This window comes from Indicator indicator, chromosome 22 (assembly GCF_027791375.1).
Source record: "Indicator indicator isolate 239-I01 chromosome 22, UM_Iind_1.1, whole genome shotgun sequence".
NCBI lineage: Eukaryota > Metazoa > Chordata > Aves > Piciformes > Indicatoridae > Indicator > Indicator indicator.
The window spans coordinates 12,695,124-12,801,152 of record NC_072031.1 but is presented as its reverse complement, the minus strand read 5'-3'; the positions used below and the strand labels follow the sequence as shown (position 1 = coordinate 12,801,152).

Below are 106,029 nucleotides of genomic sequence, written 5' to 3'. Positions count from 1 at the left end.
GGATGGAGGGTCCTTTTTTTCTGCTTCCAACTCCAAATTGCATTGAGCAATGCTTAAACCACATTGCTTTCAGCTTGTTGAACCAGCAGTGGGTGAAATGTGCTGCTGCAGAGCTGGGAGGGGGAGACTTTGGTTTGTGTGATCATACAGAGAGGGCAAAGGCCCAAGAGAAAGTGGTCTGAATAGGCTGGCTAAGTTTAGGAACTGCTTCATTAATGCTGGACCATGCTACATAGTTACAGAATCACAGAATATTAGGGACTGGAAGGGACCTTGAGAGATCATCTGCTCCGACCCCCCTGCCAGAGAAGGATCACCTAGACCAGGTCACACACGAACTCATCCAGGTAGGTCTTGAATATCTCCAGAGAGGGAGACTCCACAACCTTCCTGGGCAGCCTGTTCCAGTGTTCTGTCACCCTCAAAGTGAAATAATTCTTCCTCCTCTTTACATGGAACTTCCTATGCATCAATTTCCATCCATTGCCCTTTGTCCTGCCATTGGGCATTGCTGAGAAGAGCCTGGTTCTGTCCCCTACGCACTCACCCTTTACATATTTATAAACATGAACAGGTCACACCCTTCAGTCTCCTCCAAGCTGAAAAGCCCCAGCTCCCTCAGTCTGTTAGAGGAAGAATTGAATTACTTGATCTATTTCTTTTAAAATAAAACAGCAAATATTTTTATACATTGAAGTTGTAACAGGAACAGCACAGCCTTTGTAATGAAAGGTTGGGCTGGATGATCTTTGAGATCTCTTCCACCCCAGATGTTTTCTGTGATTCTGTGAAATGAAGGAGCCTGGGATTGCTGCTGCTTAGTGTTGTTCTTTCTTTATTTTGCTATACTGTCCTAGAATTATCCAGAGTATTTATGTACTTACTGGTTTCTGACACCCCCTCGAGGACGTATGCTCCTATTTTTTTACCTTTAAAATCAGTTTGATTATGTTGTGTTTAGAAAGAAAGAGCTTTTCCCATGGTGTGAGGGTATAATCCTTGAGAAAGCTGTGTCTGAGTGGCTCTTTGGGGAGCTCAACACATGCAGTTATGTTATGCACATCTCTGGTTGTGTTTTGCACCAAATACGCTGGTGTTGCATTCACTGCTCTGATTTATACAAACATCAAACCAAGCTGACATTCCAGGTCTACTGAAGTTGGTGCAACAATGTAAGTGTTATCAGCAACAGTGTGGCCAGCAGGAGCAGGGAAGTGATTCTGTTCCTCTGACTCTATGGCTGGTGAGGCCACAGCTTGAACGCTGGGTTCAGTTCGGAGCTCCTCACTACAAGAAGGACATTGAGGTGCTGGAGCGTGTCCAGAGAAGGGCAACGAAACTGCTGAAGGGTCTGAAGCACAAGTCATATGAGGAGCAATTGAGGGAACTGGGATTGTTTAGTCTGAAGAAAAGGAGGCTGAGGGGAGACCTTATTACTCTCTACAACTACCTGAAAGGAGGCTGTAGTGAGGGTGGTGTTGGTTTTTTCTCCTATGTAACTAGCAATAGGGTGAGAGGAAATAATCTCAAGGTGCATGAGGGGAGGTTTAAATTGGATATTGGGAAAAATTTCTTGACTGAAAGAGTGGTCAGTCTCTGGAAGGGTCTGCCTAGGAAGGTAGTGGAGTTACCATCCCTGGAGGTGTTCAAAAGAGCTGTAGCCACGGCACTTGAGGACATGGTTTAAGTGTGCATGGTGGTGTTGGGTTCCCATTTGGACTTGACCTTTGAGGTCTTTTCCACCCTTTGTGATTCTAATTGGCTTTAGGTCAGGATCTGGAAAAGCCCAAACCTTTGCCTGCAGAGAGAATGGCAGAAGCTAAACCCTGTCTCCCTGAAATAGGTGAAGCTTTGGCACACTTGAAAATCACAAGGGGCCTATCTGCATGCTTAGTCACCTTGGTGCTTCTAGAATTTTCCCCTGGCTTTTGGAAAACCCAAGGCAGGCTGGGGAACAAGTAGCAAGACAGTGTCATGGAAACACGTGTGTCGCACAAAGTGTGTCACCTCGGGTGAACACATTGGTGTTCGAAGACCTGGGAACTGCACTTTCCTCAGGCACGTGAAGTGCATTTTGGGGTTATTTTGTGGGGAAAGGTGCTGGTACCAGCGAAGGGGAGATTGTTTGACGCCCTGTGTGGGACGTCCACCCTGGGCAAACAGGCCACCATGTGCCGAAGCACCCTGTTCCTGCACGACTCTTAAGCGGTCAAAGCGCGGCTGCTGCCCGGGCTGCCGAAGGGCAGGATACCCTAGAGAGCTGGGGCATGAAGGTAACCCCGACCTGGCCTGGCCAGGAAGCCGCCGTCCCGCTTCCTCCCGCGGGCACCTGAACCACGGTGCCGAGGGAGCCCTTAGGGGCTGGGGCGGGGCGGGCCGCGGCGGCGCCAATGGGAGCGGGCGGGCGGTGCCGGGCGCGGAGGAGGTGGTGGAGCCTCTCGGCGAACAAAGAGGGAGCGAACGGCGCGGCGGGAGGGAGGAGGCGGAGGCGGGTGTTGCCGGCCATGCGGGGCCGCCAGCTGCGGAGCGGGTGAAGAGAGAGAGCGAGAGGGGAGAGGCGAACGAGCAGGGCGGACGGCGGCGCTCCATGGCCGGCGGCTTGGGGTGAGGTGGAGCGGCGCGGCCGGGCATGGCGGGCGTCAGTTACTCGCCGCCCTGGTGGGTGAGCCTCCTGCACCGTCTGCCGCACCTCAGCCTGCGCTGGGAGCTCACCGCCGCCGACTTCCGACCGCACGACGCTGAGTACCAGCAGGTGGGTCCCGGCACGAGGGCTCTGTGTGTATGTGCGTGGGGCTATGTCCCGCGTGGGATCCCCTCGCAGCCCGAGCAGGAGGTGTTAGGAGCTGGGGGCGCGGAGTGGGTTCGGGTCGCCTCGGGGAGTTCGGAGGAGAAGCGGGGACAGCTCTCAGCTGGGGCTTCTCGGATGGGTGTCTGTGGGGGCCATGTTTCCCCGTGCCGTGTGATGTGTGCCCTTCCACCGGGGAGGCAGGTGGGGGGCTGCTGCCCAGCTAGGTCGGCGTGCGGGAGTCTTGCTGGCCTGGGGGCAGGAGGCTATTGCCCCTCGGCGGGGCAAGCAGGATCCCCCAGCGCTTCCAGCTTGCTGGAAACGCAAGTTCTTCGTGGGAGAGGGGGAAATGATACCTTGCAACGGGAAGCAGGAGGCAGCCCTGGCCCAGTGCCCTCGCCGGGTCCCTGCTCTGCTGCAGACTGCTCTGTCCCTGTGAAGGCACAATCCTGACCTGATGCCCCCGTCCGGGTCATAACCGCGCATCGCCGAGGATAACGGCTCTGCCCAGTGCACAGACTATCCATCCCGCCAGTCCCCCACCGTCGAGACCTGCAGAGAGGCCAGCGGTGCCTTCCCAAAAGCCACTAAGTGCCTGATGGAAAGCAGATGACTTAATGCATGAGAGCAGCATTAGCATCAAATGCACGGGAAGATGCTTGCAGAACATTTGTGTGCCACTATTTTTTTTTTTTTTTTAATGCTGGTTACCCTGCATCCTGTGCTTGGTTGGCTAGGCATATAATTAAAAATGATTGTGGAGTGAATCTGTGTGCTCTAACATCTGTGTTCTCTGCTGTCATCTTGGAACAGAGCTGCAGTGACTCTGCTGCCTCGTTTTGCCACGGTCTCTGGTTTTGAAAACACCATTTTGCTTTTTCCAACATACTTGCAGTGTCCTATATACACAGCCTGCTACCATGCACATGGGCAGAAAGGCCAGGGCACCTGAGTGGTGCTTGTTTATCCTGCAAGTAAAAGGTATTAAAAACACTTCAGGAAGCAGTATGTTTTGGCTTTTTGTTTTAAACATATGAACAGATCTGTGGGTTGAAGCCACAGCAAAATGTGAGAGATGTATTTAAAGAGCCATGAGTGGATACAAAGAAACGTATGTAAACCTGTAAACAAAACTGACATTTGACCTAACTTTCACATTCGGGACTTCAATTTGTTAATTTGTTGAAGTTCCCTTGGTTTAGCAGAGTTCAAGATGGCCACACACAGATGTAACAGTGTACAGCAGATGAACTGTATTTCCATGACCTCAGAGGGTAGCAGCCTTTAAAATAAGGCATACGAGATGCTGAAGATCAGAAGTTGAGAGTTCATGGAAAGATGTTCTTGAGAGTGTGTTATCATGAAACAAGCACTCGTTGACCTTTGAATAGGCAGCACATGTACTGGTACGTTTTCACTTGAATTCCTTAAAAGCATTCCTCACAACAAGTCTGGGGTTGTGTTCTTTTGTCAGATAATTTTTCCATGGTAATCATATTCCAGCTTAAAGCCTTCTGCTGTTCTCCCCCTGTCTAGCTGCCTCCCTCCCTTGGTGATGTTAAGGACCTCTTGCACAGCAGTAGATGGCCTTTTAAGTCTTGACATCACCTCGCAAGAAAATGCCTTATCAAATCCAAACCTGAAGGTCTGGATTACTGAAGTGTCTGTCATCAGGAGAACAATTTGAGCAGCAGCAGCCTGGCTGGTTTTGGTCTTGGTGATGGATAGCAAGCAGGCTCCAGCAAGGCAGCCCTGTGTTATCGGTGTCGCTGGTTATATAACGAAGCTGCTGTGCCTCTGCAAATTGACTCTGGAGTTCATAGCCACGTAGATTAATTCTAATGCAGTGAAACAGGGAAACTTAATCCAGGAGTGGGAACTGTAATGCTGAATGCTCTCTCATGCTTTAAATAGTTCTGAAGGCCTTTTTTGAATTCTAGCTTTTGCTATTAGCTTTGTTATCGAATTTGTGTCTCTTGCTTTGTTTGCAGCCTGTGCTGTCATAGCCTCCTCTCTTCTTTAACAACCTTTCATATTTAGCAGATGAGGTTGTAATGCACCCTGGAAATAAGAAACTCCATTAAAAAAAAAGATAAATCTTGCATATTTTTCTTTTCTTTGTAGATTTCATTGGCACAAATTGTGTGTATTTCTGTCTTCTGTTCCATCAGTGGTTGATAGCTTGGTTCTCAAGTATAAGCTGTTTAACTGCACGCTGCACTTGAGTTCTCCAGTAGGCTGAAGGAAGGACAGTGGGAGATGTTAGCTGGGAGTTTATGGGGATGGGAAAGGACAGAGTATCCCTAGTTGTAGTAAGGAAGGATTACCTTTGCTAAACCAAAAATACCTTTGCATTTCCATGCCTTCAAGTCACTGGGTATCTAGACTGTTGTCATAAATAGGCATATAGCGGGGCCCAGTGTGCATTCTTACTCTGAACTGTTAAGAGGAAGGAAGCAACATATCCTTCCTGATTCTTCACTGCTTCTCTATAAAAGATTTCCTATCCCATGACCAAGGAAGAACATTGCTTTCCTTATAAAACTGTCTTCTTTAGTAACTTCTTAGCAAAGACCTACCTCTTTTGCATTTGTTTTGATAGTAGGCTTTGAACATGTGCATCAACTGAACCTTTATTCCACTTCAACCAAAAGCAAAATACAGTGGCTTGGATTTGAATGTTGTCTTGTCACTTGTTGCAGTGCCATGTGCTCCTGCAAGTGAGGAGGCTGCTGATTTAACAGGCTTTCCACCTCTACCTAGCAAGGATTACTGTAATGCCCAAGCCACTATTCCACTGAAGCAGCAGACAGGCTATTGTCCCCTGAAACCTTTCTGAAGTGTGTGTAGCTCACAGATAAGCACATACCACTGCTCTTTGAAGTCTGGGTCTTTGTTTAGTCTTCGGGGACCCTAGATGATGGGAGAATATTTAGAAGAATGTAGATCTAATGGCTAACTCTGCTCTTCTGTCCTGTTAGTCCCTTTGGTCAGAGCAGGCAAGACACCCACTGTGTACTGGCCTGTCTCAAGGCAGCTGCATTCATTGTGTACCAACCTACAGGGCTTCCTGCTTTTGTCTGACAGCATGAGAAATACTTATGGCAATGCTGTTGCCAAGGGCTGAGATCAATGCAGCTGCAGGTTTTGGCTCTGTACCTTCTTCACCTGAGTCAGGCTCTAAAATGCTCTCTCTTGGCATTACTGATCTTCTCCCACAGCGTATCGTGTTGCATCAGGCTAGATCACTGTGTGCCAGTGTGGAGGAGCAGAACAGATCCTTCCCCTCTGGAATAGATTGGTTAAAAATGTATGTGTACACGTGTGTCCTTCAGGTGCTTTGCTGCCATCACAATGAGCTGTGGACAACAGCACAACTAGCTGCTGCTTTTTTTCTGGGGGAATGGAGGTGAGCTTCAGTGCACAATGAGCTGGGGTTGTGATCCTTCTCCAGAGGGTTTGGCATGCTGTTGAGTCATGTCAGAGCTGCCATCATGTGCTGCTTCCAGGACTTGCTCCATAGAGTCATCCCAGTAGAGGATCTTATCAGACCAGTTCTTTTCCTAATCCTCTGTGAATCATTTGGGTTGGAGATATCTTGATATGAACAGTTTTGTTCTGGCTGTATTCTCATCTGAGTCATACTGCAGTGCTCTGCAAAGCCTTTTCATTGTGAAGTGAGTCACAAACTCTGGAGTGAAGGGAATGTAAAAATGGAGCAAAGCTCATGTTCCTTCTGACAGCATCATGTTCATACTGGTTCTGATCTTTGTGCCTTTTCCTGCTAAACAAATGGTGGTCTTACCAGAGCTGCCTACTCACTTTTCAGTTCAGCTAATTGGGCTAGTGGGATGGTCCTGAGATTGCTGTTGTCAATAGTTTAATCTATTTAATAATGTAAGTACTTGTGACTGACTTAGTTGCATGGCACTGAATTCACTTTATTTCTCAGGGTAAAGTTGGTTAAGAGTCTTGAGGTTGCATGCAGATTACATGCTGGAAAGCAGCAGAAAAGCTGAATAGCTTTTTAATACAGCATAACAAGAGGCAATGAAATATCTGCTTGAGTCAGGGTGCCTTTGGTACTGACAACACTTTATTGTAGCTCTTAAGTCTCACCGTGTGCTGAGAAGTGTACAATAAACAGTGGAGAAGAAGGAAAGAGGCTGCAAAAGCTAAGCTGCAGCTGCAGAGCACCTTGACTTGAGTTTCTGCTTAATTGCTGGGAAATGGCAGTGCTGACCCAAATCTGTGTGAATGCATGGTTTGTGTGTGAATCAGGCTAGAATAAACCAAAATGCTCCAGCATCTTTGAAACTCTTTCCTTGCACGATTCTCCTGCCTTTTCTGCCAGAGTCAGAGCTGCAACTGCACAGATAGTAGGTGTGATGGCAACTGTATCTGCTTTGGAAAAAGGCTGGGTGATTGATTCATACCATTTAAGATGCAGAACCATGCTAAAGAAAGCACTGATAACAACAGTATGCTCTAGTCCTTGGTTTTGATCTGGTCTCCTTAGTGTTGTCACCCAGGAGTTTCCTATCGTACATCTCTCGGTGCTTTTGTGTTGGATCATTCCTTTGCTACTGCTGTGTGCCAAGGAGGAAAGGTGCTGTGGAGGGATCCAGCAGGGAAGGCTGCTGTGTAAGCCAAATGATGCTTCATTTTTTTTTGAGCTTGCAGACTTTAATCCAAAGGATGTGTTTTTGAACCTGTAGGCTCAGATTCAGCAAGGAATTCATTCTGTCAGGTATTTTCTGGCGTTGTTAGGCTGTTTCCCCACACATAACAGTTAATGTTGTCTTTGGAAGTATTCCTTGGCTGGAGAAACATGATGGAACCTAAACTGCCAAAAAACTTGGATTAGAGAGATTGTTTTAGAACTTCCTCTACTGTACTGGCATCTTATTTCAATTCTGAAACCAAGAGTCTTTCTGCAAATTGGAAACATGTGTATTAGTCAAGTAGGATGACGTGGGGTTTTTTTGTCTAGTTGGCTCAGATTCAGAGGGTAATGTGCCTTTCTTTAAGGGGTTAGGCTGAAGGCTTCTTTCAAGAATAAATGGACTCCTTCCAAGGTCTGATCAGTTATCCTGCTGTAGCACTACTTCACTCATATTTCCAGAAAGGTTAGGTGACCCCAGTTAGTAGAATCCAACGTTTTCTAATTAAATTGAAGTTGCTTTTAGGTTTTTAAGAACCTTATCAGCAAGCTGGTGTTGCAGTCTGACTCCTTCATTCTGTGTTTGATCTGGAAGAGCCTTTACTGGAGAAGTTCAGCGTGATGAATAACTAAAAATGTCGAATCAAGACATTTTTTGATGGTTGATTTTCTATCAAAGGTAGTCATACAATGGGCTCTGTTGGCCATACATCCAGTCATGCAGGAACATATGGTATACAGACAGGAAAAAAGTCAACCTTTGCCAACTTTCTGTCTGCAGCCTTACTTTTTTTGCTGACCCATGCTGTGCAGATGGTGTCCTGAGAATTGACAGTTTCTGGAAACCTTGACTGTAGTTTACCTTATTCTCATTAAAAAAAAAAGAAAAAAAAGGGTAACTATTGTGAACAGATGGTGTTAGCAGAGCGGAGTACACACAGGGATAAAAGGTAACTTGGAGAAATGTGAAACACATTTTGGAGGGAGGAGGAAAGGAGATGCAAGTGAGTGTGCCAAGATGTAAACCATGATTGCTTCATCTGCATGGAATCCTAGAAGTACCCTGCACAGAGAAGCTACAATTGCCAGGCTTGGTGGTCTTCCTAGTCTTGGGAAACCTCTATGCAGCATGTGTTGTTCTGAAGGTATCAATGCTGGTCTTAGCTGGAAGAGCAGAACCAGAGTTAAAAGCATCAGGCTGGTCAGATAGTGGCCAGCCATTGGCATCTTGGTGATTCTGCACCAAAACAATGTTTATCCTCTTAAAAATCCTCTCATTTTTTTTCCTACATCAGTATAACAGCTCGTGTTGCCTGGTTTAGATTTAAGTATTTATGAAGTAAATCTTGGGTAATGCAGCTCTGAGTGCTGCCTGTATCTTGTACTTACCTGTGTGCACACTAGTGGTTTTTGATTTGGAGTAGCTAATATTCAAGAACCTCACATTTTTCATTTGCTTTGGAAAAAAGGGAGTCTAAACAGGAACTGAAAGTGCAGATGAGGGTCTCTAACCTTCAGTTTGCCTCCGAAATGATGTAGCTACTTAGGAAGCTTATCTTGGTGTCCAGCTGCAAAGCCTAATCACTGGCATTCTTGAGAAAGGACTATGCAGAATCAGTTCAGTTTTACTGTGTCTTCCTTTTTTATTTCTGTTTTTCCTTCTTCCCAGTTCTTAATGCCTTCTTGAGCAGAGGAAGAGCCACACTTCAGGTTAACAAAAAGCTTTTGTTTAAATGTTGATCCAATAAAACAAGCAGTCTTTCAAGCAGCTGCTGGTGTGGATTTTTACTGCTCTGTATTTTTCATTATTAGGGAAAGTGAGAAATTCTCACCCAGAGGAACATATCCCATTAGGCATGACTCTGGAGATTAAGGGTAGCAAGTCAGGTGCTTTCTTCTGACTTAATCCCAAGGCTTTGAATGTGGATTAAGGAGCTGTGCCACAAACTGTCTTGATCTCTTACTTATATTTTGGGATTAGATTTATTTTTGAACCTGTAAACAAAAAAAGAGACAAAAACCCAAAACAAAACCAACCCCCCCGCCCCGAAACAAAGCAAAAAAACCCAAAACAAATCAGTCAAATGAGGCTGAGACAGACAAACATTATTGGCCTTTATTACATCACGTTTCTTGACCTACATGTCTTCAGGACAGACAGTTGGATGGACAAGCACCCAACAATTCCATTTTTTTTCTTTTCCCCTCCTCTTCATCATCACCTAAGACAAGGCTGATTTTACACCTCTTCTCCCAGCACACTTACTGATGGAAAGGCTGAAGTCCAGAATTGATGGTTCCTGCTATTCCCCTTGATGTGGTAAGACTGTGCTGTGGCAGAGCTTGCCCAGCCAGCTCTGTGCAATGCTTCTCTTCCTGTAAAGATCATTATGCTTGAAGACTGAGCAGTGATGGTTACTCTTCTGAAGTAATTCTTTGCTTTCTTTGATGTCAAGTGAATAGGCTTGGGTGGCTGCAAGCTAGCACTGAGTAAGATGGTGCTCACTTAATTTTCTTGTGATGGAGGAGAGTTAGCATCTCATTGGCAACTTAACCTCTTGATGACTGTCAGTTCTCCTCTGCTTTCTGTTTTATCTTTTAGTAGTAAACCTTCCACCAGTTACATTGAGATTTCCCATTCCCCTTGAGTGGGTAGGAGAACTTGGCTTGTTTTCAAGTCCCATTGCTGGGAAAAGGGACGAGATGTCTGGGAATTTAATTGCTCTGAGATTCAGATGAGACTTGAGTAACGTTGGGATATATCAGGATTACCTTCTCTACTGAACTTTAATTCCCACTTTTAAGGCATGGATAAGACTCAAAATACTCAGGGACATATTGATACATGCTGGAGAGTTGTCTCTAATAATAATAAAACCAAACCCTAGTAACCCTGCTCCTCTCTTAGCAAGGCTGCCTGTGCTTTATGGGACTGTCATCCTACCAGTTCTTTGTTTTAACTGGCAGTGATGATTAACAAGACAGGTGAGCTAAAGTCAAGGAGGATCAAGCTCATGCCAGATTTTGAGTTCTGCAGATGCATTTAGGTGACTATGAGGGGAAAAAAAAAAGCCATCATTGTTAGAAATCCTTCCCATTCCTCCACTTCAAGGGGTGACTGAGGCTATTGGTTGTATTGCAGTGGTGGAAAACCAGGAATTAATTCTGTTAATCATCAACCCAGGAAAAGCTTTTGCTGCATGATGAAAGGGTCTGCAGGTATCTAATGAACAGTCACTGTAGGGCAGCACCATCCCGATAGTGTTTTGTTTGTTTTTCATATGGGATGAACTAGGAGAGGGCAAAACACAGAGCACTTTCATGCTGCAGAGGTAATGAGCCACTTGTATTTTTCTGAGCCTGATCTTAGAACTGGGAGCTTTAGGGTTTGGTAAGCCACAAATGTGCATGTTCTTGCAGAGTAATCATTTGTGTGCTTAAGGCTGCAAGGGTATTCTCTTGTAAAAAAAAAAAGGGGGGAAAAAGTGGGTTAGCATGCAAGACATGGACACAGCAGTTGGTGTAAGTTGGTCACAGTACTTGTCCTGATTCCTTTCTCTAAACACTTGGCTATGAGGATAACATTTCTAGTAATGTCTGCTTTCACATGGTTATCAGGTTGCTTGCTTCAGCAGCTCTGATCTTTGCCAGACTTCTTTTAAGTTATTATTTTAACAAATGAGCATTTCTTGGTCAATAGTAAGAGCAACAGTGAAACCAGCCAGGAGAGAGAGCCGACCCTCCCCTTAAACTGGAGCTGCACACTCAGGTTGTGATTTCCTTGGTCAGTGCTAAATGCTTTTTCTGGCTGATAAACCTCAGAACGGTGCCACACGTGCGTGTGCGTGAAAGCCCTTTGCAGTGTGAAATTAGGGATGAAAGATATTGCTAATCAGTCCTAACAATGCCAGACTTATTCCTGGGCAAGGGGAAAGGGAATGTGGGGAATGGATGTTTCACGAATGTATAACACACTCAGGCATGTTGTTATGCCAGTGTTGGTGTCTGTGCATGGGCACCCTTTTCAGCCTGTGAAATGCTGCTGTTCATGCAGAGAATTTCAACAAGCCTTCTATTCAACACTGAAATTCAAAATAATGCCAAAATCCAAATGGAGGCACTTCAGTTGCATAATAGTGTCTGTTACAAGGAGGACTTGGTGCAGGAGCTGATGTAATGCTCCTTAAGATAAGGCCCAGGCTGGGGGGGATAGAGGAAAGAGGATGTTGGTGAAGGAACCATTAAGAGCATTGGTAATGGTATCAAAGCTATCCATAGGGTGTTAATTAGAAAACCTGAAGACTTGCATAGTTGATTGGGTTACAACTGTACATGGGGAAGAAATGGCTCATAGCTTAGTGCTACCTGCTTTCTCTGATGATTCTAATTGCTTTGGTGTTGAATAGCAGACTCTGAGTGCTGTGGTGGGCAGAGTATGACCTCACCATACTTCATGCTGTTTTCTGGGGGCAAACTTTCTTGAGTTTAGCAGTGCACTCAAGTTCCTGTGGCTGATAAACTGGTCATTTTGCTCCTTGCTTTAGCAGCTAAGATTTATTCAGTCAACCAAAGAGGTGCTTTCTATTGCATTGCTGGAATTGCAACATTTTGCATCTGGGCTGTGCCTGTAGCTTTGCTGTTTAAGTGCTAGTCCTAACAGATATGTTACTGCTTTGAGGCCTCTGGCAGTTTGTTGCTCTCCTTCCTCCCTAAGCTTATGTTTAGCATCTGCTTATTTCCTTCACTTTAGGAATAGTCCTTTTTTATGTTGCTTCCTTGTTTCAAGTGCCTCTGTAGTATCTTCTCGGACTGGCATGGTCAGAGGGGTGGTATATGATTGCTGTCTCTTGTATGGCCCCCTCCATCCCCTTTCTCCCTTGTTTTACAGTATTCTCTCCAGGAAATGCTGAGAAAGTTGAGAGTAATGGAATTCATGAAATTCAAGCTGTGCTTCAATGAAAACGTGTTTTCAATTTCTGCCTCCTTGGGAGCCTGAGACTGAACTGTAATTGTTGGCGCTGGGTGGGGGCTGGGGCTGTGGATGAATGAAAGCGGTGGAGTCAGCGCTCTGCAGAGCCTCTCGCCCAGCATCTCACCACTGCTCAGCATTCAAAGGCTGGTGTGTGCTTTGTGGCAGCTTCAGGAAGCATTTTGGTATTCAGCTGTCCAAAAGGCCCAAGCGTTTTCCTGCTGGGATGGATCTGGCTGTCGGGGTCTGAATGACAGTGACAGGTTGGAGAGGGACGTGATGGGGGAATCATCAGCTGGAGGTGCTTTACTCTCCCTCCCCCCCAACTCTTGATCCTGCTCATGCTGTCCTTTGAGTGCCCTGCTACTGATTAAGGGTGAGAATTATAATGGTGACTCAAAAGCCTTTGGTAAAACTCGTTAATTCATTCCTCCTTTAATTAGACATCCAGCCATGGGCTTATAATTTTCAGAGCCTAGGAACATCTGCAGCAGTTGTAAGCTGTACAGAAATTGCAGAAAAGAATGGATTTTTGACAGATGCAGGGGTGGTGGCACTTGGCTTGTGTTTTGGTGAGGAAAGTGGAAAGGCATAGAAATGAAGGCACTAGCTGAGAGTGTGGAGTGGCTGACCTCTGGCTGAATCTTGCCTCTTGGTGTTGAACTAAGAGGAAAGGGTGGAGTTAGCCTTCTTATAAATACTTAATTTTTTTTTCTTCTGGGAGGTATAACAGTGTAGCTTTCAAGGAGAGAAAAGAGGAAGGAGAATCTAATGAGAAGTTATGCAAACATCTTTTCTTATAACTTTAGCAGCTGAGGCAGTTTTACTGTTTGGGCTAAGAGTGTACCAGGAGCAGTTGCAGGGTTTGCAAACAGTGCCTGTTTTGCTGTAGGGAATGGCCGAGTGTTCTACAACAAAAATGATCAGTTACTCTTTTTTTTTTTTTTTTTTTTTTGAGTCTTCTAGGGGGAAATAAATCAATAGTAAACTTCCATTATTTTGTAATCTCTTCTTGTTTCTGAAATACGAAAGAAGGTAATTTTCAGAACTAATTTGTGTGAGTGACCCATGCCAACAGCTGGCTAGGGACTTCTGAGAGAAGTTTGTGCTACTTCTGGTATCTTTGAAGCAGTTGTGATTTATATTTTTTTTTTCCTTCAGAAGGAGAACTAGAGGGAAGGCTGAGAGGACTTCAGGGAAGGACTTATTTCTACCCTATTGCAACTCTACTTGTAGTTATGATCACGGTGAATACAATGGGAAACCCTGAAAACATGATCTCCACTTAGCTCTGAACTGACAGGCTGTCAAGTGCAAGTGCTACCAAAAGGTTCAGACCTGGTAGAAGGCTAGGGAAGGAGATAGCTTGCTGTCACTGTGCTGGGAAGATCAGATTAAAAAGATAGGTTTGCCTCTTTTTCTTGTTTTTTTTTCCTGTAGGATTTGAACTTCAATATGGTTAGGCTGAACTTGTTGTGTTCAGTTCTGAGACCCTCAAGAAAGACATTGAGGTGCTGGAGCCTGTCTGAAGAAGAGCAACTAAGCTGGCAAAAGCCCTTGAACACAAGTCTTACAAGGAACAGCTGAGGGAACTGGGATTGTTTAGTCTTCAGAAGAGGAGACTGAGGGGAGACCTCATTGCCCTCTACAACTACCTCAAAGGAGGTTGGAGTGACGTGGGGGTCGGTCTCTTCTCACGTGCAACGAGTGACAGGACAAGGGGAAACAATCTCAAGTTGTGCTGGGGAGGTTCAGGTTGGATACTGGAAAAATTTCTTCACAGAAAGAGTTATCAGTCATTGGAACAGGCTGCCCAGGGAAGTGGTGGAGTCACCATCCCTAGAAGTATTTAAAAGATGCACGGATGTGGTGCTTTGGGACATGGTGTAGTGGTAGTGGCTTAGCAGCAGGGGTGGGATTGCAAGCTCTAGGTGGGCAGTTGGACTTATCTTGAAAGTCTCTTCCAGCCTCAACAGTTCTATGGTTCTGTGGAGTGTCGTGGTCTCGAGTAAATGGGAGCTATTGCACAAGGCTAAAGATTCTTCTAGTCAATGGCAGGTGTTAATGTTCATGCTCCCTTAAGAGGAAAATCGTTTCAGTTGTAGTAGGTGGCAGGAAAAAGTGGATCAGTTGTGTTTGGGGTCTTTTTCTGTCTGGATTTTAGTGGAAAGCACAGACAGCACATCCAGTGAGGATGGAATGATTTGCTTGACACTTCTCCTGTAGCTAAACAGAAGTCTTTACTTTGGACGCAAGTGCTATTTTAAAAGTGCAGGTACAGCTTCCCTCATGCTTTTAGTATTTCACAATGTGACTAATGTCTTCTGTTTGTCCTTCTTGTCCTCTCCTTGTGCAGTCCTTGAGTTATTGTTGTCTTATAAGACTGAGAAGTGCATAGAGCTTGGGTAGGACAGGGTTTCACTCCTGGTCTCTGAGGTCAAATACTCTGGATCAGAGGTTGTTCCTTATAGATATCCATAATTCTTACAGCTTAGACCACAAATGTTTAACCAACCTGAATGGACAAATTGGTGGAAGCAAAAAATTTACAAGGCTAAAAGAAAACTCTTTCATTCTCATAAGTATGGACAGATAAAGATCTTGGTAAAGTTCTTGGCTGGTCTCAGAGACCATGTTCTGGGGCAGGTTGAGTGTTCCAACAGTGAATCTCTTGATCACTTCGGGGGTTATTTTTTTTGAGCTTTTACATCCTGACCTGCTGCAAGTTGAAATCTCTTCAAACAGAAGGTCTTCAAAAGCATTTTAAACGCTTTAGTGTTAAAGGGTAAACTAAAGGTGATGAATATAAAATATGTCCAGTTCTGCTGTAAAAATTCTCTGGGTGGGCAAGCCGTACCCTGGGACGTGCTTCCAATGCCTGTGTGTTAGCAGGCAGCTCCCAGAGAAGCCCTGTGAGTGAGAGTAGATGCTGGGAGGATTTTGCTGAGGTGTAAATAACAGGGTTGGACAGTTTATGCTGGCTCTGCTGTTTTTATTAGTGCAGCTTAGCTTTCGCCTCAGGCATCATGGAGGTTATGGGAGAAGAAGGAAGGGACAAGCTGTGAACTTGCCTCCTCTCCCAGCAGAAGATGATGAAGTGTGGGGATCTTGTTACCCTAATCCCCCCTTGGCTTGTTAATTCTTCTTGTCCCTGAACTGTATCTTAAGTCTGAAATTCTTCCTGACACAACTGCTCACTGTGACACATGTGTGTCTCACTCCAATGCCCCTTCAACCTTGCTGGTGTTTGCATGGATTTTGTGGCAGCTGTTAAAATTCAGTTGGCAGCTAAAGTATTTCATTGCTGTTAATTTTGTTCTCGACAAAATGTTGCTTTGAGAGACTGCTGCTGGTCTTATTTCTGCTCCTAAATACATTCAATGGCCACTTGCTAGCTGTTGCACCTTCTGCCTGTGACTGACCCAGCTCCTAACGTGTCCCTAGTGCTGAAGAGGAATGCAGGTCCAAGTTTGTTTAGGAGGTAGATCAGAATCATTTTCTGCCAATGTCAGCTACACTTTGGCTTGGGAGGAGATGTCCCTCTTGCATCACAGCAGTGACATATCAAACAGGTGAAAGGTAGCTCTGCAAGTATAACCTAAAGGCAAGACTTTCAGCACTGACTTCATTAGTTTTGATTTACTTGCTGGCTTCACCGAGAGTCATCTTGAATATTTGAGGCAATAAATGAAATCTGAGATTCCAAAGAAAGCTTCAAGGACAGGCCTTGAATGCTCATCAAGTTTTGAGTTCAAACAAGGCATGTCTGTGTTTCTTTTCCCTTCCAAAGTGAAGTTTGCTGCTTGATGTCTGATGTAGTGAACACTGAGTTTTCCTCCACCTGTACCTGCAGGTGGGATCCACCAGCTGATTAATTCTTTACTTCCTACTCCCTTACACACCACCACTTCTTTGATGCTAAAATTAGTCTTATGCAATTTCCATCCTTGGGGGTGTACTGAACTGTCCTTTGAGGTCCTATTGCCTTCTGACAAGCCACTGGTCACTTCTCTTGGGAAAACAGAGCCTGAGTATTTTGAGCTGTGATAGATCCTGAGCTGTGATGTAGTCCTCAGCTTTGTTTTCAGTGAGGAATTCTTTTGTTTGCTTGTTTGTTTGTTTGTTTCTATTAGACATGTGAAGCAGACTGCTGTAAGGAAGTGTTACATGGTTAACTGCAAACTAGATAGTGAAAACTTTAAGTATACTGGGATAACAGTCTTGTTCTTGGTGCAGCTGTGGTTTGGATTGTGCAATGGCTCTTTGGGTTCTACTCTGGCATTTCTGTATCCCCTGATCTAGATATGTGTCTGATGGCTGAAACTCTGCTATAGGCCACGCAGAGTTCAGAGCCATCCATCCATCTCATCCTTTTGGGGAATGGCATTACCCATGGCATGTGAGCACCAATGCTACACTTGGGGTGCTGGCTCCTTGTACATTCCTGGCTTTAAAGATCTAGTACAAATCTTATGAAGAGAGACTGATGGAGCTGAGGCTGTTTAGTTTGCAAAAGAGGAGGCTGAGGGAAGACCTCATTGCTCCCTACAACTACCTGAAAGGAGGTTGTAGAGAGGCTGGTGCTGGTCTCTTCTCACAGGTAATTACTGATAGAACAAGAGGGAATGGTCTCAAGCTACAGCTAGATAGGTTTAGACTGGACATCAGGAAAAAAATCTCACCAAAGGAGTGGTCAGACATTGGAATGTGCTGCCCAGGGGAGGTGGTTGAGTCACCAGCCCTGGATGTGTTTAAAGGTTGTCTGGATGTGCTGCTTGGGGATATGGTTTAGCAGTGACCCTTGCAGAGTAGGGCTGTCGGTTGGACTTGGTGATCCTGAGGGTCTTTTCCAACCTGAATGTTTCTGTGATCTAAAGCTCCTCTAGATCTGCTGAGAGGGGGTGTAAGTAGGTAGGAAGGTGTCCTGTTTGATTCCCAGCTGCTTGCAAGGAATGGATTCCTTGGGCTATTAAGCTGCACTCGTAGCTGTCATGTACTTAAGTCTCAGGCAGCACCCAGCTAGTCCCCCCTATGCCTGTGCCCCTGGTGAAGAGGCTGCCAGGTGGGGTTACACATTGCAGGCACGCAGGCTGTCCTGCTCCGCTGGCTCAGCCCGGGGCAGCCATGCGTCTCAGCCACCGTGTCAGATCTGAGGCGCTCTGTCTCTCCTGCTTCTGCTTTCTGAATCCTTGCTCCAGAAAAAAGACAGTAAGCAACAAAAGGGCAGTTAGTTATGGAACTTGGCTATGTGATTTTGGTCACTTCTTTCGCCCTGATCCTTGCACTAAGGAGACGGGGTTTTGAGTGCAGGAAACCAGCCAGGAGCCTGGGAAAGTGGTTGGGATGGCAATGCTCAGCTGCAGGGCACTGCCTCAAATAATGAGAGTTGATGACAGGAAAATCTGATTTTTCTTTTCTTTTTTTTTTTTAGTGGAAAAATAAAAACGAAAACTTCATGCCATGCTATTTCTTATGGTCACATTCTGTGTCTGGAAGCTGCTGTTAAAGACACTATCATTACACGTGGGATTGCACTACCATGTCCTTAAATGTACGCAAAAACCTGCTCCTGTTCCTTCACTTATCCGTTTTCCACCTGAAGGTATAATGTAGTGACAATGCAATCACTTCTATAGCAATCAGCATGTCATAAACAGGATTATGGTGTGTAGTAGGGATGGAGGGCACATTTAGGAAGAAAGTACACCCTCATGTAAATACCCTCATTAATATGGAGCAAAGAAGAGCAAATACAGTGACACACAGGCAGAGAGCAGCATCCTGCCTCCCATGCTGTGTGACACCTTGGGACCATGTCACCAGGAGCACAGGGGAGGAGGAAGAGCACACATGCATGTGACATGAGATGTGTCCTTAAACTAATGCAACAGGGCCTTAAGAGGGTGGATCCTTGTTGGCAAGCCAAGGTAAACCCTACAAAGAGCCTGTTACTGATCTCAAGATGCAAGTGCAGCAGGCTTCTTTGTCTCAGCTAATGTGATTTAAACCTTGAAGGCACCAGGGACATACCGTATCCATCTTGCCTTCCTTCTTTCTATTCCCCATCAAGACCACCCTTACCCTCCAGTCTGGAGAAGGTGAGGTTTGTCTGCTGCACAGCAGTGCATTTTTTCCCCCCCTACTATTAGTGTCTGGAGAAGGAAATTAAAACCCTTTCTCTTTTTAGTAAAAACTCGAGCTGGCTGTTTTATTGTTAAAATTGATGGGAAGAACCAGCAAAATGAAAAGCTGCTCTCTTTAGCTCCTCCTGCAGTGAAGACTAGCAATGCCTTGTGATGTTCTTCTGCAGACCCATAAAGGAAAGAGCTACTTAACGTGCACACAGTTGCTGCCAGAGGTATCGTGGTGGGTTTTATACTGCATAGAGTTAAGTGAGAACAGTTACTGAATGCTTCCTAAGAGTGTCTGAGCAGATGCTCTGTTCTACTTTGTTCTGCAGTTTATGCACCACTTGCTTTCATTCAATAAAAAGCAACATGAAGACATGAGAGTTACTGCAGATATTTGCTTCGTGGCTTCAGGCTATCTTATCTTAGGGCTACTCAAAAGTTCTTTCTAGTGAATTGCTCTCACTTTTTGCAGTGTTTGGGTGATGTAACCAAAGGTTCGATTGCTTCAGTGAGTCCAAAGTGCTGCTTGGCTCTATCCCAGAAGCTTTAACACCTGCTGAAAGGGTGAAGAATTCCTGGCAACTGCTACCAGCCCTTAAGTGCTGTGAAAAGTCTCTTGTCAAAGATCCAGTTTTCTGTTATAGGTTGGGAGTCAGATAATGTTCCCTGCTAATCTAATGTGGTTTGTTGGAGCAGATCTAACTCTCTCTATTACTTTCCAACCTACTCTTCTCGTTGGTGTTTTGTTTTTTTCCAGCAAGCTGAGTTTGTGGCAAGGGATAGTGATCAGTAATGGTGATACAAAAGAGGTGACAGAGCTAAGGAGGGCATGGCTCTCCTCTTGAGCTTCAGAGAATCTGCAGTGAATGCATTTTTATTGCTAGTCCTGTGGTTAGTGAGGTCTGTCAGCCCCACTTGATTAGAGAGTGAGCTTCAGCAAGAAATACTGTGAGTCCTGCACTGGAGCTTAGTTTTCCCTTCTCTTTGTTCTTGATTAGGATGTGCTCTGAAAATAAGCTTATAAACAAAGCGTAAAATACCTATCTATAAAGAGTAGGAAGAAAAATTCCATTTAGGGAAGGGTGGAACTTATGTTTGAGATTTCAAGTGCTAGTTGAATGTCTCGTGCAACCTGGATTAAAAATATCTATAAAACAACTCAAACAAACAAACAAAAGATCTGCCTGGCTCCTTCTGGCATCTTTTGTGGGACAGTTCATACACAGCCTGGGGGGTTTCTGCTTAGACATTGGTGAATCCTGCTTTATGATAACCTTCCAAGCCAGGGAAATTGCTGATCTGCATGAGTAACAAGGTACTTGGTGCTTCAAGAAGAGCTGTTTTCAAATGCAACAGTTAACTGTGAACATCACTTTCAGTATTAACTCTGGCAGTTATTATAAAGCTAAGAAATGTGATTCAGCAGTCAAGAGAGCTGGCTGCAAGTCCATCCAGTCACAGCAGTGGACTGACAGACACTGAATTAAAAATAAACAAAGCAGGAGATGGTTGGCAAGTAGCAAATAAGTAACTAAGCACCAGTTCCTGGTGTAGATCTGATGAAACAACAAGCAGAGAAGGTGAGATCATGTATTTCCACATTCAGCACGGGGGAACTGGCTTGGTGGCAGCCCTATCAGCTGTTCTTAAGTAGCCAAATTTTAATTCACTTTTTTCTTTTTTAAGTTTCTGTAAGCACTCCCTGGTGTTTTGTTGTTGTTTAGTGGAAGTGGCCAACCTTGGTGACTTTACAAACATAGTGAAGTCGTTGTGAAGCATCACAGAGCATGTGTTGGATGGCTTGCCAAGCTGAAGATCAGAGCTAACCCCAAGGATGGTTCATAGCAGAAATGGGTTGCTGCTGAGTCGTCAATAGCTCTGGCCTGGACATTGAGAGGCTTGATAAATATCCCTTTTCCCAAGAGTTTTCAGGCCAGGAATCTATCCTAACTCTGTGTTGCTTCAAAGTACTCTAGCACATGAGTGTGTAATACTGCTGGCTGTTGCCCATTGGATTTCTTCTATCCTTTGCTGGATCCCTTCTGATTTCCAATTTGAATGCCAGAGGGATGTATCTAATCCCAGATGTGAGGTTAAACGCAAAACAGCAGAGTGCTCTTGGGTTTTCTTTCTGCAAGGTGTGAAGATGTTGGAGGACAAAGCCCTGTCCCTCACATGACCATGTGTAGACCTGGTGAACAGGGGGTGCTGTAGCCAGGTTCTTCAGCTGGTGCTGCTTGTGGCCCCTTCTGGAGTCCTGATGGTGGCTGCTTACTCAAGCACCAGATGCAGATGCCATGGGGGGAGGTGTGGGGGGAGGGTGTTCACAGTGGCTGTTCTGAGTCAAGAAGCCTTTCTCTTGAGGCATATTGGGTGGCTGTGCAAGCACTTTAGGCTTGGAACTGTTAAACTCTTCAGCTGTAGTGGTTTTGCTTTGTGATTTGTCAAGGATAGAGAGGATTCATCTTAAGCACTGGTTATGAATCTAAAGGTAGCATTGAAAAGAGACAGAAATACAGAGTATAGCCAGTAATTATGGTATAGCTAGCTAGAGACAAAATACAAAGAGGTTGCTGGGAAGCCTAGCTCAGGATTACACTGAGGGAACTATCAGCCAGTTTAGGATATGAAAGAAAACGCACTTCCTTCTTCTACTTTATAATTTTGTCCTCAGTGAGTAGTGCTGCTGCTGCTAGCTGAAGGAAGGCTTCAATGTGTTTTGAGGGTTTTATGTTTAAAGGTACAGGGCTACTGCCTAGTGGGGCTGCCCATGGGTGGAAGGATGCTTTCAAAATGCAGAAGTGCAGTGTTGAGATGAAGAGCCTTTTAGTGGGTGGAGAAATGGGGACAGTCTTTGTATCAACAGCAAATGTCCCAGGTGCCTTATATTCCTAATGAAATACATGGTGGAAAACTGCAAAGGGTAAGTTGATCACAAATGGGGAAACAAATTTGCTTTTAGCTTGTGAGGATCACTTTTTTTTCCTGGACAAAAAGTCAACATTGAATGCACCTCTTCATCAGTAGCAGCATGTAAATGATGCATTGAACTGTCCTAAAAGAAGAGGGTTGCCAGATGAAGGCATGCCAGGCTGCTGGCTTCCCTCTCTGGGCTTATCAGAAGTAACAATAGGAGGGGAGGTGATGCTGTTATCTCAGGGCTAACAGTGGTACTCCAGGCCCAGCTTTGGAGCAGCAGCCCCAAGTACTGAAGCATGCTTTCACAAACAGTTCAGCTAGCACCAGGGGCTGAGCTGGGCTGGCACATATTGACAAGGCATGGATCTAAGCAGCCAAAGCTCCAGCAGAGCATATGGTGTTTGCATTTCTGCCTCTAACACTGATCCAAGAAGTGCTCTGCTGAGAGGTAGATGCTTTGCTGTAGTTTCTTTCCCAGATGTAGCTGCTGTGAAAACAAATGGTGAAAGACTTTTTTCACAATGGCCCTTTCTATCCAGGGTGCTTCAGCGTTCACAGGTTACTGGATTAGCCTAACAGAGGTGGCTTTAAGCAATGCTGATAAGAGCAGAGTATTTCCTGCTTAAAATTATGACTGAGCCACTTATAATTCTGCTGTCTTGCACATTTTTCAATCACAGACTTAATAGGAAAGCTTTGGCTGTCTGAAGTGTCACCACTTCCTCTTTTGTATCTGTGAATTGCTGAAGGATTTGCTGGTGTCCAAGCCTGCAGCACACAGATTTGGGTTAGTGTTAGAAGAGGTCACTTTTTGTTTGGGGAACTGTAAAGCATTGCAAAATGTTTCCTTCCTTGTGCTGTGCTTAGAAAGACCAGGAAAATGTTTTTCTGAAGTCCAGTGTGGGTTTGGGTTTTTGTTTGGTTTTGGGGGGAGTTGGTTTGTTTGTTGTTTTTTTTGTTAGTTTGGGTTTGTTTGTTTTGTTGTTGGTTTTTTTTTCTGCAACATGCAGGTGTTTAGTCTCAAAGGGCCCAAGAGAAAGCTTACTGTTGTAACTTTCCTTGTAAGTTGGACAACAGTTTTGAAGGTGCTTAAAAAGCAACAACCTCCCCCCACACACACCCCTTAGTATTGTAGAAGTCCATGCAAACAAATTGACTTTAGGTTTGCCTGTTTGTAAGCTGAAAATCCAAGAAATATCATAGTTCTATGCAGCCCAGACCTCACTGCATGGTTTGCACTTGCTACCTGAATGTGTGAAGAACAAATCCATTTCTCTGCAGTGACAGATGTTTTGTTTTGCTGTTTGGTTCTTTTTTTTCGCAAACATCCACAAATTGTTTCTGCCAAGCAAGTCATGACTGATTTTTGAAATGTACATTGGAAATGGCTCTTGAATAACTCACAGGAGGAGGTGACAATGCACCTTCTGCTTAGTGCTGAGCCAGGTGTTTGGATTCTGTGACAAGCAGAGTTTGAATGCACTGGAAGGTGGCTGTGCTGCACAGTATCACAGAATGGTAAGCGTTGGAAGGGACCTCTGGAGACCATCTAGTCCAACTCCCTTCCCAAAGCAGGTTCACCTAGGGCAGGCCACACAGGAACAAATTCAGGCAGGTTTTGAAAGTCTCCAGAGATGGAGACTCTTTGCAGACAGCAGAGGTGGAGCATTGCTGCTGCTGGCAGTCCCTAAACCACCCAGAGGTCTAAGGTTGCAGGTACCCAGTTATTTGTTGATGAAATTACAAGTGAAGCAAAAAGTAAATAAAAGTTAGTACAAATCTCCAGAGGAAGTTGTGGTGAAGGTTGTGCAAGAGTGTGCAAGCTGTAATGCCAAGTTGTGATCAGAGGAAGGGGTCGTGTGCAGGGAGCAGGGTTGTGAGTTCTGGTATCATCTGTAGCAGTATGTTCAAATCTCATTTGTAGCTTTTTCTTCTCCATAGAAGTCTTTTTCACTTAATTTACCACGGAGCTGCAGCCTTGGAAAGCCAGATTATTTCTTAATGGCATCAAAGACTTCTGCTCCTGAACTCCCATGGAATGGCACTGCTGTGTCACTGCTGCAGTGCTAAGTCTTGTGTGCATTGGTGGAGCTGCTTCCAGCACCCATTTGGAGCAGATAGCTGCATGTTCCTTGTTGGATACAATTTCTGTACAAGAGAAAAAAGAATTATAGTACTGTGTCCTAACATACTGAACATGATTTAAAATTAGATTTGGGCTGTGGATGTTTGTCTGTGCTAGACCTCTTCAGGCAAGACCTCAGTGGGGAAATAATACAAAAACTCTGATTTCAGCTTTATGCCTTTTGTTTGTGTAAATGAGACCTAATCCTGAAGTCCTCCATGGGACATCCTAAAATCGATGAGACTCTTCCATCCCTAATAAGTTTGCAACTTCAGATCCTTTAATCATACCTATCTGAAGTGGAAGCTTGTGGTTCCTGAGGTAGGAGGGTAGCTGGAACACTGTGCACTCTGGAGCTCCTTGGTGATTAAATCAAGGAAAATGACCTAGTTGAAAACAGATTTCAAAAGCAGGACAGAGATATGTCTGATCCAGGTTATGGTGTAACTAGCCCTCTGGCCAGAAAAAAAAAGACAAGGCAGTCCTGCTAACTAGAGGCCAAGGTATTTGACCAGCTGCCCAGTGAACCAGGTCAAGCACACTGTCTCTTCTTGTCAGATGAGTTGTTGTAACCCTGTCCTGGCATAAATATGGGGCAGAAACCAAGTGCCTGTGCTCCACAGTGCTTCAGCACTAAGGGTTGGGTGGAATAGTACAGGATGCACAAAGCTTTGTGTTGGATCTCCCTTTTGGAATATTTTGGGGTGTTGAATCAGTAAGCAGAATTTAGGAACCAAATAAAAGGTTCCTGGCTGACTTCTGCCTTCATGTGATCCCACAGGTTTTTTTCCTAAAACATAGCTGCCTGGAAAAAGCACACTTCTGGGTTTAGTTTATAGTTGAGCTGTTTCCTGCCCTTTATGGCTACTTTCTGGCTTGGAGTCAGAAACAATGCTGAAAACTGATAGAACAAACCAACAAACCACTGTACCACTAGTGAAAGGAATTTGTAATATCATTTCATTTCTGCTTACTTTGTCACCTGCAGGATTTTAGCTGAGCTTGGAATATTCCTCTTCAAGCAGTGGTATCAACCTGTCCTTTTCAGAGCTTATTCTTCTTTTGTTTCTCTCTGCCTTGAAGACCACACACTCCAATGTCACTATAACTTTAGCTTCTCTCACACACAGAAACATTCAGGTTGGAAAATATCACCAAGTCCAACCGAGAACCCTATTCTACAAGGGTCACCCCTAAACCATCTTCCCAGGCACCACATCCAAACAACCTTTGAACACATCCAGGGTTGGTGACTCAACCACCTCCCTGGGCAGCTCATTCCAGTGCCTGACCACTCTTTCTGTGAAATTTTTTTTCTTAATGTCCAGTCCTAAACCTACTCAGTCGTAGCTTGAGGCCATTCCCTCTGGTGGTGGTATGGGCAGTCAGTGAGTTTTTTCACTTCTACAGCAGTAGATTATGTCTGATTGGCTGCTGTCTTTGGGTGGTGTGTGTGCATGTCCTCACCAAAGTGCACTGAACCTTTAGACAAGACCTGTGAAATCACACACAGCCCTGTTGCATTGACACTGGGGTGTCTGCAGTGGAGGAATGCCCCTCTGCAGCAGCACAAGCAGTCACACACACAACTGTTGTCACTAAACCCCTGCAGTTCAGCTGCGTGTCTGTAACGTAGCTACAGTTCCTACCACTCCTGCAAGTTCCTTTGTTGCAAGTCTGTCAGCAGTTTGAAGCCCTTTGCTGAGCTGTACTTCTTTGAAAGACTAATGAGGTTGAAAGCAAGATACAGAGCTGTGTGACTACTTTGGGCCCATCCATTCATCAGGGAAATTGTTTTCTAGTGCTGCATACTGATAGAAAGTGTCAAGCCTGATAAATATGCTCAAGCTTCTTCACTTCCTCATGCTCCCTAGACCCTAGTTTCTAGAAAGAATTGTTGATATGTAAAATGTTTGAGATACTCACTGGGGACCAAGCTGGAGTGGAGACAGGGCAGGATTATTTGAATTTTGAAAGTGGCTGGGCAAACAGTCAAACGAGCAAACAGTTTCTTTTGTTTTAGAAAGACTTTATTTAACAAAAAAAAAAAAAAAAAAAAAAAGGAGGGAACTCAACTTCATACATTGAAGTGTCTGGGAGGGAACATCCTTTCAGACATTTGGTGTGTTGGAGATAACAGCACCCTTCCTTTAATCAGTAGCCTTTTCCCAAGTGTTTTTTTAGTGCAGTGCCGAGTCAGTGAGTCTGGGCTTCTGGGCATCTTATTTCTGTGCTCTGGTTGAAATAGCTCTTCCTGCTGGAATCAAAGTCGGAAATGACCTGAGCTACACATGCTGAACAAGAGGAAGATGGGGAGTGGCTTGCTGGTTGGCTGGAAACTTGTTAGTTCTGTTTATCTCTTCAGTAGATTAGACATGATTACTTCTGAAATGTTAGGAATTTGACTAGTGGGAGCATTCACTCTCTTGTCGACTGTGGAAGTATGATGCTGGGGGAAAAGTGGTATTCCCCTTGTAAAACTTTAGTTGCAGTAAAATTTGTGACTAATCTGCGTCAGCCTTATTAGTTTGAATAAAGATTTCTACATGTGTGGTGTAGAAGAGAATAGGCAGCCAGATGTCAGCCCTGCACGGGGTATGGCTGGACTATCACATTGGTTTGCAATGTCACATTGGTCACATAGTATTTAAACACTACCCTGTTTTTCCTGGGCTTCATGGATGAAATCTTAACTTTAGAACTGAGAATCTCTTGAATAATATTTTTTCTTGCAATATTGGTATATGGGTCAATATTCAGAAGAGTTGTTTTACTTTGAAGATGGTAAGTTGTGTTGATACTTCTGAATGCTCTTATCTGAAGTGAATAAATAAAAAGAGATTCTTCTCTTAATTATTGAGGGAGTAAATCTCTCCTAATGCTTGCTAGGGAGTAACCAAAGGATCTAAATTGTGGCCATGGCTTAAAGTATATCTTCTCAGTTGGAATGGAGAAGAAAAAGGATGTGTCTGAAGGACAGATTGAAGTGGCCAACAAGTCTTAAATGTGAATTATGAGGTCTTCCTAAATGTAAATGCTTTGGCCTGGCAATCTATGAGTGCTTTTGTATTTGCTTTAAGATCACCACTTTCTTCAGACCAGCAGTAGTTCTCAGGGATAGTCATGTTTTCCAGAGGGAAAAACTTAGTTTGAAGAATGATTATAGGAATGGAATTCTGTGAGTAGCAGGTCTTTCCTATATCTGGTAGGAGAGCTTAGAGAAATCACTAAGGATATGAGCAAACAGGGCCAGAAGACTAAACCTAGTTTGTCTAGAGATCAGTTGCTCTCCTACAGGGAGCTAAGATGGTACTTGGTGCCTACAGCAATGAACTACATTAAATAAATCTGCTTGAGTCCTGGGACATCAGAGGCTTAGTTTAAGTTGACCTCCTGTGAAAGGACTTGAAAAGACAACCCTTGCAATTCAGCTCGTCCCACTTGATTAGATTTTATCTGGAGCTTGATTGAATTTGTGGACAAGATTATGAAAAGCAACATGACTGTCAATGAAGTGAGCAGTCTTTGAGGGGAAATATGCTAGTATCCCAGAGGGTAGAGCATTTAAGTTCAGTTATGAATATTAGAATTCCTTGATTTAGTTACAGATTTTTAATAGGACATTCTTGCTGCTGTGCTGTTAACGACAATAATTTAACACACATCTTATGTGCTGCTTTTTACCCTGGACTTGGTGTTCACTTGAGTCTGAAGTATCCTTAGAGTATTTTCTTCCCATCTTAGCTATTACCAAAGTGGTCTTAGCCCCTGGGATCATAGCTTTTTAGGGAAAAGCTGTGATCCCCAAGCACAGCAGCAAAAATAAACTTGCTTGTAAGAGGGTAGAGTTGCATCTGCTGAGCTTTGTTGCTCTTGAGGGTCAACTGGGATAGATGATGACCTCTGGGTAGCTTGTTTAAATAACACACATCAATGTTTGTGTAGTGGATATCAGCTGAACCCTTTAGAGGATATAAGGATGGCCTTTTTATAAGATTAGAGAAAAATGGAGGAAAACCTTTATCTTCCTCCTGCAGCTGGAGTAACACAAGTTTTGGAATCAGCAGTGCTGCCTACTCTTTCCTACTTTTGCTAGCTTTGCTGTAGTAAAAGCAGCCTACAGCTCGGAGACCACACCAGTGGCATGTTGAGTGGTTGCTTGAGCCCAGTGAGAACCAGCCTGTCCATCACAGCACCAAATTCTCACAACGTTTTTGTTGTTGGTGTTCTTGTTTTAACTTCTGTTGCTAAGCATTCAGTAGCAATGCTGGAGAAGAGGAAGATCTCGGACACGTTCATATACAGTGGCAGCTGTTAATGGGGGAACTAATACTTTGTCAACATTAGGGAGATGTTGCTTGTTGAAACAATGCCTTTTACCTCTTTTTTTTGCTGAAGACAAAGCAAGTTGATGGAAAAATAACAGTTTATAAGCTTGAGAACTGTGCCCTTACAAACCTTTTCGGCTGCTGTTGAGTAATGAAGAAATTCAGTCTTCAGCCATCAGCTTGTCCAATGTCTCCCCAGCTAGTTTTGCTGTATGCAACTCAGAAGAACTAACAAAAGATGTGCCAGATTTTCAAATTACTTTTTACTTTTAGTTCCTAAAAACTGTAAAAAAAGAAAAAAAATAATGTTTGTATTGAGTATGCTGGCAGGATCTACTGCTTCTTCCCACGACCCTCTCTTTTCAGAAAGGTGCTGTATTTCTTGGAGAATTGAGATGACCATAGCAGAAATGGCCACACGTGTGTGTGTGTGTGTGTGTGCAGGGAGTTTGTGGGGTTTGTCTTTAAGATATTAAATCTTTGCTCTATCCCTAACAGAGCTGGCAGCATGGAATGCTTCAGGGCCTCCCATTTCAGTGCAGAGTTTGGTCATCAGGAGCCAAGCTTATCTATTTGACTTCATGTTAGTGCCTCTCATCTGCTTCAGTGCAGTCTGATCAGCTGAGGGGCAAGCAGTTTAGGGGAGGCAGGGACATAAAGCACAGTTGTTTCTGCAGTGGTTTGACTTTTGGTTTATGAATAGTGGGAAACAGGTAGCTGTTACAGGCTGTGCAAACAATTGCTGTAATTACAGTTGCATGATGGCAAAAGGGAGAGATGTCCATGCTTCTCTACCTTCTAATAAACTTTGCCAGTGAAGAGGTGAAGATGACAGTGTTGTATGGGATGGAACTCCTCAGCTCTGAGGCAGCTAAACCTTTGAAAAAATCTAGAGAAGTTGTATGTGCTTGTGTTGTAAAATACCTTCTCTCTGTCCCAAAGTTCTGTCATCTTCCCCTGCTGGGTTATTGTATGGGCCTCAGCATTAAACTGTCACACTCTTTCTGTGGTCACAATGCTGCCCTAAGACCTCGCCATGGCCATTGGTTTTGTTCTCCGAGGCTAACTCCGGAACGTAACAGCACAGAATTTTGATTTGCCTTCTTTCAAAAATGGTAGAAGTTGGGGTGTTTTGTTTTGCTCTTTAGTTTTCAGCTGCTTTTCTTCTGTCAGTTCTGTTTTTCAAAGCTGAGAGTCATCACTGTGCAGCCAGACACTGGCTGCAAAGATGCACCTGACCAGTAAGGATGGCTCACAGCACAAGCACGTCCTACACATACTAGGAAGTGGGGCAAGGGAGTTCAGAGTATCCTTTGCTTGGCTTTAAGTACTTCTGGGAGATAATGATTTTGGGTCTGGGCAGAAGGAATTCTAGAACTTTCTTGTGCTTAAAGCCTGCAAACGGTTGCTTTGAGTTCCTTGTCCAGTTGTTGCAACCTCTTTTTGTGTGTGTATGTGTCTGTCTTGAAGATTAATTTCTGCTCACATCTAAGGTTGTTTTGGTTTAGGTGGTTGTGCTAGAGGAAAGCTGCAACAAGTTCTCCTGCTGTGAGCTGTTATGCTCAGGCACTAGAACTAGTTTTCCTCCCACACATCCAGCAGGCTTCTCGATCTGTGTTGTGGCTGCAGTGGTGGAAAGCCCAGCAGTTGGATCAGTTGCTTGTCCACATTATGCTGGTTTCTGTACCTCTGACCTGCTTGTCCTTCTGTGCAAAGCTCTGATCTCCTTTTGTAATCTAGGACCCTGGGATTAGAGCCCTTTTCATGGGAAAGCTGAAGTTTGATGGCTTTTTCTGTTGTGATCGTTTCCTCCTTCCCTTTCCTAAATTAAAGGAGGGAAACACCTACAAGAGTAGCACTCATGCAGTGCTGTGCTGCCCTGGAGGAGCATCAATACCTGTAGGGCTTCACCACGCCTCTGACTTGTATCAGACACAAACACTACTCCAGATCTTGCCCCTTCTCCTCCATCCTTATTTCTGCAGTACCATATACCACTTGCCAAAGAAAACCTGAGGCAGAGGGAGAAGATGGGATTGTCCTGTGCTGCTTTTGTTGGAATAACCTGGTGTGGCTGCTCTACATCGGTTCTGTCATTCACTTCACTGAGGTCCTGCTTCTTTGGCTGTCTCTCCCTGACTGACCTCTGGTGAGGGAGGAGCGATCAATAGTGCAGTTAGCTGGCGAGCTGGAGCAGGAGCGGTGCTTGTCAGGCTGGGCTGCGGGGATGCGGAGGAGGGGTTGAGCAGGGAGCTCTCATGCGTGCTGGCAGCCTCCCACCTCCCGGCTCGTTGCTGTGCAGCTCTGGAAGGCAGCAGCCAATGGGATGCAGGAGCATCCATGCAATTGGGCTTGCCGAATAACTCCCGGGGTGCCTTGTTTTCAGTCTGAAGCTTGTAACTTCTCGATTGCTGCTTCCCCCCCCTTCCCCCTTTCCATACCTCTCCTTTCCTTCCCCCTTGGCTGTCTGTCTTCATTGTTTTGAGGAATAACATCCATGCTGCTGAATTTCTCACGTGGTCTCATCCTCGCTGCATCTCTCACCCACAGAGTGACAGCGTGGAGGGAGATTTGTCACCTCTTGGTGCTTTATGGCTGTGTTAGGTGGAGTAGGTCATGCAACTGGAGGCAAAACCGAGCTCTGAAGGCTTGTGCTTTTCCTAGCCTTTCAAGCAAGCTTAAAATAGCCCTAAAATGGGGTCATCAGCCATTTCATATGCATGGGCTCTCCTCCAGTTATGTGTGCCAGCATAAATGCTGTAGAACTGCAGAATGATTTGGAGCCCCTAGTATAGGAGAGATGTTGACTAACTGGAACATGCCTACAGGAAGGCCTCTGAGAAGGTGAAAGAACAGATCCATGCATAGTCTCCACATACCTGAAGAAAAGACTTGGAGAAGACAGCATCAGGCTCCTCTCAGAGGTGTCCAGCAAAAGGACAAGCCACAATAACCACAAGTTGCAGCGGGAAATAGCACTTGGGTGCAAAGTACAACCACTTATAAATGTTTTTCTTTGTAGTGCTGGAGCAGAGGCTGAGAAAAGCTTTGGAAATGGTAGCCTTAGAGACACTCAAAACTTGCCTGGGCAAGGCTCTGAGCAGCCCATCTATTAAATTACTCTTACTTTTAGCAGCAGGTTGCACTACAGTGACCTCCAGAGGTCTTCCCCAGCCTATTGTTTTCTATTCTGTGGAATCTTGAGAAACGAAGGTTTGTCTCTGAAGTCTCCTAACAGTAACATGTTGATTTAGCAGAGTGAATGCTATAACATTGGAACTTTAAGTGTGGACATTTAACATTTATGAGAATATATCTTTCAGGTCTCTGCCTATTTTCAAGTTGCTGGGAAAGGTGGTAAGATGACTGAGTGCTGCTTTCCCCCTTCTCCTTGAGGTGCTGAGTTGAGCCTGAATGGTGCTTTGTTTTTCCAGTTACACCCCTAATTCTGTTAGTGTGGTCAGTATTTAAAAAGTATGCTTTGCACTCACTCTCTCCAGATAGTCCTTTCAAAATAGTCAAGATTAACATGTAAAGAAACCAGTCATCTTATCTTTATTAAAGTTCAGGGATATGCAAGTGGGTTACAATCTAACTGTAGTGAAAAGCTAATCACCAGCCTTTTCCACCCTCTGGGATCCCAAGAGATTACTGGAGCAGCACACTGCCCCAGTTTCTTCCTCATGTGTGTCATGATAGAATCTTTTTTTGCTTTGTTTGGTGTTTCAAGCATGACTCTTGATAAGCTAGTTTGATAGGTGGCTGCAACATGTAGGGCCAGCATTTGACAGATGACTTCAGAGGGGGAAAGCAACTTAAGTAGCTTAATAGGATTTAGCTCTGTCTACACTGTCCTGCCAGAGCATGTTATAAACCACTTTAGTGGGATTCCTTCGTTAAATATAGCCATGACATCAGTGTAGGCAGAACCTCTAAGACATCTCTGGGAACTTGTCTGAAAAATTGATCTCAAGATGCGGTTCAGAAGAACTGATGAATGAGTATCTGCACAGGAGCTTGAGGAATCCTAGCAGTGCTAATCTTGCAAGCAGGACAGAAGGATCTCTGAAGGAGGGCTGTGTGTGTATTATTTTAAAGATAAATTGCATTGATTCCTAGTGGAAACGATCTGTCTGTATTGGGAAAGCAGAGCAGCTAATGTGTTAGACACAGTGGGGCAAATGCTTGCTTCTTTTAACTACTATAACTGCTGTTAGAGCAAAACAGCCCCGTGTCCCATGTAGTCCCAAACCTTAGTGGTAAAGGAAGCTAAAAATGAGGCATATTTGTCCCTAACCAGCTGATACAAAGCTGTTATTAGACAGTTTCAAGGCCCAGCTTGTCAGGGTGCTGGGGCCATCTCCTTTAAACTATGTTCTTACTCTGAAAGGTTGGAATAGATGATCCTTGAGGTCCCTTCCAACCTGGTATTCTATGAATCTATAAGTACTTTAATGACTACTTTTTCTTCTGTTCAGGCCAGTGGTCCATGACAACTTTCTGCTTTGCAGGCAGACAATCCCTAAGAGAACCGAACAGCTTTGCTTAGTCAAAGGGAGACAATTTCCTCTCTTCCCCCAGCCCTGTGGGGAAATAAACTGTGAGAAGAGCTGCTGAGACCCAAAGATGGAGCAGAGGATGCCCTCTAAACACATGTTGAGGCATTGTATTTGACTTGTTACTGCAAGGGGTTTTAATCTGTGTGTGCATCCATTGCTAGCTGCTTCCCTGCTCTCACAAGTGGCAGTCAGGAGGTGAATTTGAAAAGCCTGTGCTCTCCTTTTTCTCTGCATGAGGACTGGGCAGCAGCAATGGAGGGAAAAGGCTGTGACCACTTGCCAGAATGCTGCTCTTGATGGGGGCAGCATCTGACTTTACCCTGGTTGCTGAGAGGGCCATCTGCAGCACTACTTGGCTTAATGGGGAAGGCTGTAAAGAAAGCATCTCTATTCGAATCGCATCTCCCTTCAGTATAGCTGCCAGGGGCCCTAATCCCTTCTTGGATTTGGCAAGGAGCCTGCATGAGGCCTTCCTTAGCTCTGTAGCTTCTCTGGTGCAGGCTGCAGTGCTGAGCAGAGAAGTGGTTAATGACGCTCCCACTCTTGTCAGTGGTGCAGAAACACAGGCTCCAGCTGTGACTGTGGTGGGTCTTGGCTAGCTTCGGCAGTTTTTTTGATCTGCTTCCTCTGTTAGTCTCTCTCTGGTATCCTTTTCCTGGGTTTGAAGGTTCTCAATAGTGAGCATTGGTTGTCTTTGATTCTGAGTTTTTGTTTTGGTTGTTTTTGGTTTCGTTTTTTTTATTTTTGAGAGAGAACCTTTCTTTTAATTCTTTAAAGAAAGAAAAGGTGGGGGGGAGGGAGGAGAATTCAAAAATCCCCATAATAAAACCAAGGAAGGTTCAATGTGGAAATGTTTCCTGCACAAGAATAACCTTCCTTTGGGAGAGGGAAATCTGCAACTTTTAAGTTGAAGGAAGAGATTTCCTCTTTTTTTGTTTGTTTGGTTGGTTGTTTTTCTGGGGTTTGTTGGTTTGGGGTATTTTGAGTTGTTGTTTGTTGGGTTTTGTTCAGTTTAGGTGGTTTTTTTGTTTGTTTTTTTTCCCTTAGCTCTGATTAGTAGCCTTCAAAGAGGAAGTTTGGAGTGAATTTATGGTGTGAAGCGTGGCACTTGTTTGTCTCTGACAGTTAAATGGCACGTTTGCATTGTTTGTGCAAGGAGGTCAGTTCAGGCCTGCACTCAATAGATGGGTCAGAGGTCTCTGCTCCTCCCTCCCCAACTTCCAGGAGCTATCCCTATGAGATATTGCCCCTCTCCAGTTCTTCCTGGCCTCTCCACATGACTGCCATACTACATTAAAGCTGACTTCAGATACAAATTATTTTAAGGAAGATGTCATAGGGACTAGTAGCTGTAGCACAATGGGCTGTGGCTTTTTAAAGATGTAGGGCAGTTTGCTCTGAGCTAGCTCTTTGTCCTCTCCTAGAGGTCAGCCTTCAGGGCAGCTAGGTCAGAGTGATTTGCTAATGTAATGGAGAGTGCTGTTTATCTTGCCCTGTAGTAGGCTTGATGTGTATTATGAACTACACGAAGTTTTTGCTGTGTAGACAGCCCTTTGCTGTGCTTCAGTGGTGCAGACAAATGCCAGTGAAGCTGAATGGGGTAAACAGCAATGGAAATGCACTGCCCTGTTTTGATTTTTAGTGGGTTTTGTTGTTGCAAATTTTTCACTCCTGTTCTTAAGATTGGCTTCAGGTTGCAGACTGAGCACAAACTGGACACAGATCTCCATGTCAAAGACACCTGAGTAGCACCAGTCTAGCCCTTTCCTATCACTGGTGTTTGAATGAATTGGCCCATTTATAACAACTTACCTTCCTATTCACTCACTGCTAAGAGAAGCAGTTTATGAAGCCATTCGCAGTGGATTTGCAGTCTTGGCCAGGAGGTATCTCTCTTCCTCCTAATTTAATTTTATTTTAAAAAAAACAAACAAACTCATTTGCCTTCAAGAGCCCCAGTGCATGACAGAGCTTCTTTCTACAGCTGCTGTGTTGAAAGACAACTTCATATTGCTGATGATCTGAAACAAGTTGTATGACTGTTAGCAGGAGCCTCAAGTTGTCTTTCCAGTGTGACTTTAGAAATAATTTGAGGTTGGAATTTCCATTCCAGTTTGGAGACTCACACATTATTCACCATCAATGTCACTTTTGTGGTTCAATGCAGCAGATGTTGTGCTTGAATTTATAGGGTGCAGCAATAGATGCACAGTGCAAAAACTCCTAAGACATGGATGGGGTTAAAATGGTGCCTGTAGAGATGTTCCTATTTAGAATTTTCTGGGCAAAACATTGTTCTGCAAGTGATTAAAGAATACAAGCAATGGGTACATCAATGATCATACCTTCTACATTTGTCCTTTTTTTTTTTCTTTTTCTTTCTTTTTGGTCTCTCTTGGATTTCTTCATTCTCTCTGTGTTCCTGTGATACAGTCAGGACACTTTCATAATCCTACTGATTTCAGGGAGTACTAATTCCTTGTTTCTAGGTAGAGCTGATTTTAAGCAAACAAACCAAAAAAACCCCCAAACAAACAAACCCAAGAAAAATAACAAAAAAAAACCCAACCAAGCAACAACAACAACCCAAACCAAACAGAAAACCCAAGAAAAATAACAAAAAAAAAAAAACCCAACCAAGCGACAACAACAACAAAAACCCAAACCAAACAGAAAACCCCACAAAAAATAAACAACCAAACCAAAGATATTTGATGTTCTTTGCAGATTAGTTAACAGTCTCCTTAAAGATGAGCTTGGTAGGTCTGAGTAAACATTGGACTACACTATTTGCACACAATGTTTGGCAAGCAAGGTAAACTTGCTGCTTCTACTAATCCTGTCGTGTCATTTCTCCCCAAAGTGAATGACCTTCACTACATGTTTGGGTCTGACTGATTTGACTGAGCGTTGTCAAATCCTGGTTATGGTCCCACCAAAATGACCTGGTGGTTGAAAGTTGTGAAGGGAATGAGGTGCTGTGCATGATCCTGTACTGGAAATTCATGGAAGGCAGCCTGCCCTGGCTTTCCAGAATCACTTCAGTCCAAGTTAAAAATACCTTCTCTTAAAATGAACTTTTTTTTTTTTTTTAATGTGGAAATTTTGGAAACAGTTTTGGAAACTCAGTGTGGATTTTTATCACTTGGGTAGAAGGGAAGTGGCCATACTCAGAACTGTTTTCCTCTCAGCTGCTTTGATATGTCTGCCAGTCATGAGCTGCATATAGAAGATGCCAGCAAGGCATAGTGAGAGGAAGAATGCTTGTGCTGGACATCTGTGCTTGTGTGCTGTGCAACTGAATGCATAGCTGCTAAGAAATTCCAAACAAATCTTTGTCCAGCAAGATTTCTTAACTAACACAAGTGATGTGATGATGTATCTCTGAAGACAAAGATCAAAGGAATGGCAGGAGTGAGCACAACCACATTATCTACAGCTGTCATGCTTATGGAAACACCATGATACCTGATGATAGGATAGACTAACCATGTTGATGGGTTGATGTTCCTTTGGGGAAAGTTTCCACAATTGGAACAAGTTTTTGTTTTCTGTTCCATTTAGGGGTGGCTCTGTTCCTTTCCGCCCTCCATACCCTCCCTCTCCAATGCCTTGTTTATCCTCTTGCAGACAGAAATGATTTGTGAAAGCCTCTCTCACAGCAGACTGATGGCTGCCTGCTAAGGGGGATACTGCATGGTGTGTGCAGCTTGCATTGACCTCCCTGCCAGGCCTTCCCTCCTCTGAACATCAGAGCTGAGGATTGAGTTCTGTCTTCAAACTCTTTAGTGGCTGATTTTTTTTTCCTGATTTGGTTGGCTGGTTTGAGAGAAGATGATTAAAGGAGATCAAGAAGCTATTATGAGCCTAAACACAACAATTAATATTAACCAGTGCCATGTCATTGCCTATCTGGTCCTGGAAAGGATAGGTCCTACAGAGGAACAAGGGAGACTTCTGGCCAATGTATGTGTTCATCTCTGCTGAAAGACCCTGTCTTTGTGCAGAACTGCAGAAATTCACAGGAGCAGTATGAATACTTGGGTTTCAAACCATATCTAATAAGAAACAGCACCAGCCAAAGAGCAGCTAGCCTGCAGTAAAGCACGGATTCCTACAGCCTGAGGCTTGAAAGAAAAGTCCTTGAGCTTGGCATCCACTCAGGAGCAGGCATGGTCAGCACAGAGAGATAAAAATACACAGCATCCCAGTGCTTTGCTTGACAGTGTGTAAGGATAGGCATATAGGAGGGGGGTGGGTATTTATTTTTTTCCATCTAAATGAAGTGTATTGTCTCTGAGAGCCTACATTGTAGGAGGGGGAAGGGAAAAAGGATGGAAATTGGATTAAGTCACTGGGCTTCAAGCCTAAGCACTTCCTGCCCCCCTTTTTTCCTTTTTGGCTTTTTTTGTTATTATTTTATGAATACACCAGTGCTTCCTCACTCACATGCTGGGCTCTGCAAGTGTGCCCTGGTCCCGGCCTGGATGCAATGCCCAGCTTGGCAGTGCCATGTCTTGGCTTTGGAGAGTTCCAAGCCAGCAAACACGTAGCTGAGCTCCCAGAGCAGAGCTGGGGATGGGGAATTGTCTTGGCATGGGAATTTATACAACTCCTTGGGCTCGAGCCAGGTAATGCAGGCAGTGTTTGCTTATCCCTGAGTTGTAGGAGCATTAAATTCATACTTCCTTTATAGCATAGGGTTTCTTTCCATTATCCAGTTTGCTGGAAAATTACCTTGTGAGGAGATTGTTTTCAGACTTTAATGGATGATACAGTTTTTTAACCAAGGAAATAAAGCTGCTTCTAAAGGACCTCGAGTAGAGAAGCTGCTGTTGAGCAGGAATGTGTGAGTTAATCTGTTGTGGGAAAGGAATGTCTGGTGAAATTGTGCAGATCTGTGATGGGTGAGCTGGGCAAACTGAGCATGGACATGAGTGGTGCTGGAGACCCACTGAATTCCTCCAGCTCTCCTCTTGGTGTCCTTCACCTCGGTATTCCAAATATTTATCTGATTCTTGCCTTTAAAAACAGAGTTGCAGCAATGAACTTTGTCCAACTGGGAATACAAGGAAGGAGTAAACTTCTAAAGCTGAAGGTTTGTTTCCTAGAGGATTCCTTACACCATTTTCTGGTCTGGGATTTGGGACAAAAACCTGCATGAACACCAATGCATCTGTGGTGGCTTTTTAGAGGCCTGCAAGGGAATTTGCAGAATCCCCAGAAAGGAAATCCGCCTTTTCAGTGAGAATGCTCATTTGACAAGCTGCCAGTTCTGAGCTAAGCCTCATTTAATAAAGATTTAGTCTGTGGGGACCCGTCAGTGGAAACTGAATTTGGTGAGAGTGTCTCATTCTTTTCATCGCTGTAGTGCATAGAGGCTTTCAGCCAGCATTATGGAGAAACTAGGGATAAGAACATCCAATTTAGAGGACCCCCTTACCTCTGGGAATGTTTCCTTGCTGTGTAAGATGGAGATTGCTGAGTTGGTAACAGCTAAGGGAATAAATGGATTGTTGTTTGCCTTCGACCCAATAGGACTCCAGTGTTCACTGCTGATTAGCATGGCTTAGATCTGCATTTGTGGGCAGGAAAAAAAAATCCAGCCCAATTGTTAAGCAAATCCTTTCTACTCAGCACTTTCCCTCTCTCTTTGGTTTGTGGTATGAGATGCTCTGATGAATTCTAGCATCTGGCCCTGTGTCATCTGTGGAAGTTGAGGTATGCAGATGTACCTGTGCTGTATGTTGTTTAACCACAGCTCTCACAACGCTGGTGAGGGTTGTATTGGCCTGTTGGTTACTGCAACAAACCAGGCATCAGCAAGGTTGTGTTCTTTTGGCCTCTGCACTGATGGCTTCTGGGAATTGGATCAAGGTTGTGTCATTTTGGCCTCTGCACTGGTGGCTTCTGTGAATTGGATCAAATATAAAGGCAGTGTTGAAAGCCTTTAATTATGAAATAAGGGGTCATGACTGTTAGCATGGAGGAAATGATGATGAATCTTTAATCAACCTAGCCTTGTTCTCAGTCCTTGCCTGTACAAGGGCACTTGAGAAATTAATCTGAATTAACTGGAGAAATAAATTTAAAGCAAATTAGTTAAACCACTTTAAATGCACTAAAGTGAATTAAACTACACTGAATTAAAGCCATTCTAGTTAAACTACATTAAAGCCCTGTCTGAACACTCATTTGTAATTAAAGTGGCTTTAGTTCACAGCTCTAATGCCAGCTCACTGTAGAGTGCCCTTGCCTGTGCAAATAGCTTCTCAATGTGGAGGAAACTAGGCTGTGTGTTTAACCAACTTGGTTAAATAGACTTGAGCTGTCTAGTCATGCTAGGAGATGTTTCAACTGTAGACCTGTTTTATTCTAATGTGTCTACTGTATTGTCTTAAGGTGATTAAAAAAAAATCATGACATAATCCTTGACATTTTGTCTTTTCCAGAAAGGAAAGGCAATAGCCAAAAAAAGCTAAAGGCAAAGTGTTGTCCCATATTGCTTGCTCAAGTGTGGACTTGCCCTAAATATGTATAGTCTACTGCAATCTCTTAACGGTGTGCTTTCTCTGGGAGATGTCTGTATAAGGAAAAGAGACAGTGGAGCCTGTCCTTTGTTTCCATGGTGCTCTTCCATGCTGCTGAGGGATCCCTCACGATGGAGAGTACATCTCAGTGCTGTGGGAAAAGCCTCTTCTACAGCTTGTTTCCTGCCCTGCCTTGCTCCTCTACTGTGTTGTGTACAGTAATTGGCCTGGAAAGGCCTGTCCCCTGGACAGAGGAGATAGGGATGGTTTAGTGCTGAGATCAGCAGTGGTTTCCACATCCTCTCCCCATGTTGCATATGCCAATACACAGTTGGCTTTATTCCCTACCAAAGCTCTCATCCTTCTGCAGAGGTTGTGGGATGAATGGTATCCTGAGATGCTTCAGTATCTCAACAAACACCACATACAGCAGGTTTCAGAACCAACAATCAAGTCTCTGAACACGTAACATGTTCAGGAACAAGATGATGAGGGAGTCTGAGTGTGTTGCCAGCATTACCAAAAAAAAAAAAAATCAATTTGATAGGACACAGTTACTTATCTATGAGTAAACTACTTACACGTGTCCTGAAGTCTGAAAAAAAAAAAAATATGGTGTGGGAAGTAGTGTAGGCATGACACTATCCCACAGCAGTTTCTTTTCTTGCTCAGAAGACTTCCGTCCTTCATGGAATAAATAGAGATGAGTGCTCCTTTGGCAGCAGCCCAGTTTGCTTCATTTGTTCTTCTGGGTGAACGTTTTTCTCTTCCCACAGTCCTTTAACCTCTTCTGTCTGTTTTATTACTACCATCTCAAGTTGCTGCGTAGAAATCCAGAAGGAACATTAGTTGCAGATTCAGTGGAAAGCTCTCTTTTGGCAAAAGTTAACGTTAAGGTAAAACTATAAACATTTCTCAGTCTGGCAATGATTAAGGCAGCTGTGTTGCTGAGATGCTCACAAGCTGTAGCTATTTTGTCCTGTGGGTTGAAATGATGAAGTTTTAAGATGAAATAACTTAAAAATGATTGATGGATGCTTAAAAGCAAAACTGCTTGCTTTTCAGGAACCACCAGTTACTTAATGAGGTTTTTAGCTGACTTTCTAACTAGTAGTAGAATAGCAGTGCTACCCAGAAAGAGCTCCCATTTATTCCATGTGAAGAGCTGCTCACTACACCATGCTGCCTTTAGTACAGTTGAGGTCTAAAGGGTGTGCTAGTTAGAAATTGGGTAGGTTGAGATGGGTATAACTTGTACTTAATAAGCATAAAGATTATTTTGAGCCCATGTATGTTCAGAATTAACTTTCTAAACCTATTTTGACTTCTTGTGCCAAGTAACCTTTGTGAAAGAGGGGACCTGGTGGTGCGAGAAAGGGTCCCTAAGCCAACATTCCTTGGTACAGTTGGATGATGAACAAACAGCACTTAAGGCAGTGCTAAATCTTGATACTTAACTGAATGCAATCCAGTTTTTACCTTCTGCCTTAGTGTGTTATGGCTTTTTATAGGCTTTCCCTTCTAAGGAAATACACTCAAATGTATCTTTTATGTCCCTTTTCTCACGTTCTTACATAGATCACTTCTCTTTGTGACTATGTATGTAGGAAGGGAGAGACTATATACCCCTTAAGTGGATTTTCAGCAGCTAAAATTAGCCTTCCAGGACCACAGTCCACAGATTTGGGTAGGTGATGTGGATCACAGTTTGGAACTTGCAAGATGAAAGTGCTTGGGTTTTGTATGGGGATTTTTCATGGAGTACACAGGCTGTATATTGGTTTCATTGATCCACAGTAACGTAAAGCATGGTCTCAGAGACCAAAGATTGTTTTAGCTGAAGGCTGATTTATTTAGATGTCCTTAGGTATAATATCAGCATTTATGGGTACCCTCATAGCACATGAAAGAACTGACCAGCCCCTGGATGTTTTTGCAGGGGATGTTTTTGCTGTGCCCTGTGTTTCTCATTGTGATAGTGTCCCTCTCTGCATGGCGACCTAGATGTTTTCTGCCCCTCATTTCTAAAAGGAGAGTAAATCCCATGAATCCTGACACCCATGCTGGTGCTGAGAAAGGCTATTAACACTACAGGAGCCTGCTGAGCACTGTCCCTGCCCAAGGCCAGGTGTATTCAGGTTTTGTGGTGCCTTCCCAAGCTAGCAAGGCTGCTCCTGGTTTCTTTCCTGTCTACTACTATTAGCTTTTATTTTGAAAGTGCATCTGAACACTGTAGCTTTGTCTCCTGCCAGTCTGGCTGATACCATTTGAATTTACACTCATTTTCAGGGACTGCTCTGTCTCCACTTCTGCCATTAGTGTCAGCAGAGTGGTAAAATGTTGCTCTTCCAAGTTGTCTCCATTTTCCTGTAAGGGCACTTCATGCATCATTTGCTAGAAAGGTTCTGATAGCTCAGCAAATGTTCGAAAACGAATTGATGCTCTTTTGCAGCAAAAGGCCCAGTGCATAATTTTACATTTACTGGGGATAACGTGGCCTTGGATAACCGAGTCCCAGATTTACTGTTTCAGGATAGAGTGTCTGAGGGTTTATCCAGCCTCAAACCTCCCTTTTAAATACAGGCATTTAATCCTGACAAGCAGGCACAGGCATATCTTTGGTTGCGACCACTGCCAGCCAGTCTTCTGGATCCTAAACTGACTCATCAGTCAGAAAGATTAATAACTGCTCTGCTGGATGATTTCACTTGTTGTCATGGCACATATCCATTAATGGAAAACAAATACTCTCTGGAAAATGAAACACAGATCATGGTGTTGTGGCCAGCCAAGTCCTTTTGGCCAGATACATAAATTAAAGCATATATTACATCCCTTCAAAGCGAGAACTTCAGGTTGCTTGCTACATGGCAGTCTTTATTTTTTTTTTCCTTTTTGTATTTTATTTCCCTTTTAATGGGGGCTGTTGCCCTACATCTGGAGCTGCAGCATGATTTTTTTTTTCTGATAAAGAGTTGGTGGGAAGATGTTTTCCAGCGAGTTTCTTTCCAGTGGCAATGCCTTTTAGCGCGTGCAGGAAGGTTGAGGGTGTGAAGAAAGAAGTGCAGGCGAGCAGCGCAGGCAAGCTTCACATTGCAGCTGCCTGACATGTTTAAAAAATAAAGACTATCCCTGAGGAGCTTTGGTATGCCAAAAGTGTTAGTTAAATTAGTATTGAGTGCTCATACATGGCAAGCCTTCAGAAGTGGGAGAACGTGGGGCTCTGAAGGCAGCTTCCCTCTCGAAGGCCCCTCGCTGCCGAGGAGCTCTAGCGGCGCACACACCATCTGGTTGTAAGCATGGGAAAGGGGGATATGCCTTCTTCCCTTCCACCCCCACTTTTCTCTGTTAAAGGGCCCAAAGTTTCCCTTTCTACAACTGGACCAAGGTTCTGCTGTTTAGATGGGGAGAGCAGCACCTCCATCCCAGAGCGCTCGATGGGCTTCATGTGGGCTTCTTGGGGCTGGGAGAGGCAAGAGCATGGCGCACGCGGAGTGTCTGTGGTGCAGGGGTCAGATTTAAGTAGCGTGACTCTCCTTAGCTATGGCCATGGGCCCAACACTCTGCACACTGACGTGTGCTTGGCTGCAAAGTGTGTTGTGTGGCTTGTGTAGTTTGCCAGGATAACTCAGCAGGGAGTACCTATGGAGCAGGCCTGAGGAGGGGAGGAAAGAAGGGGAAGAAAAGCCTCCGAGGAGCGAGTTACGACCAGGCTCTTAGAAGGTCACCAGTTTTGTTGAGAACCTTACTTTAATTGCTGTATTTATTGGGTTCTTTGTCCAGGAGGGAGTTCTTTCAATCAGGAGGGACCATGCAAATGTTCTTTAAGGAATTTCTGCATGAGGAGAAAAAGATATAGTCATTTAAAAAAAAAAAACTGAACCTTTTTTTTGCTGTTGTTGCTGAAAGAGATCTATCTCTGCCTTCCCAACACTAGGGCAGCAGTAGGTGACTTAGACCCTTTCCACATGTTTAAATAGTTTCTAATAAGTTGGCATTTGTCACCACTACCAAGGATTTACTTCATTCACCTGGGAAAGTGTGGCTGGATTTGGTATTAGAGTGGAGTTTTTAACTCTAATTTTTATTTTTAAAATTTTGTTTAACAAAATCGGTTTGCATTTTTTTGGGCTTTGGCCAGGATTTTCTGAATAAAAACACTTGGAATGGAGTTGAACTCTTATTGCTTCCCGTTCCTTCCAGGAACGTCTGACTAGAAATAGGCATAACACAATAAGTCAGCTTCAAACCAATGCGTCTGTAGCATCCACATTTGTTGTACCTATATGTGGATGGTATATGGAGGGGTTTAGCATTTATTCTAGGTCTACCTTGAACAGAAGCAGTGCTTGGGGATTCTATTTTTTTTTTAATCAATCTCATGCATGTATAATAAATTCCACCCCCTTTCAAACCCACTCATGCACTTGGATTTCTAATGAATAAGCCTGCATATTTATTCATGAAGATTAAAGAACTGTACAGATAGAGGCAGCTGGCTCAACTATTTTTTCCCCCCCTTTAAATCTGCTGACCTGTGATCAGGAGTAAAGAGGATACCAGCCTCCCTGAGTCACTTAGGCTGTTTGCAGGCTGGGAACAGACGAAATGGCTCAGCTAGTCATTGCTTTGGTGCAGAACATGGTTGCATCGAGTGGGATGCAGAGTGGGGAGAAAGTGGGGCTAAAAAAAAAAAAAAAAAAATCTCCTTTTTATATTTAAAAAACATAGAGAAAGCGTAAACCAACTTGTTTTCAAGGTATGAAGCTGTGTCAGTGTGAGCTGAAATTCCCCCCCCTACCGACAATAACCAGGCTAGCTCAGTCTGGAAGCAAATGAAAGCTGTATTTACAAGCAAAATCTACAATCTATGATGAAATGCAATGAATATGTACAAATATACAAAATTCACAACATTTACAAATATATACACGATCAACAGAAAAGCACAACCAAGTTCCCTTTGCTTCCCCCCAAAGGGGACCTTTCCCAAGGGGCCTCTTTCCCAGGGGCCTCCCCCCCAGATCCCCCTGGCAGAAAGCAGAGTTAGCTAAAGCAGAAAAGTTGTTAACTTAGCTGCCAAGGTCAGTGTGTTATCTTCAGCCAGAAGAGAAGAAGAAACAGCAGCCAGACAGCCCAGCAACTGCCCCCACTGCAGAATTGCAGAGTGCCTACTTTGTTTTGAGTAATAGTTCTTAAACATTTCTATCTATCCAATGGAAGTGTTTAGAACAATCGTTATTTTGCTTTCTTACACCCACTAGTGACTTATTTACATTCTTTCACTTTCTCTGCTTGAACTTTGCAAAGGAAAATTAAAAAGACAGTTTCAAACCATCACAGAAGCACAAACCAACTTGTTTTCAAGCTGTGCCCTCGGCACTGTCTTACTGCAGGGCCCATAAACACCTGGACCCAGGTTCATACCCCTGCTGTGGCTGTGCCAGGGTCAGATGTGACGTTTGTCTCTGTTCTCCACAGGCCCTGCTGCTGCTGGGTGGCATTGCTCTCTCCTGCCTCGCTCTGGACCTGCTCTTTCTCTTGTTCTACTCCTTCTGGCTGTGCTGCCGCCATCGGAAGAGCGAAGAGCATCTAAATGCTGACTGCTGCTGTACGGCGTGGTGCGTCATCATCGCCACCCTGGTCTGCAGGTATGCTTGCTGCCTGGAAAGGCCTCTTCCTGCACTCAGGGTGGAGTACCCTGGGTGTGCATTTTCACACTTGGCATGCTGCGTCTGTGTGGTGGGTTGAAATTACCCCCCCGAAACAAAAGTGCCAGACTGGCTCAGATGGAAGCAAATGGAGCTATTATTCACAAGCGCAACTCCGATCTAGAAATATGAAATGCAATGAATATGTACAAAGTATACAATATTTACATGTGTTCACAATTTATAAGAGACACAAGGGGGCTACTAATAGCTTCTCCCTCCCTGCTCCTTTCCCCCACCCTATACAAGGTAAAAGAAAGAGGGAGAAGAGCAGAGAGTAGCTTCTTAGTACTCAGCCACAACAAGAACGCAGCCAAGGTCAGCAACAGCCAAACAAAAAGCACCAGCTGGTATCTGCTAGAGCAAGGAAGCTGAAAAGAGAGTTAGTTTACACAACAAACTTTGTTAGTTATTAGACCAATTAGACCAGATTATTCAGACCTTGTCATTACTTTCGCCTTTACACCCAATGGTAATTTATTTGCATTCTATCACTTTTCTACTCAGTCTGTGAAAAATTTTCCTAGGCATCAGCCTAAAACTGCCACAGTCTGTAGTCAATGCTGCCATCAGTCCCTCTTTCCACTTGCTTGTATGTATATTTTAAATACCTGTAATATGTTTTCTTACTTTCTACCACTTGCTGAGCTGCCTAATGGTTTGAGCAATGTGAAAAGAAATAGCTAATGGCCTGCTCTTTCATACTTTGCAACTGGTAAATCAAGGACACTGTGTCCCTGCCCATGGCAGGGGGGTTGGAACTGGATGATCTTTGTGGTCCCTTCCAACCCTGACTGATTCTGTGCTTATCACTTCAGTAGGGTAGATACAGCTGTAATATTTATCAGGTCCAGTTGGAGATTTCTTAGAATTTGGTGCTTGAAGAGATTGGCTATGTGGAAGAGTGGATTAAGAAGAAAGAGGCACAGGTAGCTCTTTTGGGTTTGGGAGTGTTGGTATTTAACTGGAGTAGAGGTTCAGGTTTTGCAGCCTGCGTAATGCATTGCTGCATTTCATTATCTGTACTAATATGCCATCTCCAAGGCTTCTTAATAATTGTTGTGAATGGTGCCAGTGTCAGCAACATCTCATGTTATGACAGAGCAATAGAAGCTTCTGGAGGTGAGGTGAAAAGGGCTCCTGAATAATGAGAAAGAATGAGTAATTAGTAGAGAACATATGCAGAGGTTAAAGGAAAGAATTTTTATTTTGTTTGCGTTCTGGGTGGTTGATTTTTTTTTTTTTTTGTTTGTTTGATTTGATTTGGTTTTTTTTAATCACCACAAATAAGGGTTTCATTTCCTAGAAAGTTAATGATGCATCTGAAAGCAGGGACATGTTTGCAGATTCATGAAAGGAGCCACAGACTTGGTTTGTTTTGGCTTGGGCAGAACGAATATTCTGAGCTCTGTGGACACATGCCCTGAGATTGAGCTCTGTGTTTCTTACTGGTTCTAACCATCATTTACTCTTCCCCAAGGCTCCAATTGGTCTTACTTGCCTCTCTGCAGGGCAGGCAGGTCTGAGAGCAGTCCCCTGTTCCAAAAGGAAGGTATCAAGGAGATTCTAATCTGTAGTGTCTCATGGATCACTTTTTGTGCTAGCCTGTTGATAGCAGCTGGATCTGGTGTGTGATCTTTCTGGAGGTGGAACATGTTCCTTGAAGGCCAGCCTTAACTTAAATTCAAGGGCTGGACAGTGCTGTTTGTGTATTTGCTCTTTTGAAGACATGTGCTTAAGAGAATAGAAAACCTCCGAAGTAGTGGAGCAAGCACTACAGAGCAGGCATTGTGGTGAGTTTAGCAGCAGGGGATGGATTTGCCTGTAGAGGCAGGAGCTCAGGGTTGAGGGGGAGATCTGGTGCACTAGCATGTTGCCACCTTCACAGGGAGCTCTTCTGTGCTTTGCTGATTGTGAATAGATGTCTGGAATGGAAAGGCAAACCAGAGAAAAACCTGTAAAGAAGAAATCTCAGCCTCATTCACCTTTCTTTTTCAGTGATCTTAAGAGCTTTAGCTGCATCCATTCCAGTCCATTGAAAGTGCCTGGTCCTAACCCCTTCTTACAGAAGCTCCAGCTGATGCTATTTATAGTTGTGCTGCTGCTACAGGCTTTTGTTAGCTGCTGTTATGCAGCATATGTGTCCAAAACAGCTGCTGCAGAGTGTGGTAGTTGTTTGTTTTCAGTTGTGGAAAGGGTGAGAAGGAGAGAGATCCTGCACGTCTCCCAGAATGTGTGAGACAATTTAAGTTGGAAGGTTTGCACATAAATTCTGCTCAGCTTCGTGTGACTCCCAGTCAAAACTACAGGCTGGAAAACTACTTAAACTTCCTCAGAATTGGAACCATTGTTTCTTATCCTTGGTGTAGCATTTGTTTTTGCAAGTATTAAATACAGGAGTATCCTTAAAACTAAGATGCTACTTGAATCTCCACTGGTACTGGATGAATATTTATCTTGACTTTTTAAATTAAGCTTTCAGTTTCCACTCTGAAGTCAGTGTGCTTGAGCAATAGCAGGTTGGTACCATCCACAGGGGATGAAGATGCTGTTCAAATGCTGGTGCTCTCCTGCAAAGCTGAGGTTAGTTTTCTGCCCCTCTGACAGCAGCTGGACCCAACAGTGCGCTCAGAATGATGCCTCTTGGTGCTCTGTTCTCAGAATCTGGCTGGCAAAGCAGATATGGCTTCTTCTGATCTGTGCCAGCAAGAATCCCAGTTAGATACCCACAGTCAGAGATTAGTCCACTGGACATATGCTATCCTAGCTGTGCCTTCCATGTAACAAAAGTGCTGTTAAGTTCCAGAGTGCTGGGGAGTAAGGCTGTTCCCAGTGGCTCCCTGACAGTAGGCTGAGCTGAGAGGCAGTTTGTAGCACCATATGTAAGGAGAAAGAAGCTGCTTGGATGCTGATGCAACAGCAGCTGATCTCATCTGACCAAGTACTGTGAAGTGGACTGGTGTTTTCCTAGCTGAGAACTGGTTAAGTCTGGTTAAGTCTAGCTATGCCTAGTACCTGCATATGCAGGATGCAGTTAATCCCAGAAGGCTGTTTGTACTGTGAATCCTGCTGACTGCTGTGGGTCACTGTTTCCTAATGACTCAGTATTTCCTGCTGAGCAGAAGGAAGAATGCTGAGCTAGCAGGAAGGCTTAACTGGTTAACTGGAGCTCTCCAACAAACTGTCTCTTTAATGAGTCTTCCCAGTTGCTCTAGTCACAAAGATGCAGGAATTGTTCCTTGAATAGTTGGTTTCAAGTCCTTACCAGTTTTGATTGGTTTCTGTGTATAGTGAGCTGTCTTATAAATCATCTCATCCACCAGTTGGGTGACTTTAACTCTCCCAGAAGGAAACTCAGGGTAGGAAGCTTTGTGGAGAGGATTGCTGAAATATATGGGTACAAAATAGATGGTGAAAACTTGCTTTCTTAAGTGCCAGTAATAGCACTTTCCCTCGGTGCGAAAGTGCAAGGTGGTAATTAGACAGACAAATTAACATTCCTCCCGAGAACATGGAGTCTAAAAAGGGCTCTCCTTATGAAGTTCCTGTAATTAAAGATGACTTGGTGTAGTCAGATTATTCATTTCTAAGGATGTGATATGAATGGCTAGTGTTCATCTTTTCAGACTGCTGAGTGGGTACCCAGAGGAGTTTGCTCTGAGTGTGTGTGTAGAGGTATTACAATGGGGAAGATCTCTCCACCAGAAAGCATTTGTGTTCCCTCTAACAGGTGAACTCTGCTGTTTGTGTATATCTTCATTTACACCTCCTATAATCAATTTTTGGTTTTGAAGGTCACATTACAAACTAACTCAGAAGTAGGCTTGATTTTTCTTTTCCAGTTCTTTATCAAGCCTGTGTGACTCTTACGTAGAAATATAGAGGAAAGCTATTCTCCAGACTTGAGAAAGACTCAAGAAATTCAAAAGGGGCATGACATCCTGCTCTTCTGTCTCATGTCATAGAACTTTTCAAAGAGCTGGTAGAGCAGGCTCTGGGCACTCTGTGCCTCTGTGTTTCTGTGGGTGTGCACTGATGGTGATGGTGTTAAGCTCACTGCAGTGTTTTCTTGCTTTAACATAAGAGGGTTTCCTAAAACTTACCCAAATGACTTAGTACCTAAGTGGCTTTTTAAATGCAGGATTGAATGGCAGGAACAAGTTTTTAAATGACTTGTATGAGCTTGATAGTTTGATTTTGTTGTTTTTTTTTTTTTAGTTTTATTAATAAAATATGAGTGAGAATGGAAGGCAGGGGAGAAGTGGGGGCAGTGAAAGCAAGCAGAGACTGACATAGGTAGGTTTGGGAGGAGGAATTGAGGATGGGACAGTGTGGATTCAGGAAGGGAGTGTGTGTGTGTGTGTGTGTGTGTGTGCTAGGGAGGGTGTTTATGTGACAGGAGCAAGAATAGCAGAAGGGGAGATGACTTTGCCATTGAAGTGCCAACAATGCGTTGGAGTATCTTCCAGAGGGTGCTGGGGTGGAAACAAGCTGTGCCATTCAGGAATGCTGTTCTTGTGTCCACACTGCATGGCAGAAATGCAGGTTTCCCCAATGGAGGATGATTTTTGTCATTCTGTACCAGGAAATGGATCTGCTGTATCTTTAGGCTTATAGAGACTCACAGGGTTTGTACAAGAAGCTGTGTGATTTGTCCTGACCTCAAGGACTTACAGTGCTGGGTTAAGATGAGTTCATCTATTTTTACCTTAAAAGAACTGCTGAAAGTGAAAGAGCCCCTCTGTTTGCCTGTAATCAAATAATGTAGTTAAAAACTAGTGCAAATCCTTAAATCTGCTTTAAACAATAGCAACTTAAACCAGTGTGTATAGGCAGGGATTTGAAATGACTGCTGGATTTAGATGAAGCTGAATGTAAATGGAAAATTAAACAGCAACAGTTCTTTCCCTTCCTCCACTGCTTTCCCCCATCAGCTCTGTCACAGCACAGGTCCAGGCAGCTGCCACAGCCTGGACTTCAGAGATGGTTTCCTTCCCTCTCTAGCATGGTAGAAAGGGGAACTGCCATCCAGCTGTACAGCTTGCTCCTAGGAGAAGAAATGGCTGCATAAGTGGCCTTGCTGGCACAGGGGGTGAATGCAGAGCTGACATTTGCTGGGCAGTGATGGAACAGTTAATGCTTTATGTGTGGTTCCATTGAAAGTGTGATAAGCATGTCTAGAGGAATTCATTAGTTGAATTACATGGCTTTTATTCCAGCTCCTGTTGCTCTAGTGTTTTCTTTCAGCAGTAGTGACTGTGCCTAGAGGGTTAAGGGCAGTCCAGGCTGTGGTTCAAGCTTGCAGATGACTGCTGGGGTAGTTCTGCCTGGGGTAACAAGCTTCAAGTCGTTTGCCTGTAGTTGCTAGCACTTCATAACTGGTACCTTTGAGTAAACTGGCTGATGTACTTAGCTGTGCTGCATCTTAAAGGGTGGCAAGATGACTGCTGCTACTTCAGAGTGCTGTTTCTGAGTCTTTTCCATTCAAACCCTGCTCCTGTGCTGGGAATACTGAGAGCCAAGCAGCAGGTTTTGGGCTCTTACCAAGCCTTTGCTGAAAGAACAGGCATTCTAGTAGCTGTAACAAGCTGAATAGAAATTGCTCACTAATTAAAGGGGTCAGATCTGCATATTCCGTGTCAGGAATGTTCTGGAATTTATTTGGTGTCTACAGTAGAAGAAAAAATGTAGAAGCTTTTTGCTGCTCAGGAGAGTGGAAGAGCCTGTCTGAATTTGCTCTGATAAGACAAGGAGCGATTCAAGCCACAGGTTAGTGATTGCAGTGATGGGATGCTGAGTTACCTTATCCTGGAGCTGCAATCTCTACTTCAGGAGGAGAGGGAGGTGTGTATGTCTCTATCCCTTCCACCTCCCTGTATGTGTTATCAAGCTCTGATAACAGCTGCAACCAGGGAAGAAGGCAAAGGGCTTTTCTCCCTTTAATTATCAGCATCATTTGCATTAGAGAAATATCTGAAGCATGGTGTTCATGAAGAGATTGAGTTCTGGTATTGGCACTAAATATTAAGAGTTACATACCTACTGCTTCTCTTTTTGCTCATGATTAAGTCTGTCTGCTGTCCTTGAAAGACCAGCTGAGGCTTTTATGGGCCAAGTGCTCTATAATTTATGGACATTTAATTGTTGGAAAAAGCTTGAGTCTGACACAGATTGTCATAGTGGCTCTACTTCTAGAGCATGATTTTTGTATCCATTTCCTGTATGTATGAAGAGAAAGCAGAAATGAAGCCAGTTCTGCTCTCTTTCTGATGTGGCTGAGCCCAGGAAAGGAGGGGAGGGATTGATGCGGTCCTGCTGCAGGAGAGGAGTGAGAGCAGGACCAGTCTTTTGGACTGCAGATGGATGTATCATCCAGAGCAAACCAGTGCGAAGGATGGTTACCTAGACAAAGCCCACTCTGGCCTGCCTGCTTGGGTTCACATCCCAACCAGTTATGGTGGTGAAGAATGTCTGATGTCCTTTAGTGACCCTTCCTATTAAACAAAGCTGTTTGGCTTGTTTCCTCCCTCTCTTATTCTTCCTTCAAACCATCTCTGTAAGAGCAGGGCTTTAATTCAAGCACAAATCTGCTGTGAAGAGACTAAATTGTTTCTTCCAGAAAAACTGTAGATTTACACCAGAACCACCACTACCTTCCTTTCTGCTACCACAAACATGCAGTGTCTTGAGAATCTTGCCAGAAAAGATCCTGGGTGCTCTGAAGCTGGAGGTGACATGAGAATAGGAAATGTCTATCTTGGTAATGTTTGTTTGCCCTGAGTTTAGTTGTGTGACCTCTTCATGAGTTCTTCCCTCTTCTGTTATTAGGAAAAATGGGTTTGGGAAGAGGAACTTTGAGTTCTTGCAGTGTTGTCTTAGAAGAAGTATCACTGACTCACATGAGATAATCTCCTGGTTGCAACTCGTTTACAGGATCTTCCTCCTTTAAGTGAGGCTTAAGCTAATATGGTTTACTTGAGAATTGGGGCAGACTGGTATGTGTGGACAGTTATGGCAAATCAGTTGATTGGTGGTAATTTGCTAAGCAGCTGGAGTTGAATTGTGTCTGCAAGCTTGAAATTAATTTGCTTTAAAAATAAATATGTCTTTTGTTCTAATAAGTTATTAAATCTTGCTTCCCAGTTCTCTAAATCAGTGTGACACAAATATCTCTAACAGGGAGATAAATCAAGATAGATGATGTTCACAGATACTTCACAGTGCAGTGAGGAGGGTATGGAACAGGGATCCAGAGGAACCACCACCACAGGCAAATAATGAATGCAAGCCCTTTGTGCCCTGCTTTTAAAAAATGCAGCCAAACAATCTGTGTTTCATGCCCAGGCAAGGCACATGTCTCCTGACATAGCAGTGGGAGCTCTTGCAGGACTCACTGCAGAGCCACTTGGCTGACTGGATTTCTGCATGCCCATGGCTAAATCTGAACTCTTAACAGTTTCTTATGTATTTTCATTATTGTACCATAAACAAAACATACATACTGAGAAGTGATGGTGTTCTGGTCTCCATCATATGCTAAGAATCAGTGGCTGTGTGAAAAATGGGGGGCAAATGTTGGCAGGTGGATTTCTTTTAGTGGTTGTTGAGGAGCACAACTATCCCAGCTACAGAAAGGATGGAGAGAGACTGTTTACAAAGGCTTGCAGTGACAGGACAAGGGACAATGGCTGTAAACTAGAGAAGAGCAGATTTAGATTGGATGTTAGGAACAAGTTCCTTACTATGAGGGTGGTGGAAGACTGGAACAGCTTGCCCAGGGAGGTGTCTGTGGCCCCATCCGTGGACATGTTCAAGATGAAGCTCAATGAGGCCCTGGGCAATCTGATCTAGTTGGAGATGTCCTTGCTGACTGTGGGGAGATCAGACTAGATGACCTTTGGAGGTCCCTTCTGGCCCAGACCGTTCTATGATTCTACCCTTTGGGAGGCATGTGGCTTCCCTTTCTGTGGAAAGTGCTGACGTGAGTACCAAGGGTGCTGTCAGCAGTAAGCCATGCATTCTATAGCTTCCCTTTTAGCTTTAACTCTACCCTTTCTTGCTTGCTTCCTCTGCAGTGCTGGAATTGCTGTTGGCTTCTACGGGAATGGTGAGACCAGTGACGGCATCCACCGGCTGACGTACTCGCTGCGCCACGCCAACCGCACCGTGGCTGGGGTCCAAGACCGGGTGAGCACCACTGAGTGGGCACTCTGGGAATGAGCAGACGTGCTCAGCACCTCTCCTCTTGAGTCTCCCTCTGCCTGGGTGGTGGGTTGAAATTACCCCCTCAACATAAAATTGCCAGACCGGCTCGGTTGAAAGCAAATGAAGCTGTACCAAGTATCTACCAGCCCAACTAGAAACTGGAAATATAGAATGCAATGAATATGTACAAAATATCCAATAGTTACATGGATGTACAATTTGTAAACAACACAAGAACCTCCCTGGACAAAACCAGGGGGTTACCAACAGCTTCCCCCTCTCTCTCCCACCTTCCCCCCTGTACATGGGACAAGGGAAAGAAAAGAGCAGAGTTTGTTAGTACTTAACCACAACAAAGAACGCAGTCAAGGTCAGCAAGCCAGCAGAAGCACCAGTTAGGAACTGCCAGAGTGAAGGAAGTCAAAAAGAGAGTTAGTTTACCAAACTAACTTTATGTTGGTTTTCAGACTGAGATTTAGACCTTATCATTATTTGCCCTTTTTATGTCCAATGGTTATTTATTTACATTCTACCACTTTTTGCTCAAGATCTGTGGACAATTTTCTAAGCACAGCTTAAAACTACTGCAGCCTGTATCTCTTTCTGGGTTTTGTTAGTCTCTGGGTTTAGTGATGTGCTAAAATTTCCTTTAGCAGAGTGGTGCTTTCTTCAGCTTTTCTAAAAATACCAAGCACAGCTTGTTAAATGAAGTCTTCTCTTTGCTAGAGTTAAAAACAGCTTCTGATCAGCTCTCTTCCACACCCAGAAGAGTAGGCAGGCCAAAGCAGACAAGGCTTTCAGTAAAATGTATCATTTTAGTACAAGCACTTGTTCCTGTGCTACCTATGACTTCATGATATCTTACTGCAACCCTGATGGATACAGAATGTGTGTGTGTATGTGTGTGTCCAAGGTCCAGCTGAGATGCCACCACTGGACTACTTGCCACCAAACTACTTTCTAGATGCTTATAAGTTGCTTTTGAAGGCTAAGCAGTCTGAGCCCCTTAAGACAGAGGACTGGTAATCCAGAGGCTATCCATGACTTGCCAGTAAGAATGAATTCTGTTTTGATTCCTCACTACAAGACCCGCCTGGATGCATTCCTGTGTGACCTGGTATAGGTGATCCTGTTCTGGCAGGGGGTTGGACTGGATGATGTCTCGAGGTCCCTTCCAGCCCCTAACATTCTGTGATTCCTTGACCATCTATTCTTCAACTATTTTTCTCTTTTTGTTTTTTTTCCTTTTTCTTTCTGATGCTGTAGGTACTAGATACCGCAGTGGCCCTGAACCAGACAGTGGAACCCAACTTGCTTGTCCTGGAGGAGATGTTCACAAAGCAGACAGACTACCTGCATGTTATCCAGAAACTACAAGGTCTTTTGGATGATCTGGTCAGGCAAACAACTGAGATCCCCTTTTGGAAGAATGAAGAGCTGTCTCTGGAAGAACTGGCAATTCAGATTGACCTCTATGACTGGTACAGGTGTGTAGCGTGCTGTAGTGCAGTGCTTGTAGCAGCTGTTTGGGCCCATTCTGCAACAATGATGTGTATCTTCTGAATGGCTGAGCCAAAGGCTCTATATATTGCTGCAGGTGCTCTTGGCCCATCCAGCTGATTTGTTTCCTTCAGCAAAACTGCATTCAGCTTAAATCAAAATGCTTGACAACAACATTTTTCTTAACTGTGTTCATTACCAGCTGAAGATAAACTTTTTCTCAATGAGCAAAGACTGGAGCCTGTGTTCTAACACTGGGGGAAAGCCAGCCACAGAAATGGCTATTGTTGTGTCCTAATAAGTGCACTGTAATTGTGTAACTCTTTAATAAAAGCAAAAAGCTGCCCTAGTTCTGTTAACACCACACCCTAACATTCCTTTTTATTTGGCTTTTAATAGAAGATTGCATCAGCTGTATTCCACAAAAGCAAACATCTGTCTTCACATGTGGCATAAACTGAAGCATTTTCTAACAAATGTCTAGGAAGTTCAAGATGCTGCAGTGCTGCTTCTTCAAACCTGCTGATGTCCATTTGCATGTAACTTTACACTGGAGCAAGACTGTCAGTCTCATTTCTCAGCAGCTGTGAATGTTGGGTGTTATGCTTTTAACTGCTTCCAACCTCTGATATACTGTGATACTGTGAACTGCCTCCACTCTAAACTCAGCAAATACTCGGATTGCTCTGGAAATTAACCTTTAGTGCTGGCTTTTACTTGATGAAAAGGGCTACATTTCCCCCTCGAGTCATACTAGTTTCTTGATCTGTGTCTTTTACACACCCACCTATGTTCTTTATTTGCTGCAGGTGGCTGGGATACCTGGGCCTGCTCCTCTTCAATGTCCTGATATGTTTGCTGGTGCTCTTTGGGCTCATTAGAAACTCCAGGGGCATTCTGATGGGGTAAGTCCTAACTCAGGCACAGTGCATAAAGGAAGGCCATCTGAATGCAAGTGCATGCTGATTTAAACTTCTAGAGGCTCGTCAGTTGATATCAAGGACTTCTGAGATTGAACAGCTAAAATTCCTCTCACAATGTAGATTTTGTAGAGTGTACCCCTGTGGACAGGATTTGGGCTACTTATAAGAAATATTCACAGAAAGGTTCTTGAGCTATAAAATGCAGTGATACTGGTGTCCACTGCTTTCTCATTAACAATGAAGAACTCCTCAGCCTTCTGGGTAGCATTATGAGCCTCCATTTGCTGGGGGATGGGAATGTGAACATCCTCCCTTAAGTTTACAGGCTTTAAAAATCTCTACTTAATTCTCTCCAACATGTTAATTGGTGATAAGCATTGCATGTGTCTACACTACCTGGTAGCAGATCTTTTGTCACGATCTGCTCTCCTTTACCTTTGGTTGTCCCACCTGAAGAAATGTTCAGCTGAGTTTGTACAGTTATGAGGACAAGCCCTGTTGCCATGGTGTTGCAATATTAATGCCTATTTCTAAAAAGCACTGCAAATGCTGCCATGCTCAGGCCCTGTTACAAAACCAAAAAAAAATTCCTCTCCCTGTCCTGTAGCTTGGTTTAGCTTGGCATATTTGGCAAAGATACTGGTGTCATAAACATAGTGACAGTATGACAACTGTCATGGCCAAGAGTTTATCCTGATCCATGGTGATGCCATTAACAATTGGAATCCATATTCAGATTTATTATTTGCCAGATGACTTCATACCTGGCAGGTTATACAGACAAAGGTCCAAGTGTATGCACAGATGGTAAACCCAGGGTTTAAATTAGAATCTCATTCCCTCTTAGCCAGAAGTTCATATTAAGGCGTTCCCCAAAGGGAGCATGTGGCAGAAAAAGCAAGTGTATCACAGCCAAGCAAGATGGTGAAATGCCAGATCTATATCTTCTAGCCAAGCAATCAGCTACTGACCCAGTCATCTTCATTTGAAGTAAACCAACAAATGTATCTTATTGATTACCATGCTCAGCTGGAGGCACCAAGCCCTCTTCTCCTTATGTCATAAAACCACAGAACTTTGCTAATCCATGCCTGATGATTTTTGCATCCATTTGGAAAAAAAAAAAAAAACATAATGAAGTTTTTAGCCTTTTACTCCAGAGTGCTGCTCACAGGTCAGTCTGGCAAAGCTCCCATTACTCCTATAGGATGAGCCACAGATCCATTCACAGAATAGGGATTACTCAGAATAAACTGAGGGGTAGATTTCTTTAAATTTTATTTTTTAATGGAGAGCCATAAATTTATTTTTTTAAAGCTCTAGTATTGAATGAGACAAATGCAGCAGAAAAAGAGGTATGTTCCTTCCTCACAGAGATGCTTGCACTAGGTTTGAATAAAGAATATCTTGGTTATGAAAACATTTTTGTTTTGTTTTCTTCAGGGTGTAGGTGGGAGGGAACCTACTTGTGTTTCAGAGCCTGCAGGAAAAAGCATCCCTGAGAGCAAGCCACCATCCCTTTTCTTTGAAGATAGGGATGCATAAAATGAAACTGCTTATTAGTCTGTATCCCCATACCTGAGGGAGTTGAGGAGCACTTTTACCTAAATACCTCTAGCACTCATACTGACAGCAGAGGTGAAGAGCTAATATGCTGGTTGGGGAAGTGCAAAAGCCTTTTCTCCTGCTGTGTGCTAGCTGAATGTCACTGAGGCCACTGCTCTGTCAGCTCTCTGCCTTGTGTCTGCTTGATAGCAGACACTTCCCTCTCTTTCTGTCATAACAAGGTCCAACTGTCAGAACAAAGCTTTTAAATCCTGGATGGACTGGCATGGCAGTGGTAGGCACCTTCCCTGTTGCTCTGAGCTGTTTACCTGCAGGTGACTCTCTCCTGGAACTGTGTGGGATGCTTAGGTGCTATTCAGATGCACAGAGCTTGGAACCAGTGAGTGTTCCCTCCCACTGTCTGTAGCCTTGCAGTGCTTACACCTGACAAACACATTTGTTCTAGAAACAGGAGGGATTTATCCAGTTTTGGATCAGTATGTTTCTGTTGTTTTTTTGTTTTGTGTGGGTTTTTTTTCTTTTTTTTGGCTTATTTTTCTTTGAGTATCTTTAGATCCAGAAGGTAAAGCCTAGAATGCAAATAGTGAAAGTGATGGGACTGTAGTCATCCATTTGCTAATCTGCCTTTCCTCCAGCCACCCTTGTGTCTTTGGCTTCCCTGCTAGAATCAGGATAAGACTTAGCTTCCACCCTGTTCTTCCTTCCCCTTCAGCCCCAGGACCAGGGGGCTGGACATAAACTTCTCTGGTTGCTGCTGTCCACAACACATGAAATGGGATGGTTTGTTGGAAAATGCAGTGGTTTATACTTTCTTGGGTTTGATAATTGTTTTGGACTCCAAGTAACACATCTTGTGAAAGGATCTGCTTGAAGTCAGAGCTTCTACATCTGCCATCTGCATGTCTCCCACAGGGTGTGCTTGCTTGGGGTGTTTGCCCTGATTGTCAGCTGGGGATCCCTGGGTCTGGAGTTGGCTGTCGCTGTGGTAAGTGGCTCTGATCCAAGTCCCATTCACCCTTTGCTGCAGGTTTATCAGACACAAGATTAATTTTACACTGTGTCTATCTTAGAGTGCATCTTGTTCTAAGTAGCTGTCCTAGCAATTTGCATCTATGAAAAGAACAGAGCTCCTCCTTCCTCTGTGCTGTGGTGTGCCAGCTGGTACTGCTGTGGTTGTGTGAAGCAGTGCCAGTGGGGATGGCAATGAGAGACTTCAGCATCTGAAACACCCTTGTAGTAAAGATTCCCTGATGTTAACCTGGCTCAAGCTGCTTTTTGATACTGGCATTATTTGATGTTCCTTTTCCCTTTTGTCTTGCATCTATCTAGGGCTCCAGTGACTTCTGTGTTAACCCCGATGCTTATGTCTCCAAAGTGGTTGAAGAGAATGCAGTGCTTAGTGCTGGTAAGTGCTGGGACTGGCTTTGGCACAGGGTACTGTGGCTCCAGCTGTCAGTGGTGTGAGAGTGGCTGAGAATTTAAGGCTGTGTTTGGAACAGAGGAGCTTGCCTACGGTGGGTAAAGTGTATATGTGAGCTCTGAAAACCAATATTCTTCCCAAAGAGGCATTTGTGCTCCCCTCAGAAGTGGCCATCTACTTTTCTTTGTCAGAAGAGCCTTCAGAACTTCTGTCATGATTCTTGGGTGGAAAAAAACTGATAAGATGGAACAGCATAAGTCCTTGGATTGTTCTGCTCTGAATGTAGCACTCTTAAATCATGTTACGTTCTCTGACAGAACTGTGGCAAAAGCAGTGTGTAGTTCGAGTTGTCATTTCTTAAACTTGCACTTGGATCTGTATTCCCAAATCCAGAATACTTATTTTTATGTCTTACTTATTTTATATCTGTTATCAACAAATATATATTTATTTCTCTTAATGGTGACTCTAAAGAGTCTCTGTAATGTGAATTTAAAGGGTAAATGAATGGAAAGACCCACAAAGAGAAGTATGAATTTCCCTTTCCACCATAAATGCAGTATTTTGATTGCTTTGTTTATCCTGTTGTGTTTAAAGCATTGTGTCTGCATCACAGTGACATCCAGCTGAAGCACTGATGGATTTTGAGTTTGTTGCTCTTAATTTAGATTCAAGTGGTTAGTTAGAGGAGGGGGGTGCCTCCAATCTGGACCTCCTGGGGTGAAGAGTGCCTTTCAAAACTGTGTGTTAACAAAAATATGGTTGGGCATCTGTCAGCAGGGAATACTCTAAGTGTTAAGAAGGAAAAACATTTTTCAGGGCTGAGTTTACTGCCTAGGTTACAAAGTTAACCTTTTTTTTCTCCTACCTCCTATCCCCCTGATAGTTCCTCTGTGTAGTTCTGTGTATGATTAAACAACTAAACAATGACACTGATTTGCAAAAGGAGCCACTTGTTTTTCTTGGTTCTTATTTGTTGGAATTGGAGAATCTTTGCCTCATGTACAGAAAATCTAATGCATGGCCATGTACAGCCAAATGCTGCTTCTTACTGTGCACCTGATAGGGAGCTAGGTGTGTAGCTATGGCTGAGGATGCAGAGATTGGAAGCAATAAGAAATGTTTATGTCTGGAAGCAGAATCTAGTATAAAAGTATGTACAGGTCAATATTACCACCTTAGAGCTTATTTTTGAAATGCCTTATTCACTGGTTTTATGGGAAGGAGAGGATAGAGCCAGGCAGCTCTCTTTGTACAAAGAAATGTAATAAGGGAAGAGAATGAATGTTTAACTCTGCACAAGATGACAATCTGAAGGTGAAAATGATGTCTTTAGGCACCACACCAGTCTCCTAGTTGTTCAAGGATGCAAATGGGTCAGTGAGGCCAAGGGGAAATATCTGATGCTAATGCCAGTTGTGTGCTGTAATCTGGTAACGCAAATCAGCTCTGGAGCATGTTTGGTAACAATTACATTGTCCCTGGGACACTGAAACAATGCCCCTTTGTGCTCCTTCTCCGTTTCAGTTGTCCTTGTCTGCTTGGATCCCACAGTTCTTTCATTTATCAGCATCACTCATCTAGAGGTTATCAGTGACTGACATTCTGTCCCTCCGCCTGCTTCCCCCAACAGGGACAGTCAGCTCCCCTGGGTGAAATCAGGCTCTGTTCTGGCAGCACCACCAGCTATATAACAGTTGTTAAGGCTCCATAAATAACAGTGAATGGGTTTAAGTCAACTGCTGAAGAGGAGGAAGAGCAGGTGTTGTCACAGGCTTGACTTGGAAGGGTGGCCTCTTCCGTGGGTTGCTGGTGTGTCAGTTCCCTGCTGTTAGGCAGCCGTTGAGTGTTCAGGAGCTCCTTCTCCTTTTTTTTTATAGTAGGAAATCAGTCTAACTTCTGTGCCTGCCACCACACCAGGCAGCTGGTTGGGAGGTGATTGAATGTTCTGCCTTCCCACATGGATTTTCACTGCTGTGTCATAGTTTATGATCAAGAAGCTATAGAAATAGCTCTTGGTTCCCAATGTCAGGACCATCCTGGACACCTGAGCTGGAAGGAAAAATCAAGACATGAGAACTGAACTGTGACACTGCTTAGTGGCATTTTAATCCCAATAGAAACAGCTTTTAAAAATCTGGGAAAAAAGCACTGGTGTCCCATAATATGCTTGATTGTAAATTGTAGCAGCTGCTTTGTGATCAGTTGAGCCATATATACAAGAGGACAAGACAAGACAGGCAGCTGGAAGCCAGCATTGATGCTTTCCTCTCAGAGGAAGATGCCCTGTTTGAAGGCCACTAGTTCTAGTGCATGGACTTGTCACACTCTGGTTTGCTGCCTCTGCTCTTTGGATGAAGCTTTCCAACACTAACAGCATCATAGAAAGATGAGGCAGAAACACTGTAAGATTGCCCCAGAGTCTACCTGACCATAGAATCACAGAATAGTTGAGGTTGGAAGGGACCTTAAAGATCACCTAGTTCCAAAACCCCTGCCATGGCCAGGGACACCTTCTACCAGGTCAGTTACCCAAAGGCCCATCCAACCATGAAATTTTCAGTTCAGAAAAAAAGTTAATTGAGAGAGTGTGAGTATATGGAGGGGCTCAGGTAGTCTGTGGAAGAAGAATCCATTGAGAGTTACCATATATGCAGGAATCACTTCAGCTGAAGTTGGGCTGAGAGAGGGCATTGGTGTTTTCAGTCTTACCTAGGCAGCTGCTTTTGGCACACTGCCATCTATTTTTAAGGGTATAAGAACCAATGAGTAATCTTAAGAAGCTTTTTAGTGCTGGATCATTTTTTCCCATTAGTCACTACTTTGTTGTTGTTTTTAGGTGCAATGTGTTATAGTATTCCCAGCCCCTGTGCTCTGGCATGCAGACTAAAACTGAGTCATCCAGATTTGCATATTTGCAGTGCTTTTGTGTTGGTGGAGGTTAGAGTAGTTTTCATAGAAAAATAATTGTGGGGGGTACTGGGCAACCAGTATGTTAATATTCCTGTTTGTGTATTAATTGCTGTTTGCAAATCTAAATAGAATTAATGGAGCTGAGAATAATCTGATTAAGTGTATTATTATTATTATTGTTGTTGTCATGTTTTTAGCTGGAGAGGAGATGTCCTTTGTAGATAAAATGTGCTGCATTAAAAAAGGGATGGCGGAGGGGGAGAGAAGCAGGGCAAAGAGCCTTGATGCAGATTTCCTGCAGAAGGAGAGACTTCAATCATTTTGCAGAAGAGGCTGATATATGTGCCTTGCTCATCCAGTATTCATTAATTGAAATAAAGCCAATGGAGTTGAACTGTGGCTGTATAATCGGCTCCTGCTGCTAGTCAAAAGACTTGGTGCAACCAAGTTGTTTATTTTCAAAGCAGGAGGCCATCTTCCAGTCTCATTCTTTTTCACTGATATTATGTTATTATCAGATGACTTATTGCATGCAATTAAATAAAAAGACATGATCTGTCTAAACACCAGGAAGAGCTTCTCCAGATTCGCTTACTAGAAATCTGCCACTCACTCCAAAGGAGAAGGAACTGTAAAGCTCAGGAGATGGATAATGGAACCTTTTACCAAGTTGCTCAGGCTGGATGCTGGGACTTAGCTGCTCAGATATAAGCAGCAAGCATCCTTGTTGCACACAATCTTCTAATTGGCCTCTTGCTGATTCACTCTCATCTTAGAAGCCCAGAGCTGAGTGAATCAGAGGATTGACACCACCCCCGACTACCTCCCTTGACTCTCTAGAAGTAAGGTCAGGACAAAACCTCACATGGGGCCTGTGGTGGTTGCACAGTTATTACTTGGGCTGGATAAGCACTGCAGAAAAAGGTTTGCTCAAAGTACTACTCAGGTGTGTTTTGCTGCATGGTTTTGTTGGACTGATGAGCACAGAGCTTTGAGTAGAGTGCATGTGGGGATGGCTACAAGCTCTCTGCTGAAGGCTCATGATAAATGATTTCACCAGTACAAGTGTGGTGTAGATGAGAGAAATGAAATGTTATGCTGATGCTTCCCTTTGCTGTCAGGCTGTTGCCTTAGAGAAACAAAACCCCTGGTGGAGGGCATGTTACCTGAGCAAGAAAATCTGGCCAAAAAAATCCTCTTCCTTTAACACCACAGGCAATATACTTCAACTTTCACTGACGCTTGAACCCACAGAGATGGTCTCATCTGGGTGTATGTGTAAAGTGTAAGCTGCTTAGAGAATGTTCAAGCAGAGATGAAGGGCTGGGAAAAGCTCTTCTAGGCATGGGCATTTTTAAAATGTGGTTTGGTGGGGTTTTTTTTCCCTCTTTTATTTTAAACTAGGATCTTTTTTTTCCCAATTGCTCTTTACCCTGCAGACCTTCTTGCTGCCTTTTGGTGGGTGTATAATGTCGGTTTTGCATTTTGGCTGGGCTTTGAAGTGAATAGTAAATCTCCATGGTTGCAGAAGCAATAAGTAGTTCTAGCAGCTGAAGCTGTATTTAGTAGGCAGCTCTACTTTCCTTTCTAGGAAAAACAGACTTTGCAAAGAGAAAGCATTTTGGGTAGTTCCCTCCTTACCTTCTGCTCCCACACTGCCTGTGCACCAGGAGAGTGGGTCAGGAGGATTGCTGCTAGCAACAGCAGACACAGCCAGCTGCAACTGCAACCCTGCCTAACCCTTCTCCTGTGAACTAGACCATGATCACTTAAAGGCTGGCTTAAAAAAAATCAGATCCAACCTTGAGGAATTTTCCTTGTGAGGAAAATGCACTGGAAAGATAAGCGTAGAAAGGAATTGCCTGGAGCTGTTAACTGAGTGCAAATGATGGATTACTATAGCTGTTTTCTAGGCAGAAGTGTGGGATTTGGTGTGTACAGGATAGTTTCCACCAGGTTTCAAACTGATAAAGGTGCCTCCTGCTCTTTAGTCTTTCCTATCCTGGTAGTATGGAGAAAAGGGTTATGGTTCTCCTCATTTCCAGGCCTTGCAGCACAAGATCACTATAAGGCAGCTTCACTGCTGATGGTAGCTTTAGCTTTAAAGCACCACAGCTGTTGGCACACTGGGTTCAGTGCAGAGGAAGGCTGCTCCTGCTGGCATTGCTATTTTGAAAAGCACATTTTATGTACAGAGTGTCATAATTGTCAGCTGCAGAGCCAGTGAAGCCTCGTTGATCCTGCCTTCCAGGGTGAAGCAAGGCAAGCACTTATTTCACTGTACTGCTTTCTGCTTCACTTGTAACCAGCAACCTTTATCCTGGGTTTACAAGCTGTGAACTGCGATGACATCAGGAACTCTGGTCTCTAATGTGTCCACCAGGGATGATCCAGAAGGCCATTGTACTTGTTTTAGGGCTATGCCAACCCACCACAGCCCTCAAGAAACATTTCTGAGGCTGTGTATTAGCAGTATGTCATGCAACTTAATGCACTCACAGAGGTGATGTAAACTTGATACCATCATGGGTAGCCTAAGAGAAACTTTTAGTGGTTCATTGGTGTAAAATAAAGGGGTGACAAGATCACAGCTCCTTTAGGTCACCATGTGTGATTCTGTGGGTTGCTGTTGCTATGCTACTTGCTCAGTGAAGGTGCATCTTAATCAGTTTTTCCATAATCGCTGAGTGTGATTTATAAGCCTGGGAGGAGCAGTCCTTACCTTGCCTCAATAGTTGTGGACAGTTTTTTGTGTTGCCTGCCCAAGTGAAGCACACAAAGCAGTTCTTGCTGCCCTCCTCTCTGCCCAGGTTTTGCTAAATGCTGTTTAGAGGCTTGGCTGGGGAGATTGTAAGTCAGCCCCGAGAAAGAGTCGGTGGGGGGGAGATGGAGCAGCTGGCAGAAGCTGCCCCCAAAGTAGGCTAATGAATTATAAATAACAGCTGTCAGGTTGCACTGCCAGCATGCAGGAGCTGACAGTCTGTGTTGCACCACTTGGTCCCCAGTGTGTTGGCTTGCCCAAAGGTGCATTCAATATTTATGGGAAGCCTGACAGTGTCAGGATACACTCAGGTCTGCTTCCTCCACATCTCCGCTGGCTTGTGGTTGTGCCTTTCGCTGGTTTCTGAGTCGGGATTGATTAGAGCAGCTTTGCAGCCTGGAATATGTGTTACTGAAAGTCACAAATGGAAGATTTAGAACAAAAACAAGAAACCATAGAGAAGGATACTAGGGGGGAAGGAGAGATGCAGAGTGCATGTGTGTTCAGGGAGTTTTGTAGTCTTTACCAATGTCACCCTTGGTTTTGCTGAGCTGTTGCACTTCCATTCATCCAAAGAGGAACTGTAAATGTTTGAGAAATTATCTCCCAAATACTTTTAGATTAAGTCTTCTGGAACTCCCTGCCTCAACAGAATTATTGAAAATGGCAGGGGAAAGTCCTGATATTTGTAACTGGTGCATGCTGGCAGTCGGTGTAGTATTATGGAAGGCTCATGAGGGCACCAGGCTGGTTTCATATGCATCTGAATGAGCAGGAATAAAACTGTCTGCAAGCCTGGGAATAAATGCTGCTGCTAGCAGAGCAATGTGACAGTCATAACTGAAGGTGTATCATGCAGTGATTACTGGTAGAGCTACTCAGTATTAAGACTAACTTTTGGGATGTTACCAGTACATGATCTGAGGTCCCTTGAACTGTTGCTGCTGTCCTGGTAAGAGCTTTGCTTTTCTGATCAAGTCCACACTCTTGACTCAATACCAAAACTTTTTTGCATGAGTCAGAAGAAGGATACAAAATAAATGATGTACACTCTTTTAGTTGAAGTCTAATTAAAGCCTTCTAATTAAAATCTAATTGTGTGCAAGTGGCATACTTCAAATACAAACTGCTGTTTACTAGTTCATCCCTAATACATGGCAGAGAGATAAGAACTTGTTGCCTTCCATCCACTTTGATTGCTCTCAAAGTGATACCTTTTGTAGGAAATTATATTACTCAAAGTGATGATTTTCTTGAATTAGGAGAACTTTATTAATGTTCTTCTACAGAACACTGCCTAAAACCAGACTCTCCTTGAATATGACAGAAGACTCTTTGGTTGTGAAGATGTCTTCTGCCCTTTTTTGCCCTTGAATTCGTACGTTTAGGAAGCAGTGTTTGTGTGGTAGCACAGAGGTGTGTTTATGCACCTCCTTTAGCCCAACAAGGTGCTTCCACAGGTGTTTTTGATAGTAGTCTGTATTTATGTCACTGCTACTACCTCTCCTGTGCTACTACTTTATGTCTGTATAGTGACCTAGCTGCTGAACTGAACTGGCTGAAAGTTGCATTGTGCCTTAAGCAGCAGTCTGTGATTGCTTTTTGGTGATCATAGAAAGGGTTTCTGACACTTGGAAGTTGCAGAAATTAAATATTCAGTTAGGTTTATCCTAGACTGAGGTCTTGTGTTTGTACAGTGGATAATGCTATTGTCTGAATAAAACTTTGGGGATGTTTCATCTATTTAGATGGGGCAGCCCTATTGCCTTTCACTGGTAAAAAAAAAAACAACAAACAATCCACCAACCAACCAACCAACCCACTAAATCTTTCTTTTCTCCCCAAAGGCAGCTTGCAGCTTACCTCACTTTCTCTAGTGCCATCCTCGCTCTGTAATCCTACATGGAGAGAAGGAAGAGATTCCATTTATATTGCATTCTCATTTTATGTGTTGCTTTCAGGACTTAACACCTCCCTTGTGGCAGCTGTAAAATACTGCAGAGCTGGAACAATACAGCTGGCATGATTTTCTTCTCTCTTGCCTTTTGTAGATACTCTCCGCTATTACATCACCTGTAGTGCTGGATACCCCAACCCTTTCCAGCAGGTGAGTGTAAGCATCGGAGCTCCCTTCACCCCTTCTCAGCATCCTGTGGGAGAAAGCTTAAATGCTTTCTAGTCCAGCATGCAGCAAATTGCAAGGTGTTAGCTTTAGAGACCACTCCACCTTTTGGTAAAGCTTTGATAGGTGTTTGCTGGCAGTGCAAGAGGTGGCACTGTGGTTTAGTGAGCAATTTTTCCAGCTTCATCATCAGTGCCTCCATAGCTTCGAGTCCAGGATACCCTCTTAGAAGGGTGATGTGTGATGTGGTGAGGAGCATGGCTTTGTGGCACCTCTGTTTACATGGCACTCTTCTAAGAGCATCAGCATGGAGACAGATCACCCACAGTTAACACTGGGGTGGGAAACTACATATTTCTGCTTTGAATCTCTCCTTGCAGGTTCTTTTGGGTTAATCAGTGGCAACACTCCACTCCCAAAGTGCAGCCACTTCTGTGGGTGGGGGAGTGATTCTCATATATGCCTCTTGCATCCTTTGGATGTTGAAGGATTTGTATCCTGAAGTATAAATGTGAGTCATTATTCTTTCATGTGGGGGCTGAAGAACAGCACCTGAGCCTATCCCAAACTTTGTCTTGCATATCAGAGGCCAGAATGAACCCACACCACCTACCATTTGGCAGACACCAGCTGCTTCACCATTTATATTTAGGATTTTTTAAGTCTTATCTTCCTCTGTTTCAAAGGGTGGGGTAAGAACAGTTCAAGCTGTGGTATGATGCACCATTGCCATCTGTTGCGTTTCTGGGTGCTCAGTACAGTCTCTGACATGCTATTGCATGTGAAATTCCCAAGGATGCTTTAATGGGATGTGAAGGCTGCACTCTAATACAAACAACTTCTAATGTTAACATTAAGTCTTTCTCAGCCATCTGATTTAGTAGAAAAATCCAGCTGTGCTCTGTGGTGAGAACATGAGTGTTTTGTGTCTTTTCTTTCTTCTTCCCCTCCGCCCTGGACCAAGCCCCAGCTGTGTGTATATTTTTGTGTATGTTTATATGTTTAGGGTTTGGCTTTTTTTCTTTTCCTTTTGATTCTTCCCTTCTCTTCTTCTTTCTGTCTGTACTTCTTCCAGGTTGCAAAAAGTCAAACTTAACCCTATCACAGCTTCACCCATGTCAGTTGAGATATCCTTAACGTGTACCATTCATACAGATGATGCTTCAATATTCAGGAACTAGGATTTAAGTCTTTTTCCCAGGAGTTCCATTGGTGCATGTGGCCTGAATTGCTGAAATGTTGCATGTTTTCTGTTGAGCAGAAGCTGTCAGGAAGTCACAAGGCCCTGGTCGAAATGCAAGATGATGTTATGGAACTCATGAGGTCAGCAAGCAGAGAGCACCCCACCTCCAAGGTAATTCTGCTCAAATTTGCTCTCCCTGTGCTTTCTGACTTCCCTTACCCTTGTACAAGGCCCTGGCTAAGCCACAGCCTTGCAATAATATCTAGCTTGTTGCTTACAGGAGTACCTTACTCGGATCCAGGAGGTTTTAAATTCAACAGAAATCAACTTGCAGCAACTGACAGCTTTAGTAGACTGTCGGAGTCTTCATCTGGTGAGTAATCAGTAACTGGGCTTGAGCAGAGAAATTACTAAGGGGGTGTAGAGCCTGTAGCATGCTGATTATTTTGGAGTTTCACATCTCTGATGTGCCAGAATAGTTTACAACAGCTTTTACTGATTGACTCCAGCAGAAAAGAGATTGGGAATTTGGATCAAGTTAGCTTTCTGTTTAAAGGTCAACAGATAAAACCAGATACATGCCTTTATACATCTACAAACTGCAGCCCTAAGGTTTCAGGGGCCTTCAGGTTTGGTTTTTTCTGTTGCACATAACTTGTTGCCTTTCCCCTGGGGTGGAATGCCTTGCAGCTGCATGTCCTAACTGTTGACCAAGCTGTATCTCTAAAGGCAGAGAAATGCATGGCCCACGTTTGTGTTCTTGGGCAATGGGAGATAATGTGGGAGCTGAGAGGCTTAATGAAAGATTTGGTACCTTAAGTTGGGTGGGTAAGTTTGACTTGGTTTGGTTTTTTCTATTAAAATCTTATTGGTTGAAAATGTTTCCATGTCTAAGTCTGAGCTGGGCTTTGTGAGAAGAAATAAAAGTTAGATCAGGTATGAAAATCACCAGAGGTACCTCAAACAGTCCCTTTTCCAGAGTGTATTTCTGTGATTTCTTAAATTGCCTCAGAGAAAGTATCTCAGGGGAAGGGGGTTTGAATTAGAGTTTGATGTTAACTCTGTAGTGACCAGGAAACTGCTTATTTCTCTCCCCAGGATTACGTCCAGGCTTTGACAGGCTTTTGCTATGATGGAGTGGAAGGCCTCATCTACCTGGTTCTCTTCTCCTTTGTCACAGCCCTCATGTTCAGTTCCATTGTGTGCAGCGTCCCACACACCTGGCAGCAAAAAAGGTATAGAGAGGGTTTAGATCCTGTAGTGTTGTAGAGCTCTTTCCTAATGAAGAGTGGCTATTGGATTTTTGCCTGTGAGCATATGGAGATCTTTCCCATATGATCCCAGGAGTGTGAGGGATGAGGCTTCATAAGTACAAGTCCAACAGAAAAAAAAAAAACAAAACCACACAACTGTTGGCTTTTGCTCTGGCCGTGGTTAATATTTACATCTGAACCTTATAATACTGTTTGTGCAGAGTGCTCAGTACACTGTAGGAGATCAAGAATCAAGAATGAATGATTATAGCTGTAGAGAGAGGTAATGCTTGAACTGTGTGCCATCTCTGTAAAATAGCTCTTCTCTCAGACTGCTTTGAGGCATTTGCTCTCGGATGAGCTACAGGATTGGAATGAGAAGCCATTCACACTTGTCTTTTTGCTTTGCTCACGCTGGGGTGACTAGCTTGCATAGCTAATAGAAGCTGGGAACTGTCTTGTTGACAATAGCATGAGCAGATGAGACACTTGCAAACTGGTGGCAGTCACCTAACACCAGAGTTGTTTGGAACTAGCATTAATGATCTAACCAGGCTGATCAGTAAGTCTTGAGCAATCCTTTGCTTCACTGACTGGCTGCTGCATGACATGCAGCTATTAAAATAGTCTTTGAGTTCTTTGGTTTTGCAGAAGAGCAGTAGACTGCAGCAAATTCTCTTCTGTGTTCCTGAAACATGATTATTTTTTAATTGGTTGTTGTTATTGTGCGTTCTAAGCCCAGGCCCAGGGTTCTAAGTAGAATAGAATATCCTGAACAATAGCAGGAAGGCAGAGCTTGCCAGGGCTGCAGTGCCCACCGAGAAACCCTTGGGAAGTGCATCAGAACAGGGCTTAAGAAAATGGCTGTTTCCTTACCTCTTCCACATGCAGCTGCACAGAGATGATCAGGAAGAGAATGGCAGCCTGCCCGTTTGCAGGAGAAAGGTTTACCCAGTGGTGCCTCCTGTGCTGCCTGCCCTGCCAAGCCCAGCAGGCTCAGGCTGCTGCTCTGAACGGAGGGATTCCCTGTCACATTCCCTGTCGCACCGGCTCTGCCGGTGCCTCCCTGCGGGAGGTGGAGGATATCACCCTTTGCTGCCTGCAAGAGACCGTGCAGGCTGCAATCCCCTCAGCAAATCTTCAGTGCCACCTCGTGGTACAGAAGCTGTAGGTGGTTTGGGGGACGTCCTAACGGTGTCCATGGTGCCTCCCTGCCAGCAGCGAAGTGCTTCCTGGGGAACCTTTCTGCTAGGTTTGTCAGGTGTGGCTAAAATATTTCAAACCTTGGTGCTTCATACCATAATTGGGGAGGTAAAATAGCACTGTGTGGTGTAACAGGGAAAAGAGAATACTATGGGAAGGAGAGGAGGAGCCAGCTAGCAAACAGCTCTGCTCTGAATTAAAATGGATTTAAAACTCTGGCATTTGGGTGAGAATAAATCAGACACAAGCATTGCAACTTAGTCCCTGTAAAGAATTCAGAGATTTTGCAAGGAGCTGAAGCAGGCTCTTTGCAACCAGAATGGAAGTTCAGAGAAGTCTATAGAGACTTATCCTTTATAGCTTTTTGGATTTGGCTGTGAGGAATGGAAAGACACAGATGGCAGTTTTTAGGTCTGCTTTCTGTGGGGTGTGTGGTACTCCATGCCCACTGCCCTGCTCTCTGTGTAAGTGCTGTGTGTTTCAGGATGTGTCCATCCTTTGGTGGAGTGCCTGGGCAGCTGCAGATCTGTGCTGTCTGCCAAGCCCTGAGAGAAGACTCTAGGGGACTGCAGGGGACCACGCAGTGTGAAAGTCCAGATGGTACCTGTGGGAGGTCTGAGTCACTGTGGTGTGGGCTGTGTTTGACACTGCCACCCTGAGGCATCCCAAATGGGTATAAATGTGGAGGTGTGGAAGATGGTTGGGAGGTTCCTAGGATTACCATGGTTTCCTGCAAGCCCCACATGTGGGGTAATTGTAGGGTTCTAGGAGGAACTTTTTCTCCTTCTTGCAGAAGCTCAGATGATGATGGGGAAGACGAATCAGCTGCTCAAGGGAGTAGACAAACACACGATAATCTTTACAGAGTGCACATGCCCAGCCTCTATAGCTGTGGGAGTAGTTATGGCAGTGAGACCAGCATTCCAGCAGCAGCACACACAGTCAGCAATGCTCCTGTCACAGAGTACATGTGAGTATCCCAACAAGAGGGCTGGACTCTGCTTCTCCAGGCTGCTTCACTCTCCTTTCTGTTGTTGCTAAGTGCTGCCAGGCTGGCACTTTCCACCAAGCAGTAGAAAGCGATGAAGGATTTTGTTCCTAGCGTCAAAAGGCTTGGCTTCTCCTGGGAGAAGTGAATAACTTGGAAGTGCTGCAGTAGAAGGAGTTGTGTTGGGCAGCATGCTCCAAAATGAGAACAGCTTTGTCCTGCAGGGTTTAGAAATCTGTCTAGAGAGAAGTGGGAAAATATTTTCTGAGGTCCTCACTACACAGTGATCCTGCTCATTAGAATGCTTAATTCTTCAGACAGAGCAGTCTTGCCACAAGATTTTAAGACTCCTGAGAGACTTGAGAGCCAAGACTAAACCTGTGGATGGCTCTATCCTTCCACAATATTTGGAATCAGTTCTGACATAGAATCATAGAATAGTTTGGGTTGGAAGGGATGTTAAAGTTCATCTAGTTCCGACCCCTCTGCCGTGGACAGAGACACCTTCCACTACACCACGTTGCTCAAGGCCTCAGACATCTGTTGCAGGTGGGATCTTCAGAGCTTTCTCCAGATGTATCTAACCCTGATCACACTTGGGTTACCTTCAGGACCCCTTTTTTTGAGGGCTGGCACATCATTTTGTTCTTCCCCTTGCAATTTGTCCTCATTTTATCTCCTTTTTTTTTTTTTTTTCTCTCTTCAGCCTGGCAGTTCTGATGCTGCAGAGAGGCAGATTTTCACATGGACCTATTTTTAAATCACTTGACATGATTCAGTGTGAGCCCTTCTGAGTTAAGAGTGTAGAGATAGTGCTCAGTCTGAGGAAAATAATGCTTGGTTTGTGCCCTTGTCTGAAAAAAAGAGGAATCCACCTGGCCTTGTGGGAAAGCTTTCAGGCAGAACGGACCTGATAGGGTAATTCTGGGAGTGCATATGCTCTGTCCCATGTCACTATCAGAGACCTTCCCAGAGAAGCATGGCACATACCCCTTGTTACCATGTGTGTCTTCCTTTCCTAGGAGCCAGAATGCAAATTTCCAGAACCCCCGTTGCGAGAATACCCCGCTCATTGGCCGGGAGTCCCCACCTCCCTCAGTAAGTCTCTCTTTACTGCTCCTCTCTGCTTCAGCAACTTTGGGCAATACACATTTACCACTCCTATATACTCTCAAGGGAGCTGATTGTGCAGCCAAACACAGGATCTGGCCCATGGATGGCAGCAGTTTGAATATACAAGCCATGTCTCAGCTGCCATGGAGAATAAAGCCCTGCTATGCTACTTTGGACATTGCTCACATAAAGAATAAAACTCAATCTATTAACACTGGTATGGGCCCAGTCCTGCCACCACTGAAGTGCATGAGTATCTTGGTGGGTGACTTCAGCAGGATGATTCACTTGCATGCAGTGTACTTGCTATCTGTGGCACTGGTTCCTCAAGTTTCAAAAAAAAAGAGACTTGTTAAAGCAGTAAATTCAGAGTTATTGCTGAACCTCTCTCCTTAATCTGCCCTAAAGAGATGGTAGGATGAAGTCTGTATTTTAATTTTTTTTTTTCTGTTGAGATTTTTTTTTAACCTTTCTTTCACAACTGTTTTACTTTCTTTAGAATCTATTTTTGTATTTAATTTCCTATGGAGGAAAAGGAAAAAAAAGAAAAACAAAAAAACAAGAACCAACTTTCATGGAAGGTTTTGGTATTTGGAGTGGCCTAATAGCCATTCTGTATGCTGGATAAAACATGGGCTTGCCTTCATGTCTGTGTAAGAATTAGATAAATCTTGCCCTCCTTCACTGGATCCTGTAAGCCTTACTTACACCAGAACTTGGAGAACATGCCATCGCAGTGCTCACTTGACTTGGTGGTGTGATGACAGAGGATGAGTAGTGGCATGCTCAATAATCAACCAGTCTCCAGGTATAGGTAAAGAAAATACACTCTGTGGTGCATGGCTCAAAATCGTGGGAAGGGGAGGAAGAATGGGTTGGAAGATGGAGTAGGAAATATGTTGGAAAAGAGGACATCACATTGATGTTTTCCCTTCAGAAGGAGCAGTTCACCTTGCTGTAGAGGAAGTGGAAAAGTGGAGAGTAGATCCTTGTCTCTGTACTTGGCCAGACCTCTTTCAACCTTCACAAAGTTTTTCCTGATCCCTGGTGGTACTCTTACTGCAAGCTTTGGTAGCATTATCTGCTCTCAGCAACGAGATGGTCCTCAGGAGAAGAACTGATGTACTTCACACAGTAGAGTGTGACAAATGCTTTACCGCTGGCGTTTCCTGCTGTGGAAAGGGCACTGTCCCTCTGGTACTGCTAAGGCACATATTTGTTCAATGTCTGTAGACCAAGGTCCTGCTTTCCCTTGTCCTGTAGCTCTGCTGCTTTACAGAAAGCACATTCCTTTCTGCAGGGCCTTTAGTTATGCAAGAAGTTCCCTGGTTCTTCAGTAGCTGTTTGCATTAATAACCCAAGGGGTGATCTGAGTCCTGGTGCCCTTAGGCTGGTTTCTGGATTAAGATGAGATTTTATTTTCAGAGTAATTTGACTTGGCAGCCATCACTATGGCCTATAGGGAGTGCAGGAGCTGAAGGATGAGAGTGCAGTGTGGTGCCTATAGACAAGGGGAGCTTGTCCCTAGACAAGGCAAGGAAGAGGCTACAGGATAAATGTGTTTTCTGGAGAGATGTTGTAGATGGGCAGTGGATACAACAAAAATCCTGTCTACTCTCACACTGGCAGGCAGCAGGGAAGGGGGGTTTTCTGGGATTTTTGTGTTTGCAGCTTTCCATAGCAGATGGCTGAGACCCTAGTGAGGCAGAAGAAATTGTAACTTTTCATAGCAAATTGTCTGTGGGAGGAGAGAAAGTAAAAGAGAATAGCAATGCACGCTCCCTGCATCTTTTGGGGAGGGAGAAGGAGGGGTAGGGATAACCATCCAAATAGGTTGTATCCAGTGGGTGGACAGAGCTGCTATGTTCTGTTTAGCTTTCTGTGAACAGATGGTGAAAACTAAGATGTGATGATCCTGCTGCATTGTTTGTCCATTACTTTTCCTGGCTTTTTTGTTTGTTTGTTTATTTCCCTTCTCTCATTCCTTCTGTTTTCTCCTTCTTGCCACAGGGCTATTCCCTCAGGGTTGTAGAGCCCACCTTGTCGCTGACACACACACCACAACGTTTCACTTGCTTGCACTGTGTTTTTCATGCACGTTGAGGCTGCACTCTCTTTTTCTCTCTCTTTCTTGCGTCATCACAGTTGTATTTGGCTGCCATGGACAGTAGCAGCCATATGAGCTGGCAGCTTAAGCCCTCGGACAGTGCACGGACATACTGGTAACAGCGCCCGCAAATGGAACAGGTACTGGAAACAAGGTCCTTCTTGCTCAACCCCTTCTCCACTCCCAACCACTCCCTTCATCCCTGCACTGTTTATCCCAGGCCAGTGCCTTTTATTTCTTCACATTCCTTCCCTCTGCACCTCCCACCCCATTCCTTCCTGCCAAGGGTTAAAGTGAAAATTTTTGCTCTGGTGCAGACTCAAGGAGCAGTATCAGCCTTGTAAAGGCTTCTGGTGCACCTCGTGAGGGTTATAGGTGCCCAGGCCTTGCAAAAGCGAACTCCCAGCAGCTTCAACTCAGAGTCCATGCTTGAGAACGACTTGAACGCTTAGTACTGAGTGCTGCTTGAATGTAGAACTAGCCTTGCACTTCAAATGCAGAGTAGAAGTTCTGTCATCACAAGAAGCCATTTTCTAGAAGCAAAAAGAATCAATCTAGCAGCTTTTCAGTCCAGACTGGTTGTCTTAATTCAGCTTTTGGCTTCCCTTGAGCCCCACTGCTGTTCTGTTCATCTTGACTGGTCATAACAGCATGTGCCTGAAACCACCAGTAGGTACCTGCCACAAGCTTTGAGCTCCTCAGTAGAATTTTTAATTTGTTCCAAGGATCCTGGCTGGTACTGGTGGCCTGTGCTGAAGAGTGACTTCATTGCCTGTTAAATCCATGTGCAGCTTCTCCTTTTATCCTTGCGTTTAAAGTTAGAATGAGCAAGTTTAAAATAAATAAATAAGTAAATACCTTCCTCAAATAAATAAATACCTCCCTTAAGGGTCCAGTCATAATCACTAAGATCTATTTCATTCTGTTTCAAAACCTTTTACTGTTCTGTTTGTTTTGTGTGTCCAAATCATCCTATCCATGTCCCACGGGCTCTGTGAACAGGGCCCTCCTAGTATCATTTCACTGTCCGGTCTCCTAATGGGCTGTAGTTGCTGATGTTCTCCCAGGTGGCCAGTGTTTCCCTTGCTCTTCTACAGAAAGAGTCAGGTGATCTACATTAGGCTTTGTAGTCTTCTAGCTTGGTTGAATCTAAGGTATGGTTAATGCTACCAGGCAACTCACCTGGTCTGAAGGGTAGTGCTCCTTCAAGGGACCTACAGTTGCACAGTAACTGGAAGGTGTTGGTTCCAGATGGACAAAGGGTCTGGCACCTTTGGCTCGTGCAATCTAAGACCTGTATCTTGCATTCTGTTCCCAGAAATACATGTTCATAAAGCTGCTGTTCCTTCTTTTCTGCTGTTCCTGTGGGGGCTTTGGTCAGCCTTGTACTGGATTCCTTTCTGTCATGTCGCTGCTTGGTCCGCGTTCTTGCTGCCTCTTGCTGTTTGTCTGCCTGCCTGTCTTGATGCCCTCTGCCATGGTGCATGAATGCAAACTTGTCTTGAAGCATGGTGCTAGCACCCTTGAAAGGGTCACAACTTCCTTCGCTCTTAAGTCTTGCAAAGACTGCTCCTGGACATCAGCTTATGGTGGGTTTTCTGCTTTTTCGTTCTGGCAGGCGGTGTGGTAGTGATGTTAGATGGGTCTGGTCCATGAAATAAAATACTGCTTGTTGCAGGGGGGGATTCTAGTGTCCTCACTCTGGACTTGAAATCTCCTCTGGGCTGAAACATGACCTGATCTCAGTCTGCACTGTCTTCTGTTTACTGAAGGTCACACCCAGAGTTTCATGTGGCTGTCTGCAGGGCTAAGAAAAAGGCATTGCATTCCTTCCAAGACTTTAAAAGCCAACAAAACAAACAGAAGCTCTGTTCTTCTGACTTGGAAAACTGAAGTCCCTTTGAATTCAGAACCCACTGGCTGGAATTGCCTGTTTCCCTGCATCTTGCACCTCCCCATACCTAATGATACCAAACCTTGTGTGTTTACTGTGCTCTAGGTATTTGAAAGATGGATCCACATTTAAGAACTTGAATCCAGAAGCTTTGCTCTTTATTGGATTACCTGAATAGCTCTGGCAGGAAATCAGAGTCAAGGTAGCTGAAGAGAGATACCTGTGGGTTTTTTAACCACAAATAGTTAATAGTTTCTACTCAGAGTCATGGTTTCATATGGTAAGTGATCTTCCAGCATAGCTCAGTTAGCTGTGAAGTACTCAGTCTGCACAGTTCACAGGAGCTGGTGGAATTTATGGTCTCAAAATTAACTGATTATTCTAATTATTTTTGTTTTGCAAGCAATGATTCCTTTATACACAGGCTGTATGTGTTAAGCACCTAACTAGTATGTGCTGGCAAACCATACCTGTGAAAGTTTGTACCCTCAACAAGGCTGAATGTGAAGGAGAGAGTTTTTGGTGGTGTTTGGTTTTGTTTTTTTTTTGTTGTTGTTCCTTTGGAGAAATACAAAAACAAACTTGTGTGCAATCAGCTGTGTTTGTCCTAGCTGCCTGGGAAGTGTCTGAGAGGTGTGCTGTGTTGAATAGCACAAGCCACCAGGAGAAATGCTAACAAGAAGTCTTTTAGGCATTCTTTTTAGAAGAGCTGACAGTGTGGTGAAGGTATGGGTTGAAACTTGTCCTCCTTGCTGTTTTTGAAAGGGTAAATGAGGGTGTAGAGACATGTGGGCACTTCAGCAAGAGTACTGGGAGAATGGCTGCATTGTGCATGTTCTTTAACCTTCTATGGTAAGTTCCTCTTTAAAGGAAACTAAATGCAACTGTACACCTTACAGCTGTGTCAAGCATTGTATCCAGGTTATCTCAGAGTAGAGCCCAAGACCTCCTTAGCTCTGAATCGTGCTCAGGCTTTAATTAGAACGACTTTATAAAGGAGTGTAAGACTTACTTTAAGTATGGGTAATATAGTTTGGTTTCATATCTGTGTGACTGACAAGTGTCTGCTGATCCAGCTTCACCTGCTGGCCTGACCACATGTTGGAATCTGGGTATTGCACAGCATCTTCCCAGCAAAGGATGCGCTGAAGGACTTGGATGAGGCACTATTGTCCAAAGCATGTGGAGCAAAGCATTCATATGTATCTAATGCAGTGACTGAAGATCTGGTGCATGCTGGTTGAGAGGTGTGCAGTGGAGTCTTAGCTCTCTACATCCAGGTTTTAATCATACTTAGCATAGTCATTAAAAACACACTTTAATAACAGAAGAAGAAACCGGTTCAAATTTTAATCGGAAAAGGTACAAAGGCACAAAAATCCTAAGTTAAGGAGAGACTATCAGCCCTAACTCTGACTACTCTGAGTCTTGATTTGCTCCTGGTGGTGGATTGCAGGTAGGTTTTGAATGTGAAATGCTCTCTGCTTGACTATCCAGATCTCATGTTCCTGACTACTTTGTTTTAGTGACACTTAAACAACTGTGGGGGGTTTTCCTGGTGGAAAAGGAGCAAGGAGTGAATTCTTTCTGGGCTTTTTTCCCTCCATATTGGGTGTGCTTTCTACATTCTTGAAATGCAGTTCCAGTGGCCCTTCTTGATTTTTTTGTTTTGTTTTGGTTTTTTAATGCTCTATCTTGCATGCTATGTGCAGAACCTCTATGACTCATCCAGGAAGATGCCAAATAACCTTCCATGATCTGAGATTTTTTTTTTCTGAATACTTCTTACAAAACCTTTAGCACCTGGAAGTTCTCTGCTCATACTCATCTCCTATCCCATGTCACTGTACAGAATACAGATGGAAAATGAGCAATCAGATACATTTTCCTCCTAAAACCCTCTTCTTGGCATGATGCTTGGCTGGTAATTTCAGCACTGCACTATCTGAAACGTGCCCTGCTTACTCCATGAGAAAGTTCTTTGACTTCTAAGCCTCTCAGAGCCTGTGGGGTTAGTCTTGTGTTTTAATAATGCCCAAAAGTTTCTGAAACAGGAATCACTTTTATTAAACTGCACAGAACATAGGCCTTAAACTAGCTCAGCTTGGTCTTTTCTACCTTTTTCCTTCTCACTGACAAAAAGACACATCTTAAAGACAAAGAGCAGATTGTACCCTTTGTCTTCTAAATATAGATGCCTTTTCTGGGCCAGAGTTTTATATTAAGATCCATGTTCTGCAGAAAGTTTTCCAGTTATGGAAGACACTCAAAAAATGAGTGTGGAAAGAAGCCACAGGTGTCTTCATCTTGTGCCGATGGGGTCAGCTCTGCCAAAGGAGCTGTTCCTCTCTTCTATTGTGCAGAAGCTGAGCCCAGGTCAGCCTTTGAAGGAAAAAAATTATAAAATACTATTAATTCTCTGAAACCCCCCTTGGACAGTGAAGCTTTTGAGATTCTAAAGATGCCTGATAACGTTCTTTCCCAGTAGGCAAGATAAATCATAGCTCCTGGTGTGGGGCTGCCTTTCAGTTGTCTCTCTGCCAGCCTAACCAGCTATTTTATGTGGTTCAGCTTTAAAAGTGATAAAATGTTAGTATGCTGAAGAGCACTCTTGGGAAGTAAGATGTGGGTATTATGGAATTATTCAAGCTCCAGCTGGTATAAAAAGAGGAATAAAATGTCTGTCCTCGTTGCTTGGTTGTTAGTATCATGGAAGCAGAATCCCAGAAGCAGCGATGTGGTCATGCTGAAGGCATTGAGCACATTGGCATAGAGGGTCAAAATCTTTGGTTCTTACTGCTGGCTATTGCTTACATGCTTTTCAGCTCCTTATTCAAAGCTGAATGGCATGTGTTACCTCAGTAGCCTCTGGGAGCTGTTTTGGATTACCTTGCCTAGAATGAAAAGAAAGTAAGAAAAAACAACCCTGCAAACCAAAATGAACCCTCTCATCTCTCTGACTTTCTTTCTCACCCCCAAGCTGGAGTCTTGTCCACTACTGTGCAGTATGCAGGTTGGATCCCAAGCCCCAATGGACTGTTAACCATCTGAGAACAGTTAGCTGATATCATCTTGTTTGATGGCAGCCCATTCCCAGCCTGGCAGGGTCTGTTCTTTCTTGGGCATAAATTGATCAAAGATTCAGTCTTCCACACTTCTCTTTCAAACTGCCCATCTGTGATGCATGCAGTCTTCTGATGCCCTCAGTGCTGCAAAATGCAGTGTAAAAATGCAGTGCACATTCATTTACCATTCCACCTCCTTTTCTGGCATGGTTGAAAGCTGTAACACGACTAAGAGAGGGTGAAGGTGTGAGGTGGGTTTTTACATCTGCATCATTTCCATTTCCCTCTCTCCTCCCAAGCCAAGTGTGCCATATTTCAACTCAATGGCTATTGGATTTCTTTCTCTGCAGAGAGCTTGAATGGTTAGCCCATCTGCACTGAGCTGGCCAGCAGGCTGACAGGATGTTACTCAGAGTGGACTACACAGTGACTTGTGAAACTTTTCTTGTCAGACTCAGCCAGCAGCTCCTTGATATGCTTGCTGTAAATCCAGACTGTTTGATGATGGGAGGTGGTCGTAATCTGTGGTTCCTTGTCTACATTAGTCATTCTGACTTACTTTTTCTGTTCTATTTGTTTTGTTTTCTTGTCTTGTCTTCTTCCAGTACACCTCCAGCATGAGAGCCAAATACCTCGCCACCAACCAACCTCGTCCAGATGCTGGCAGTGTGCATTAAAGTGAAAAAGCAAAAAAGCAAACAAACAAACAAAACCCACATGTGCAGTCAGACTAAACAATGTGCCAACTGCTGTGCCCCTGTGCTGTCCTCGTAGAACAATCCTGCTGTTCTGCCCAAAATCCAGTGCAGCTCCTTCTGGTTCTCCAGTCCAGACCACCCTTCCAACCTGGTACCTGCCCACTGGAGTGGAATCCCCTTTTGAATTTAAGCCTCCACCTTGTTGTACCTGATGTGTAAGAGAGAGCAAGCACATGCAGGCAAGAAATTGGATCCACCTGCCTGGGGGCCAGCTTTTTAGAGTAGCCTGTCAGAAAAAGTTGGTGAATATCTTCTGCCCCCTTTTTTCCCCCTTCTGTTCCCCAGAGGAACTCAGTGAAAGATGGTGGTAGATCTTCTTCACTGCTGCAGTGGGGTCAGCAGTCTGTCAAACCCTGAAGAAGCAGAGGCTGGTGCCCATGGCTAGTGCACAGCAAGGGGATGCTGAGTCAATGCACAACATGGCATTTTGGTGGGAGTCCTCTGGTCTGGTGCTCTGTGTGGGGGAGGAGGAAAACCCCTGCCTCATGGTGTCACTGCATATCCACTGTCATTTGGGAGCCAGGGGCTCTTCTAGAGCAAACCATTCCACTACCTTGGTTAACTTTTTGTTTTGTTTTGTTTTGTTTTTTAAATCCATTGAGAAAACGCCTTTTTCTTTCCCACTATATCTAGCATGTGAAATCTTGAGGAGGAACAAGGGGGCCCAGCACCAGTCAACTACCCTGACCTCTCTGCTCCATCAGGGAAGCCCAGGTACTTGCAGATGGCATTCTGGGTGCTGCCTTTATGAGGCTGACACACAGATCAAACAGGAGCCAGCCACCCACATGGTGCCAAATTTGTCCAGGAAAAGACTTGCAAGGTTTAATGGGGGTATTTTTGCACTAAAGAGTTCCAGCTCTCTTATGCTAGATCTTATGGGACAGAGAGGCTGGAAGCACCAATGGGTTCATAGCAAATGGGAGGTTTCCCTGCAGGAATGACCTCTGAACTCTGCTGGACTTTTTTCTTTAAAAAAAAAAAAGATTTAAGAAAATCATGATTTACAGCACAGGGTTGCTGAACTGGCATTGAAGGAGGCTTTTGGAGCCTCAGTTCTACCAAACTCACAAGATTGTCAGTTTTATCCTCTGCATTCCAGAGTCAGAAACCCAAGTGACACCTGAAGACCATTGTGACTGTCAGGACAAGCTTTTGTTTCATTCTATTTTATTTTGGTTTGTTTCTCAAGGCACTTTGCTAACCACTATCGGACCATATTAGGGCACATGTAAGGCATTTTTCTAGACAGGAGGCTGAACAAGGCTTGCAAAGAGGCAGCTGGGTGCCTGCAGAGGGCAACATCCTCCACTGGTGCTGTACTTTCCACTGAAGAGCAGTGCTCCTGTGGGCACTGCCAGCTTCCTCCTGGAAGAAGAGACTTGCCTCTTGAGAGGTACTGTCTAGTACTGCCCTTTCAGTAGGGTAACAATGATGTTCCTTTTTGTCTTTTTACCTCTGAGCAAGGGCATCTCAGTGTGGCTGCTGAGTATTATCTTAGATAACCAGCAGAGAAAGTCAAGTGGGCAACACTTTCAAACTGGAGTCGAGCCACTGGCAGAGGCAGTTTGTCTTCACCTCAGTGATGGTCAGACTTGGTGTCTGTTTACCCCACGTTTGCTGTATGGGGCACAGGATCTACCAACCTGCCTTTACCCTAGCCAGTTGCCTTTTTGCAGTGAGGTAGGAATTGCTCCTAGCTAACTAGGAGCTGTAAAATGGTACCAGCTCTGTGGAAGAGCAAGTTCTGAGACTCCTCTTAAGAGAGAAACCACTAATAGACTGCAAAAGCTGTAGGCCAGCAGTTACCATTCAAAGGACTGAGGTAGACAGGGAGGAGGCAGCACCATGCAGACAGGAAAGGAAGGTTTTGGAGAAAACTTGACACTTCACCCTAAATCTGGAAGCAGGATTTTCTTGCTCAGGATTGAGTATGCCCTTTCAGACGTGTTTGATGGGCTTTACACTGAAACATACCTCTGTGTTAGCAAATAACAGGGGAAGGGAAATACAATCACAGGTGTTGTGGAGTGACACTGTGGTTCATGAGCACCAGGTTTTCTACCCTGTCTTAAAGCCTACCAGGAGACCTGGGTGTTCCAGCTTGAGACAGGGTAAGCTTGCAGGGCCTGAAGCATGCAGCTGTGGGGAACTGAACCTTCCCCTTGCTTTGAAGAAAGAAGCAAGAGCCATATAATCCTTATTAGACTGAGTTGCTCTGCCACCACCTCCCCTTGCAAGGATGTGCTCAGATTGCTACTTACACTGTATTATGGGGGAGCTGCTCTGAGCTCTGTGGCCCAGTGTGCTTTGAAGGCTGGAGTGCTTTGTGTCCTGACTTCTGTGTATACAGAATGCATCCTGAACGTGTGACTGTACTTTGGGTTGCATCTAGATTGTCACAGTGGTATCATCTGTGCCAGCCTGTGCCAGGGGGAGCGAGCCTATGCCTTTTTGTTTGCAGCATCTGATGGAGCAGCCACCTTGACCTGCTTCCTTCCAAGGCTTGGTGTAGCCATTCTTAACGCTCGGAACAACTTCTAACAATGTTTGGGGCTTACAGCAAGGCACGGATGTGGAGATATGTGCTCTGTGACTTCAACATATAACTGGAAAGAATGTTGCAGAGATAACCTTTTGCTCTCTGGAGGCCAGCATAACATGACTGCAGTGTGAGCTGTGTACCTTTGTCCAGCCAGCACTTCCTTTACTTGACATGGATATTGCACTTTTGTAAAGCATCCTGGAACTCTGCTGCCCCGCTGCATGCTGTGCAGAGCGCTGGATAGGAAACACAGACAAATGGGTTTCTTTTGGTTTATTATTGTTATTACTACCTTTTTTTCTTTCCTCTTCTTCTTTCCTTTTTTACTGGAACCTCGAGCAACAGTGTGGCATTTTCTGCAGGCTGGTCTGAACAGATCTGCTGAAGAACAGATGGCCTTTGCCTATTCTTATGGCTGCGACATAATCAGTCTCATCCATATGGTCACATTTTGTCTGAGGAGTGGACTTTCAAAAGCCAAGATCTCCCAGACTCTGTGCCTCCCTCTTGGGTGAACAGCAGGTGCTATCTGGCGAAGACTCATCTGTTCTAGATGGCATTCATGGTCGAGGGAGCCCAAACTCTTCAAGCTGTAGGAGGGAAAGCTGTAGAGACTTCTCTCTCGTCCATCGTGTGTCTCTGGTTTTAATGTGACAAAACGCCAAGGCCATGTCACTTGGTGTGTCCTAGCTGACCTTACTGGAACATTACTCATGTTACTGGTTGCTAGCAAAAGGGTCCAGAATTCAGGGGAGGTGAGCTTGGCCTCTGGACACCTCGCTGACTGCAAATTCAAGGCAGCTTGCCCGGTTGAAGGTGACTGCATCAGTGAAGACACTTCATGTTACTTTTTCAGAAGCACAAATGTGGGCATTGGCTTGTCTGGTTGGCTTGGTTTATTTCCACTGCATCATCATGAGTGAATGACATTTTCTTTTGGAACTGAGAACTCTTCCAAGCACACAAACATCTCCACAATGTGAAATGTAAATAGCATGTTGGACTCTTGTGTCCAGTGTTCAAGACTGCATTGTAATTGTAAAGGAAATCGAATCAAGACTTGGCTGTGAATTTCTTGTGCTGTCTTGGGAATATAACTGTAGTGTTTGTATCCTGTATGTACTATTAAACTGAGTTCATTTTTATGTGCTGATAAAAGGGTTCAAGCTAAGATTTTTAGCGTGCATCCATGTATCCAGCTGTGAAGGATGGAGTGCTCCCTTCCCCTCCTGTCCTTTTTGAGTTTTCCCCATTTGATAGGTGTTAATTTTCCGTGTACAGTCATCTCAGCCAAGAAGCAAGGAGTGTGTTGAGGGGGACACGGTGCATGGGGTTTTAAGTGCTCCTAAGTTAGGATTTCCATAGCAGTTCCCTGAAAATACATGAAAAGTTTGGTCCTTCAGAGAGAAACCATTTCTTAGGGTGCCATTTAGCCATTGCTCACAAGAGCTTTGGGTGCTGCAGGGGGATAGCAGACAGGACTGGGTGGGTACCCTTAAGAGCAAAGCACAGGTACCTCTGTGGATAAATCCATGCTTCACTTCTGGTCCCACCTTCTCTTCCTTCTAGCAGCAACTGAAATGCCATGCTGAGCCCTTTGAAGAAGAGAGAAGTGTCTTGGCTTGTTGCTTCTAGCCACCCCACCCCATTCAGGAGTAGATGAGGAGGGTGAGCTCTCCCTGAGCTAGGGAGAGGAGCTGTCTTTGAAGTGCTTTCTACCTGGAGACCAAGGAGAAGCTAGGGTCTTCCCCAGCTTGACAAGTCTGTTAGTGTAATTCAGTGAACATCTCCGGGTGGGAGGGGAAAAACCCTCAAGGGAGATACTAGGGAATAGATCTACTGCCTTGAGAGAAGAGACCTGACAAGACTTAATCTGCTTTTAACCAGGTGACTTCTTTCATCGCAGCCTACTCCCCCTTCTCTAGAAGTTATTTGTATGCATGCTATGGATGGCTTCCCTAGTCATTCCAGGAGGCCCAGCAGAAGTGTGGGATGTTTTGGTAGCAGTTCCTAGATGGCTATCAAGTGCTCTGTGCTTTTTTGGGGGGAGTGAGATCGCCTGCCCAGCCGTGATGGTGAGCGTGTTGCCCAGCTGGGAGAGGGAAAGGGGTTACTGGTGGCCTGGAGCTCCTGGGTGCTCACCCAGCCCCTCTGGCTGCATGCATGAACAAAGTGGAACATAAATTGATGTACAACCAGAAAGTTAAAAAAAAAATTTCCTTACCTAAAGAGGATAACTGTAGCATGAAGCTCTTAGGTGCTCTGCATATTTTAATACCACATTGCTCCTCACTATGCAATTCCCAACTCCTTCCTTCCTGTTCCTCCTCTAATCTCACATCAAGGCTTCTCCAGTAGCCTCTGTGCTGGAGGCCACTGCAGTCTGTTTCCCCCACCCTTCCCCCCCCCCCAGAAAAAAAGGTTTATTTCTTCCATTGTCCTCTGCATTGGGTCCAGCTGCCCAAGCCATCATCGTGTGCCTCAGGTCCCTTGTTAACAGGAGGCCCCATGAGTTTTATTCACATCATCCAGAGGGAAGTTTTATTTTCTTGGACACTGTGCACAGAAACCTAATGGTGAACATGTACCTGGCCTTTTTGTAACTTTTCTGTTCTTTCTTCTTAACCATAATGGTTGTATATCATACCACTTTATATACATATATAATATATAAATATATATAACTCTTTCTTTTTCTTTTTCCTTTTTTTTTTTTTTTTTTACAACTTTGGACCTGCTCTAGTTTCTTTCAAGTGTTCCTGCACTTAACCCAAACTGTTTTTAAATCGTGAGGATTCAAGAGGATTGAGCCCATTTTTGTATCTTTACTTTTAATTCTGTAGGTCTCTTGATTGTAATGTAGCTATTTTTTACTGTAACTTTTTGGTTTGCAAATACTAAACAAAAAAACCTAAATGTAATTTCTGTGGTTTCTATTCAGCTTGGGTTTCATGTTTTAAAAATAAACAATTTAAAACCGCTGTTCCTCTTTATTGATTCTTATTTTATCTCTCACTCTCTCTTTTTTTTTTTTTTTCTGCTTGTTCATAAGCCTGCCTGAAATTTTGTTACCTTTCATACATTGTGGTAGATCCATGAATTGAGGATGGGTAATGGTGCCATGAAGCCTAGTAGGTAGTAGAGGGTAGAAGGAATTAGGAACATGAGTGCCAGAAATCCAAATGGTTAATGTCCCTCCTGCTCTCTGAGGTAAGTAATGTATTGCCAGGGCTGCTTTCTTCCTTTGCTTGTAGGTCTCAACCTGCTCTGCTTGCTGTTAGAAATCACAGACTTTGGGATTTCTAATCCAGTTTGAAGACTGGACTGTTAAAATTGAAATGGACAGCTTCAAAAGAACCTCTGAAGGAAAATGATCACTGTGGGAAAATGTTCACAGTGGACATTTCCTCCAGGGGATGCTGCACCAATCCTGCTTTAGAAACAAGGTGGCTTCTACCCTGCTGAGGAAGGGTGAGGTTTGGCAGGGGGAGCCTGGATGGGGGCACAGGGCCAGGATCATCTCTGCTGTGAGGGGTCCTCATGCCAGGGGGCTTCAGGAGCTACAGGCACTCCTGCAGAAGATGCTGGAGCAGCTGGGGAATGTGGGCATGAGGCTGTGGAGATGTTTACCCTGCACACAGTGTGTGTGATAGCCTTCCTGAGCCACCTCTGCTGCTTTGCTTATGCTGGACTGGAGCAGCATTGAACACCACTGGTTTATTTTCCACAGCAGAAGTAAAAGAAGTGTGGAAAAATGGCATGGGGGGCAGGGGTACACCACCAGCTCAGCTCTGTAAGGGTGTCCCTCTTCACAGGATGCTGCAATGTCTATACCTGCCTTTGGTAGCATCAGGCAGGGAGCTGGGAGAGCTCAGCGTGGGCTCATCTTTCTTGGCTCTGCCCCAGGCTATCGTGGGCTCCTTTCTAGTTCTTCCTTTGTACTGCTCTCTGATCATGGGCCCACTCTGCTGCATCTCTGTCAGGGAGTGAACTAAATCCTTCACCTTCCTGTATTCCCTTGATCTTCTTCTTCCCTGATCCTCCCAGTCAAATGGAGGGATTGAGCTCCTGCCTACATCCTGCACTATTCTTGCCCCAACCTCAGCCCATCCCTCACCAGCTGTGGGTCTTTGGGAAACTCCCCACCACCCAACTGCAGTAAAACCAAACAGCATCTCCTGCTGTCAGATGCCCCTGTGCCCTTAGGACGGGGTTGGAGGGACAGGGTCTGCTCCTCATACAGGAACATGGGTCTTGGAGAAGAGCAAACTGTGAGGTGGGAAGGATCATGGAAAACCCTTTGGCAGCGTTTGGTGAGAGCAGATAGATCCAGCAGTGCTGCTTGCCCTTGATTAGACTGCAGGTTAAAGTAGAAAGCTCCCAAATTCCCCAGTGATGCTGTGACAGACCAAGCTGGGGGTCCTGGATGTCACCACTAAGTGGCAGAGCCAGTCTGAAGGCCACTGGGAGGGAACTGCATCCTGCAGCCCTGTGACAGTTGAGTTCCCAGGCACTCTCCTCCTCAGTGCTGCCTGTCCTGCCCCACTCCCCAGGGGAGTTCTCAGAAGGCCAGACTGGTGTAAGCCAGGATCCAACTCAGTCTTTGTCGATGGTGTATTTTTCAAGCTCTGTAGGTGTTTGTATGGCTGAAGCCCGCCCCATGCTCTGAAGTCCTGCCCATGAGCGCAGTGCAGAACCACAGAGGACTTCATGCTGTGCCTCTCACCCTCGTGGCTCTCAGCAGACACTCGTTTTCCTCCCTTCACTAGTAACTGACAGATTTGCCTCTCTTCTTTTCTTTTTTTTTTTCCACCTAAAGCCGGAGGTGGGGGAGGGGAACCCACATTTTCCAGCTTCATCCCCAGGCTGAGAGGATTAAATCTGTTCTCTGGTGCAAAGGGCTTGGAGTGCTCAGAGCAATCTGATGGCATGAAGGAAAATAAAGCCCCTATCAGAGTTAGCTTGTAAATATTGTACCAGGTTTATGAACTCCCACCAGGGGTGGGAACATGTGAAGGCCACCTGCCCAGTGACCTTTCCCAGTGCCTTCCAGCCAGCCATCCCCCGCAGTTTCATTCAGCCTGCTGCATTGCTCCCTGTCCCAGCAGGAGCAGGGCAGGGCTCTCCTGAGCAATGCAGAGCTGGGAGAAAGCAAGAGGGGAGGAGCAGTATGTGTTTGAATAAACCTTGCCTTCTGATCAGCCTTCAGTAGTGGTCTGTTAGGCCTCTCTCCTTGGAGATAAGGCAGGGGGGGATGCCCTGGGGAGATGCTTTCAACTGTATTTGTTCCTGTGGTGTACTGAGCTGCACTAACAGGAGTGTTGCCTCTGGGAGCTGTCAGTGGGTTGGCAGCTGGCAGCAGGCAGAGATGGTGGCTGTGGTGTGCTCACTGGGATGCAGTTACTGACTGCATGCCCCATCTCCTGGCACCTCTCAGGGTGGGAAATGGCCTGTGCTGCAGGTAGTGGTTTCTGCAGAATGTGGCACTGTGCTTGCAGTGCCTGCTGCTGCTGGAGCCTGGATCTGCACCAGAGCACCTCTACTTTCAGGAGATTGTGGCCTCTCCTAGCACTGTGGGGGAGGCCAGGACAGAGAGCTAAGTGTCCACTGGCTTGTCAGCTTGAATGAGAAGCCTCACTGGGGAGAGATTCTGAGCTGTCTGACCGCATGGGGATGCTGAAGTCCTGCTCTTGGCAGTTGGAAGGCTTTGCAGAAGGGGCTAGGGGAATGAGGCTCCTGTCCAGCCCCTCATCTGAGATCCTCCAAATCCCATGTTTGCAGCCCAGCCTGGACCATCTTGGTAGGTCACAGCACCACGGTACAGAGGGATGTGACCACCCAGTATGAATGCCAGCAGCCTTCACCTGCTCAGGTGGCCATGCAGGGAAGGAGAGTGGCCTGGCTGTGGCCACCTCAGTCGCTGATCCAGGCACTGTGATGGAGCAGCCAATCACACTGCCATGTCTTCCTGCTGTTGCGTAGTGGGAGGCAAGAGGGGAAGAACTTTTCCATGTGTGATGGTTTGAAACTGTCTTTTTAATTTTTCCTTGCAAAGTTCAGAACAGAGAAAGTGAAAGAATGTAAATAAGTCACTATTGGGTGTAAGAAAGCAAAATGGTGATTGTTCTAAACACTTCCATTGGATAGATAGAAATGTTTAAGAACTATTACCCAAAACAAAGTAGGCACTCTGCACATTCTGCGTTCGGCAGTGGGGGCAGTTGCTGGGCTGTCTGGCTGCTGTTTCTTCTTCTCTTCTGGCTGAAGATAACACACACTGACCTTGGCAGCTAAGTTAACAACTTTCTGATTAACAAACTCTGCTTCTCTGTCCAGGGGGGTCTGGGGAAAAGCTCCTGGGAGAGAGAGGCCCCTTTGGGAGGGTCCCCTTGGGGGGAAGCAAAGGGAGATCGGTTGTGCTTTTTCTGTTGATTGTATATATTTGTGAATGTCGTGAATTTTGTATATTTGTACATATTCATTGCATTTCATTGTAGATTTTAGACTTTGCTTGTAAATACAGCTTTTCATTTGCTTCCAGACTGAGCTAGCCTGGTTATTGTTGGTGGGGGGGAGGAATTTCAGCTCACACCGACACACCATGTGTCTGATGTCTCTGTTGCTGCAGGGCAGTTTGCCTTGGCTCTGCAGGCAGGAAGGTCTTTGCCTGGAGCAGGCAGAGTTTCTCACCATGACCTCAGCAAAAATTGCTACTTAGGGATTTTCAGTCTCTCCCCATTCTGTGGAGGGGAGTGGGAGGAAGTGCAGCTCCCTTCTCACTGCGAGGTGTTGCAGATGCTGGTGCTGCAACCCCTCTCCCACTCACTTCCTCTTCCCACCAGCTGAGCACCACGGCGCTTGCACCCTGTAAATCACTCGGTCATTCATGATCAGTTCCAAATGCTGTGCTCCAGGGCCAGTGGATGGGCTGCTTGGGCAGGGAGCCAGCATGGTCCCCACTTCCCAAGGGGGTTCATAACACAACAGCCCATCCTGTGTACCCCTAAAGAAGGGGAGGCTCCTTGGGCTGATGTAGACGTGACGAGAACATCACTTGATACAGACTGCTGGGGTGTCATTGATGCTCTCAGTCCCCTGTCTTCAGCAGGAGCAGGCACAATGCTGGCACCATCCCTCCAGTGAAGCCACTCCAGTTTGGGGGAGGATGGAGTGGGACACATCTGCTGAGGAGGAGGAAGGAGAGGTTGGGAGCAGGGCCATACAGAAGTGCAGCTCGTCCGGCAGCACCGTGGGAAGTGTTTCGAGCCGCTTTTAAGATTCTCAGTTCATCTCCTACTCCACTCTTGGCTTTCCAAGTGGGTACAGAAGCAGAGCTGGCCCTGCCAGGCAGCTGAGGCAGACCAGAAGCAGTGGGAGCTGGGAGCTCTGGGGTGGGTGGTGGAGAAGGAATTGGTTTTGATAGATTCAAGGCTGGTTTTAAAAGTCAGAAAGAAGAAAAAAAACTTTGGAAGGCTTGGGGACTACTTATTTTAACCATCTGCAGGTGATGCAGGGGTGGGAAACAGTGGAAATGTGGGGAAAAAAAATAAAAGAGGATATGGGCAATGTCCAGGAACTGCTGAGAGGTGAGGTGGGACAGGCTCACACTGTTACACAGGCACAGGACAGACCCTGCACACCTCCATGCTATGTTTTGGCCATCCTGCAGCCATCACTCTCTGCCACAGGGCTTTGCAACCTCTTGCTCCAGGACAGGTGACGCTCCTTTGCAGGGGAGGAGGCAGAATTAGTGGCCTCCAGCTTCACAAAGGTACTGGTGTGGAGCTTATGCCCCCCAAAGGGACCCAGTGCTCTCCTGTCTCAGCAATGAGACAGGCAACTCTCAGCGCTGCAGTTGGAGCCTTGTATGCAGTGCTCGGGCCCTGTGATTTGGCCACTTTTATGTTTGGTTCCCACAAATATTCCAGACTGCTGGCCCAGAGCTGCTGGAAGTGGTGTTTCACCCACGTTCTGTCGGCTCCCAACACCACCTCCCACCCCAAGTCTCAGCTATTTCTCGCAGCCATTGGTGCCAGGATTGGTGTTTGTCCCTTTGCCATGCACACAGCTCCCCACGCTGTGAGAAGTCCCCACACCATGAAGCTCCTGTGCTGCAGCTGGGCTGGGAACACAGTGATTCACACGAAGTCCAGGACATGGAGTGACCCAAATGCAAATTAAAAAAAAAAAAGAAAAAAAAAAAAGAGGAGGTGGAACAGCAGCAAAAAGGACTAAACCAGCACTCTCCACCCTCAATGCTGCAACTACCCAGGGACAGGGAAAGCTTTTGGCTGGACACAGCACTGGAGCATTCCTTGGGGATGGTGGTGGTGGCACAATGCTAGAGCAGCCCTCAGGCACCATGGTGTCAACAGCAGTGGTCCCTACAGAACAGTGGTGTCCCTACTGAGCTGGGCTTGTCCCCACCCCACCATCACCCCCAGCACTCTCCAAAAGGTACAGGCGCCGTGTCAGCTGCGGAGCTGGCAGGAGTAAACAGGACGTCCCACCACAGTGCAGATGAAAGCAGGCTGGCCGGAGGAGCCTGCCAAGTATGCAGAGCAGCAGGACTCTGCTTTTGTTTTCCTTTTGTTTATTAATGTGTGTATTTATTTACTTTTCAGCCCACGAGTAGGGAGGGAGAAGAGAGAGAGAGAGAGGCTGGGAGTCTGGTGTGGGATAAACTGGTGTGCTGCCTGCCTCTGCTCCTGAAGGCTCTGTGGGGTGGGCTTCTTTGTTGTTTCTTTGTCTTCTAATTATAGTTTTATTTTTAATTTTCTTTTATTTTTTTATTCCACCAGCACCAAAGGTGTTGCAACCCCTCCCTGGCCTTTACCCCAGACAAGGGGCTCCCTTGCCTTGCAGCAGCATCCCAGCCCCATGCCACAAACCCCTGTGACTTGGTGGGCCCTTAACACAAGATTTGGGCTGGTTTAGGCTGTGAAAAGGCCTCCTACACACAGCTCTGCCTTGGGAGAGATGGGTGCTGCCCCATCCCAGCTGATATCAAGTTATTGACCAGGAGGAAATGGCCTCAAATTGCACCAGGGAAGGTTTAGGTTGGATATTAGGACCATTTTCTTCACTGGAAGAGACTGCACAGGGTAGTGATGGAGTCACCATCCCTGAAGGTATTCTAGAGATGGGACATGGTACTTTGGGACATGGTTTAATGGCCATGCTGATTTTAGGTTGATATTTGGAGTCGATAATCTTGGGGGTCTTTTCCAACCAAAACAATTCTATGATCCCTCCCAAGGGACAGAGGGAGGGCCAGCCTGCAGAAGAGGTGACAGCATCGCTGCCAGGAGACACCCACACCACTGGCACCACTGGCACCACAGCCCATGAGCAACAGGAAGATGTGTGGGCGAGCGGCGGATGGCACATCTCCCTGTGCCTGACACAGTTCCCCTTCCCTGACCCCATCCCAACGGGGCCAAGGGGCACCAAATCCTGCACCCACCTCACAATCCCAGCCCCCAGGCTGGTGGCTTTTTAGGACTTGTTCACCCTCCCCTTTCTCCCAGGGAGATTCTTGGGTACTGTGGGTTTTGGGGAGCAACTGAGTCAGTTGCCCAGGGCAGGATCCAGAGCCTGCCCACAGCAGCCCAAGGGCTGCAAAGTTGGGGGCATTTTTGGGGGTTGTCTGAAAGGTAAGTGTTGGGGGGGTGGTTGCTGCTTTAGCACACACTGACTTCCTGCTAGGCTGTATTTTTAGCAAAGCCAAGCCCTGATAACCCAGAGAGTCAAACAAAGCTGTGAAGTGAGTAAGTGTGCCTTGACATGAAGAAAAAAAAAAAACAAAACAAACAACTGCTGCATGTGGAGGAAGGTAGGGGGAGGAGAGGATGGTACAGGTGAAACTGGTACCAGTGTGGCACAAACAGAGCTGGGTTTGGACTGAGAGGTAGACCTCTCAACCTCTTGTTGTTGCCACAGCCCATTAAAGTTGGGGTTTGGTACTGGCAGGTGAGTGCTTAATGTTGACTGAAGCAGTGGTGGGGGAAGGCTGGAGCTCAGACCCCTTGCAGCCCCCAATCTTCCCACGCAGACGCCTGCCTGCCGGCTGTTAACAGCATCCTGCTAACAACCGGCTCTCACCTCGCCCCCACCACCTCCGCTCCCACCTCAGAGCCTGGGAAAATCCAGCCTCAAGGTGCCAAGCCCTGACAGAGCCTTTTGGAGAGGGGAAGGAGGAGAGGACCCTCACACCCTGGGATGCAAATGGCCAGCGGATCCCAGTACCCGTGGGAAAAAGAGGGATGTAGGCACAATCCACCCTGGGTGCATCTCTGAGAGCTTCTTTGGAGGTGATAACAACCGCGGGGGGAGCAAGGGGTGGTCAGCACAGTTCATCCATAAAGAAACACCAAAGCCCAGGACCAGGTGACTATGGTCAGCCAAAAAGCTGCTTTATTGGTGATGGCTCCCACGGGAACCCTGTGGCAGCAATCGGGTTCAGGTCCCTGAGAACACACAGTCCCTATTGGTTCCCCATCCCAAATCTATTGCTTTAAACACATCCTAGTTACAAAAAGCACAGAGTGACGTTCCAGATACTGGAACATATAAATTAAGGGAAGTGATAGTTACAAGACATTGCAATTTTTTTCTTCTTCTTTCTTAAACAGATTATCAAAGCCTGGAGATTTCTTACTTTTTTATCTTCTGTTTTTTTTTTTTCTGATCCACAGAAAACGTATAAAAAAACATTTTTAAATCTACATATTTCTCAATGTTTGTGATTTGGGAGGTTTTTTTTTGGTTTTTTTTTTCTTTTTTTTTTTCCTTAAAAAAAGGCACAGTAAAAAAAATACTGGCACAATAACATATTTACAACGCACCCATTATGGGCTATTTTCACTCAGCTTCAGATTGGAAATGTTCAGCTCCAGCTCAGCCCACTTACCGCGAGGGGTTCAGGGCAGGCGGCAGCAGGTAAGGCATGGGGGGTGAGAGGTCCCTCTCCTTCCCCATCTGAATCCCTCCCTGGCAGGGAGAGAGCAACAGTCAGGCTGGGAAACACTCCCTGCCCATGGCAGGTGCCAGTTCAGCTGAGTGCCTTGGATGCTCTGACAAGCCCAGCAGCAACCACAGCCAGACCAGGGCTCGAGGATGCTGTGGCCCCATGGCAGGGCTGGAGACACCAACCTAGGCCCTGAGTGGATCTTACAGTGCTGCATGGCAGAGGTGCAGAGAGGCAGCACTGAAGGGAGATCTGCACAAACATCTCCCACACCACACTGGCAGCTCCAGGGAAGCCCTCCACCCGCCCTCCATATTTATAGAAAGTCTTTACATTAATCTCTATAAATAATGCACAGGTCGATGCTGCCAACAACAGTTCAGCCAGAGACAGGAAGCTCTGGGAACTGGAGCCAGTGATGTCGGCCCACCCCACCATCTCCCTCCAGTGCAGCCATCAAGCACCCAAGCAGCTCTGCAACACCATAGAGCAGCATTGGCCACAGCTGGGAGGCTTCCTCTGCCTGCACACCAAACCAGGGAGCAAACCTTGCCTGTGACCCTTCACTGGAATTGGGAGCTGGAGCTTCGCTGCTGAGATTTTTGGGACTGGGAGACGGGATGAGAGGTTATGGGAGTGGGATGGATGGGTAGAGGCAAGGGTGGGAGGTACACATCAAAAAAACTTAACATTTGAAAGGAATGAAAAAGGAGAAGCAAGCCCGGGGGAGGCAGAGCCCCGCAGTGCCTGTGGTCGCTCCCCACGCATGGCGTAGGGCCCACCAGCACCACAAGGGTGCCCCATGGTTAAGTGCTCAGGACCCATCCCCTCTCCACTGTCCTGGCTGGAGCAGGCAGCGGGCATGGGCAGCCGGGCAGGCAGGGGACAAGGGGACAAGGGGCCGCACAGCAGCCTTCAGTACACACACACTGTGCAATACCACAGCAACGACGTCCATCCGTCCATCCGCCTCGTGGCGAGGCCGGACCTACACACCCGCACTCGGGTCCCGCATGCCCGTCGGATACCGGGGAAACTCGGGACGAGGTTGGAGGGGACTTGTGCCTCCTAGTAAGCCACGTTGGCAGGGCACCACGGTGTGTCGGGGTACAGCAGGCAGTGCACGGAGCGAAACCTGCGGAGCAGAAGAGCGATGCTGAGCATGGGGCAGTGGCGGCCCCACATCGCCCCAGGTTTGCGGGGGACAGGGAACCCCATCTCACCTGGATGGGTCCTCCTCAACGGAGAAGGCTCCCTTCATGTGGATGGAATTGCGTTTGTTTTCAAACATACCGTAGCTTAGTGTCACCTGGTGGGGAGAACAACGGGTGGGTCAAGCAGCCAACACGGTCACGAGGATCAAACAGGAGCGTGGAGGGGTCTGCAAAATTCACCCCATTTCCCAGAGCCTCCTGGCACACTCTATAAAAGGCTTTCCCCTTCTGCTGACATTGTGGTTGCATGTTAATGAATAGCTGTGATGCCCAATTTTTAGATGACAACATGAAACCAGGTGATGGTACCATCCACCCCAACCCCTCCACCCCAGGGCATCAGGATGAGGTTACCTGTTTGTGGATTTCTGTCTTGGGCACCTGATGGAGGTTCTCCAGGTGTGAGTGGAAAAGGTTGCTCCGGATAAGCTTCACCCCCAGCACAGACTCGATGATGTAGCCGATGGTGCAGTCATCAGGCAGGCGGATCTTCTCCGCGGTGCTCATGAAGTGGCCCCCGCTGTGGGGAGACAAAGAGGGGCTGCAGAGGAGCAAAAGCCCAGGGGATGCAGGCACCCTAGAGGGTCTTGGGTTTAGCCCAGCTCTAATGAAAAGTCAGTTAGGGAGAACTAAATTCATTCCCAGCTTGTTTCCAGGCCCCCTGCAGACACCTCCAGCAAGGTAAAGAGAGCAAGACAATAGAACACGTGCCAAAGTCCATCCCTAAAGTTGTCACCACTCTGTGCCCATCTGGGACCACGAGTCCCCACAGGAAAGCAATGCCAACACTCTTACCTGGCCCATGGGCTCATCTTCAGTGCCAGCCCCCGGCTGATGCAGAACCCTGCTCCGCCCGTGGCAAACCAGAAATGCACAGGGTGCTGCAAGAGAGGAGAAGCAACGGCAATGAGACCTCCTGCCACTGCCCAGGGAGCAAACCCCAGCACAAACTAAGCCAGCCCCAACATCTCCTCCCCTGCCTCACCATCTTGGTCTCACTGATCCTCTCCGTAGCCTGGATGGGCCGGTCCAGGCTGGGCTTCCCAATGTAGATGTCCTGCGTGTGGAGGTAGCTGGAGAGGAGCTTCACCAGCATTCGCACATTCACGTAGTTGTCATCATCCACGTGGCAGAACCACCTGTGGCAGCAGCAGTGTCACACTGGTCAGGGCAGCTCCCCAGACCCCATGCTGAGATACATGCCCCCAAAATGTGAAGAGGTCCTGCTTACAGCGTGCCCCCTCACAGCCCTGCCAACCCCTTGGCAGCCCTGGGTGCCACTTACTTTCTGCCAGACTCGATGAACTTGTCATACTCCACAGCCATCTTGCACGACAGGGCCTGGCGGCTGTGGGCAGCTGAGCAGTTGGTGTTGATGACATTCCCTGTGGGAAGAGATGGGGTCAAAGCTTGACATCGGGGGATCCTGCACTTTCTCATGCACTCCAACAGTGACACTTCAGCACACACATCCCAGGCGTGCCAGGGGAAGGAAAACACCACGGATGTCCCGATGCTTGGTGACATCCATGCCACATCACTTAGGGCAAAGAAAGAATGTTTTGAGGAAAGGCTTTTGGGTGCACATGAGGTAAGTGAATGGTTGAACCTGATGATCTTAAAGGTCTTTTCCAACCACAATGATTCTGTGATGGGATGAGCAAGGCATGTTGGTGCAGCAGATGCACCAGGCTTGAGCTGTACCCCTCATGCCCATATGCTATGCATGATGACACCCCACATCACGTCGCCCAAATCGGGACCATGTACCTGCTGCCCTGGGAATGAGAGAATGTCTGTGAGCTGGCTTCTTGAGGACATGACAGCCAAAATCCTGCCCTACTCCCACTGCAAAAGGCAGTGGCCACCTGTTATTTGCTCACTCGACTCAAAAGCAATCGCTTCCCAGCCTGAAAAGGAGTCATTTGCATGGGGACAATAGACCACGCTGACCCTCGCCCTAGGGAAGGGCTGCCAGAGAAATGCTCCCGTGAAACTCTGGCTGCATTGCCCATCAATCCCAGCTGCCCTTAGGGACACACCGGTGCAAAGGCACCTCACCCCATTAGCGTGCTCCCCAACAGCATCGTGCAGGACATAGACTGGGTCGACTGGGAAGGAAACCAGTTCCCAGGTGGAGCTCCCAGGCAGAGGCTGCTTTTAGGCACAGTGAAACAAGTTACCTCGTTTTCAGCGCAGGTCCCTGTGGTGAGGGGACCTGAGATTAGTGTCTAAACAGGGGTATTGTGACCATTTTCTCAGGGTTCCCAGGGCAAGACACACACCAGCCATGCTCCCCACAAAGGGACAAGGGTCACAGACTCACGTGCTTGCTTCTTCAGCTCCTCATCCTCCCCATCTGTGAAGATGAAGGTCTGAAAGAGAAGATGAGGCACCTTTAAGGACCAAGGGGCTGTGGCCACACGACTCTGGATGCAACAGGGCTCCACTGGGCAGCACTGGAAACCAGTCCCTCCAAGATGTCAGTGGTGATGACTTCCCTCTTACCAAAACCAGAGCAGCACCATAGAGCTGAGCATCCCCACAATACACAGCTTCAGATCAAGAAGGGTGTCAAGCTGTCCCTGCTGGACACAGCACTCGATTCCATACCTCACCAGGGTGATAACCCCAGCCCTTTCCCAGCATCCATGCTAAGCATCCCCATGCCTGTTCCATGGGGCAGCAACAGGCAGGGAGATTCCGGGCAACACAAGGGCAATGCCTACCATGCACCACAGGCACGCAGAGAAGAGCAGGTGATGGGGGTGGATGCAGAGCGTGGCTGGGTCTGAGTGGGGACTTCAGACTTTAGCCAAGGCGCGCAGCCGGGGATGTCAAAGCATTTGCCTGGCATCTCGCCCTGCCCGGGCAGGTGTGTTTGCCTGTGGCGCCAGCTGCCAACTGTGTCCCCACCTGTGTCAACAGCACGTGGCTCTCCTTGGCCACTGGCACAACACCCCACAGCTCCTCTTTGCTCTCTGTGCATCCCCTGGGGTGGCTGAGCTGGTGCTGGTGGGTGTCTCTCACCAGCCCCCAGAAGGGTATGGTCCTCACAGTGCCAGGCACCTACTTGGGCACCTGCCCAGCTGCACTCCTCTATTTACACAGCTAATTCCTAGCATATGCTGCCTGGGAAGGAGGACTGGGGAGGGAGAGCTGCTGTTGGATTTGGGGAAGGGCAAGAAGCGGGAGAGAGCAGGGGGTGGGAAAGGCATTGCCATCAATCAGCGGGCAGCAAACAAAGCTGGAGGAGAGAAACCACAACCAGCTGCCAAGCGCTATTAAAAACCAGACGTGCACAAAAGGGCAAAGGAAGAAAGACAAAAGGGGCTGGGGGGGAAAGGCAGGAGGCGATGGAGCTGGGGATGATGAATTACAAGTGAGCTGGAAATTGGGTGCCACCCCACAGCCAGGAACGCGCTGGGGTTTGTGGCTTGTTTGAGGAGGGGGTACAATAGCAGGGTTGACTTTACTCAGCAGAGGAGAGTTAAGCAGGCAGCGGTGGATATTAGCATACAGCTGCACTGGTTAACCCTGCTGGCCTGTGTTTGCTCAGGTCCCAGGCTGGGAGGCTGGTGGGGAGAGGCCAGATCTGCAGGAAGGTTGAATGGGAGGGGAGGAGGCTGTGTTCCTGGGGACAGGGCTACAAGTGACCTTTGGGGCTTGAAAAGGAGAATAGGAAAAGAAAAGAAAAAAAAAAAAAGATGGAGGAGATAGGAAGGCAAACTCTCAAGTTCTCATAAAGACACAGCCAGCCCTGCAGCCTGGATTTTGCAGGGAGAGAGGCTGGCTCCCCAGGGGTTGGAAAGGCCTTGAGGAAAGGGTTAAGGGATAGGGGACCTGCTGCTGATGAGGGTACAGCTGGGGCACGGAGACCTCAGTCCATCAGCTTCAGGGACAAGGATGCCCATGGGTGTCATGGCTCAAGGGACACATTGTGGCTAGGGTGGGACAGGATCAGTGCTGTGCATGAAGGAGGTTGTCACCCCCAACGGATGCAGTGTCCAGCCACACCTCACTGCTGGTCTCCCTGTCCCCCAGGTGCTCAGGCAGCTGCTGGGGGTACAAGCTGAAGCAGGGCAACAGGAGAACATCCCAAGATGTTCAAGACAACCCCATCACAAGCCCTTTCTTATCTCCCCTGAGACACATGGAGCTTCAGTACAGCCCCTACCAAGGCTCCTGCCCTGCCAAGGCCAGGGGACATGACAGGCAGGGGACTCACAGCCTCCACACAGGCGAGACAGAAAATGTTTGCTTGATTAGCTCAGAAACGCTGTCCAGCAACTGCCTTCAGCTGCTCCAAAAATAACCCCACAACTAATCCTGCAGCTCAGCCACTATAAATAGACCACAGGGACTATTGTTTATCGCTTGCCCGCACCAAAAGGCTTCATCCTAATGAGGCATCTTCCCCCCAGCCTCTCCTCACATGCATCCCCAGCATTTTCCTGCTGCAGCTGGACCAGGTGACATCTTGAGGATCAGGGTAAGGGAACAGAGCCCTGCAGGTCACCTCATAGGGGCTATCAAAGTCTCATAGGTTCCCCACCTCCCTCCCAGCTCCATCACAACATTCGATTAAAACTAAAAACACTAAAGCCTTTATTTTTTAATTAATTTGCCTGAATTTCTTTAAGTGGAGCAAGGGGAGAGGAGCAGATGTGCCAGCTAAGCCTGGCAGGAGACAAGCCAGGAAAGGACAGGGATAAGAAAACACCGTGACAGTATGAGAAGAAAAAAACATGGATCAGCCCTGGGCATCAGGGAAGCGCTCAGTTTACAGCTGGGCAGCCAACAGCCCAGAGCTGTCACCTACCAAGCCATCATCTCTAGATCCAACAGCAGCAGAGCCAGTCTCCCTACCCCTCTCCTAGGCAGAAAGCACCCAAAGCCCTCTCCACTTCTCTCCCACTTGGCCCCTGTGCCAGCCATGGCACTCATGGGTGCCAGGACCTCTTGGGCCCCCCCCACAATAACTTTTCCTGTGGGGTGCAGGAGAGGAAGGACCTGCTGCCCCCCCCAGCCCCTGCAGGAAACCTCATTGTTCTCAAAACTGCAGCTTCAAGAAACACAGGATGCCAAATCCCTCCTGAACAATAGCTGCCACCACTCCACGCAGCCCAGCACAATGCACAGCCTCTGTGTACAGGGACAGAGAGGCACCCAGGGTCCCTAAGGCCAGGATGGGGTCAGCCCCCCCTCAACTGCTTGCAAGGAGCCAGGCAGCTGCCAGTAGCCCCCCACCTCCTCCCCACCCTTTTTTTTTTTTTTTTTTACTTTATTTGCCCTCCTCTTCATTTCTTCTTTCACATTGACTCATTTCCCCCTCCACCAACCAAGCTTGTGGATTGCTCGTGGCTGGGTGCTGTGCAAGGTGTCTCAACAGTTAGAGCCACCCCAGGGTCATCCTCTCTCCATTGCACAGTCTGGCCAAGCGGTCCTGATGGCTTCCCGGGGTGACATACATTCAGCAGACCCTGTGCCCTCTGCTGCCCCCACCTCACCAGGCAGTGTACCCACCAAAAAGGGGAACTTTGGCCAGCCAGTCACCCCTGTGACCCTGTGGCATACAGACCCTGCTCCCCACATCATGTCACACTTCCTTGCGAGCACCCAAGATGCGGGGGAGGGGGCTGCACCCCTTTCACCTCAAGGACAAGGGGAAGTAGCCACCTTACTTCAGGTGCATGGGAAGAAGGCAGTGAAGTGGTGCTGAGGGTGGGGGGCTCAGTCTCCAGCTGTGCAAGGAGCTCAAGAGAAGGTGAGGTTGATAAAGGTGCTGCCAGAGTAAGTCCCTGCCCAGCTTTGTGTCCCCCATAGCAGATGTTTTCCCTCCAGACTTGGGGAGCTAGGAGGTAAAATCCACACCCCACTTCACCAGGTTGGGGGCAGCATGATGGCAGCGTCCCTGTGATGGAAGTGGCTATCCCCAGGACTGGGGTTTGGGGGGGTGTGTCTGTGCTGGCACAAGGGTCCTGGGGTTAGGACTTGCAGAGGCGAGGAAGGGGCTTGCAAGGCCGCAGGCTCTTCCTCCCCCCTGCTCCTTTCAGCAAGAGGAAGAATCCTCCACTGTAATTTTAAATGCTGTAATTTTTTAATAACCTCCCTGCAGACAATGAGCTCATTGTGCAGTGAGGGTCCCCCACCCTCCTGCCCAGCGCTCCACGCACCGCTCGCCGGCTCCGGGGCTTTTACGGACAGTGACAGTGGCATCGTTTGGGGCACGCAACGAAGGGGCCCCTACCCCCCCTAAACCACAAAGGCTGCCCAGGGTGGGACCCTCACACATGAGCTGAGTTCAGCAGTGCTCAGCAGGCCCTGGCACGCAGCCCAGGGCTGGGGGACGCCAGTTTGAGATGAGCAGCCCCCTTACCCCTCAGTCCCAGTCACTCCAGTGGAAGCCCAAGTGGGGCACACATGCCAACACTCTCCACTGTGGCCATCCCAAGGATGGGGACCCTGGCCAAGGTGCTAGAGAAAGTTGGGAGCTGCCATGAAAGGAACATGCTCCCCAGGAAGGCAATCCTATTCCCTCTGCCCTGAGAGCAGGAATTTTTCAAAGGCTGCAATTATCACACCGGGCTGGAGGAAGCCAGCAGATCCCACACTGGTGGGACTGCAGCCCAGCTCAGACCCCTCCGGGCACTGTGGCATGTGTCAAGTTGCCTGACTGCCTTCAGGGTGCCCCAGAGACAGGGGATGTTTCTTACGCAACTCTGCCACTGCAAATCAGCCGACTCAGCAGGAAAGCAGTGGGTTTGGACTCTTGTCCAGGATTTCTGCCTAATGGCCATTTTCCTCCCTCCTTCTCTTTTCTTTCAATCACAAAGTTTCGCCAGATTGCACTCCAGCATCCTAAGGATACTGAGACAGCTGGAAAATCTTCCCAAAACAGGGAAGGGGAAAAAACATAGTTCTCCTCCAAAGCAACTTATCCAGCCTGTATTGTGCAACCCAAGCAGAAGATTTAGAAGGGAATAAGGATCTGTCCTCCTATGTAGACAGAAGCAGGAAGGAGGAGGGGGTGCCCTTTGCAGTGTCTTGGAGGGGACAGAGGGCAGGAAACAGGGACTATTGTGGGCAGAACAAAGAGCAGCCAAAGAAGGACACAATAGCTATTGCCCCTATCTGCAAGGGTCCAGCCTGGAGTTACCTGCTGTATTTAACCCTTTCTCACCAGTGCCTGCATCCCTCCTGCCCAGAGAACTGCCTGGCTAATGAATAACCAAGAGGGAGGCTGGGGTTTGGTTTGATGAAGAAGAGGATCAGAGATGTGGCATCAGGCTTGAGGGAGTCTCAGCCCTTGGGCAGGAACTTCCCTGTGTTGAAAACAGCATGCGTGTGTGAACACCCTTAGTGAAACAAGAGTGAGAAAGGCACAAGATGAGCAGAGATGGTCCTGAGTCAAACCAAGAGTTTGAGCAGAGGCAGTGCCCTGCTATCACTCAACTTGGGGCAGAAACCATGGGCCAGGCAAGGAGGGGATGGAGACACTGCACAGCCATACCAGGACAGGGAAGCAAAGGAGAGGAGGAGCCCCATAGCACCAATCCTGCACCCTGCAGGCAACAAAATAACCCAACCTGATGCCAAGCTTGGGGGAGCCTAGGATGCCCCAAAGTTTCCCAGAGACAGCAGCCAGGTCAGCGTGGCTTCATCCCTTCTGCATCCATGTGTCGCCCCAGCCCTTGCTTTGCTCTGCAGGAGCTTGTACCGCCTCCAGCTCTCTCGGCAGCTCCTTGTCCTCAAGTGCTGTACAAGAGCCGTCACTCAGCGGCTTGGCTTGTCAGGCGGGCACCTTGCCGGGTTGCAGCCCCCCGGCTTCATGGCCCTCATCTCTAGGCAACCTGACCTGGACACAGCCGGCTCTGGCTCTCCCGTTCCCATGGAAAGTGCCACACAAGAGGCTGCGAAGCCTTTTCTCTGCGCCAGGAGAAAAGGGGCTTTGTTAGCTTGCCCAGGGGGACAGCGTGAGAGCTGAGCCTCGGGTCTCTGGGAATCCAAACGGACAAACGAAGCACAACACACACACACAAAAAACCTAGAAGAAAGCCTGAGCTCACAAGAGGGAGGGGAAAAAAAAAAAAAAAAAAAAAAGAGCAGCCATTCCCAGGATCATCTGTAGGTGCTCAAAGAGTATTTCCCCACACCACCACTCACCACCCCCTTGCAGTGACAGCAGAGCATAAAAGAGGTTTCCATTAAATAACTGTACCAACGAGAGACAGCAGAGCCACTGCCAAGCACAGTAAGAAAAAGGGACAAGATTCACAGGGCAGGGAGAAAAAAGCAAGATAATGCTTAGAGTAAGCTGCTGTAGCCAAGACCTCACAGAGTCTGGCAGACCCGGGTGAAGGAGGCAGGGGCAGGCCGATTCTCCCCTCTCACCTCCCTCAACCAGTCCAGATTGCAAACGAAACAAAACAGTTTGCAAGCAAGAAGTAAAATTCCAGGCCAGGAGGAAACACGTGAAGACAGCAGGATGGAAAGGTTAGGACAATGCATAACTTACTTGGGAAGCTGTCTAAGGACAGAAATGTGTCTCAAGAGCAGATGACAAGATACATTTCCTAAGGAAACTGCCTTTTTTTTCTGGCTTTTTCAATTTTGTTTCAGTACTTGAAGAGCAGAGTAAGGCACTGCCAGGGCTCTGGGCAGGACATCAGTAAGATCAGGAATCAGACTAGCTGGAACTGTCATACAGCTGAACCAGAGCAGACCTGCAAGAGACCCCAGCCATTCTAGTCCTGCCCAGTTCCTGGCAAGGGAACCAAGAGCCTTGGCACATCCCAGTGCTCTCCCAGTCCTGGTATGCTAAACTAGGTGTGCTTAGGGCAACCTGACTGCAGGCACCTCATGGGGCCCTGCTAAATCTCACCCGCAACCAGGCCCTGCAGTTCAGGGGATCACCCACAGGGTCTTGTCCCCTATTGTGTCACCAGTGGGTCGAGTTGCATCCCTGTGCTGTGCCTCACTTTCCCCAGTGTGAAGCAACTCAGGGCAATCTCTGCAATGGGAGCCACTCAGCAGAAAGGGCCCCAGAGAGGAGTTTTAGAGATATCTGCTGAGTGTGAGGAACTCAGGTCAGGCTCCATCTGTCAGACACCCATCCCAAACTCACTCGACAACACTGCATTTCACCTTCTGGAAAACACTTCAAAGTAGCCCAGCCAGCCCCGAAATACCATCCTGCTCTGAGATATGGGGGCAGTGTGAAGAGAAATTGGCACTTGCCAGGTCACAGCATCCCCCCCGAGCTCCTCACAGTGAATGGCCGAGGCAGCAGCTGACACCCATGAGCTCCATCCCGGCCAGCGGCCCGGACCGTCCGCATCTCCATCCCCATCCTCTTACCATGTCGCGATTACGGGAGATCCAGGTGTCGAGCAGCAGCTCCAGCCGTGCCTTGTGAAACTTCTTCGTGGTCTTGACGGCGATGAAGACATCGCGAGGAGAGATGTCCTCGGCCGGCGGCCGCGGAGGGCTCGGCGGGGCGGCAGGAACCTCCCTTCGGGCTCGGCTCAGCCGCCCGAAGTAGTCGGCGAAACTACGGAGACCGGGGGAACCCTGTGCCCCAACCGCGGAAGGGGCCACCGCCGCCGCCGCCCCCAGGCTCTGCAGCGCTCGCTGCGCCCCGCCGGCCTCCCCCCGGGCTAGCCCCGGCCTTCCCGGTGGCTCCACCATGAGCACCAGGAGGCAGGTGAACATGGAGCCCACGAGGGACAGCAGCAGTTTCCTCCCGCAGCTCTTCAGCATCCTCCCGCCGCTCCGCTCTTGGCCGCGCCGCCACCACCGGCCGCGCTCCACCCGCTGCCACCGCCGGCCCCCGCCGCGCCGCGGCTTTTAAACAGCCCCCGCCCCTCCCGGGCGAGGGGCGGCCCCGGGGACGGCCCCACGTGGGGCGTGGGCAGCAGGAGCCCGTCCCTGGCAGCAGGAGCCCGTCCCTGCTCGCAGTCTGCCCGCGCCCCGGCTCCGGGTGTCCCGCCGCACGCGTCCTGCCCCTTGGCTCCGTCCTGTTGGCCCCTGCCCATGGCTGTTCCTGCTCGTAGAACTATGGAATAATGGAATCACAGACTGTTTTAGATTGGAAGGGACCTTTAAAGGTCATCTAGTCCAACCCCTCTGCAGTGAACAGGGACGTTTTCAACTACAGCAGGTTGGTCAGAGCCCCATCCAACCTGACTTGGAATGATCTCAGCGATGGAGCTCTACCAATGTAGATGCAACGTGTGCCAGTGTCTCTGAATATTCCCTCGTTTAGTTTCAAACCATCACCTCTTGTCCTGTCACAACAGGCCCTGATAAAAAGTCTGTGCCCATCTTTCCTGTAAGCCCCCTTTAACTACTTCAAGGCCACAAGAAGCTCTCCCCAGAGCCTTCTTTTCTTCAGGCTAAACAACCTCAGCTTCCCGCCTGTGCCTTGCCCTGCCTTACCCAGGCTGGGAATGCATGGCATGGTGCAGGCAGGCTGCCTGGTCCCCCCTCCCTCCCCATTGAAGCCCAGGCAATGGTGGGCAGGGTGCAGCATGAGCTTATCCCTGCAGCCCCCATCACTCCCTGCTTCATGAGCACCAACGGGCACATTCCCCCTCCCACTTCTCCTGAGCTGTCATTTCCCAGAGCCCTGAACCGAGGTTTTCTCACAGCCATGTCCAAGAAGTTACCAGAATGCCAACCAGCCTGACCAATCTCCAGGCAGTTTCCCATCAGACTTTTCTGAGGTCAAGCATAATTAAAAAACAACAAACCCCAAAGCCCCAAGCCCCCAGCATTCCTCCAACTTTCACTCAGCTCCAGTCGGTGGGCAAATCTACGAACAGGAGAACTGCAGGCTCTGTTCCCATTCCTACTCTAAGAGACCTGGAGATATTCCCAGACCTGACTACCCTCATCCTCAGTGCAGCAACATGCTTTGGAGGTGGTGCCAATGGGCAGCCCCAAGGTGTAAAAGTGTCCAAAATTAAATGCTACCCGGATGCCAAGCGAGCCCCACAGTGACTGCTGACCATGATAATGATGCCTTGTGAAACAGAAATCATTTTGCCAGCCAGGAAGTGGGAGAAGTGGTTGGCTAAAAGGGAAAACTGGGTTGAAATCTGGTCCTGGATGTGCCACCGTCCTGCTATTTTACTGACGCCAAGCCCCAGGGCCTCTTTTCCCCTCACCCTCTGTCTCTGCAGTCAAGGAGCTCATGGGGTTTTATCTCCCAGGGTGTGTGCTGCTACAGGGAGGCGGATTTGGGTTTGGGCCTGGGCTGCAATGTAATGCCATAATCAAGGGCTGCTGCATTTTTGGGCAGGGACCTTGTCCAACTTGCATTTTTCCTGCTGTCACGTGCTCCATTCATCTCTGGCACTGGATAAACAATACCATAATACCAGGCAGGACGAAGCAGGGAAGCTGCTTCCTCAGGCAAGCCCCAGCATCTACCTTCCCCTGATTTGAAGCTACACATTCCCTTGGTCAGCCCTTGAACCATGGCTCTGGGCTAGAAACGCTGGGGGAGGCTGGGAGGTTTGGTTTGGCATGGCACTATCCATGTCTGGGGAGAGACCCATGTTGGCAAAGAAGCCTCCTATAATAAAAAAAAAAATAAAAAAT

The 106,029-nt window shown here is 46.1% G+C and overlaps 2 protein-coding genes across 3 annotated transcripts; one reads left to right on the top strand and one right to left on the bottom strand.

Moving 5' to 3' along the window:
• Positions 1 to 2,629: 2,629 nt before the first annotated feature.
• TTYH3 (tweety family member 3) lies at positions 2,630 to 79,824 on the top strand. The gene is made up of 14 exons (XM_054391041.1): positions 2,630 to 2,752; positions 44,491 to 44,660; positions 52,796 to 52,907; positions 54,192 to 54,412; positions 55,235 to 55,330; positions 57,827 to 57,899; positions 58,244 to 58,319; positions 66,060 to 66,115; positions 67,392 to 67,484; positions 67,594 to 67,686; positions 68,412 to 68,548; positions 70,563 to 70,739; positions 71,780 to 71,855; positions 79,542 to 79,824. The coding sequence occupies exons 1-14, from the start codon at positions 2,630 to 2,632 to the stop codon at positions 79,611 to 79,613; spliced, it is 1,575 nt and encodes a 524-aa protein (XP_054247016.1). The 3' UTR covers positions 79,614 to 79,824.
• Positions 79,825 to 93,076: 13,252 nt separating this feature from the next.
• On the bottom strand, positions 93,077 to 104,184 carry LFNG (LFNG O-fucosylpeptide 3-beta-N-acetylglucosaminyltransferase). 2 transcript variants are annotated; one of them, XM_054390911.1, is made up of 8 exons: positions 103,783 to 104,184; positions 96,749 to 96,797; positions 95,708 to 95,807; positions 95,408 to 95,561; positions 95,218 to 95,303; positions 94,777 to 94,942; positions 94,432 to 94,517; positions 93,077 to 94,343 (listed from the first exon to the last, which is right to left on the bottom strand). In XM_054390911.1, exons 1-8 carry the CDS (start codon positions 104,182 to 104,184, stop codon positions 94,277 to 94,279), a joined length of 1,110 nt encoding a protein of 369 aa, XP_054246886.1. In that variant the 3' UTR covers positions 93,077 to 94,276. The 2 variants fall into 2 exon arrangements, with proteins under 2 accessions (XP_054246886.1, XP_054246887.1); XM_054390912.1 differs by having other exon boundaries at positions 95,708 to 95,812; positions 96,754 to 96,797.
• Between the last annotated feature and the right edge of the window lie 1,845 nt (positions 104,185 to 106,029).

What these genes read in the sequence shown, in the direction of transcription:
- TTYH3 (XM_054391041.1), top strand. Translation starts at nt 2,630, where the DNA reads ATGGCGGGCGTCAGTTACTCGCCGCCCTGGTGGGTGAGCCTCCTGCAC. An exon ending in TGGCTGGGGTCCAAGACCGG is followed by an intron (nt 52,908 to 54,191) that starts GTGAGCACCACT and finishes CTGATGCTGTAG; the next exon opens with GTACTAGATACCGCAGTGGC. An exon ending in CACACCTGGCAGCAAAAAAG is followed by an intron (nt 68,549 to 70,562) that starts GTATAGAGAGGG and finishes TCCTTCTTGCAG; the next exon opens with AAGCTCAGATGATGATGGGG.
- LFNG (XM_054390911.1), bottom strand. Translation starts at nt 104,184, where the DNA reads ATGCTGAAGAGCTGCGGGAGGAAACTGCTGCTGTCCCTCGTGGGCTCC. An exon ending in TCTCCCGTAATCGCGACATG is followed by an intron (nt 96,798 to 103,782) that starts GTAAGAGGATGG and finishes CTTCTCTTTCAG; the next exon opens with ACCTTCATCTTCACAGATGG. An exon ending in AAGATGAGCCCATGGGCCAG is followed by an intron (nt 94,943 to 95,217) that starts GTAAGAGTGTTG and finishes GTCTCCCCACAG; the next exon opens with CGGGGGCCACTTCATGAGCA.